The 144179-nt window shown below is 38.2% G+C and overlaps 4 protein-coding genes and 1 long non-coding RNA gene across 6 annotated transcripts; 4 read left to right on the plus strand and 1 right to left on the minus strand.

The window, feature by feature from the left end:
- The first annotated feature begins 4125 nt into the window (after positions 1 to 4125).
- LOC127435887 (BLOC-1-related complex subunit 5) lies at positions 4126 to 5946 on the plus strand. The gene is made up of 5 exons (XM_051689656.1): positions 4126 to 4498; positions 4629 to 4698; positions 4840 to 4983; positions 5082 to 5239; positions 5333 to 5946. The coding sequence occupies exons 2-5, from the start codon at positions 4641 to 4643 to the stop codon at positions 5558 to 5560; spliced, it is 588 nt and encodes a 195-aa protein (XP_051545616.1). The 5' UTR covers positions 4126 to 4498; positions 4629 to 4640; the 3' UTR covers positions 5561 to 5946.
- Positions 5947 to 8092: 2146 nt separating this feature from the next.
- Positions 8093 to 15230, plus strand: c46h12orf29 (chromosome 46 C12orf29 homolog). Of its 2 annotated transcripts, none has more exons than XM_051689960.1 (7): positions 8093 to 8353; positions 8697 to 8814; positions 9609 to 9704; positions 9875 to 9991; positions 10111 to 10308; positions 13691 to 13860; positions 13958 to 15230. In XM_051689960.1, exons 1-7 carry the CDS (start codon positions 8264 to 8266, stop codon positions 14144 to 14146), a joined length of 978 nt encoding a protein of 325 aa, XP_051545920.1. In that variant the 5' UTR covers positions 8093 to 8263; the 3' UTR covers positions 14147 to 15230. The 2 variants fall into 2 exon arrangements, with proteins under 2 accessions (XP_051545920.1, XP_051545921.1); XM_051689961.1 differs by having other exon boundaries at positions 8093 to 8317.
- A 1218-nt stretch (positions 15231 to 16448) lies between these two features.
- Positions 16449 to 55996, minus strand: LOC127435696 (centrosomal protein of 290 kDa-like). Its single transcript, XM_051689323.1, is given in 52 exon segments — positions 16449 to 16646; positions 16759 to 16820; positions 16822 to 16833; positions 22007 to 22148; positions 22265 to 22437; positions 22539 to 22661; positions 23018 to 23182; positions 23701 to 23787; positions 23872 to 24006; positions 24368 to 24706; positions 24708 to 25304; positions 25447 to 25570; positions 26161 to 26316; positions 26419 to 26564; positions 26781 to 26909; positions 29540 to 29761; positions 31878 to 32015; positions 32115 to 32328; positions 32521 to 32720; positions 33068 to 33175; positions 33607 to 33870; positions 34050 to 34184; positions 34402 to 34509; positions 34612 to 34776; positions 35606 to 36061; positions 36399 to 36510; positions 36584 to 36679; positions 36681 to 36718; positions 38011 to 38216; positions 39250 to 39361; positions 39460 to 39633; positions 39963 to 40193; positions 41179 to 41281; positions 41364 to 41479; positions 41580 to 41729; positions 41841 to 42005; positions 43154 to 43287; positions 43372 to 43456; positions 43544 to 43659; positions 43968 to 44034; positions 44162 to 44262; positions 44405 to 44567; positions 45204 to 45376; positions 48587 to 48710; positions 48862 to 48882; positions 49959 to 50081; positions 52125 to 52211; positions 53317 to 53499; positions 54298 to 54444; positions 55119 to 55139; positions 55388 to 55441; positions 55802 to 55996. Coding segments are annotated over 52 exon segments (7818 nt in total). The 3' UTR covers positions 16449 to 16525.
- Positions 55997 to 61773: 5777 nt separating this feature from the next.
- Positions 61774 to 109472, plus strand: LOC127436261 (protein O-mannosyl-transferase TMTC3-like). The gene is made up of 14 exons (XM_051690307.1): positions 61774 to 61903; positions 62910 to 63123; positions 63383 to 63601; positions 71200 to 71299; positions 74836 to 74951; positions 78128 to 78300; positions 83805 to 84057; positions 90962 to 91110; positions 91938 to 92058; positions 92296 to 92407; positions 100645 to 100748; positions 102027 to 102196; positions 102880 to 103106; positions 106794 to 109472. Exons 2-14 carry the CDS (start codon positions 62935 to 62937, stop codon positions 107654 to 107656), a joined length of 2796 nt encoding a protein of 931 aa, XP_051546267.1. The 5' UTR covers positions 61774 to 61903; positions 62910 to 62934; the 3' UTR covers positions 107657 to 109472.
- Positions 109473 to 124359: 14887 nt separating this feature from the next.
- LOC127436272 (uncharacterized) lies at positions 124360 to 132227 on the plus strand. The gene is made up of 3 exons (XR_007896358.1): positions 124360 to 124432; positions 131810 to 131911; positions 132032 to 132227. It is a non-coding gene; the product is annotated as an uncharacterized LOC127436272 (long non-coding RNA).
- Positions 132228 to 144179: the final 11952 nt, after the last annotated feature.

The following is a 144179-nucleotide window of genomic DNA, read 5'->3' on the forward strand; positions in this document are numbered from 1 at the left end:
ATGAAAGAGCATCCAGCTTAAGGTTCTTGGAGCCAGGACGATAAGAAAGGGCGTAATTGAAGCACCCAAAAAAAAGGCCCACCGGGCCTGCCTGGAGTTAAGTCTCTCGGCCTATCAAATATACTCCAAGTTCCTGTGATCGGTTCAGACCAAAAAAAAAGTAACAGCCACACCCTGCAACCAGTGACACCACTCCTTCAGTGCCATCATAACCACCAACAATTCCCTGTTCCCGATGTCATAGTTCCGCTCAGCTGGGGACAGATGGTGAGAGAAAAAAGCACAAGGATGCAATTTCTCATCTGTGGGGGACTGCTGGGAGTGTACCACTCTGACTCCAACATTGGATGCGTTCACCTCCACAACGAACTGTCTTTCAGGGTCCGGTCTCAACAAAATAGGGGCGGAAGTAAATAGTCTCTTGAAGTTATCAAAAGCGGACTGGGCCGCTGGTAACAACTGAATGCGCATTATTGTAGAGGTGAGCGCAGTCAATGGCACAGCTACCTGACTGTAATTATGGATCCATGCGGATCCCTCCACTGAGATGATGTACCCCAGGAACGGAACTGACTGGAGGTGGAAAGCACACTTCTTCACCTTGACAAACAGCTGATTCTCCAACAGCCGCTGCAGCACTTGTCGGACATGCTGGATATGTACCTGGAGTGAGGGAGAAAAATCTGAATATTGTCCAGGTACATGAAAACAAACTTACCCAGCATGTCTCTAAGCACGTCATTGACAAGTGCCTGGAAGAAGGAAGGGGCACTGGTCAAACCAAAGGGCATGATCTGATATTCAAAGTGCCCCATGGGAGTATTAAATGTTGTCTTCCACTCATTGCCCTCCCTAATCCAAACCAAATGATAGGCATTGCGGAGATCCAATTTCGTGAAGAACCGAGCCCCTTGCAAGACCTCGAAGGCTGAAGACATAAGAGGCAGGGGGTAGGACAAAGCGAGCATTGGCTCTTACTGGACAGTTCTTAGAAAAATTTCCCTTTCCCCCGCAGTACAGACATAATCCATTAATGATGCGGTGCTGTCTCTCCTCCGTGGTGAGGTGGGTTCTGCCCACCTGCATGGGCTGTGGATTGGGGGGTGGATTAGGAGATGGATGAGTTTCAGGGAGTGACGACATTCTCCACAAAGACTGAGTCGAATGCTGAAGACGATGGTCCACCTGGATGGCAAAGTCTACCAAATCATCGAAACGGGTAGGTAAGTCCAAAGCAAACATCTCATCCTTCACCTCCTCCGCAAGCCCATGCCAGAACACGTTAACCTGGGCTGCCAGTTGGTGGCTGCCATCAGAGTGCGAAACTCGATAGAAAACTCTGCCACAGACCGCTCCCCTTGACGTAAAGCCGCCAGTTGACGGGCAGCCTCCTTACCAAACACAGATCAATCAAAAATCTTGAGCGTCTCCTCTGAAAAGAGGAACAAAAGGGAGCCTTCGCCTCCCACACCGTGGTAGCCCACTGGCGAGCACGACCATCCAACAGAGTGATGACATAAGCAATTTTAACGTTTTCTGAGGCGAAGGTGACAGGTTGGAGAGAAAACACCACAGAACATTGGATCAGGAATGATCGACATGTTGTAGGCTCACCTGTGTAGCAGGGAGGAGGATTTACTCGTGGCTCTGGTATGAATGAGCTAGGAGTGGTTGTTTTGGTGGAGGTGGCGGCAGCTGCGACGGTGGACCTAACCGCATCTTGATCGACTCAGAGCCCATGGAGCTGACTGGTGATGTCAGAGATCTGGGCAGACAGTGCACAGTGAATATCTGATGCAAGTGTCACGGTCCTGTCACTCTGTGAATCTGGGTTTTTGTCTGACAGGACCGTGGCATTATCATCCCATGTCTGGAGGATGGTGTCTGGGTCCTGACTTCCTGTCTGGTGTGGTTTTGGTCTGTGTCGAGATCCGGACACTCATGCTCCATGTCTGTCTGCTATTGACATGGGTGCATCACGCTTATGTCATCTTGACAGCATGCACTCACGTCAATAGTTTATGTCTGTGTCTCACAAATATGGGTGCACCTTGTGTCGCGCTTGCATTGTGCGCACAGCCTGGGTCACGAGCTGTCTTCACGTTGTGCTGAGGTTCTTTGGTCTGAGATTCAGGTTTGTGTGTGGCCGAACTCTCGCACAGGTGTCCTGTCTTGTTTTTGTCGCCTGTTGTATGCATTGTGTGGCGTTTGCCTCGTGATGTACGCTCAGGTTTCGTTTAGCGTGAGAATGCGTGGCATCGCTTTGTTTGCCGTTGCTATGCATTTTCTCGTCTTGTTTGTCGGTTGGCATGGGCGTATATTGCCTTATTGTCTTGGCGATGTGCGCTCATGCCATTCGGGTGTTTTGTTTTGTTGTGAGAGCATGTGGCTTTTTTTTGTTTCTGTATCACCGTGTGTCTCTGTTATACTCCGCCTCTTGTTTGCCCATTATTAGTTTATTAGTCACACATGCCCTGTCTTGTTAACCTGTTGATTTCTCTCCCTATTTTAGTCTCCTTGTGTTTGCTGTCCAGTGCCAGTTCGTCTTGTTTCCAGACATGTTTTCCAGTTGGTCCTGTGTATTTGTTTGTTTATTCCAGTCAGTCTGTCGGTCAGTCTAGTTTCCTGTTCTGTTCATCCCTGCCCGTTCTGGTCGGTCCTGTTCCCTGCTGCCTTCTGCCCCAGCCCTGGATTACCTTTTCTCCTACGGGGTAGTTTATGTTTGTTTTTTTCCCCCTTGTGGAAGTTGGTTTGTTTTTGCCCTTTTTGTTTTAATAAGTCCTGAGCCTCATTCTCAATCCTTGACTGCAAAAGCTACAGGATTCACATTCTCAGTGGTGACCACCTGAAACTGCTGAATAGCAACAAAAGTGCATAAGCATCACATCACAACAAATCCAAGGCTGGACAAATCCAAGGCTGGAGATCAGACAGAAAACACAGGTATATCCTGGAGATAGAAGTCCTACGTGAGAAACAGCAAAAACTAAAAAAGATATGTATAACAAAGTTCAATGGAAAGGAGGAGGTGAGAACCAGTTTGACAATATAAATAATCTTTTAATAAAACAGAAAGACACAAAAATAAACACATGCAGGGCAACTGCCCATAACTCTCTCTCTCGAACTGCCGCCTCCGGTCGCCTTTATCCCTCTGGAGGGCTTGATTAGCCTGATTAGGGGCCAAGTGTGCAGCATCACGACCCGGCCCCGCCCTCCTCCCTGACATGAAACAAACAAAACAAAACCGACAGGAAATATAAGATTGATTGAACAGGTCAAACAGCAGGGGGCAATCTGGCACAAGTCAGCACACAAAGGGAGAATAAAAAGGGACTGCAATCAAGAGAAAATAGAAAGCAGGTGCAACAGATGATGAGCAGTAATCAGCATGGAGGGTGTGCTGCCAGGTGAACTGTCAAAACAAAACACACACAAGGAAGGGGGAAAACAAAGACAAGGAGAACAGCAGCAGATCACTCGACAACCCTGACAGGGGACGTATCCATAGCTTTTACAAAAATATATTTTACAAATAAATCCAATAATTTCAATGCTTTTTATTTTTTATTCGCCAGGCATGCGAAGTTGGATTTTTCCAGCTGCAAACTGCAAGCATGATGGGAAACGACTTGCTGGACGATACAGCTTAATGCGCATTGGCTTAAACAACCGTGAAAACAAAAAAGCACTGAAAACATGTAAAGTTTTAAAAGAACTAAAATGTATGTAAAATATTGTGTCTGGCAATGTAACTTATATTATTATAGTGACCTCTTGTTCGTGATGTGATGTTTCGTTCTCTTCTAAAATGTTTGATTTTTATCTCTAATATCATGTTTTATATGTATAAATTATATGTGAATATTCCCAACACTCTGAGAGGGCGATCTCTGTAAGGGATATGTGATTTTTATTATATTTCTGAAATATCTAAAATATTTTTATTCTTTATTAAACTAAACATGGATGGAAAGACCCGCATTATTGGCGAAATTAAATAACAGGTACATGTCTTTTTAATCATATTTATTTTAATTTTAAAGCAACTTATTTTAAATTATATCCACGTTATCAGCAACAGCGCATGAACGTGAATCCCGCGATATCTGCCTTTGATCTCGAAGGTGTCTGATCCAGTACAAGAAGTGAGAATTGTCCGACTTGACAACGCTTACTTCACTCCTCCCCAGAATGCAGCCGTGTACTCCTCTAGTTACAAGGAGAGGCGTTTGGCATCTCGAACGAGCCTTTTATGTTATGGTAACATGTAAACAAACCTATGACGTCATCATCGTGCGTGTCTTGTCATCAGACCGGACATTTAATCTTTACCTCCAGATATGCTAGTTTATCAGCACTCAAAATGATGATTTAACATCTCACTCTGCGTGTAAGTTACAATGTAAGACGTTAGCCAGCTTTCCATTCTACATTTCCCTTTAGAACCAACTTAACGATCAACAGAATAAACTCGCTACAGCAGTCAAGTGAGCATGTAAGTTAATCATACGTATTTGCATAGTTATGCATTACACGCATACATTCGTATAGATGATAATTATGTTTACGTTATATATCTGTGTGTTTATATTGCTCTTTGTCCTGCGCTTGTGTTGACTGCTTAGATTAAGTTTACCATGGGTGCTGAACAGAGTGGAGATGCTGAAAATAAGCATTCAGACTTCAGTGCTTCAGGTACTGAACATTATATCGGTAACACTTGAGTTTTACCGTAGGATATTATGTTTATTGTTGTGCAATATGTTATACATGGGAATGGTGATCATTATATTCTTTCATATTCTTTGTGTCCTCGTTATTGCCTTGTTGTTTCAGTTGTACCCTCTCCAGCCAAGCATAGAGCAAAAATGGATGACATAGTAGTCGTTGCCCAAGGAAATCCATCCTTACGGAACATCCATAATGATCCAGATGTCATAAAGCTACAAGAAATTCCCACCTTTCAACCTCTTCTTAAAGGTACAGAGCAGTCCACATGACAACTAATAGTAGTGGCTTCTCATAATTGATTTGATGCCATTCAGTATCAGACCTTGATTTTGCCATCATCCTCTCAGGTGTGCTCAGTGGTCAGACCTCCCCCAGCACTGTCTGCCTGGAGAGGTTAGATTCTGCACAGGTTCTGCAGCTGTGTGTCCGATACCAGGATCATCTGCACCAGTGTGCGGAGGCTGTAGCTTTTGACCAGAACGCTCTGGTTAAGAGGATAAAAGAGGTATTCGCCATTCTTTTCTACTAATCTTTTCTACTAAATGTTTCTCTATGCCAATTGTAAAATGTATTTTTTGGTCATTCATTCCATTGCTAGATGGATCTGTCAGTGGAGGCGTTATTCAGCATCATGCAGGAGAGGCAAAAACGTTATGCAAAGTATGCAGAGCAGATCCAAAAGGTCAATGAGATGTCCATGATTCTGAGACGCATCCAGATGGGCATTGACCAGACGATACCACTGATGGAGCGTCTCAATAACCTACTGCCTGAGAGTGAGCGCCTGGAACCCTTCAGCATGAAGCCTGATGGAGACATCAAATAGAGTTGTCACGCCACTACACAGTGGGTTCATATTGTAAGACTGGTGCTTTGTAGAGACCCACCTCAGGTCATCTCTTGTTGGAGCTTTCCACTCGGCACTCTGAAAGGCAATAAGCTTGCCTGGATCAGGTGTTATTTGGCCACAAAACAAGTTGCACTGTGCAAAATGGAAAAACTATAATACCGAAATGTTTGTGTATTTTTACCTAGGCCTAATTGAGTGCTTTTAAAGGGCATGATGAAATACAATATACTTCTGCCTCTGTAATGTAAATGTTATTTAATGAGAAATAATGTCATTAATGCATTTGATGCTCTTGCACTTAAGAGTCTATTCAAAGGTGGATGTCACTGAAGTCATTGGCATTAAATTGTTTAAAAACTTTATTTTCAAGAGAGATTTATTATTTACAAATTATTATACATATAATATAATTCAATCATATATTGTTTATGTTTAATAGAGAACAGGAAAAAAACTTCACAGCATGTTTCAGATATTGATATTTACATAAAATGTTAATAATTCAAGCCTTTTAGTGTTGTAGTATTATCACATTATAAATTTAACATTGGTCTCACTACAATTATTTAGAAATTCTCAGTGGCACTTTTTATTGTTTAATTTATTTCCTAATTTAAGACTGTTGGCAACATTATATAATAACATTCATTATTAATATTAATTATTAATACAGTATTAAAGGTGCACAGTAATTTTTTCCTTATTAAAAAAGTTTAACTCCTAAAGACATTACATTACTAGTAAAGAATGTACTAGTAAATCATGAGCAGTTTCCAGTCATATCAGTAACCTTATAAAAGCTGTTTTATTCTACAAGGAGAGGGTCCGCACATGGGGGCTGCCATGTTAGAATCACATGACCAGCCGAATACTACTCACTTAATCTCAGTAACCGTCCTATTATTTCACACTTTCACTCATTGATTAAAATAATCATGGCTGACTGTGAATACTACATTTCTGCAATGCATCTGAAACTGAAAACTATTAATTTTAAATGATGCTGCATCCAGGTGTCCAAGTCAAGATGACACAAAGACAAAAGTTACTGAGTGCACTTTTAATTATTAATAATATTAATAAATGTCATATTTAAACTGATCTGCAAAGTATTATATAATGTTTGTTAATGATTAATTAATTATTAATGAAAGTTATTAAGTGTTACCAGGTTGTTTAAATATGGTTAAAATAAGGTTAAAACATGGTATGGAATTTGAGGAATTTTAGTTTGCTTTATTTTACATTTAAAAATTGTGTTTGACTGATATTATGTTTTGAATTTTTTTTTTTTTTTTGTACCTATATTTATACTTTTCTGATTAATCCGTTATCACGTTCTTTTTATTTTTTTATTATAATTTTTTTTTAGATCGAATCTACAGACAATTTGCGCCATCTCGTGGGTATGTAAAGAATACATTCAAATTACATTTTTGTCTACTGAAATTTCTTGGAAATATATATATATATATATATATATATATATATATATATATATATATATATATATATATATATTTTTTTTTCTCAGTGTTTCGCCTGGGAATAAGGTTTATTTCACCACTGTCCATTCAGCAGGAAACAGTGGCGTTAACAGGTTATTTTAAAGGGATAGTTCACCCAAAAATGAAAATTCCCTCATCATTTACTCACCTTCATGCCATCCCAGAAGTGAATGACTTTCTTTTTTCTGCTGAACACAAACGAAGATTTTTAGAAGAATATTTCAGCTCTGTAGGTCCATACAATGCAAGTGAATGGTGGCCAGAATTTTGAAGTTTTAAAAAGCAAATAAAGGTAGCATAAAAGTAATCCATAAGATTCCAGTGGTTAAATCAATGACTTCAGAAGCAACATGATAGGTGTGGGTGAGAAACAGATCAATATTTAAGTCCTTTTTTACTATAAATTCTCCTCCCTGCCCAGTAGGTGGCGATATGCACAAAGAATGTGAAACGCCAAAAACAAACGAAGAAGAATGTGAACGTGAAGATTGATAGTAAAAAAGAACTTAAATATTGATCTGTTTCTCACCCACACCTATCATATTGCATCTGAAGTCACTGATTTAACCACTGGAGTCATTTGGATTACTTTTATGCTACCTTTATGTGCTTTTTAAAGCTTCAAAGTTCTGGCCACCATTCATTTGTATGGACCTACAGAGCTGAGATATTCTTCTAAAAATCTTTATATGTGTTCAGCAGAAGAAAGAAAGTCATACACATCTGGTATGGCATGAGGGTGAGTAAATGAGAGAATTTTCATTTTTGGGCGAATTATCCCTTTAATGTTAACAATGTTATTTTGGTCACCGTATGCAGTCAGAGTTTTTAAAAAAAATCTACTCTTGCAAAACCCCTGACATTATATTGACATATACTGTAACGTGTTTCCTTCGTTTTAATGCATTTATCATCATATACGTAATCACACGTCTGAAAACCCCCTATTTATAAAAAGAAACAGTTTACTCTCCGTGCCAGCGGGTGGAGATAAAGAGAACCTCAACGTAATCCACAACAGATTGAGAGGAAATCTGGTCAAAATAACTTGGGAGTATGTGAAACGCTAATGCGATTGTGTTAACTGAGACTGCCCCTCTATAACTCACTCCATATATATAATTTGTAAGTCAACACAAGACGTTAATTATCCTAATAAACAGTACTGATTATGCGTCGACTGTGCTCAGTGCAGCAGAAGATCCCATGCGCTTTCCTAACGGAGGTGAGAGACGAACCGTCCAGAAAACGCGAATGTCAGGTGCGTGAAAAAAAGCGGCATTTCATAACCGGAGCCTGTTGAACATAACTAATAGATTATGATTGCAAAAAACAACGAGGCACTGCATAACAGTTTAGCGCGTGTCCTCGGTCTTATTTGACAGCCCCATCATTTTTAATTCATATATATATATATATTTTAATAAGTGCATTGCAACGCTTGCTATCAGCAGCAAATATACCATGCATAAAGCATTATGCTCGGACGAAGTATGTCATGCATTTCTTATATAGTACATTAGATGCTAAATAGACCTATTTTTCCAGCACGTTTGCAGTCCCATTGGTCAGTTGTGATGCTTCGTACTTTTGTTGCTATTCAGCAATTTCAGGTGGTCGCCACTGAGAACGTGAACCCTGTAGCTCTTGCATCAGATATTCACAGTGCAGTTGCAACTGAAAAGATTGATGGAACATGCTGCTATGTCACAACATACAGAGGTATAAAATGCAAAGCTCACAATACTATCCTTAAAGGAACATTCTGGGTTCTATACAAGTTAAGCTCAATCGACAGCATTTGTGGCGTTATATTGATTACCACAAAAAGTCATTTTGTCTTGCCCCTCCTTTTCTTAAAAAAAAAAAAAAAAAAAAAAAAAGGGAAAATCGAGGTTCCAGTGAGGCACTTACAATGGAAGTCATTGGGACCAATCTATAAACGTTAACATACTCCCTGACGATGTAATGTCAACAAACGACTTTAAAAATGACGATTTAAAAAACTTTACAGCTCAAATAATACATGAGTTTTAATAGAATTAATGTAAATGCTTTTATAAAATTATAAGCTTCACATTTCTGCTTTTAAACCCTCCAAAAATTGGCCCCATTCACTTTCATTGTTGGTACCTCCCTGTAACTTCGATTTTTGCTTCCTTTTTTTATTTTTTTATTTATTTAATTTTTTTTAAAGAAAAGGAGGGACAAGTAAAAATGTATTTTTGTGTTAATATTATGCCACAAATGCTGTCATTTGAGTTAAACTTGTATTGAACCTGGAATATTCCTTTAACACACACAGTAAATAATTGCTTTGGGTTTGGGGCAGTAGACACATTGAATGCTCTGTGATTTGCAATGCTTGAATCATAATTGGTTATGTAATTGAATCTAGGAAATGTTTAATGATTCTTATGCTATGGTAATAACATAACACAAGATATAGTATGGTACATTAATAATGTTTAAACCAATGAATTTCACAGAAAGATGCTCTTTATTTTGCTTTAAAGGGGAACCATATCTCTGGGCCCGCTTGGATCGGAAACCCACCAAGCAGGCGGACAAGAGATTCAAAAAGTATCAGTATTCTCAGAAAACTTGTAAAGGTATTGTCTTCTAAAACTATGTGTTATCTTGCTTTGGACACATGATTTAACTTCCACTATTATTTGTCCTCAATTTTTTGCAGAGGATTCTTCAGTCAAAAAGATTGTCACATTAATAGTCAACTGAGAATTTGGGAACATCTGCCTTTGCTTTTCTCTGCTGAAAACAGGTTTTGTGTGGAATGTAGAGGAAGATTTCCGAGATGTGCCAGAGTCCTGGATCGCTGCTCACAGAGTCCAGCATGAGAACGGCCATCCAGTGCCTGACGAACACGGACACATCCCAGGTGGGTTTGTGTCTCAAGATCACACTTGCCTTTTTCCCTAATGTTTCTGTTGCAAGTTAAACTGCACTGAGGGAAAATATAGGATACTAATGGCAAAATTATATTCTTTTGGCATAAAGGGTGGGTTCCGGTTGACCATATCAACAAACAGTACTGCTGGCACGCCTCTGTGGTCAACTATGATGCTGGTGTTGCACTTGTCTTGAGGACGGACGAAAAAGATGAAGGATTGCTCAAAATTGTCAGCGTTCCACTAGCAGATCTCATGGAGCAAACCCTAGAACTTATCGGGACCAACGTTAATGGAAATCCATATGGCAAGTATTATATAACTATATAGATTAAACTAGATTGGTAAAGTTTGTCAAGACAAACTTTGATGATGGCTTGACAAAGCCTTGTCTTAAAGTTTAAACTATTTAACAAAAAATTGAAGTTTGATGGATATACAGACATTACAGTAAGATAAACAGAGAGCTAGATAGATAGTCAGACAGACTGTCACATAAATAGTCAGACTGACCATCAGATAGATAGAGAGAGAAACTTAAAGCAGATTAAAGACCTTTTGTGGGTTTGTTTACATTTACATTTTTGACAGTTGGAGATTGAATTAACAAGCATTCCGTTGACCCATTTGAATATTCTGTCAGTGTAAGTGTATGGGATTTTTCCGATATTTCATTGTCCGCTGTGCGAAAACGATAAGTCCAGTTAGTTTGAAAAGACATGGCACACTATTCCAGAACAGTCTGAAGGTCTGTACCAAATTTCGTGGATGTAGCTTAAAAGCTCTAGGAGGAGTTTGTATTAGAAATTTCAGTCTTGGTTTAGGGATTTGAAAAAACACAAAGTTTGTAGTAAAACACTATGCTGGCTTTGTCAAGCAAACATAATTACTGTTACGACACACAGCAAGCAACAGCGCTTCTGGGTCCTTCAGAGCAGTGACTTTTAAAGTTGGATATGAGCAGAGCTGCATTTTGAATAATTTTTTAAGCATTACATAATGTAACAGTTTTATAAAAGCAAATAAAAGCTGTTATAAAAGGATATCTATGGTTTATAGTGAAGAAATATATGTAGGTTCTTTCTGAACTATAGACAAAACCAGTTTTAACTTGTTTCAATCGGCCTGTATGATTGTTTAGGACGTTACAGGTTGAAATACTCTTAAAATAAAAAACTACCCTGAGACATGCAATATATTTCTTTATTTCTGCTTAAAATATTGGTCAGTAATATATACAATAAATAATAATATTTGACATTTAATATTCAAACTTTATAAAAGCCGATTTAGATTTAACAAGTTACTTAATGCATTTCAAATAAATGCAAAGGCATATTTTAGAAGTTTAAATTTTTTATTTGCATATTCATTAACAAACAGCCAGTACACGCTGCGGTGTTGGAAACGGGGTCCCGTTCGATCTTACATGGTGATCTTGTTCATATAAGTTGATCGTCAAATGATTTGGCCTCATTTCTGTCACTGTGGTTGTGCTTTGGAAATTAAAAACAGCTGTTTGCAATTATTGGAATTCCTGAGCATGAGGAGGGCAGAGATATGGTGAAATTCCTAGACGAGCTTTTCCCGAGTCTGCTCGACATAACAGGCCACAAGCTGGAAATCAAGTGAGCTCACAGATTTGCTGAGGGAGAAAGGCCCAGATCGATTCTGGCAAGATTTCTGAGATCATCCGATAAAGATATTGTGTTGCGACAGGCGAGGAGCAAAGGGAAGCTTTCTTGGAAGAACCATAATATTTTCTGGTTCCCGGACTTTGCGAGTTCGACAAGAGAGAAACGCGATCGGTTCAAGGAATGTAAGAAACTCTTACATCAGCGAAAGATCACTTTTGCTCTGATGTTTCTGGCCAAACTGAGAATAGAAACGAGGGATGGTCGCAAAGTATTTACATGTCCCAATCAGGCAATGTCTTTTATTGAATCAATGGGTGAGTAAACCATTGGGTGTTTCTCATGTGAGTGGGTCGACTCGCTGTACTTACTCTGGCTTTTGAGGACACTGGGCATCATTTTGGTTTCTTTATGCTTTTTGCGTTGGCTCCGCCGAGCGGCTGGAGTTTGTTTTGTGAATAACACTTTTCCTTAAAGAAACTTTTGCATTCAAGGTCCCGGACAGTTTGAGAGTGGACACTATGGATGACCGCAAAATATCTACATGCTCACACAAAGGATGCCTTTTATAAAGTTGACGGATTGTGTAAGTCATGGTATATACTTTTATGTGGCTTCCGAGTGAATTGACTCGACCATCCGGGGAACCGGGACGCCGGTTTTGTTTCTTTTTGTATTGGTTCCGCCTAGCGGCTGGAGCTTGTTCTATTGAATAACACTCCTTTGAACAGCTGTAGATTAATCTGTTCATTCTTCATGCTTATTCCTCCTGCTGGCTGGAGTTTTTGTTTTGAGTATTTTTACGGGACATTGGAATGATTACGTCATCCCCTGAACTCATAACAGCCGGCTCACTGAACATTCGTTTGTCTGTCAGAGGCATCTGAACGGTTTTATATCAGCTGGAATTTGTTTTGTGGAAGATCACACCTTTGAGACAGTTCTGTGAATGAATCTATACGTTCTTTTATGTTCATTCTTCCTATTGGCTGGGGTTTATTTTTCAAAGTATTTTCTGTTATGTAATTTTGCCTTACAAATTTGTGAGGCAAAATTGAGCAATCCGATGGCAAAGTTGTCGTGGGGGCTCATGGGCGTTCATGGACCTTTTGAGTTTAGTGGGATTGGCGCTTTCGTGCGCGGGATTAATGCTCACGTTTTTCTTTTTTCTGTTTGTTTTGTTCGGGGTGAAGTTCGGGGTTTGATTGTTTCACTATTGGGGAATGTGGTCTGTATAATTTTGTTTTTGATACACAATTTATTTTTTCTACTATATCAAAATGTCAAATGTTAATATGAGTGTACTGTCTCTCTCCACATGGAATGTGAATGGGTTGGGGCACCCCATAAAAAGAAGGAAGGTTATTACTTTTCTTAAACATAAGAAATATGATATAGTGTTTCTTTAAGAAACACATCTCTCCCTGCAGGAAGCTGAAAAATTTGGGAAGATATGGGGTGGACATGTTTTTTTTAGTGCTGGCTCAAGTAAGAGTAAGGGAGTCATTATATTGATTAATAAACATCTACAATTCAAATGTAAAAAAAACACACAAAAAAAACCAGCTGTTTGCGATTGGAGTTTGTTCGATTAAAAAAAATCTAATCTGCCAACAGCCACTGTGGTGCAATGGGGTCTTATTAGACCAGAGATGATCACAGTGACCATAATCTGTGAAAAATTATCACAGAGATTGTCATCGTCCTCTGCCTTGAAGCCCAAATCTCCAAAAATCTTTCGGAAATGGGGTGTCTCAACCCCACAAACAGCACTTTTTTGGGGGGCATTCTCAGCTCAATTTGAACAAGGCGAACCAGTGGAAGCAGTTCTTTTCTGGGGTGTCAAAAGAACCTGAAATGCCACCGCCTAGTGTTTCTTTGTAAACGGTAGTTTAATATTTTTCAAACAACACCACTTAAAAACCTTTGATTATAGATGAAGTATGAAGTGTCTAAACTAGAGCTTGGGTCTACATCTGTATTGTCTAGCAAGTAACTTACTGGAATGGAATTCTGTAGGTTTGTAAACTAAGTAACTGATGTGAAATTCTGTAGGTTTGGGAAGTAAGAAATATCCAGTCCATGTTCTGGTGCCTCACGGAATCCTACAGATCCAAAACCCGCCTCAACTGGAATACCATCAGCTGTATTCCTGGTTTCAGGAATGCAGCGAGGGGCGATTGGAAGGAATTGTTTGGCACTGTAATGATGGGACACTGGTGAAGGTAAATTTAAAAACTGTATGTAATTTGTTTTTTGTTTTTTTATTTCTTTTCATAACATATTTTTGACAGATTCAATCACTTAAATCTTTTTCTCCAGATACACCGCCATCACCTTGGTCTGAAGTGGCCTGTTGGTGACACCTTCCTGAACACCAGACCTGTGGTAGTCCATGTAGAAAAAACAGAGTCTGATCCTGAAGCATCAGAGAAGGACTTGTTCAATTCTTTCTCCCACATAAATGGACAACACTTCAGCTGCATACAGAACATCCAGTTTGAACACTGAATTCCTAGATGGAACTACCAGACATTCCTACTTTGTTTTCACCTTTGTTTTTGAACCAGCGTGAAGTTTGAGGGCTTTTGCCAACCCTTAATATTGCCAAGAATTTACAACTGCCTGTTGTGATTCCCCATTGATACACTGTCAATAAGCACTTGGTATGACAGTAGTGTGATGTATAGTAATGCTGTGGTTATATGCAAAAAAAGGATAGTTCACCCAAAAATGAAAATTCTATTATTTATTCGCCCTCATGTTGTTCCAATCTGTATGAATTTCTTTCAGACTTACTGTCACATAAGTCATGTTCTCACATACAGCCTTTTAGATGGTAGGTGTGAACAGCATATTTGGTACATTTACCAGTAAATGCAACCCAAAGGTTTTCCTGTAATTGACCCGGTTGCATCTGTGAACGGGGCTATAGATAGTCAGATTGAGAGAGAGAACAATTTAAAGCAGATTAAAGGCCTTTCGTGGGTTTGTTTACATTTCAATTTTTGACAGTTGGAGTTTGAATTAATGAGCATTCCGTTGGCCCATTTGTACATTCTGTCAGTGTAAGTCTCTGGGATTTTTCCTGATATTTGATAGTCCAATCAGTTAGAAACGACATGGGTGTTAGATATTTCGGTCTTGGTTTAGGATAAAAAAAAAACACAAAAAAAAAAAAAAAACTCAGTTAATAGAAAAAAAACACTGTTTTGGCATTGTCAAACCAACATAATTACTGTGACATTTATAAATTTAAATTTACTTCTGTGGAACATAAATGGAGATGTTAGGCATTATGTTAGTCTCAGTCACCATTCACTGTCATTGTATGGAAAAAGGATTGAATGACAGTGAGCAGTCACTGAGACTAACATACTGCCTAACATCTTTTGTGTTCCATGGAATAAAGTCATACAGGTTTGGAACAACATAAGAGGAAGTACATGATGATTATTTTTGTGTTTACCCCTTTAATACCTTGCACTTTTTCTTTCAAACAGTGTTGCTTTTTAATTTTTTGATTCCACTTTATATTAGTTGTCTTGACTTTAACTACTATGTGCTAACATTAAAATACATACAGTACAATGTATTTATTGTGTAACTACATATTGTTCTGCAAAATTCTCCAAAAATGAACATTTGCTGCTACAGAGGTTGAGGTACGGGTAGATTAAGGAGTAGGGTAAAGGATTAGGGCAGTGTTTCCCAACCCTGTTCCTGGAGGCACACCAACAGTACACATTTTGGATATCTCCCTGATCTGATGTGTCCATTTCAGGTCTTGAATCGAACTGATGTGTTGAATCAGGTGTGTTGGAGACATTGAAAACGTACTGTTGGTGTGCCTCCAGAAATGGGGTTGGGAAACACTGGTTTAGGGGTAGCGGTTAGGGTTTTGGATAAGGGTTGGGGTAGGGTAAGTTTTAGGTTTAGGGGTAAGGTTTACAGTGTGACTACACTACAGATGTAATTAAATGTAGGTACTTTAAATGCAAGTACAATGCAACAACACGTTTGTACATAAGTATATTGTATCAATTGCTTAATTACATAGTAGTTAAAGACACCAAATATAAAGTGGGTCCAATTTTATGGTCAGGAATGTTCCAAAATACAGTTCAACAATAGATAAATCAAATGGAAGAACCAAAAAGCCCAAAGTAAATAATTTAACAGTCCATAAAGTTAAAAGCAATGCTTTGCTTTTTGAAAATTATGTTTTATATAAAAAAAAGTTAATAAAGCAAACTTTGCAATTAATGTGAATAAATGTAAGGCCACAAAACACAAATATTTTAAGACCTACATTTATATGAAAATGTATAAATATATTGTACAAAAAATAAATATGCAACTACTTTGTGTAAAAAACACTAACTTAAAATATAAAGCAATGTAAGGACCCACATTGCCAATGTACATATTTGGTTCAAATGGAGCAGTTACAATAAAATTTACGACTGAGGTCTACTTGTACTTTTCTATAAATTAATTGTTAGCTGATAGATATATCTACTGGAATTTTAACCACCACTCCTAATCGATCTGACAGTTTCTTCAAATGTTCCTCAAGAGCAACATTTTTCTTCACCTCCCGATTGTAATTGAACTTCAGATCTTCGAGCTCCTCGAAAAATGTTGGGTCAAAATTTTCCAGTTCTTGGGTCAGCTTTCTCACTTCATCCTTCCAAAAAAAAAAAAAAAAAACGGCAGAACATTTTATAAGTTTTCTGAAAGAGATACCTGTAATTTCTTCTTTTCAGTATTTGCTGCCATAATTTGTTCCTGGAGCTCATTATATTTTAAGGAATAAAATAGTCCATAGAGATTACTGATTGTTACATGTATAATGTAATCTAAAAACCCTGTCCAGCACAATATGCATTATTCAGAAATATCTATGGTCTTACTTGGCCCTGCATTGCTGGTGCCAAACTGCTCATCATACCTTTGGATCTGGCGAAGAAGTTGAGCATTCTCCCTCTCAAGTTGTTTACTGGCCAATCTAAATGGGTCACAATTGGCGAAGAATGATATAGTTGTCTTACGTGAAAACATTTCCTATTTTAATAGGCTTTTAAGCCACCAATGTGGAAATTCCCACTTAAATATTTTACCTCACTGACTGATACTCTTTAACAAGACCTTCATCGGTTGTTGCTTCTATTGGGGTTTTTTTTTAGGAGTTCCACCTGGTAACACACGTTAGCTAATTAGATCTTTGGGGAAAAGCAAAGGTGCCCAATTATATTGTATTTCCATACTATCTTCACTGTACAGTAAACTGGAATTGTAACAGGTGATAGCGAGATAAACAGACCAAGAGCAGAGGAACAATTCAAAGGATTTATTCACAACATATAAACAGTCACTGAGCTGAAGAATGTCGAGCATCCTGGCATTGACTGCAGCAGCGGAAAGCGATCTCCGAGAAGCATGCACGGCATGGGGAAATCCGCGAAGAGTTTGTTCGTAGAATGAATGTGTGCGTTGTGAATGTCAGGAATAGATTTGTAGAATCCTCTGTTGAAGCTTAGTGAGGTGCAGAACAACGCCCAGCTGAGATGGGCAATCTTTACTCCCGACATTTGGGCAGAGATGAGGTATCCTCTGTGGAAGACCAGCTGACCTGCAGCAAAACTGGAAGGCAACCACACACCCGACACGCAGTAGATACATGAGACAGGACCAAGTAGGCAGAGAGAGTGAGATTAGTTACATCAAATCAAACAACAATCTAGCCAAATATTCAGTCAACACTGAATTATATTTAACATTAAATAAAACAATCCAGCAAAGGGCATGACACACGAGGGGATTAATGTAGGTGTAACGGGAGCCAGCTGATAGATAGCTGTGCAATGTGTATAAATCTCACTCTCCTGACCTCAAGAGATGCACTAGCGACTGACGCTAGAGGCTGTAGCCTTTAGCCTCCTTGTTAGCGCACCCACCTCCCATGCCGGAGACGCTGGTTCGAGTCCCGTATGGAGCGGGTAGAACAGGAGCGTCACATAGGCATAAACAAAAAAGGGGCATTGCTGCTCGCAGCTGAAAGTTGGCATGATCCAACATGAATTGGGGAACAGCCTCCGTGGCTATGAGCATAGGCAGTGGCCGGGGAAAGACCTCTGTGGTTGTGGGCACAGACATTGACAGGGGAATGACCTCCACAGTCGGAGGCACCGGCAGCAACAGGGAAACTAACCCTGTTGTCGTGAACACAGGCAGGGACGGGCAAACAACCTCCATGGCTGTGGGTACTGACAGGGACAGGTCAATAGCCTCCATCGCTGTGAGCACAGGCAGTGGCTGGGGAACGACCTCCGTGGTCGTGGGCAGGGGCAGGTCAAAAGCTTCTGTGGCTGTGGGCACAGGCAGGGAAGGGCAAACGACCTCTGTGGCCGTGGACACTGGCAGCAGCAGAGCAACGGCCTCCATGGATACTGGCAGCAGCAGGGGAAGGGCCCCAGTGACTGTGGGTGCTGGCAGCAGCAGGGGAACGGCCTCCGTGGCCGTGGGCACTGGCAGCGGCAGGGGAACGGCCTCAGTGACCATGGGTGCAGGCAACAGCAGGAGAACAGCCTTTGTGGCCGTGGGTGCTGGTAGCGTCAGGGGATCGGCCTCAGTGACTGTGGGCACTGGCAGCAAAATGGGAATGGCCTTCGTGGCCGTGGGCGCTGGCAGTGGCAGGGGAACAGCCTCCATGGCCATGGGTGCTGGCAGTGGCAGGGAAACTGCCTCCGTGGCCGTGGGCACTGGCAGGGGAACAGCCTCAGTGACAGTGGATGCTGTCAGCGGCAGGGTGTCATCAACAAATGTCTTCACACTGAAATTGTACCCGATTGCCTTAAACATGCTACGGTGTCCGTGGCCATGGGTGCTGGCAATGACAGGGAATGGCCTTCATGGCCGTGGGCACTGGCAGTGGCAGGGGAATTGCCTCAGTGACTGTGGATGCTGTCAGCGATTGAGGAGCGGGTGCCTGGCTCCTCCTCTGCCTCCTCCGGGCAGTGATAGGTTCATCAATCAATCAATCAATCAATCAATCAATCAATGTTTATTTATATAGCACATTATAAACAACCGAGGTTGACCAAAGTGCTGCACAATATATAAAAAGACAACAATCAAGACATGTAATAACAATAAACAGTAAACTTAAAGATAAAAAGAAAAAAGGTCAAGGAATGTTAAAAGCCAAGGAAAATAGATACGTTTTAACTTTAGTTTTAAAAGCCGAGATAGATGAGGCAGTTCTAATATGTGCTGGAAGACTGTTCCATAGCTTAGGTCCAACAACAGCAAAGGCACGATCACCACTATTCTTAAGTTTAGACCTGGGAACACGAAGCAATTCAGATTCACCAGATCTAAGAGATCTCAACGGAGTGTACGGGTGCAGCAAGTTGGATAAGTACTGTGGCGCCTGGTTATGGAGAGATTTAAATACAAACAATACAATTTTAAAATCAATTCTAAATTTAACAGGAAGCCAGTGCAATGAAATCAAGACCGGTGTGATGTGCTCAAATTTGCATTTCCCCTTAAGGAGCCTAGCCGCAGCGTTTTTGAACAAGCTGGAGGCGTGAAATAGATGAATGAGGGGCACCAATGTAAAGCGAGTTACAGTAATCCAGGCGAAAAGTAACAAAAGCATGGATCACCGTTTCAAACTTGCTTAATGACAAGAATGGCTTAACCTTAGTTAATAAACAAAGATGATAAGATGATTTTACCACAGTGCTTATCTGCTTATCGAATTTAAGGTTGCTGTCAAACAGAACACCTAAGTTCCTAGCGCACACGGTCCTATAAGGTGAGAGAGAGTCTAGGTCAAAATCACATACACTGTTGTTATTCGAGCCAAACAGGATGATTTCTGTTTTACTCTTGTTCAGCTTTAAAAAGTTATTCGTAAGCCATAATTTGAGCTCATCTAAACATTCTAATAGGGACTGTAAGGCATGTTTGTTGTCACGCTTTAAATGGAGATAAATTTGGATGTCGTCAGCATAGAGATGAAAGGACACCCCGTATTTGTTAAAAATGGAGCCCAGAGGAAGCATATATAGAGAAACAATACAGGGCCAAGAATTGAGCCCTGTGGAATGCCACAACTTAAATGAAAATCAGAGGATGAATGATGTCCAAGATGGACAGCAAACCTCCTATTCGTTAGGTATGAACGAAACCACTGCAACACTGTGCCTCGAAGGCCCACACATGACTCCATTCAAGATAGAAGAATATTGTGATCAACCAAATCAAAGGCAGAGCTAAGATCTAACAGGACCAGAGCCATAGATTTCCCAGAATCAGTGGTTAGTAAGATGTCATTCAAAACTCTTAAGAGAGCAGATTCGGTACTGTGACGAGCTTTAAAACCAGATTGGAATATTTCATGAATAAAGTTATCAGACAAAAAAGACTGTAGTTGAATTAATACCACTTTCTCTAAGATTTTTGAAACAAAAGGCAAGTTGGAAATAGGGCGAAAGTTGGTCAAGGAAGTTGGGTCCAGATTTGTTTGTTTAAGATAAGGTGACACCGTAGCATGTTTAAGGCAATCGGGTACAATTTCAGTGTGAAGACATTTGTTGATGACACACAAAAGTCCAAGGCCGACAACATCAATGATTTGTTTAAGGAAGTGTGGAGGAATAACATCCTGAGGGCACATAGTAGGCTTTAAATGTTCAACAATTTCATTAAGAGTATGCAGATTAATGGGCTCAAAAGCAGACCATGTAGTGGAGCATAGAGGGATATCAGACAAGGTGTACACAGAAGGAAACATCTGAGATCTTATACCAGTGATCTTATCATCAAAAAACCTTGCAAAGCCCTCACAAAGAGAGACAGACATCTCAGGGAAGAGATTTACAGTGGGGTTGAGAACAGAGTCTATGGTGTAGAAAAGAATTTTAGGTCTGTCACTATTTTTTGTGATTAGCTCTGAAAGATATTTGCACTTAGCAGCCTTAGCAGCCCTCTGAGTCTCTCAGGATTTAATATGAGACCTGTAATCTGTCCTTTTTCCACTTACACTGCATCATCACACTGCAGCAGGGCCAGATTGAACACTCGGCAGAGCTCCATGGTGAATGCTAAGAATGACGTGCAACAAGGACGTCCATTGTCCCACATGGCAGTTCCCCAATCAGCGGCCCTTCCGGTAAGGAGCAGGATGACATAAGCCACCTTTATTCTCTCTGACAGGAAAGCAGAGGGCTGTGATGTGAAGAACAAGGAACATTGTGAACGGAATGCACTACAGGATTCAGCCTCACCTGAATACGGGGCTGGAAGCGGATTACGGGTTTCTGAGCGTCAAGAAACATGGAGAACTGCCAGAGCCGGTGAAGATGCTTCCTGAAAGGGGCCAGCATCGGGAGGTAGGCGGAGCTGCTGCATGACAGAGGTGAGCACGGCGAGCTGCGAAGCCATCATTTCCAGAGCCCGGTTAGATGTGGACATTTGATCCTGCTGATGTCCCAGCAAAGCTTCCTGCTGAGAGAGGGTGGAGTGAAGAGTGGATTCAGTTCAAAGGATTTAGTCACTAAATATAAACAGTCACTGAGCTGAAGAATGTCGAGGATCCCGGCACCGGCTGTAGCAGCGGAAAGCGATCTCCGAGAAGCGTGCGTGCCATGGCCGCGCAAGGGGCAATCCGTGCAGAGTGTGTTCATATAATGAGTGTGTGCGTTGTGGAAGTCAGGAATAGATTTGTAGAATCCTCCGTTGAAGCTTAGTGAGGTGCAGAACAACGCCCAGCTGAGATGGGCAATCTTATTCCCGACCCGAGGGCAGAGATGAGGTATCCTCTGTGGAAGACCAGCTGATACGCAGCAAAACTGGAAGGCAACCACACACCCGACATGCGGGCAACCAACAGATACATGAGACAGGACCAACTAGGCAGAGAGAGTGAGGTTAGTTACTTCACATCAACCAACAATCTAGCCAGACATTGTCAACACTGAACTACATTTAACATTAAATCAAACAATCCAGCAAAGGACAAGACACACGAGGGTATTAATATAGGTATGAACAAACAAGGGGCAGGTGCAGCTGAAAGTTGGCATGGTCAGCGTTCCCATGGAAACTATCAGGGTTCCCATGGAAATGCTGATTCACATGAGGGCAAAAACGTCAACATGCTTGGAACAAAACAAACAGAACATGGAGCACGACCAAAATCGAACCAGACAGGAAGTAAGAATCCAGACCCCATACCCCAGACACAAAACACAAGACAGACAGGGAACAATGATGCCACGGTCCCATCAGACAGAAACCCAACCTGACAAGGTGCCAGGACCGTGACAGGAATAACGTTTAATGACTTCAGTGTCTTACTTGCTCCTTTAACCGGCTGATTGTATGTTGTGTAGCGTGCTGCTTCTCATTGGCATCTTTTAGTTGCTCTTTCAGCTGCAATATGCAGGATTTTTTCCTGGAGATTTCACTTTCAAGTACTTTCATCTTGTTTTCAAATAATCTATAGAGAAAAACAGAAAAATGAACTTACAATGATATTGCATGCATATGGTATCAGTACTGCAATGCTCTGAATGAGTGTGTCAAACCAAGGAAGTATTCAAATAAATGTACTACCTGGTCACAACAGAAGATTTCCAGGTCTTACTGTCCACCCCCTCTAAAGATGGCCCCTTAGACAGGGCTAATAAAAGCTTCTGGTTGGTCTCCTCAAGCTCCGCCCGGAGCTTTTCATTGGTTGCTTCAAGACTGGCTTTTGCGACCCTCAACTTTTCTGCAGCATCTGCTTTCTACAAGTTGGCAAAAATATCTTTAGACACTATCATAGTTGGACCACATTCATAAAGTTTTTGTGAGGTAATGAATTAAAGCGATTAAAACAAAGAAAAACCTTTTTAATATCTTTATGCAAGCATTCATTTTCCATTATGATTTTCTCAATGCCTTTAGTTTTTGACTTAAGTCTTGCGTTTAGCTGTTCCTCCCGTTTTCCTTTCATCTTTTCATATTCTGACTGTAACAAAAAAGAAAGAAGTTGCACATTACAGATTACAGTAGAACATAATTTATAGCCACAAAACCAGTGCCAGTAGAATTTCCATGACTTTCAAGTGACTTCATGTCACTATAGCACCATGCTAAGTAACAGTTCAAATTGAAACTTTTAGTTAGCTGAGATCTTCAACCACTAGGCTACATCAATCACGATTTTGTGTTTTTTCCCTCAAAACAACAGTTGCATCTTCTAGTTGGTCTTTCATTCTTCCAACCCCATGGAAAAGCTACATTCTCAGTCCATTGTGGTTTTACTTACAGAGACATTACATTCTTATACATATATCATCTTGTCAACACATTCTCAAAATGCACCTTAAGTGTCTCACGGTCCCGTTCCAACTTGGTAAGCTGCTCTTGAACGTTGCCCGCTGATGTCTTTTTCAAGCTCTCATTCTCCCTCTGAACCTTCTCCACTACATTCTTCATCAGACCGATTGTCCTCTCCAACTCAGGTATGGTTTTTCCACTACGCCCAGACTGCACAAGAGGAGCATAAGAGATAAATGATGGAGATGAGAAGCCAAGGTCTGTTTTTTTATTTCTTATTTTGGAATGCACAATTCCCACTACTTATTAGGTCCTTGTGGTGGCATGGTTACTCACCTCAATCTGGGTGGCGGAGGACAAGTCTCAGTTGCCTCCACTTCTGAGACAGTCAATCTGCACATCTTATCACGTGGCTCGCTGTGCATGATACCGCGGAGACTCAGCATGTGGAGGCTAATGCTACCCTCCACAATCCACGCACAACTTGCCACGCGCCTCATTGAGAGCAAGAACCGCTTAATCGTGACCACGAGGAGGTTACCCCATGTGAGTCTACCCTCCCTAGCAACCGGCCAATTTGGTTGCTTAGGAGACCTGGCTGGAGTCACTCAGCACACCCTGGAATCGAACTTGTGACTCCAGGGGTGGTAGTCAGCATCAATACTCGCTGAGCTACCCAGGCCCCCGCCAAGGTCTGTTTTTAAGTCTGTACAGATGTTGGTACTTACCCCTTGAACATGACTGAGCTTCTTCTCGACTTCAGCTTTCTCCTTCTTCAGAATACCACACATCTCTTTGAGATCAGACAACTGATCCTTCATATCAAGACGGCAAAATTAATTAGAATAGATTCTATATAGTAAATAATGCAAGCTTAATACTTTTGACTTTTACTGTACTTTTAGTCGAGGCAAGTCCTTGTTTGCTTGCTCTAGTTGAAAGCGAAGCTCCAGGTTCTCTGTGGACAACTTAAAGTTCTCTTTTTGGAGCTCATGTTCTCTTTGTGATGGAGTACCAGTACCTCTGCCAGATGTCTGCAAAAACAATGAAAAGATGCTGATGCCATTGACAACTAAACAATTCACCCATAAGCATTCTATCTCTCATTCCTTGATAAGCTTTTCCAGGACAGGGATGCTGATTTTTACATCTAAAAAAGGTGACTTTTTGAAATGAAGGGAGTTAATTCATTAGAAAACTTTAGTTGCTTCAAGGAAAAGGTGCGATATAATGATAAAGCTGCTATGGCACAAACACAGACACAACTCCAGGTCTGGAAAGTCACAAGCTAAAAGCCAACACAGCTATAGGGTGGGCAGCTGGAAGATTTGTGGAAGCATTTAGCTGGGAATTCCAATGAAGCACTGCGGCGAATACCTTGTGAGATTTTCGCACCTTCATTTTGATTCTCTCTGTCTGTTCTTTGTAACAATGGATGGTAGCTTCTGGTTCTAATGGTCTAAGAATGCTGTCAGTCACATCAAGCTCACTTTCAGCCAAATCTGTGTTCAGTTCCTTAGTAGGGGAACCTTCAAAGTTCTCACTTAATATAGCGCTCGGATCCATGTCTGGCTCTGTGATGAAGAACTCGGTTTTCTCCTCTGTCTTTGGTTCCTCAGACATCAGTTTTGCATTAGAGGTCTTCTCCCTGGTGAGAGCTTTATAATTTTCTTGGCACTTCTCAGATGCTGCAGCTGTTTTCAAATCCTGGTTTGACACCCTCAGGTTTGAAATTCTCTGCATGGTAGTCTTCAGATTCCATATGTTCTTGTTTCTTATCTCCCTCTTTATGGTCATCCTCCAAATACGCTTTTGGCGTCTCTGGCTCTGTATGACTGCCACCTTCCAGTTTATCATCTCTCAAAGCTTTGTCCATCATCTCCTGTCCATCAGTCTTGGGTTCTTCAAACAATTCGTCTTGTGCAATTTTATTGACAAGTTCAGCTACTGTATACTCTTGACCTGCTCGAGGTCCATCTGGTTTCTCTTTGTCAACAGAACAATCTTTATAGTTTTCTTCTTCTCGTTCATTTTTGTCGGTGTTTAACAGGTCTTCTGCCTCTAAATCTATGACATTCTTTCCTATAGTAACTGATTTGTCTTCATTTCCCTCAGCTCTGCTCTCTTCCACTGCACTCAGATCTATTGTTCTGAAGTAGGTTTGAGTTTCTTTGTCTGGCATTTCCCTTTCTGTTACAGTGTCTTTTGAATCATAGATTTTGTTACTTAAAATTGAAGACAGAGTTTGTTCGGCTTCACTGACATCGAAAGTCAAAGAACAAACAACTTTTGAGGACAAATCGAGCTGAGATGGTGATGCCGCATGTTTGTCCTTCATTATCAAAGGAGGAAAAGAGGTATGGAGAAAGAAACAGGGTTGAAAGGAAGTGTGAGAGTGAATTTAGTGAACAGACTTGGGAGAAATTTGTGAAAAAAGTTGGCATGAAGCTTGCAATTTAAGAAGTTGAACCTACAGATGGTCTGGATGGAGGCTCCTTGGACAGTTGGTTCTCCAAGAAGGGAAGTTTCTCCTCAAGATAATGATTCCGGATGGTGATGTCCTCCATTGCAGAATCTCGTGGTAAAGCCTGCTGCTGCCTAAACCACCAACCATACACATTAAAAGTGTACTTGAAGATTTGGCAATCAAAAAAACAGCTTTTCCACCATCGGGCCAAATGGTTCTTATTGCAAAACCGTGCCGGTCCATGCTGATTTGGGCCAGTTGTCATGGTTATGGTTTCTTTTTTCACTGTGGTGCTTGAATGTATGTAACAAATATGCCAGTTAGCGATGCCGTCAGAGGTAAACATTGAAGCCGCTGCGCTATGTTGGATGATCGCATATTCCAGTTTTACGGACTGCTTTTTGCCCTGGTTTTTACTCTGTTAAAGCACAGAAAAGACATGTCCCATGTCGCAAAAAGGAAACCAAAGAGAAAAAGGCTAGAGGTTTACCATAATTTTCTGAGGGGCTGTGCATGCCACAGTATACAAACACACAGAAAGGTAAAAGTTCTCTTTGTAATCGTGCTGTGTCGAAATGCTACTGGAACCGTTTGCCCAATGGTAGAAAAGTGGCTAAACAAACAAATTATGATGTAAACACGATTGACAGTGATGAACACAATGAAAGTTGATAGCTTTTCACGAGTTTCAGGAATAGAAACAAAAAAAAGTAAATCATACTTTATAATTTTGATTTGCTGCTCCAATTCAGCGTTTCTTGTTTTTAGTTCCTCGATTTCTCTGTCAGCCTCGAGGGTCCGTGCACCAACAACCTGGTCTGCTGTTACTCCTCTGGTCTTGAGTTTCTTCTGCAGACTCAGTTTCTCCTGCTCCAATCTTCATGAACATCAGAATCTTTTTTGTAATCCCATTATTCTACTAAATCTAAAAGTTTAATGTTCACATTTATCGAACAAATGTAAGTATCATGGCACAGACCTGCCGTAAAGTTCTTTGATGGAAGCTAATTGCTTGGACAGAGAATCCGTTTTCTTCTCCTCCTCCTTGAAAATGTTCCGCACCTTCTCCATCCTGGCTTGCCACTTTTTACCCTCCTCCCACCTCACGATTTCTTCTTTAGAAGACTGCAAATACAAAAACAGTTTATGAACGCACTGTATGACAATTCATCCCCGTCTCTGTTATTATGTCTCTAGTTCTAGGCAGATAAAACAGATATGATAAAATATTCTCTAAGTTTCATGATTCAGACTAATATAAAGAATTCTGTCTGACAGACATCTAGCTGTCTTAAACACAAAAACTTATAGATGACACTTATAGATAAGACTGTTGTTCACCTTGTCCTCCTTCAGCACAGTCCTCTTGTCTGTGGGCTCTGAGATGCTCTTCCTGTCCAGTACCTGCTCTAGCTTACGAATCTTCTTCTGGAGAGCTTCTACAGTGGGACCAACACTCTCGATCTGAGCCTACACATACACACCATATAGAGAAACACCTTTAATAAGTATAATTATAACAGGTATTGTTTTTATTGTTATGTATTAAGTGCTATTATCATGTCATAGCATTGCCTTAAAACTATACCTATATAATGTCTAGAATGTATAAAAATGTAAAACTACAGGTGCATCTCAATAAATTAGAATGGCGTGGAAAAGTTCATTTATTTCAGTAATTCAACTCAAATTGTGAAACTCCTGTATTAAATAAATTCAATGCACACAGACTGAAGTAGTTTAAGTCTTTGGTTCTTTTAATTGTGATGATTTTGGCAAACATTTAACAAAAACCCACCAATTCACTATCTCAAAAAATTTGAATACATCATAAGACCAATAAAAAAAACATTTTTAGTGAATTGCTGGCCTTCTGGAAAGTATGTTCATTTACTGTATATGTACTCAATACTTGGTAGGGGCTCCTTTTGCTTTAATTACTGCCTCAATTCGGCGTGGCATGGAGGTGATCAGTTTGTGGCACTGCTGAGGTGGTATGGAAGCCCAGGTTTCTTTGACAGTGGCCTTCAGCTCATCTGCATTTTTTGGTCTCTTGTTTCTCATTTTCCTCTTGACAATACCCCATAGATTCTCTATGGGGTTCAGGTCTGGTGAGTTTGTTGGCCAGTCAAGCACACCAACACCATGGTCATTTAACCAACTTTTGGTGCTTTTGGCAGTGTGGGCAGGTGCCAAATCCTGCTGGGAAATGAAATCAGCATCTTTCAGCAGAAGGAAGCATGAAGTGCTCCAAAATTTCTTGGTAAACGAGTGCAGTGACTTTGGTTTTCAAAAAACACAATGGACCAACACCAGCAGATGACATTGCACCCCAAATCATCACGGACTGTGGAAACTTAACACTGGACTTCAAGCAACTTGGGCTATGAGCTTCTCCACCCTTCCTCCAGACTCTAGGACCTTGGTTTCCAAATGAAATACAAAACTTGCTCTCATCTGAAAAGAGGACTTTGGACCACTGGGCAACAGTCCAGTTCTTCTTCTCCTTAGCCCAGGTAAGATGCCTCTGACATTGTCTGTGGTTCAGGAGTGGCTTAACAAGAGGAATACGACAACTGTAGCCAAATTCCTTGACACGTCTGTGTGTGGTGGCTCTTGATGCCTTGACCCCAGCCTCAGTCCATTTCTTGTGAAGTTCACCCAAATTCTTGAATCGATTTTGCTTGACAATCCTCATAAGGCTGCAGTTCTCTCGGTTGGTTGTGCATCTTTTTCTTCCACACTTTTTCCTTCCACTCAACTTTCTGTTAACATGCTTGGATACAGCACTCTGTGAACAGCCAGCTTCTTTGGCAATGAATGTTTGTGGCTTACCCTCCTTGTGAAGGGTGTCAATGATTGTCTTCTGGACAACTGTCAGATCAGCAATCTTCCCCATGATTGTGTAGCCTAGTGAACCAAACTGAGAGACCATTTTGAAGGCTCAGGAAACTTTGCAGGTGTTTTGAGTTGATTAGCTGATTGGCATGTCACCATATTCTAATTTTTTGAGATAGTGAATTGGTGGGTTTTTGTTAATTGTGAGCCAAAATCATCACAATTAAAAGAACCAAAGACTTAAACTACTTCAGTCTGTATGCATTGAATTTATTTAATACACGAGTTTCACAATCTGAGTTGAATTACTGAAATAAATGAACTTTTCCACGCCATTCTAATTTATTGAGATGCACCTGTATATAATGTCTCAACCCTTCCCTTTTAATGTCTTCCCTTTTATGGGAAAAGTCATGATGATACAAAATTTGGCAACACTTTTCAGTGTTCATATAATAGTGTAGTTACATCAGTATTTACAGTACTTTAAGTACAGTGCTCTGTAATTAAGTACTGAGTAATTCTAATGAATAATTTACTTTAAGTGTAATTATTTTGTGGATCTGCATGTAATGACACACTGTTTTTGCTATTGCTTTGGAAATGTAAAACTTCCATAAGAACATCGCTACTGTATGAACTGAGAGGACTATGATTATACAAACAAATGTTTATTTCCTCCCAAGAGCCACAAATCCTGATAAGAGCAAGGAGCTGCACAATGGTGTCTAGACGTATTCACTGCCATAAAAGAAGGGCTCTGTTCAACCAGACACTGTAAAGAAGCAATTATTGTCTGGAGAAAAGGCTACTGACTCACTGTCAAAGTTTTTTTTTTTTGAGCCACTTGTGGAGTTTTTCAAAAACGTATAAACACGGTGACCTTAAAGAGCCATTTCAGCCAAAAGATAAAAATTCTGTCATCATTTACTCACCCTCAAGTTGTTCCAAACCCATATGACTTTCTTTTTCCATGGAACACTTAAGTAGATGTTATGCAGAATATTAAGGACTGACAGCCTCAGTCATCCACTTTCACTGTATGCAAAAATAAATATGCTATGAAAGTGAATGGTGACTGAAGCTGTAATTCCCTAATATTCTGCATAACATCTACTTCTGTGTTCCATGGAAGAAGTCAGTAGTACAGGTTTGGAACACATGAGGGTGAGTAAATGATGACAGAATTTTAATTTATGGCACTGAACAGATAATAACCACACTTATAGATAAAAAAAAAACACACACATTAACGGTCTGACCTGTAGGCCACTGCTGAGCCTCTGAACCTTCTTCTTAAGCTCAGTTAGCTGGTCCTCCAGGGCCTCTTTTTCACTCTGCAGTTTGTTCTGAGACTTCTGGCTTCTTTGAAGGTTGTTGTTTAAACTCTCCAGTTCTTCTCTCAGGGAGTTTTCCCTGGCTTTTGCCACTCGCACACCCTCCTTAGCTCCCTGCAGCTCTTCACTGAGGTCCCTCACACATGCCTAAAAAGGAACACAGGGATATTATGTTTTTATAAACTAGGTTTGGTAGGTTAGGGTTGGGTTAGGATTTAGGGTCAGGATATACAGCGCCCTTCATAAGTATTTGGACTGTGGCCACCACAATGGATTTGAAATGAAGCAATCAATATGTGATTGAAGTACAGACAGCCAGTTTGAATTTGGAAGGTATTTACTTCAAATTGGGTAAACATTTTAGGAATTACAGCATGTTTTATACACAGACCTCCATTTTCAGAGGCTCAAAAGTAACTAGAAAAAATAACATATTCATAAATAAAGTGATCATTCTTAATACTTGGTATAAAATCCTTTGCAGTGAATGACTGTCTGTCTGGAACCCATTGACATCACAAAATTATGGGTTTCCTCCCTAGTGATGCTTTGTCAGACCTTTGATGCAGCTGTCTTAAAGGGATAGTTCACCAAAATTTTAAAATTCTCTCATCATTTACTCATCCTCATTCCATCCCAGACGTGTATGTATTTCTTCTGCAGAACACAAATGAAGATTTTTATAAGAATATCTCAGCTCTGTTGGTCCATACAATTCAAGTGAATGGTAACCAGACCGTTTAAGCTCCAAAAATCACATAAAGGCAGCATTAAAGTAATCCATACGACTCCAGTGGTTAAATCCATATATTCAGAAGTGATATGATAGGTGTGTGTGATAAAAAGATCAATATTTAAGTCAATTTTTAATTTACAGTAATAAAGGATTGAAATATTAATCTTTTTCTCACCCAAAGTGATTGCATTGCTTCAGAAGATCTATATTAAACCACTGTAATCATATGGACTACTTTTATGCTGCCTTTATGTGATTTTTGGAGCTCGAAAGGTCTAGTCACCATGCACTTGCATTGTATGGATGTACAGAGCTGAGATGTTCTTCTAAGAATCTTCAGAAGAAAATCAGCAGAAGAAAGTCATTCACATCTGGGATTGCATAAAAGTAAGTATATGATGAGAGAATTTTCATTTTTGGGTGAACTATCCCTTTAAGTTGATGCTTGTTTGTGTGTCTTTCTGCTTTCAGTTTTGTGAGTCTTCAGCAAGTGAAATGCATGTTTAATTGGGTTGAGGTCAGGTGACTGACTCAGCCACTGAAGAATATTCCACTTATTTGCATTGAAAAGCTCCTTGGTTGCTTTCAAAGTATGTTTTGGGTCACTGTTCATCAGTACTGTGAAATGCTCTCCTCTCAGTTTTGCAGCATTTTGCTGAATCTGAGCACACAGTATTGCCATAACACTTCAGCATTCATCCTGCTGCTTCTGTCAGCAGTCATATCATCAACAAACACTAGTGACCCAGTTACATTGGCAGCCATACATTCCCATGCCATAACACTGCCTCCACCATGTTTCACAGGTGATGTGGTATGCTTTGTTTTTTTTTTAATGAAATAACATGGTAGTAGCCCACACCTGGCCATAAAACAGCTTCTAAGTTGATTGTCCAATTACTTTTGAGCCTCTGAAAATGGGGGGACTATGTATAAAAAATGCTGTAATTCTTAAACCGTTCACCCAGTTTGGATGTATCCCTTCAAATTAAAGCTGACAGTCTGCACTTCAATCACATATTGATAGCTTCATTTCAAATTCATTGTGGTGACATACAGAGCCAACATTATGAAAAGTGTCTCACTGTCCAAATACTGTACTTATGGAGGGCACTAGTATGATTAGGGTAATACTTAAGGATTTTAGGGTTAAAAACATTTTTAGGGTTAAGGCATGAATTTAGAATAGGGGCAGTTCACACAGGACACATTCTTGCATACGTCTGCACTATTTTTTAATTGTCAGTCTATGTAAACACGTCTTAAACATGTCTCCTTTTTTTTTAGAATCTCGCGTATCCATAAGCCACTATGTGTCAAGTTACAAGAAGTTAGACGTTTACTCCTGTGTTCTATTCCATTCTTCAGCGATGTCTAACTGTTTTTGAAAGGAAGAATTAATCATGTGTGAATGGCCCCTTAGAATTTAGGGTTAGGTACAGGTTTAGGATTAAGGTAAGGATTTTTGGGGTTTAGGGTTATCTTTGTTCTCCATGAAAAAGTCATTACTGCTTTTAAATTGTTTACCCTTAGCTCTTTGGTCTGCTTGTCGACAATCTGCTGAACATTGAGGGCTTCTTCCTTCTGAGCAGCACTGGCAATAATCTGCTGTTCTGCTTGAGATGTCAATTCAGCTCGAATTTCCAAGAGAGCTTTACTGAGAGCCTGCAGACAAGGAATCAAACACTGATCTTATTCATGGTAACATGCAAACCATCCATAAAAAAAATCCAAAAGAATTCTAGATAATCCACTGTGTGGTACCTTTAGCTGTTTCTCTTTGAGGGCCAGCTGGGACTTCAGATGCTCCACAAGGTTCTTCATGGTGTTGGATGGTGACCTGACGTTTGCCTCTTTCTGGGCCTCCAGCTAAGTGCGGAGATAATGGAGTTCTTTATCCATCTGAGAGAGTTGAGCTCTCAGCTCTTCAGCCTCCTGGAACAGCCCTTTCATTTGGGCAGCATGTCTTTCCTCTAGTCTTAGAATTAAAAGATAATTTAAAGAAGATAAACAAATCAAAATCTTTCCACAGCCAGAAAGTTATAACAGAGTAGAAAGATAGTAGACTTCTAGTAGTCAAGAAAGGTTTAGTTTGGGTTAGGGTTAGGTTAGGGTTAGATTAGGGTTATGGTTTTCGATGTAAAACGTTTGATTGTATTATCTGACTTACCTGGCTGTTTCTGCAGAATGTTCCATTGCCTGTGCAGCTGTCTCCTGTCTTTGTTGGTCCAGCTTTGCAGTGACGACCTTCAGCTTGTGTGTCAGAGAGGAGAGGGAACTGTCTTGCTCAGCCACTGTCTGCTCCATTTCTGACAACCGCACCAGGTGCTTAGAGGCTGGCACAGTGATGGTGGGTTTTTTCATTAACTCCTAGTGAAGGATAACGGCAATGTAAGGTAACCACGATTTTGCAAAGCAGGACGTGCTCAAGGATCAACATCTTCTGTTGGCCCTATCAAACACACTTAGTCCAAACCTTATCCCTAACCTTAACAATAAATTACCACTGAAGTCAGTGGGAAATTATAGGTTTTATAAGACCATTGTTCAAGCCCTAAGTCAAGCCCTAATCTATTCCTAAACCTAACCCTGAAATCTGATTGGTGGATCCACGAACACTAATACATTTACGACGTGGCTTCCTGAGCACTGGGGACCAATTCAGACCTGCAACCTAGTATAGAGGTTTTATAAAGAACACTCTTTCTAAAGTGTACCAGAGCAGTCTGTTTGAAGCGGTCCATTGATGTGTCCATGTAGACGTCCAGTTTCTGATGCAAGGCCCTGACCTCCTCCTCATGTCTTTTGACAATCTCCTCCTGCTCCTGTTAGAGGAACAGAAAAATTAAAGGTGGAGTAAGCTATTCCTGAGAAAGACTGTTGATATTTGAACTCAACAGCCAAACAAACACACCCCTCCCTTCAGTAGTCCTTCAGAAGCTCCGCCCCTAAATTCATGCACATACAATAGTGTTGAGTGGATCAGTCTGATCCACTTTGCTTATTTTCCCATTTACAGAGCCAGGGCTGTGTACAAACACCATATTTTTTTTCAGCGCACACACAAAACGGACAGCTAGCAGACCGTGAAAAGATATTCGCGGAATTTGACAAAAAGTGTACTGGATTAAAATTATTTACTCCTCCTTTAAGAGCATAACATCAGCTCAAATATGGCTACATTGTGTTATTCAAATAAATTATGCCTCATATGGATAAGTAGTATTAAAAGATAACTGAAAAAGTCAGTAGGCACCTGTCGAGCCTTTGCTAACAGGTTCTGGTACTTTTTGAGAACCTCCTCTTTCTGATCCAGGCGGCCCTGCAGGTTGTTGATGGTCTGGTGGGCGACCTTCAGGGCGGGCTGGCTCTCCGAGTCCTCCTGTTTGCTCAGGTCAGCCAGGAGCTTCTCTTTTTCTGCAGCAGCTGGTAGGCGGAGCCTCAGTTCATTGATCACTTTGTCTCGGGATAAGATGTTTTGTTCTGCCATCCATAAAGCTGCCTCTTTTTCCTTCAGCTTCTGCTCAAACAACAATATTTAGTAATGCAAACTTTCCATTTATGAACAACCAAATACATTGTTTTGGTTCGTGCAGTTGTTTTATGATGTGTTGATGTGATGTGTTGGTAACACTTCAAATTCATCTTATCACTTATGTAAAATATCACATGGTCATCCTATGATGCGTGGAGAAGTACCTCTTCCAGAATTTTGCAGGTAGCTCTTGTTTCAAGGATGGTACGAACATGCTCTTTGATTTTTCTAAGAGCGAAGTCTAACTGGTGAGCCAAAGGCTGATTTGGATCTGGATGAGAGCCGGTGGCATCCTCAAACTAAATCCAAAAAAGGCACAAATTAAACAGGAGTTAAACTGCATTTTAGTTAACCATTTAAAAAAATACAGTAACAAACTCTAAGCAAGGAACAATTATTTGGGGGTGTGAAATTTAAAGTATGCTTGTGTAAGAATTATAATGATAAAAATAGCTTCCTGTATTTGATGTGCAAGTCAGAGTTGATGCAAATATTGATTTAATTGCCAGACGGCACCTTCTGAGCTGTGCTAAGGATTTCATTCTGCTGTTTCTCATGGGTATCGAGTTGCCGCTCCAATTCAACCTCCCTCTGATCCCATATCAGCTGCCGCTCCTCAAGAAGCTGACCCAAGAAAAACAAACGATTAGGTCTCACTGCAGAAATTATGCATGAATGTGCATTCTGTATAAGACTATGTAAAAATATCTATTTGATGCTTTTTACATTATTCTGCTGCACCAGCTTCTCTTCCAGGCCACTGATGGTACGTTCTTGTTCTGCCACAATGTTCTTTAGGTACTTGATCTCTTCTTTCTGGGCACCGAGCTGTCTGCATTGCTTCATTTCCACCAGACAAACCTCCTCCAGTTTCTTATGCCACACACTTACCTACATGGGTTGATATTAAACTTTGTCACTGAATAGAAAATACTGATTTCCTTCATACGAGTAATGTATGAAGTTCATTGAAAGGAATATTCTGGGTTCAATACAAGTTAAGCTCAATCAACAGCATTTGTGGCATAATGTTGATTACCCCAAAAAAAAAAAAAAAAAAATTCCGACTCATTCCTCCTTTTCTTAAAAATGCAAAAATGGAGGTTACAGTAAGGCACTTACAATGGAAGTGAATGGGGCCAAATTTTGGTGGGTTTAAAGGCAGAAATGTGAAGCTTATAATTTTATAAAAGCATTTACATTAATTATTCTGTTAAAGGTCAAGTATTATTTGAGCTGTAAACTTGTTTAAATCATTATTTTTATGGCCATTTTTTGAGTTTTTATGTTTATGGCATTATGTCGTCATGGCAACAAAGTTGTAAAAATGGCTATAACTTTGCAAGGAAAAAGTTAGTAAGCGATTTTATCCCACTAAAATCATGTTAACGTACATACTGTTTATGTCTTGTTGCTATACTTTTGAAACAGTGAGTATTTTAACATTTACAGATTGGCCCCATTCACTTCCATTTCCTATTTTTAAAGAAAAGGACAGATGACTTTTCAAGCTATAAATTTCACAAAATGAATTTTGATCATTCCAAGTCGCAGGAAAAATGGCTTAGAAAAGTGCAGTTTCTACTGAGAAAAGGTCTAGCACCAATGAACCTTAAGTGTCCAAAAGTGTCCAGATTACATTTTGGGGCCACTGCAAAGTTGTGAATTAATGTTAATAACGTCACACTCTTCGACTCATTACCATAATCAATCAACCTACTTTTTGAGCTCCTTTGGTGTCCTTAAGTGTTGCTATAAGCTCTTCCAACCCCTTCAGCTTGAGGTCCAGTTCTTGTGCATTCCCCTCTGCTCTCCTCCTTTCCTCCTCTGCCTTCTGTGCCTCCTCCCTTGCTTGTGCCCTGTCCTCTTGCAGGTGGAGCATTGTGCTGGAAAACTTCTCTTGTTGGGCCAGCGGCAGGGCTCCAGAGAACTGTCTGCGGAGGGCCTGGATGGTGTGGCGGAGATGTCTGGCTCGCTGGTGACCCTCCTGTCTTGCTTGCCACAGCGCATGTTGCTGGGCATCAAGCTGCTGTTCTGCCCGAAGCTTCTGTGCCACGAGTTTCTGCAGGCGCACGTTACCAGCCTCCAGTCGGCTGATGGCAGTGGTCTCGCTCAGCTGGAGGGCAATGATGTGCTGGTGGAGTTTGGCGATGAGGGCTTTCTCATCAGACTGAGCCTGGTAGGGGGATGTGCAATTAGGAACATGATGAAGAGGATACGCAAGTGAAATTTGCTCTATGAAGAGCGAAACAAACGAGATTTGAGAGCTACAGTGGAGGGAAAGTTTAGCAGCGAATAAGGCTATTACAGCGCAAGAATTATACAATATGGACTACTTTGATGGTACTTTTATGGTCCATTCTTGGAGCTTGATAGCCTCTGGTCACTGTCTACTTTCACTGTATGGAAAAGTACAGCATATATATTCATGAGTGGGAGTAAATGCCAGAATTGTATTTTTATGGTGAATTATTCCTTTAATCCTTTATTTCTGAAAAAGAATGAAATCATACCTGGTAGTCTAAGACCTGTCTCCTAAGGCTCTCTACCTCCTCCTCTCTCGATTGCTGTCTGGCCTCCAGAGCGGACACCTGCATTTTCGCCACATCAGATACCTCTTGCAATCTGCAGACATTTAGCATTTTTCATGTTACAGAACAGAATACACTGTAGAATACTTTACATGCATCACACTTACTTGGACACTGCGATCCGCAGTTCAGCCTCTGTTTTCTCCAGTTCAGTGATTCGCTTGCGATCTGCATCGCTGATGAGTTTACTGACGCTGTTAGCAACGCTCTGTCCGCTGAGCCTCCAGGTTTAACTTTGTGAGCTACACCCAGACACACATTTGAACTAAAGATTAGTTTATTAGGTTCAGCATATTGTGCTTTAACATAAAGATATAAATGATATAGTAGGGGTGGGTAAAAATGTAGATTTTCCGATGCATCGCAATCTTCATTTGAACAATCTCAATATCGATTCTAAAATCCCAAGATCAATCTTTTAATCTATGCGCAACCCTCCACTTTAACGAGAGGAAATCAATCGCATTTGCAACCAAGTTTCGCGCTATGTGACTAAAATGTATATATTTGTCAACTGGCTGGTAAATGTTTACATTTCACTCACCAGTAATTGTGTAGTATATTGGTGAAGTATTCAGCAGCGAGATCCTTTCACTGCATGTAAAGAGTAAAAGTTGTTTCGTGTAATGTGTGTGTGTCCAAAGACGAGATCCACGTGACCCATTTGTCACTGAATAAAGTCTCTTTTAATACAATTTGTGTTTACTACCTACAGTCAGTTGTTGATCAAAAACAACAAAAACAAATCATTTCATTCTAATCATGCATGGCAAAAATGAGATAAAGCCATTCGAGTCCTCTCTCGTTAACATGCGGTCATCTACAGACGCTCTTTAAAGAAATGCTGGTTTTGTTAAAGAGACAGTACCGGTTTTAGCATGTGTTCAACAAATCAGTGCAAATACTTGTAAATAGTATAAATTATGTAATTAAACACTAAACATGTAACAAAAATAATATATGAAATATAATACAGTATCTTATTTATTGATTGAATACATGGATTTGTTCATTTTTAAAAAGCCAAAATGTGACCAAAATAATCAAAAACTAATAAGACATAATTAATCAAATGTATTGTTTTTGTAATGTACCTAGTTAGAAGGTCACTGTATAATTAACAGCATCAGCTGGGAGAGAATTTATTTCATATGTAAGCAAAAGGGACATTATAACTGACATATACCCATATGAATCTATATTGAATCGAAATCAGAATCGACTCAAAAGCTTGTGAATCGGAATTGGATCTGAAAATCTGTATCAATACCCAGCCCTATCATAGAGACAGCATTTAGAGTTATTTATCCTTTATCATTTCCCACACACACATTTACCACATATAGAATATTTGTTTTTCACAGTTGTAAACTGGTAACAATATAAGAAGTTAGGTAAAAAAATGTTTCATAAATTAATGAATATTTTGTGCATTTAGTTTTGGGCTATATTTGACCCAAAGGATCATGGGGGGACATTTTTAAGTCTAATCTCTAAATTCTGAAGTGACAGCCCTGCTCTCCTTTAAACACACCTCAGCAAACTTGGTCTCCAGCTCAAAGTTGCGGTCTTCCACCTGTTTGAGGGAGTTCCTCAGGTGCTCATACATCTTCTCAGCATGCTCTGCTCTCTTTCGTTCATTCAGCTCCTTCATCTCCAGTGTGGTGATGCGTCTGGACACGGATATGATCTCACTGTTGGCCAGGGCTTTGGCTGCCTTGTTCATATTGTTCTCACCACCTGTGAGGACCACACGTTCACCGTCAATAAAAACTGATCAAAGCTCTTATTAATGAAAAGGCCATGGGCAACGGGTCTACCCAAGAACATTGCAGCAAAGTTGTGCACAACCCTAATTATGACCTCTGTCAATGTTTAGTTGTAGCTCTTAGGTTAGGAATTGGAGCTAGTAACCGAAAGTCCCCAGGTTGCTTAAAGGCGATTGTGCATAGGGAGGCCAACAGGGGGTGCTCACCCTGTGGTCTGTGTGGGTCCTAATGCCCCAGTATAGTGACGGAGCAACTATACTGTAAAAAAGCACCGTCTTTTGGATGAGACGTTAAACCGAGGTCCTGACTCTCTGTGGTCATTAAAAATCCCAGTGCACTTCTCGTAAAGAGTAGGGGTATAACCCCGGTGTCCTGGCCAATTTCCCCCCATTGGCCCTTATCTATCATGGCCTCCTAATAATCCCCATCCCTGAATTGGCTACATCATTCTACTCTCTCATCTCCATCAATAGCTGGTGTGTGGTGAGCGTACTGGCACACTACGGCTGCCGTCGCCTCATCCAGCTGGATGCTGCACACTGGTGGTGGTAGAGGAGATTCCCCCGTACTATGTACAGAGCTTTGAGTGCCTAGAAAAGCGCTATATAAATGTAAGAAATTATTATTATTACGTAAGTTTTGGATTAAAAACATGGATGGCTACTTGCAACTAAAATGACTACAAAAAAGTCATAATTAAGTACACAATCGCTTAAATTTTTTATAATTTCTTTGATTAATTAAAACAAAGCTATAATATTTTATCTGGAGACTTGAAATACAGAGCACAAGTCGTATGGACCACTTTAATTATACTTTTCTGGTGCTTCTGCATCCTTTTTGAAGCATGATAGCTATATTTCCCATTTATTGCAACTGCATGGAAAATGTAATCAAATTTCCTTCTTTTGTGATCTATGGAAGACAGCAAGTCATACGGGTTTGGAACTTTCATTTTTAGATGAACTGTCATTTTAATGTAAGAAATTAGCAGACAAGTTTACCAGTTGTACTGATGTTTTCCCAGGCCTGCTCTAAAGTGTGAAGCTTCTCCTTGGTGATCTCAAGCTCTTTATTGATGGAACTAATGCGCTCATGTAAAGATACGTTCTCTCTCTGAAATTAAAGGAGAGTATGGTAAAGAAAAAGAGAGAGAGAGAGAGAGAGAAAAAAATAGGCCTTGTGTTGCTTAATCAAACGTGCAGGAGATGAACCTCAAGGTGCTCCAGCGTGGTTGTTTTCTGAACAAGGTGATTGTCTTTCTGCAGGAGGTTTCTGTACTTGATAGTTAGTTCATTGTATTGTTTGTTGGCTCTCTCCAGCTCTGAGGCAGGAACACTATTCTCAAGAGATTTCTGCAGGGCTGCCATTTTGAAAGCTGCCATTTCCTGAGGGCAAAGCAAGTTTAAAGAAAGAAAGGGTCAAACATTTGAAATAATTTAATGCGTAACCTCAGCATAGTTGTAGCTCATAACCATTGTAAACTAAATTGAATTTAAAAAAATAAATAAATATATAAATATTTTTATTATTAGTATTGATTAGGCTTATGTGGGAAGCCAACAATATGAGATCTTATTTTTTGTAATTCAAAAAATAAATGCCACATTTCATTTGTTTATAAATTGCATAGTATCCAGATTATCATTCATAATCAATTAATACATATAGTTAAAGAACTAAGCTAATTTACGATTATGTACCAAGGCTTTTATACCTTGAATCTCTGCAGGTAGCCGATCCTTTCTGTGACTGCAACCTCCATTTGGTTAAAGTTGTTCTTCAGTTTGGCATTCTCCTTCCTCAAGTGCTGCTCAAGCTCCAGCAGAGTTGTATAACGTCTTGTCAGACACTTCTCGTTCACCCTGAAAACCATCATCTTTCGCACCATCTCAGACAGCTCCCTTCTGATCTCCACTGGGTCCTTTTCAAGAGCTTCTATCCAGTGCTGAGTATCAGCACATAATGAGAAGAGTAAGATATGTGAATGTGAATGAATTAGAATCTTCAACTCTAGATCTGACGGTTCTTTATATGACTGGTAGACATGCAAAAACCAAACTGTAGCTGACTACCTTTAAAAATGAAATTGGTGTATGACATGTAATGAGGTAGCAATGTAAAATATATCCATAATGTTAGTGATTTTTTTATTTTATTATAGGGATTGTTCTGATTGGAAGCCAACAATTGGAGGGCTTATTTTTTATTAAAACGGAATGTTCTGTTTCTACAATTTAGTAATTTAATAATTTATTCATTTATTATTATTAATATCATTCATGTTGTCCCAAACCCGAATGACTATCTTACTTTCATGTAGCACAAAAAGAGATGTTAGGCAGAAAGTTACCTCGGTCACAATTCAGTTTCATTGCAGCTTTTTTATTGCAAGTGAATGGTGACCAATGTTGGGTAAGTTACTCAAAATAAGTAATCCACTACAAATGAATAATTACTTCTCTAAAAATGAAATCAGATTACTTTACTGATTACTTCATCTAAAAAGTAATCACATTACTAATTGTTTTCATTTTAAAGTAACTTTCTAGATTACTTTTCAGAGAAACGTTTTCATTGCCGCACACACTTAAGCTGTCACAGAAACGCTAACAGATATATACATATTTTAAATGTATTATACATATTACTTTATCGCAAGTAATGTACTTAAAATGTTCGTTACACTACTTGTTTGACTAAAAAGGTAGCTATATTAGAGTAACTAATTACTTTGTAATCGGATACACCCAACACCTTATGGTGACTGAAGCTAACATTCTGTCAAACATTTGAAAAAAACATGAGGGTGAGTAAATGATGACAGAGTTTTCATGTTTGAACTATCCCTTTAAGTGTGAGCACTGTGTAATGGATATCTGCCAGAATTTCTATATGGTGCATCCATAAAATAAAGTACTCCAGAGACTTACAGTGTACTCCTTGATTTTAACTCTATCCACCTCCCTTTGTTCTTCCAGTTTAGATTTCAGTTCTGCAAAAGAGTCTTTCTCTTTCAGCCAAGACTCCCTCTCACTGAAGCAAACAAGGTGAAATAATATCATGTTTTATTAATGACTGAACATACTGTATATATATTTCTGTTGGTATGACATACCTTTGATACTCCTTGTACAGTAGCCCTTGTTGATGGCGGATCACTGCAAATTTCCATTTATACTCTTCCAAAGCCGAATCAAGCTGCTGGATGGAGTCTTCCCTGTTTTTATTCTCCTAAATGTCCATATTTGAAGTCTCAATATTACTTACTCTACAGAAAAACAGCTGGGTTTCCATAAAAAAAAAAAAAAACAGTAACTACACTGAAACACACCTGTAGAAGTTGAACCATATACTCATTAAGAGCACTGATGACCTCAGCACTAGTTGGTGTCATCTCTTCAGGTAAGGATAATGTCTTGTGAGGGATGGAACTACCAGCTGATTTGCTCATTGATTCAACCTCACTTTCCAAGCGAGCAATCTAGACAAAGATTAACGTAAACAAGACGGATCACTCTCTCCGAATGAACTACCAACAGTGATTCAATGGAAGCATGTAAATGCTTTTTGAGCTATTATTTTGGGTTATTACCTTCTCATTCGCTTTCATCAGCTGATTAAGACTGTTTGCAGCTTCTTCTCTAGAAGCCTTCATCTCCTGTCGTAACTCCTCGTTACGGCCGGTCAGCTGATCTGCCTGAGCTCTCAGGTGCAGGGTTGCATCAAACTTCCCCTCCGAGTACTTCATCTCCAAAGCCTTAAGAAAAATAGGATTATTACACAGAATATCCTCAAGTATGTTTTACTAATTAAGTTATATAAATTGTTCATCACAATTCAGTGCAGAAGTACTAATTGCTAGTCCCACACAAAATGTATGTCTGCAGCAGAACTGTGTATGATACGTTTTTAAAAGTGCAAAACTTTAGAATTGCATGTAGAATTGTTTAGAAGAATAGCATGTCACACTGTAGGACACACATTTTATGTCAACTACCCAATAACATTTTTTTTAAACAAATGTTTTAAAATAAAAGGTAAAATTTGACTGATTTTATAATGGTTTCAGCAATAAATAAGAGTGTATTACTCTCAGCTTTGTTTAAAGGGATAGTTCACCCAAAAATGAAAATTCTCATCATTTACTCACACTCATGCCATCCCAGATGAGTGACTTTATTTCTTCTGCAGAACACAAAATATTTTTAGAAGAATTTCTCAGCTCTGTTGGTCCATACAATGCAAGTAAATGGGTACCAAAACTTTGAAACTCCAAAAGCATATAAAGGCAGCATAAAAGTAATCCATAAGACTCCAGTGGTTAAATTACATTTCTTCAGAAGCGATATGATGAGTGTGGATGTGAAACAGATCAATATTTAAGTCCTTTTTAACTATAAATATCCACTTTCACTTTCACATTCTTCTTCTTTTGTTTTTGGGGATTCTCAGTCTTTTTGCATATCGCCACCTACTGGGCAGGTAGGAGAATTTATAATAAAAATTATTGATATTTCTCACCCACACCCATCATATCGCTTCTGAAGATATAGATTTAACCACTGGAGTCTTATGGATAAGTTTATTCTGCCTTTATGTGCTTTTTGGAGCTTTAAAATTTTGGTACCCATTCACCTGCATAGTAAGAACAGAGCTGAAATATTCTTCTAAAAATCTTATTTTGTGTTCAGCAGAAGAAAGTCATACACATCTGGGATGGAATGAGGGTGAGCAACTGATGAGATAATTTTCATTTTAACTGTCCCTTTAAACATTTTTAAATCATATTTAAATCACATATGAAGAATTCCACAGAAGTGCTCTGACTCAGTGTGGGCTCACTAATCAGTTGGTTAATAACTGATTCACAAGTGCAGCTCAAAAAAGAGCTCCAGGTGAACATACATTGATGAGTCTCTCCAGGCTTGGAACGCTGACCCCTGTTGGTGAGGGTGTTTTCTTCTGTGTGTCCTGAATGGCCTGCAGGATCTCCTTCATGCCCTGCTCCAGCTGTTTATTCTCATTCAACATTTCATTCACTGCGGGAGAGAAAGGAATATTCTAGCCATGGAATTTCACATGGAATTCTAAATGTTCAAAGGTCAGGTAGTGATGAGGCTCACATTTGGCTTTTATCTGTGCAGATTCTGTTCTCTTGAGCTCCAGTTCTTTGTCTTTGTTGTTCAGCTCTTTCTGTAGCTGCTCATTCTTAGAAACAAATAGGTCATTAGCTTAACTTTAATGATTATAATGTTCAAAAAGCTTTCAATGTTTTATTCTCTGATGTTGGCTTACTTTGAGTTTGACTTCCTCATCAGTAGATCCAGAGATGGGCCTCTCTCTTCTGTTAGATCTGCTAGGCCTTTCATCAGCATCATCACCAAGCAATGAACTACTGACTACTGAGATGCCTGAAATTAAGGAAATATGGTGTCAGTATTACAAATTATACAACAGATAGTTCTAGTCCTCTATTCTGATTGGACAAGTGGAGTGCTGATAATTTGCATAACAGCACTGGTGCACTTCACAGTTAGTATCACTCCGCTTTTGGAACTATTTTCACAGTGAAGCGATTATAGACAAAATACCTGGCATATCGTGTCTAAAATGCAAGTTACTTGATAATAAGTTCTTGTTTATAGACCTAAAATAAATATCACACAAGCTCATGTGATATTGCGAAAATGTATCACGAAATAAATCATCTTGGTCTCACTTTTATCCTTCACCAGGGCACGAATGCGTTGTTTCAGCTCAAGTCTTTCCTCCTCGAGGCGCTCGATCTATGGAGTTACACAAGTCCAGTAAAGTCCAGTTAAGGGTCAGAGAAATTTCAACATGGACAACCATCGAAAGTCAGACCATTATGGTCTCAAGACCATCAAGATCACCTGAATCTGTCTTCATTACCTCTTTCAGGAGAACCTGGTTCTCTGCTTTGTACTGTCTCTGTTTTAAAAACTTTGATCTCTGGAATTCAGTCAAATCCAGTTCTTCCTTTGGATTTAATCCTAGAGTGGGAAGATGATCCCAACGCAGATTATAACACATATTTATTTTAACAGTATGGAATGTGAAAACACTGTAATGCTTCTAGGTAAAGGTAAGATGAGAGGGAATTCCTACAGAGTAAAAAGAAAGATTGAAGTGTACCAAGTCGTTCTCTTAGATCTTCGTTCTCATTCAGTAGATTGTTGATTTTCAGCTCTAGCTGGTTTACCTCTTTGATCATGGTCTCTATCTCACGGTCTCTGACTCTGATCTGGTTTTTACATTCTTTGATCTCGGCAATAGCAGCTTCTAAGCCATCCGTCCCCTGAAATTTTACAATACAGTGGAGTATTTTACATTGCTAAATGAGGGGACTCGCTTCAGTTTAAGTATGTATAACATAATATTTTATTAGAGCAGACAGACTTGTTGAAACTCAATGAAGACTGAAAAATATACTGTATAATTGACCGTTGTCCCAGGCAACCTATATCCTACATGGCTGTTAGTTTCATGTTTCTCATATCACTCCACAGTCTCTTTCTTCTCACATAATAAACTAATTTTAATTCAAATCAATATTTCATGCCCATTTATTTCATAACTTTGTATGTAACAGTGTAATAAGTGGGATAATGTACATTCATTTTGAAATCATCTAAAAAAAAACTTTTAGGGTGATACAAGACCTGTTACAAGTCGGGGTTAATTTTATAATAATGTTCGGCTAGCTGTACATTGTCCCTTTATAATCAAAAGATCTTTTGAAGATGTTTTGTGACATCATCAATTTTGGGATGAGTCAACCTAACCTTCATCAAACTGTTTACATAGGCCACTATCAATATGAGACTGAGAGTAGATTGTAAACTATAACTAAAAGTAAACTGCACATCAACACTATTGGCTGTAGTAGTGAGTACTAATGTATACTGTATATCAGCATGCTTAATAAACTCACAGACTTATACAGATGGATATGGCTGAGTGTGTCATTAAGCTCTTTGTCTTTATCCCTGGCATCCATCTCAGCCAGTTGGGCGGCACGCTCAGCCTCTAGAGCTCTTCTTTCGGCTCCCTGGAGTTTAGCACTCAACTCTTCCAGTTTACGCTGCTGCAAGCTTGATGTGAGGCCTGCAAATAAACAATTACAAAAAGCAGATTAATGGTGCATTTATGTGTAAAGTTGAATGGAACCAGTAGTGTAGACAACAATTCTAGGGAGATTCATAACCATAATGGTATTCATTGTAGACAACATGCACTTACAATGGAAGTCTATGGGGAAAATGTACAAGAGGATTTAAAGGGAAAATTCACCCTAAAACGAAAATTCTCTCATCATTTACTCACCCTCATGCCATTCCAAATGTGTATGACTTTACTTCTACAGAACACAAATATTTTTAGAAGAATATCTCATCCAGACCTTTGAAGTTCCAGAAATCACATAATGGCAGCATCAATATTTAACTCCTTTTTGTTTTGTTTTTTTACTATAAATATCCACTTTCACTTTCACATTCTGACCCACACCTATCATGTTGCTTCTAAGACATAGATTCAAACACTGGAGTCTTATGGATCACTTTTATTCTGCCTTTATATGATTTTTAGAGCTTGAAAGGTCTGGTCACTATTCACTTGCATTGTTTACACCTACAGAGCTGAAATATTCTTCTAAAAATCTTTGTTTGTTTTCAGCAGAAGAAAGTCATATACATCTGGGATGGCATGAGGGTGAGTAAATGATGAGAGAATTTTCATTTTTGGGTGGACTTTCCCTTTAAAAGGTTGTTTTTATCTATTTTTTATTTGTTGTATTTTTGATGAAACACTTATTATTCAGAAATATATGTTTATTATTTGATCTGTAAAGTTGTCTAAATTGTCATTTTGAGACTACTTTTCTAGGTGAATGACTACATAATTTACATGATAATAATGACATTATGATGGATATAACTTTGGACAGATAAGGTTAGTAAGCGATTCTATCACACCAGTCTCATGCATGTGTAATATTTGCGAGTTATGGTTATAATTGTGAAACAGTGCGACATATTTCAAATGTTTATGCACAGTGCTGTACACTTGCCCCATAGACTTTTATATAAAGTGCATTACTATAAATATGATTTTTTGCTTGTTTTTACAAACACAGAGATGAGTCGAAATTATTTCAACTAATTATTGGTTAGGCCTTATACTCTAGATGTCAGGATCTCGACACTCCTGCTAAGCTTTCATTTGGTGTCGAGATACTGTCACCTGTTCAGTGCTTTAACCTTGTGTGTGTGTATTTCTTCCCATCTACTGGCACTTCTGATTATATCTATCGGATTCTTTTTGCCTGTTTTTGACTTAATATTTTTCTCCCTTGTTGGGCTTGTTTAGCTTTTGGCCAGTCTGTTCCTGTGCCAAACCCCCCCCCCCCCATGTTTTTGTTCTGTACTTTTACAAACCCAATAAATCTTACCATTACAAGACTGTCTGCATTTGAGTCCTGTTCCATAACCTGACAGTAGACTGCTTTCGATAACACTTCTGTAAGGCTGGCACCAGGATGTCTACACCCAAAAGGCTCTGAGCCAATGTCATAAAACTCACACAGAAGAGCATCTTTACCTGAGACAACACACCCTACTGATTAAGGACCATAAAACGCAAAACTCACTCACATCTGCCCCCTCTCTCATCTCAGGTCACTTTCGGGTCCTGAGTCCTAAGCTATGACTTATCCTGTTCTGTAATATAAAAGGTTTTCTGATCATACATGTTTGGTATCATTCAAGAGGTCCCAGTGCAACTGGTAAAACAGTCTCATTGCCTTTCAACAAAGTCAAATCACAAGTAAGATTTAAGAACTTAGTAAAATACTGCATTCTATCATTCTATCAGGGACATGCCCCTCCCAGATCTCTCACAGGGACCAGATGCTGTATGCAGATTAGGTGCATTCTTTGTAAACATCAAACGACCTACTCAATCACAAATTTCAAAGGTCTACCTTCAAACCCCTAAATTGTAAACCAAATCCTGAATAACATCAAACACACACATCTGAAATAACAATAGAATCGTTTGATATTTAAGGAGAGATGCCAATGGAATCAGGGAGTCTGTATTCAGATATCCCACATAATTGCTGTGTGTAGTTTTTCTCTACCAGGTATGCAATTCTTATTGATAAATGTTTAAATTTGACTTATTATTGTCCAATTGGAATTGATGAATGTATTATTTTACTTGGTAAATAAATTGTTACATTTGAGTTTATTCTAATTTACTCTGAAATTATTGTCTTTAGTAGATTACGTTAAGTCCATGTTTCCGCAAATCTACGACCAGGTTAGTAGCGGACTAAAGCTCAGTTCTGAGTGGAGCATGGGGCACACCAACTGAGACTTTAGAGTTCCGACTAACAAATTGGCATTAGTTCAAGTGTACTCAAAGTGTACAGGCTCGATATGGAATTTCCGTTTAGGACAACACGAAGTTGTCGAACAAGCCTAAATAGGGTGAAGTCTAAACCTCTGGTTATTGTAATATTTTCTAGCTAAGTGTACATAGGAAACTATGGCATGATTATATAAAGCTATTTTAACTTAGGTATTGTTGGTCTACCTTTGTAAATTTAGTGGTCATGACCTCTGGGTAGAAAGAATGTTACTCTAATTAAGTGTTTACTATCTAAGGAGACAAAATACTTTTAGATAAAAGGGCAAGCATGAGCAACCATCTAATTAGTATTTAGTCAATCACCATTTTAATGACCAATACTGGTGTATTTGTGACCGTGAGATCCACGTACATGGCCGGTGCGAGACTCTCTAAGCGACAGGAATCCGAATGAATGAGTACAATATAAAATAGAGTTAAATACGATGATCAAATGTTAAACCAAATTTAATAATAATAATTAAGATTGGAACATTAATATATCCTTGGAAACTTTTATAATTGGAGTCAGATAAAATAAACAGGGATCATAAAACGAATAATATAGTTATTTAATTGGAACTAAATAACTTAAACTTAATGCGCACGATAAGACAGAATGCACAGGAGACCTTCAGCCACGCCAGTGGATACCGTCCTTGGGCCATTGGGTGGCCAACCCCCCCCCCCACCACCCCTCAAACTTCAATTGTTTTTAACCAGGAATATTCCTTTAAATCCAAAGGATATTCCACAGATCATTTAACAATTGACCATTGGTGGTTAATCAATGTACCATACCATAAATTAGTAAATATGTCTCTCTGCAGTATTTCTAAAGGTAGCACCACCACTCTAAATTTATTAAGAGTGATACGCTGGCGTATACATATAGAAACAGACCTTTATCCTTCTTTAAAGGCTTTTTCAGCTCCTCGATGAGCATTGAGTTCCTTTCCATTTCTGTCGTGTACTGCTCGACTTGCACTGACAGCATCTTGATCTGGTTGTCCCTCTCTTGCACAGCCTTTTGAAGTCAAACACAAAGTCAGTGACTTCCTTAAAGCCCCGCTGGGACACAATGAGATGAACCAATGTGATGGAAGACTTGGCAAAGATGGATGAAAAGAGAAAAATGTAAAAACACAGACAGAGAAATGAGAAACAGAGATACTCACGCCACACAGTTCATAAATGACCTGACCCGGGAAAGACATAAATGAGAGAGCAAGAATGGAAAAGGAAACATTTGAAAGCCAATGAGATAGTTGAAAGGAAGCAGTAAAGCTTAAAAAGAAAACAACAAAAGAAACAGCACACAAATACACAAAAAAGACATGAAATACCTGTAGCAAAAACACACAGATTGACAATGCGTTGGCAATGGATCTGAGACGTACAGTATCTTAAGTCATGATTAATAGCAGGGCTCAACAATAAGTATGGCCTAATGACCCTGGGCCAGTGTGAGCTTCAGGCCAGGAACTGCCATTTGCATCAGTTCTGTGATGTCACTAAATCTTACATTTGTTGATCATATACATGTGTTTTTATGCCTTGCAAATGGAAACATTTGGTATTGGTAGTGTATTGGACATTATTTAAAAATGCCTAATATTTAAATAGTTAACTAGATGGCTAACATACTCTAGATGAGGCTTTGTTAAAATTGCAAGAATGATCTTCGATAGTCTTATAAATCGCAGTTACAATGGGTTGAACATAAACAAAACTCCATATGCCATTTTGTTCAAGCAAAAGTGTATTTATGAATTCATAGTTGCCTATGGAGTTTATAACTGTTTAATGTCCAGGCATTATTGCAAATTAAAAACCTATTTTTTAAAAGAAAACTTAATTTCATGAAAAATATAAATATATTTTTAGATATTATTTTAGCATTTTTTGAGGTGGGGCCATTATCAGAAGCTAACTTGCTAATTGTCTAAAGGATTGACATAATTTTCTGGAATTTTCCAAGCTGCTTAAAGGCACAGATAAATTAATATATGTAAACGTCTGACCCACTGGAATTATGATATAGTCAATTAAAAGTGAAACAATCGGTTTCTAAACAATTGTTGGAAAAATTACTCATGTCATGCTCAAAGTAGATGTCCTAAATGACTTGCCAAAATTATAGTTTGCTAATATTAAATCTGTGGAGTGGTTAATTTTTTTTTAAATGACTTCAACCTAAGCATATGTAAACTTCTGACTTCAACCGTAGTTCAGAAATGTCTCAGGATAGAGAGGTGTATAATATGTGACTGACCTGTTGCAGTGCGATGATGTTGCTTTTGTCCGAGTCCATCTGAATAGATCGGAGCTTCTCCCTGAGATCTCTGATCATCTGCTGATACTCTAAGATTTCCATATCTTTTACTGATAAAACACTCTGAAAGGCACAAACACACAGCAGTTAGAGCTAGTTGAACATCTTCAATAAACAACCAACAATGCCATTGAATTCAGAGAGCTCAGATCTATCATTTAACATCATCCACAAATGTGGCCTCTCAAGAACTGGGCCCAGTAGCAGCAATTTTTGCCGGAAGCCTGATAAACCAATCATCTTCCAGCACTATTGTACTGTTAAGTGATGGGACAGTTCTGTAGGTTGCTAGGGTGTGCGCTACACTCTGCAAGTTACACATTTGGCACCGATTTTTTATTTTTTTTTTTTTGCCACTTTTACTAAGACTACAGGCCATTTCAAATTAGGTGGAAATTTGAGCAACTCTGTTAGCTTTTCAACTTTTTGGGCCTTTTTCATCAGGTAGATGTATAGAGTCTATTCAAACAAAAGGCAGTCACAATAAACATGGTAACATTATTTTGTGTTAGGCATGATTTTAACTGATGGTTGTCTGAGTGTGTATTGTGTTGACTTGTTCAGAGTCTTAACAGTGTAATTATGTAAAATTTGATACTTGTTTGTGAATTTGATATTCCTTTAAAGCTGTAATGTTTATTGGATTTGTACACATGCAACAGAAATGCTGCAAATAGTGCTCACGCTATCATTAAGGTTGTGAACTTCATTTGTATCTGGTGCTTGATCTTGAAAACATATTCTTATGTAGCTTTCATTTTCTTTTTCCTGTGTTTCCTGTAAGACATTGGTTCTGTTTGTTTGCTTCAGGACCTAGATTTTACATTGGACAATTGACAACCCAGGTTATAAGATATTTTTCATGTTGAGAAGTAAACAAATGGTCAAACACTGAAATGTAATAAAATTACCATGAACTGCAAAGACTCAATAAAATGCTAAATTATTAACATTACATACACTGAATAGGAAAACTGACAATTTTTAACATGAATGAAAACAGTGGAGATGTGATTTACCAGCCTAATACATCGCACAAACATTGGGCTAAATATTAGTATAAGTATTGGATATACACTCCGCGAGCACTTTATTAGGAACACCTGCACACATACTTAATCATGCAATTATCTAATCAACCAATCATGTGGCAGCAGTGCAATGCATAAAATCAAGCAGATACAGGTCAAGAGCTTCAGTTAATGTTCACCTCAACCATCAGAAAGGGGAAAAATATGATCTCAGTGATTTTGACTGTTTGTGCCAAATGGGCTTGTTTGAGTATTTCTGTAACTGCTGATCTCCTGGGATTTTCACATCTCTAGAGTTTACTCAGAATGGTGCCGAAAACATTCAGTGAGCGGCAGTTCTGTGGACAGAAATGCCTTGTTGATGAGAGAGGTCAATGGAGAATGGCCAGACTGGTTCGAGCTGACAGAAAGGCTATGGTAACTCAGATAACCACTCTGTACAATTGTAGTGAGCAGAATAGCATCTCAGAATGCTATTCTAAGATGCGGGTTGGCGCTGTTTTGGCAGCACGAGGGGGACCTACACAATATTAGCCAGGTGGTTTTAATGTTATGGCTGATCGGTATATTATCCTAATAACCATGATTATATGGTTAGTTGCATCTTATTATTTGCATATACCATTGTTTTTTCACCTGCAATCCTGCAATTTGTTTTTTTTTTTTTTTTTTTTTTTTGCAATCTAAGCATTGATCACCACTGTTGTAAAAAACAGATATTAGATTTAATAAAGGTCAATGACATTATAGATGTGTGTTAGCAATGCTTAACAAATAGGCTATCTGTTCCCCACAGTTTGTAAGAGTAAAAAACAATGTCATTGCATACTCATTTTACAATATTATTGTTTGACCAAGGCTGGCACAAAAACAAAGCATTCTTTTCTTCAAAAGTGACTCCTTAAACACAGATAATTTCAGACTGATAAAACCACATACACTTAAATTGAGAAAACCAGCTACTCACCACAGTATTACTGAGAAATGAGGAACATTCACACCAAATGATCTAATTTGCATATAAGATGTTATTACTATTTGTCACAGTTGAGATGGTGGTTGGTGTGGGACTCACCTTCCACTCCTCCACTTTGGCATTAACAGCAGCCATAACAGGGTCATCTTCAGCTCGAGCCTGGATCTGTTCTGTCAACTCTCTGACCTTTAAAAAGATAATAGGCAAAAGCTTTCTTTAATGTCAAATCCTTTTTTGGATTTTTTTTTTTTTGAAGCAATTAAGAACAATTGTTTTTTTTATACGGTTGTCAGGTGTATTCTGTTGATTCATGTCTTTTATTTTGAAATTCTAGTTCCTGTTTCATGTCATGTGTTCCTGTTTCCCTAGTCATGTGATTTCTGTTTTCCCTCCATGTTCATGTGTCAGTTTTCATTGGTTTATTGTTTAATTATCTTGTTATCAGTTCTGTTTGTTCATTGGTTTATGTTCTCCCATGTCTTGTATTTAAGCCCTCATGTGTGCATTGTCTATTTGTCGAGTATTGAATGTGAATGTTGTCAAGTTATAGTCAAGTTCATGGTTTTGTTAGATCACTTTTGTAGTTAGGGTTACTGGTTATCACGTTTATAAATAAACTGTACTTGGGTTCTTCATCTTCACGTCTTCGTCATTGTCAGCAGTTCCAGCATACGTTACAACGGTATATATCATTGCTACATATAAATACATTTTTTACAAAAGAAAAACCTATTACATCTTTTTAAACTGCACTATTATGACTCAAAGACATTACTACATTACAACTTTTTCTGTTGAAGCATAATTTTCTGTAAAGCTGCTTTGAAATTATGTGTTGTGAAAAGTGCTATACAAATAAAAATGACGACTTTAGCGAATCAAAATGCATAGAAAAAATACACGTTTTTAGCTGGGACTAAAAAAAGCAGATATTACGAAGACTATGAGGTAGTGAGTTTCATAGCTTAGGAGCAACAACACAGAAAGACCTACCACCCAAGGAAGATAATTCATGTACACAGTTCAGTCACGCAAACTTCTCAGATTTATGCCAGACAGTTACCAATTTCAAAAACAAAGATGCACTGTATATTTTTGCAATTGGATATCCACTGTTTAGTCTCAGTCTCAGACCACAGACCAAACACAAAAAAATTTCACACATTAAAAGCCTAGTGTGACTGCCCCTTAAGTGGGCAGTTCTTGGCCAGAATAAGCTGCAAAGTGGACCAGACTTTGCCAGTAATCAACAGGCTGCCTGTGCAAGTGAGTTTCATTAACGATACAGCACCTGGATCTTGCCGTGGTCTCTCTCTTTTCTCAGCTGATCCATGATAGCATCTGTCTGCTGAACTGCAATCTTCATTTTGTTGTACTCATCTGTCATCTCTTCCATCTCTTTCACAGACTCCTCCAGATTCTTCTGCAGGTGCTCATTCTCACTCTTTAGGTTGGCAACCATATCCTCAGCATGCTGGGAATATGGACAATATGTTGACCAAAAAGATTATTTAAGAAAACAGGTGATCACAAGGGGACATATTATGGAAAACAAGATTTTCCTTCCTCTTTTGAAATAAGAGTTTAATGCACTATGTAGTCATACTCTAATGTTCAGTGGGTTCCCAGTGGAAAGGGATCCCAGTCCTTCAAGACAGTCTGTTGAATGACAGTGTGAACTACAGTAGAAGTTTTCAAATGCAAAGATGTTTGCCAATCATAACAGAGGTCATTTACATATAGAAATCTTAAAGGTACAAAATAATAATTACATGAAAACTGAAGACAAACTTTGATGTTGGCTTGACAAAGCCTTGTATGAACTCTGAAAGTCTGAAAAAAAAGTTTAAAAGCTTAGGGTTTTACAGTCGAGTACAGTCAAGGACAGGCGGACAGACAGATGGATGGATGGATGGACGGACAGATAGATAAGACAAAAAGAGTGACAGACAGACAGACAGATAGAGAGTGAGAAAGAAAGAGAGAATAGAAAGAAACAGAATAATAGGTAATTAATATAGAGTTAAAAAAGATAGAAAGAGAAAATTAAATGAGAGACAGATTGTCAGAGAAAGAAAGAAAAAGGCGAAAACAAAATTAAATGAGAGACAGAATGATAGATAGTCAGAGAAAGAGAGAGAATTATAAAAAGAAAGAAATGACCTTTCAAAACCAACCCAGTAACCTAATCCTTTGACCACATCTGAACATGTTTTAAATGTCAATGTCATGATGGCATTATATAGGAGGCTAAAGGTGATTATGGTGTTACCTGCAGATCCTCCAAGCACTGGTAGAGTTGTTGGTTGGCTCTGGTAAGTCTCCTCTGAATCTCATTGCTCTCCTCCTTGGTCTGAAAAAGATCTTTCTTATCCCATTCCTTTTTGTAAAACTCAACATCCTGTTGCAGCTGTTCATTCTGCAGTATAAAAAATTATATATTACTTTATCATGAAGCATCATTTACAGGTGAATGAGTGGATATTATGTCATATAAACATAAGGTGTCATGTTTCAACTTAATTATTGGTTCTGATTGGTTGACACATTCCAGGGGTGTTGATTATATTTCTATAATTGCACAGCTATGATGTAGTTCCAGGTTTGCTGACCGCATTACAGTTGCATATCATGTAGACACATTCTTTCTGAATTGTTAAAAAGCTTCAAATTAACAGAACGTCAAAGAGCCATCCATTATACCATGGGAAAAAAACCATTTAAAGACAAAGACACTTGTCAAGCAAATCAGATATACAACAAAAAAATTTTTTTTTTTTTTATTAGAATTTCAATAATTCAAAAGTTAATCTTTATTTATGCATTATATGTATTATTAATCCCCTTGGGATGCAACCTGGGATTAAGTGTCTTGATCAAGGGCATCATTGTGATAGTTAATGGATCAATAACCTTTCGTTTACCAGCCCAGGCTCTTCTCTCTCTAACATACACACAGTAGTGCCTACACAAAAACACACACAGTATGCTAGACCTACTGTAACTGTGATGGGTGGTGCAGTTCCATTTGATGTAAGCATGTTTCTAATAAATAGACTGGCTACTCTAATTCTGCCTAATATGGGGTCTTACCTCCTGCTTAAGCTGCTTTATCTTGAGGGGGCATTGATAAGAGCAAAGAGATTAGAGCAAAGAAAGAAAAAGATAAAGAGCATGTATGAAAGTAAAATGAATTGTCAGACAGGTGGCACAGTTAGACTGGTACCCAACCTAAATGCATAAGACCCAAGTCTTTAAATGATTTTTTAGATGTGCAGATAGAGAGACTGAGAAATGATAAAAGCAAAAGAAAGTAGGAAAGATGTACCGATTTGCAGGCCAACAAAGGGGGGTGGGCTTACCTCTCTTTTCAGTTTCCTGTTCTTCTCTTCAGCCTCTTCAGCACGGAGAGACAGCTGTGAAATGCAAAAAAATGCAATCAATGCATTAACTTGTTCTCAATCCTACACCTGCAGCTTGCATCTAGGTTATTATTTATTTTTTATGGGTTTTTAATGGACAGTAAGACAGGAAAATGCTGGGAAAATCGGATCTGGTCAGGATGGAGGTCGGACTCAAACCTGTGACCCCCTAAACACAACAGCTCTTGTACTGTATGTGTCACACACATGCACTACCCACTGTGCCACAGCTCCAACAGCATGTAACAATGTATTAATAAATAAATAGCACAATTAAAAAAATCGAATCCACTAAACAGCTTTTCCACTTTTGCATGTGGTATTTCAGCACAAAACCAGGAAATTCAGTCCTACCTCTTCGCTGGCTTTCCTCTCCTTTCCCATTTCCTTCTCCAGCTGGGTCACCTCTCTCTCCTTGTGCTCCAAGTGACTCTCCAGTTGGTGAATCTCATCCCGGAGGAAACGGGTGTCCCCCCCCCACCCATCACGCGCTGTGCCATCTGGACAGGAAGTGAGGCAAATCTGAATAAGCCTCAAACAAAGAGCCATGGTGCCAAAACTCTTCATCTATGCATGTGTGTTGCTGATGCAGTCAAGCTGTCCAGCTCAATGACATCTAATTTCTTTTTACAATTAGAGACTGTGAAATGTCTCACTGTGATGTTTACAATTGACATGGTAATAACTGACAGCACCACACAGGGAATTAGCCCAGTAATCTTCTTAACACTGTTCTTGCACACAGACTGCTCACAAACATCACATAAATACAAATCAAATGAGTGAACTGATCATTTATGTTTTAATTAACGTCTGATACAGTGTTACTGGTATTCTTTATAGTCACAATAATCATCATTCCATAACTCCAGCTCACTTTCCAGCTGCAGGAATTTGGCTTTCAATTCATTTTCTGCAATAAATCAATTCATCCCTGCATAAGTAAATAAAACCAAATAAATAAATTGCACTGCTATGTTAAAACAATACACAAAAAACATGTCTCGTGAGTAACTATTAAATCAATAACAGACTGTTTGTTTGAAACAGTTACAGTGCATGCAAGGCTCAACTACATTCAAACTTTGTAGATAAATTCAGTCTTAGATTTGCTTGAATATTCAATATAGTTTTGCAATCTCCTACTGGCTTACACTGAAAACATTTTCAGAATTCAAAATCTTAAAGGAATAGTTCACCCAAAAATAAAAATTCATAATTTAATCACCCTCATGCCATCCCAGTTGTGTATGACTTTCTTTCTTCTGAACACAAACGAAGATTTTTAGAAGAATATTGATATTAGATCCATACAATGCAAGTGAATGGGTACCAACATTTAGAATTTTCAAAAGGACATAAAGGCAGCATAAAAGTAATCCATAAGACTCTAGTAGTTTTATGTCCTTTTGAAAAGATTTGGAAAGATATCTTTCTTTAAATATCTCAGCACTGTAGGTCCATACAATGCAAGTGAATGGTGACCAAAACTTTGAAGCTCCAAGAAAACACATAAAGGTAGCATAAAATAACCCATATGACTCCAGTGGTTTAATTCATGTCTTCTTAAGCGATCTAATAAAAATTTGGGTGAGAACAGACCAAAATATAACTCATTTTTTACTGTGCATTTGCCATTGCAGTCTCTAGGCACGATCATGATTTCAAGCTTGATTACACTTCCTAGCGCTTGACCCATGCACAGAACGCTAGATAGCGCTAGGTAGTTTAATTGAGCTTAAAATCATGATAGCCAAGGATAATGCTGATGTCAAGGTTTATTGTGAAAAAGGAGTTATATTTTGGTTTCTGGTCTAAAAAGACATGGATTCATATGGATTACATTTATAATACCTTTATGTGCTTTTTGGAGCATCAAATTTTGGTCACCATTCACTTGCATTGAAAGGATCTACAGGGCTGAGATATTTTTCTAAAAATCTTTGTTTATGTTCAGCAGAAGAAAGTCATACACATCTGGGATGGCATGAAGGTGAATAAATGATGAGAGAATTTTCTTTTTGGGTGAACTATTCCTTTAAGTTGTTATTCACTGAAAATAATGCTGGACAGCCATGGTCACCATTCATTTTCATTGTATTGAAAAGAGTAGCGTTGATATTTTTTACCATAAATTTGACCAATCTTTGTTCCACGGAAGAAAAATTCATACAACATTGGGATGAAGTGAGAGTGAGTATAAAGTATGGTGAAATAATTTTCATTTCTGGGTGAACAATCCCTTTAAAAATGAAACACTTACCATTATATATTGTTTTATTGAGGAATTAATGTAAAAAATATGTTTCTTTTACCATTTGCTTTTATTCTGACGAGTAATGTGACCCGGAAGTAGCTTCTCAATTGTCTGATTAGCCTGATGGTAATAAGTGTTCTACAATGGAATGCAAGAAGTCTCACAGCAAATGGACAAGAATTTAAGAAATTTATAATGGAATTAAAACAAAAACCAAGTATAATATGTGTACAAGAAATGTGGCTCAAACCAAATCTGCAATTTAAAATATTTGGATATAATTCTGTCCAGAAGGATAGAATGGGAGCACAAGGTGGAGGGGTAGTGACATTTATTCAAGAGGGAATAGCATATAGAACGCTTACAGATGTCAAAGAAATAATATGTGTTGGTATAGAGGTATTCTACCAAGGGGGATCAATTGTGATTTTTAACTTTTACAATCCATGTGACAAAATTTCACAAGAGTTACTTGAAAAGGTTGGTGGAAATACAGGGAAAAGGAACTATGGTGTGGAGATTTCAATGCACATAATTGGCTATGGGGTAGTACAAAGATAGATTGTAATGGGGAAATAGTGGAGCAATTTATGGATGATAGATCACTGGCATGTTTAAATACAGGAGAAGGCACTAGATACAATATAACAGGGAATACTACATCAAGTATAGATCTAACAATGATTTCAAACGAGATGGCAGAGATGTGCGAATGGTATGTGATCAATGATACTACTATTGGGAGTGATCACTTTCCAATAATTTGCACAATAAGAGTTAACAGTTATAAAACAGATTATTATCTGCAAAGAAAATGGTTATATGAAAAAGCAGACTGGAAATCTTTTAAAAATTATTGTGAGAGAAATATAAATCTAGTAAATGATGAATCAGTAGAAACTTTTTGTGGATCTCTTTCTAATAAGATATTAGAAGCAGCAATATTATACATCCCTCAAAGGAAAGCAGGTCAGAAAATGAAGAATATACCATGGTGGACAGAAGAGTGTAATAGAGCAATTAAGAAAATAAACAATATATTCAAACAACTAAAGAAAAACATGAATATGACTAATGTTTTGAAATACAAGAGAGCTAGAGCAAATGCAAGAAGAATTATAAAGAATGCTAAAAAAGTAGGTTGGAGAAATTTCTGTTCAACAATAGGAACAGATACACCTATGAATAAAATTTGGAATATGATATTAAGTATGAGTGGAAAAGGTAAAAAGACATTTCAAATACCAGTTTTAGTAGAAAATGATGTAGTTGCAATATCAGATATAGAAAAAGCAAATTTATTAGGAAAATCATCAGAAAGATCTCATAATATAGAACTGGGAGGAAAATATGAACAAAGTAGAAGAACTATGTTAGAAAGAAATCAGGATATTATGAGGAAGTAAAATGAGAGTGACTGCTGTTTTGATATGGAATTCACAATTACAGAATTAAGAGTTTCATTGCAAAGCTGTGATAATACTGCACCCGGACAGGATAACTGAAGTTATATAATGTTCAAGCATTTATCAGATAAGACATTGAAATTTGATTAAGATCTGGAAAGAAGGAGTAATTCCAAAAACATGGAAACAGGCAGTAGTAATACCGACTGTAAAGCCAGGGAAAGTTCCAAATTTACCTGGAAGTTATCGCCCAATAGCGTTAACCTCAAACTTATGTAAATTAATGGAAAAAATTATAGTAAAACATTTGTCTTATGATCTAGAAAAGAAAGGGAAATATAGCAAATATCAGTGTGGGTTCAGGAGTGGAAGATCGACAATAGATGCTTTAGTAAAAATAAGTAATGATATAGAAAAACAATGAGTATGAAAGAAATCATGGCTGTGGTATATTTTGATATTGAAAAGGCATATGATACGGTATGGAGAGAAGGATTGCTAATAAAAGCTGATAGAATGGGAATAGCAGGTAGAATGTATAATTGGTTGTTACAATTTTTATTTGAAAGAACATTTGTAGTTAAGGTGGGTTCAAGCCAGTCATCTTTTTTTAATGCAGTAAATGGTATACCACAGGGAAGTGTAATCAGTCCTCTACTTTTTAATGTTATGATTAATGATATATTTGGAAACGTAGGCCCTGGTATAAGATGTGCATTATATGCAGATGATGGTGCCATATGGAAGAGGGGTCGAAACATCTCGCAGGTCATCTCTTGCATGCAGGCAGCCATTAAAAAGGTGGAACAGTGGACTATAGACTGGAGATTTAAAATGTCAACAAGTAAATCATGTTGTATATTATATACTCGCAAAAGAGAAATCCCAGAACATTATGAATTAATATTATATGATAAAGCTTTAGAACGAGTGAAATCATTTAAATATCTAGGTGTCTGGTTTGATAGCAGATATACATGGAATAAACATATATATGAAATTGATAATAAATGTAGAAAGTCCTTAAATGTGATGAGGGCAATAGCTGGCAAAGAGTGGGGAGCAGAAAGAATAGGATTGTTGATGATATATCAAGCTATGATTAGATCTGTGTTGGATTATGGCTGTATGATATATGGTGCCGCATCAATAACATTAGTAAAGCGACTGGATAAAATACAGTATAGAGCTCTTAGGATATGCGTAGGAGCAGTAAAATCAACACCAATTAATGCTCTACTGGTTGAGGCAAATGAAATGCCACTGAATTTGCACAGAGTAAAATTATTACTGATATACTGGAAATATATGAAGAGTTATGTTGGAAATCACATTGCTACTGAGGTATTAAATAACTGCTGGGAATATGTAAACAAAAAAGAAAGGGGATTTGGATGGAGCATAAGCCCCTTAACAGAAAAATATCAGATTGCAGAGACTGAGTGTAATATGTCACCTGTATGGGGAGAGGTACAGGCATGGACTTTTCCTGAGGTTGAAATTGATCTGGAGATGTTAAAAAAGATAAGGGATTGGGAGGAAATGGACATGATAACATCTAATATTAAAAAGCATGTTCAGGGAAAATTTTATGAAAGTCTACAAATATATACAGATGGATCAAAAGATCCAACCACAGGAATTACAGGAATAGGAATGTATATTCCAGTAGTAAGTGCAGAAATGTCAAAAAGATTAACAGCTAATTTATCTATATATTCTGTAATCATAATAGGTTTAACATGGGTAGAGGAAATAAGACCTGACAGAGTAGTTATATGTTCTGATTCAGCATCTGTATTAACATCATTAGCTACCCGAAGATCATCCAGAGAAGATTTGATAAATGAAATATTCATGCTCTTGTATCGTATTCAAAGGAAAGGAGGGTCAGTCGGATTCTGTTGGGTACCAGCACAAAAAGGGATTCATGGAAATGAAGCTGCTGATGAGTTAGCGAAGAAGGCTTTAAAAAGAAATGAAGAGGATATTAGAGTACCACTAGGTAAGGGGGAAATAAAATCTATTATTAAGAAAAATATTAAGAAAGAGTGGCAAGAAATATGGGATAAGGACAAGAAGGGAAGACATTTATATCAAATAAAATAAAAAACAGGTAGAAATGAATAAAAATGTATGTGGCAGAAACAAGAAGGAAGAGGTTGTAATAACTAGATTAAGGCTTGGTCATACAGGATTGAACCCTTCATTGGCTTTAATAGGAATCCAAGGAAATGATTTATGCGAATATTGTAGAGAAAAAGAAACTGTAGAGCATGTCATATTTGATTGTAGAAGGTATATACAGGAGAGAAGGGAATTAATACAATATTTAAACAATAATGGACATAAAGATAAGGAGTTGGAGTATCTATTAGGAATAGAGGTTAATAGAGATAGGTTAGGATACAGGGTTTTAATACAATACATGTACAGTACAGGTTTGAGTGATAGAATTTAAATATATCAAAGAACAGATTTGTGTTGTAATGTGTCAGTCTGGATCCAGAGGTTGGAGGAGCTGAGGTGAACTTGAGGTAAACGAGTTTTTTATTTTAATTTTTTATTTTAAGGGATTAAGAGAAAGGCATGGAACACGACGGATTAAACTGAACAGTAGGTGGCGGCATGTGCTCATGACACCAGTTAAATAAAAGAAGAAGAAGAAGAAGAAGAAGACGAAGACCCGGAAGTAGTGTTGTGGCGTTAATGTCGTTATAGATCGAATTTGCTTCTTCAGACAAAATAAACACACGTTCTCTTTTCATTTAGTTTTTCCCCAGATATGACAAGGTGAGTCTTCGATTCGATCATGTTATGTCGATCGTCAATAATAGGTCATGTCTGATTGTAAAAATCCGTGAAATGAGAGCATGCTAATGGAATAGCTTGAGATAGGCTTGGCTTTTTAACCCAGATTCTTTCCATCACTAGTACATTTATTTATTTGAAATGGATTTGTAACTGTTGTGCTTGCAATATTTGATTATCTCAATAAAAAAACAAAACAAATGTTAATTTATTTTTAAGATAGCAAAATGGGCTTGACTTCATTTTCACTGTTGTGCTCAGTCCACCAGGATTATTCGATTTATTCATTCGTTCATTTTAGAAGTCGGTTGCGATCTGTAAACCAAACTTGTAACATGGCTGGAAAAGAGGTTGTGGTTCCATGGGCTTATTTTTAAATTAATTAATTTATTGGTGCTACTGAATTAGACTCTCAATCTGAACAATTATTAAAAAAGTAATATTTCATTATTATTATTTAATCACAATTTATAACAATTATAAAATCACAAACCTCTTTATATTAGCTATACTTTTAACATCACTTGTTTCTGAGACAGTGAAGACAGATTTAACGGGTCACTACATTGTTTGCAGAGGCACTAACAACATGTTTGTCCCCAACATTTTAGATATCTTGCGGATTTTTGCCCAGTAACCTGGTTAATTTCTGACCCTGCATGGTAACCATAATTTTCACCAAAGTATCATAGCTACTGTAGTGATTGTTACTATAATAAAACTGTTGTGTAACTTAGTATTACCCACCACTGTCATCAAAAAAGAAACAAACAAAATTATTGTCAAAGCTTCTGACACCATTTGAAGGATAATGCCAATTTACTATGGCTTAACTCTGGTATTTTGGCAGAAATTGTGGTAACCATGGTAAGTAAGGCTTCAATTAGTCTATGGTGTTGTTAATTTTTAACTTTTTAGCTGTCAGTAACACCCTAACAGGATTTTCAGATGTTTCAGGGGGTTAATAAAGTCTGTTTTGTCTTTGCAGTGCTCAATGAGGTCTCACGTCAGCGATGGCTGTAGTGTCGTGGAAGGAGATCTGTCTTCTGAGTGGACTGGTGGTGGGATGCTACTGGAACAGCCTATTTTGTGGTTTTGTGTTCGATGATGTCTCTGCTATTTTGGACAACAAAGATCTTCGTCCCACCACACCTCTGAAGAATCTCTTTCTCAATGACTTCTGGGGTACACCTATGTCAGAGGTAATTTTTTCCCACTTATGTGAACACCTGAATTAAATGTATTGAAAAGAGATAGTGTAAAGGTTAAAGATAACTGAAAGATTGTTTTTTTGACTCCTACAAGGGTTGATCTATGAGCCCTAACCATTGTGCCTTTCAGCAAGACACTTAAACAGATACTGTAGTTCAATTAAAAAATGAAAATTCTGATTAGAGCTCAAAATGTACACATTTTTACTTTGAGTCATGTTAGATAAAAGCATCTGCTCTTGTTTTCCAGGAGAGGAGCCATAAGTCCTACAGGCCGCTCACTGTCCTTACCTTTCGTCTCAATTACCTGTTCAGTGAGCTGAGCTCCTCGTCCTATCACCTCCTCAATGTGCTTCTTCATGCTGTGGTGTGTGTCCTCTTCCTCCACTTCTGTCGTCTGCTCCTGGACCGAAGCACCAGCCTCATAGCAGCCCTGCTGTTTGCAGTTCATCCCATTCACACAGAGGCTGTAAGTACTGTTTGAAAAAATGTATCCCACTAAAATCATGTTAACATGCATATTGTTTATGTCTTGTGGCTATACTTTTGAAAAAATTTGAGGATTTTAATGTTTACAGATTGGCCCCATTCATTTCCATTGTAAATGACTCACTATAACACAGATTTGTGCTTTTTTTAAAGAAAAGGAGGGGCAAGTGAAAATGTATTTTTGTGGTAATCAATATTGTGCCACAAATGCTGTCGATTGAGATTAACTTGTGTTGGTGAATTTCAACATTGAAAAATGTTCAGCACTTTTAATGTACAGACTAAAAACTTTTTTAGATAATTTCAGTCTTAAGGGTAATATTTATTTTTGTTATTTTTTGTAAAGTTGTAAAGATAAAAGTTAGAAAAGTTCCTATTGACTTGCACTAAAAGAATGTTCAGAATTCGAAATGTTACAGACAGCGTTGATGTTATCACATATTGTATTTGCATAATGAATTGTTATTGGGCGTTTCTCACGAAAATAGCAAGACCTGTCCTGGTCCTATTTTACTCAAAAATCAAAATAAGAAATTATAGAAAATAAAGCCTGTTTTTATGGCCAGTTAAGATTTTGTACATTGTGACATTATTTTTATGACACTCACAGATATATTCTTATTACCACAACATAAAAAAAGATATATTATTTAAATTAAGTATTTATACATTATAGATGAACTCCCTTGGTACAACCTTTCATTTTTGCTTATTTTAATTTAGAAAATTGTAGTAGTATAACATCTTTTTACTGTAATACAGTAAAAAATTACTGTTATGTAATGATCATCATTTAAACACTGGGAATAGTAAAAATAAAAAAGTGTCTTGAGATGTCTTCACCGGTCTCTGTGACAGCTCTAGACTCTGTAAACAGCAAATAAAAATGTGTCCGCGGACCATGGTCTCTGACGATTTCGATCTTTCAGTCATTTTGCGTGTTCTCATAGTACTAGTACTGTATTGCAGCGAATTATTCCAAGTGTATCTGTCTGCGTCTTCCAAGACTACAAGGAACACCCACTTCACGACATGCCCACTACACGTAACGCCCCCCTTGGATCATCAAGCGATTCTATTGGCTACAAGTACTTTTAAAATCCAATGCAATCGCTGTGATTCATTTTCTCTTAACTCTTTAAATATAACAAAGAATAACGTTTAAATTATGTTACATACCATATTATTAATTGGAAGATATAAATGGTAAACTGAACTTGTAGTTTTGTGGAAGTGCTATTTACTCTATTTCTGAAGGTGTTTGTACAATTTCTGCTTGTTCAATAATAAAAAAGATGTAAATGGTAAGATACACATTTATCTGTTCTGTTTTCTCCAGTTAGCCTACAAGCTAATTGGTTAGCCTATTAGCTTAGCATAACGCTAGCGTCTCCTCTTCACTTTCATTTAATTTCTCCTCACTGTCGCCACCTAGTGATACGGCAGTACAATTGAATTCAAAAGAACTTTTAATTTGTGATATATTGAATGATTTTACAAGCTTTTCATTTTTTAAATCTTTGTGGTTATGGTTAGGTTTAGAGTCATTGATAGGTGAAGGTGTATGGTTGCTGCGGAACTCCAAATAAGCACAACAAACAATGTATGATTGTGGCCTCCAACTGTTCCAAGACTTCAGATTTCGCTAGTTATCTGGAAGGGGCGTAACTTGTAGTGGGCATGTCTTGTAGTAGTCTTGCAGGACGCAGACAGACCCATATCAATTATTGAGGCTTACTGCCATTTTTAAGCCAAGATGTCTGTTGATGGCGCTATTTTGCTGCTGTCGTGTCAAACAACTGTTTCTGCACGATGCCCGTCTCAGTGAAGCTCATCGGTTATATTTGGAGTGCAGGGTTTTGGAAAGAGGGGTCATGGCTAATTCAACGGCTCAGTCTCGTGGAAGTAGAATGACTGAAATCGCTTACAGCACCTTTAAGAGTCCTAAAAATAATGCCACGATGCAAAAAAATCTTAAATCTTTATTTTCTTTATGCAAAATATAATTTCATCTTTTTCAAATTTAGATTTGGGGATAAATATAACCAGGATATTTTCTTGACAGGTTTTGTGAGGATAATGATTTTACTTTTATATGTATTTGCACAAAATTGCATAATGATGTGGCATTTAATTCATACAAAACTTCATTCACACACATTTCTTTAGTTGCTAAGCAAGCCCTGGTATTTTCTTCAGGATATACAAATCATTAAAGAGCAACTATTATGGTTTTTCAAATATGACCTTTCATGTAGTGTGTTATATAGCTGTTTGTGAACATAAAAAAGTCTGCAAAGTTTCAAAAATCAAAGTGTACGACAAATGGAGTTATTGACTCCCAAAAGAAAGAAACGATTCTGAACACCTGAAACGTCGTTAGTAATTCCAGAGTTACTTCCTGTACTAACCAACGTAATTTGGTAACAAAAAACCTGCCGCTGGTCTTCATTGGCTGCTCTCGAACAGCTTTGACCCGCCCTCAAACACTACACTAAGCGGTAGACCAATCACAACAGACTTGGACATCTGACCAATCAGAGCAGAGCAGGCTCTCTGAAAGGAGGAGTTTAGAATGAATCCTTTAGAACGGATCATTGAACGAGTCGTTTTTGACTCTGGGGAAAAAAAAAAGGTAATGCTGCAATTTAAATTATGAGCAAATTAAAGTGTTTTTTGACCTTGAGTGCATGTAAATCTATTGTATGAGACCTTTAAAACAAAATTAGGCACGTTTAAAAACCATAATAGCTGCTCTTTAATAGTACAGTTTGGTGCATGCACGACTAGGGCCAGTGGAATAAGTTTCTTCAGCTTTCATGCAACATACTGGAGCAAACTGCCTTGGTGATCGCTTAAGGATTGTGCCTTGTGAAGTTAGAAGTTGCAACCTCTTGGTTACCAATCTCTAGGCTACACCACCCTCCTCTGTTTGCCTCATACAGGGCCGTGTTAAGCCTCCCCAGTGCCCTGGGCTAGCTCATGAATATTAATTAGGTCACATGATCTTCAGCTCTACACAGGTTAGTAGAGTCCTCGCCTCTACCATCCACCCCAATGGAGCAGCCGCTGCCATCCGCCGGGGGATGGAGGAGCCCGACTGCCTGAGAGCGGAGAAACAGCCACCGACTGCGAGGGGCACCTAACCGACCGGCTGGAGCGGTTAGGGCTGCTGCCTGTAACTCTCTCTCTGTCGCACTGCCGTCTCCGATCGCCTTTATCCCTCTCGGGCTTCATCAGTCTAATTAGGGGCCGGGTGTGTGGAATCATGACCCGGCCCCACCCTCCGCCCTGCCACAGACACTCATCACTATCATCAAACTTAAAGTGCCCTCTTCATGATCTTCTTGAAAGCAAGCCCTCAAATAAGTCTTTGAAACCCAAAAGGTGCAGGGGATCGTCGTGCTCTGTTTACATTGTCATGGTACAGTTCAGTCTGTTATAATTCACTGACGTCCTCAGCTGATTTTGATTAGGCTGATCTCCGAAAACAAACGCTCTCTGGTTTAAGGGTGAATTCAGTTCTAAGCGCTAAGAGTATGGAGCCAATTGAGACCGGTAATGCATAAAAATACATATCTTTATAATGTGAACCAACATCCTCATGTGATTTTATTTTTTATTTTTTTTCTATGTTAAAATAATGTCTCATCACAGAGATAATTATAGCCTTCAGTAAGCAAGCCATTTGTAGGTTGATTTCCTGCATAGAATGTAAACACTGGCTCTGTAGCACTTTCAAACTTTGTTCCCTTAGTTTGAGTGATGTCAACTTTTGACTCAACCTATTGCATGACTTTGGGGCGGGAGTACCTGTAATACACCGTTTATCTGTGAATTTACTTGTTTTTGCAAACAATAGCAGACTAAGTGTGGCAAGAGCGTTCAGGAAAACTGTTTAGAAATAATAATAATTTTTGTACAGAATTTGGTGGCACCGGAGGTGCCCTAGTGGCAGGGCCCTGGGATGCAGCCCATGTTGCCCATTGGGTTAACGCGGCCCTGGCCTCATATGCCTCTGTGCGAAATTGTTACTGTGTTGAAAGTCTTTCGGAAAAATTATATGCTCAGTTACTTCATTTGTGATTTACTCTTCTCCTTTTTTGCCTGAGGAAAACAGACACGCTGCATTGACATAATTGAAGTGTCTTTGCATTTGCCGCCTCATGGTGGTGGTAATAGACAGAGTTTGCTGTCCCAGTGTGCATTGCATGTAAACAGTAGAACATTACCATAGAAACTCTCATTGAAATTGAGCCTCTTCCATTGCAGTTAATATTTGTTTTATGTTCCTAATGTTGACCTTTACCCTCTAAGCAAGTGATCACTTGTATGAAGTTCACAAAGGGCTAAATACTTGGAGATGGTGAATAAACAAAGACTTTGGTTAACTTTTATGTTGCAGTACACTATCTGATTAAACAACAATTGGAGGAGTGGAGGAAGTTTATCAGTTAAGGATCAGGGCTGCTGGTGAAAAGGTTGGGTTTTCAGTTCCAGTGATCTTAAAGATCTGAAGGATTATTCAGATCTCATTTATGTTGTATAACCATTATGCCTTCTGGCACAGCCCTAAACTGTACCACAGAGACTGAGTTTCTCCAATTGATTTATAGTAAGTTGCTGTGCATAAAAATTGCTGCATCGTTGCAATGCAGCAACAGTGGTTACTGTACACCTGGTCTAATGCCATAACTAGTCTGTATTTCCATTGGTCTAAAAATCATTCTTCAACCAGGTAAAATAGTTGATTGCACTAACTATAGGCTGTTTGCGGTTGTCAAGCAGTGCAGCAACTTGACACATTATTATAGAATGTGTGGCCACAGGTGTGAGTTTATAGTCATTTTGCCATGGCTTTGAATGTGGTCAAACAGAATTCAGAGTGAACTATGTGTGGAGGTTATTACGATAAAATATTTGTTTTATAAGAGACGTCACAGACAATTTTACGGCAATTAATTTACGGCTCTCCCAGTTCATTTGGATGGTATTCACAAACCATGATTTACTGTTGTAATATGCTAGTTGACCGCTACGCTCTCTCTTGTGGTAAAGCCGTGGAGGTTGGTATCTCTGAATAAAAGAATCTGATGTCACGTTAAAAATGCTGAATTAAAAAAAAACGGCGTAGAACCATGAGTCAGGGGGATCTTTTCTGCTGTAACTGCAAAAAAAAAAAAAATTGTTCTTACTGAGTATTGTCTTATTTTATGGGAAAAATATATAAACAAACAAACAAACAAAAAATGTCTTGAAGCAGAATTGCATAAAATATTAAAGAGAGAGTTCACCCCAAAAAATGAAAATTCTCATCAATTACTCACCCTCATGTTATCCCAGATGTGTATGACTTTCTTTCTTCTGCTGAACACAAATTAAGATTTTTAGAAGAATATCTCAACTTTGTAGGTCCATGCAATGCAAATGAATGGTGGCCAGAACTTTGAAGGTCCAAAAAGCATATAAAGGCAGCATAAAAGTAATCCATATGACTCCAATGGTTTAATCCATTGCTTCAAAAGTGATATGATAGGTGTGGATGAGAAACAGATCAATATTTAAGTCCTTTTTTACTATTAATTATCCTCCCTGCCCAGTAGGTGGTGATATGCACAAAGAATGTGAATTGCCTAAAACAAGAGGAGGAGGATGTGGAAGTGAAAGTGAAATTGGAGATTTATAGTAAAAATGACTTAAATATTGATCTGTTTCCCATCCACACCTATCATATTGCTTTTGAAGCTATGCATTAAACCCCTGGAGTCATATGGATTAAATTTATGCTGCCTTTATATGCTTTTAGGACCTTCAAAGCCTGGTCACCATTCAGTTAAATTGTATGGACCTACAGAACTGAGATATTCTTCTGTCTCTTAAGTGTTGTGTTCAGAGAAATTGAACATAATTTGATGGGGTTTATGCATGAAACATGAAAAAAATTATTTGCCAATCGAGTAAGAAAAATAAATGTATTTTCCCTTTTAAGCATAAACGTTACTAAATGTTCATAGATTTCAGAGTTCATAGATTGAGTACAGAGTGGTTATTTGAGTTACCGTAGACTTTATCAGTTTGAACCAGTCTGGCCATTCTCTGTTGACCTCTCTCATCAACAAGGAGTTTCCGTCCACAGAACTGCCCCTCACTGGATATTTTTTTTTGTTTTTGGCACCATTCTGAGTAAACTAGAGACTCTTCTGCGTGAAAATCCCAGGAGTTCAGCAGTTACTGAAATACTCAAACCAGCCAGTCTGGCACCAACAATCATCCATGCAATTATCTAATCAGCTAATCGTTTGGCAGCAGTGCAGTGCATAAAATCATACAGATACAGGTCAGGAGCTTCAGTTAATATTCACAGTGATTCGGACTGTGGTATGATTGTTGGTGCCAGACAGGCTGGTTTGAGTATATCTGTAGCTGCTGATCTCCTGGGATTTTCATGCACAACAGTCTCTACAATTTACTCCGAATGGTGCCAAAAACAAAAAACATCCAGTGAGTGGCAGTTCTGTGGATGGAAATACCTTGTTGATGAGAGAGGTCAACAGAGAATGGCCAGACTGGTTTGATCTGACAAAGTCTACAGTAACTCAGATAACTGCTCTGTACAATTGTGGTGAAAAGAATAGCATCTCAGAATGCTATTCTGAGGTGCGGGTTGGTGCTGTTTTGGTGGCACAAGGGGGACCTACACAATATTAGCCAGGTGGTTTTAATGTTGTGGCTGATCGGTGTATATTAAGTGCTATATATACCCAGAAAGTTGTTCCTTGTGCTTAAATGGTGCTTGTTTAACAAAACCAGAGTAAATTATTTTTGCGGTTGTTGTTATAACATCATATATTCTATTCATGGGACAATGCCCACATCCCCTGATGAAGCATTCATTCTACTCACCTGCATACTTTACAAGTTTTACCAGCCGAGAAGTACATCCTTCATCAAAAGCAGTAAATACTCTGACAGTACACGATTTCGGATGCAGCTACTTTGTCATCAAAATTTATTTTTTTAGCATATGGCCATCCTCCTTTGAAGCTACTGTCCATGAGAACATTGCTATGCAACAAAAATGTGTGCTGTGCAGTAATATGGAGAACAAGTGTTTTGTCTCATAGCTTTTACTATATTTTGGATTATAGCATGGCTGGAATGCTACATCGACCAATCAGCACCCAGGACTGGAATGATCAATTTTAGAATTATAATTATTTAACATATAATTAATATACAATTATGTGCAATATTTTCAGCACAAGTTCTCACAGATGGCACAAGGGAAAAATAATTTCTGCTTCACAAATTATGATTGATTGCTGAAAACTGGTTTCTCTTGCACCTGTCATATGATTTTGTGTGACACTTCATGGCATAAACTTCCCCATTCAAACTGTGGCTGCAGCATAATCATATACACTGCTGTAGAAACATGCTTTAGACATCAATCAACATTGTCTGACATATTTACTTTACGACCACAAATTTGATCAAATGACATTCTGCAAGTGTTGAGAGATATGCACATCAGGGTGTTGAAAGGTTTAATCACACTATTTTGTTTTGCGCTTAAAGGTGACTGGTGTCGTCGGCAGGGCCGAGTTGCTATCTTCCATATTCCTGTTGGCTGCTTTCCTGGCGTACACCAAATCAAACGGCACATATCACTCCATTGGTAAGTGTTGCCATCACCACAATGTAATCCATGCATGCGTACACACACATGCACACCACAACAAGTTCAGTCCTAGGACATAACGCGCAAGCTGCAACTTGCCTCTCATTCGAAAGCGCACCACGATCCCCACCCAGAAGTCTTAAGTACACAGATCTACTTTCACAGATCTATCAAAGTGGTATGTGTTATTTCTGAGTTGACACACTCTCAACAACAATTATTGCATTGGAGCTGATGGCAAACTCCCATTGTAATTATTGCATTTCTTTTAACAGATGGTTAAGCCCCATTTTTGTTCTTGCCTTGTCCATGGCGTGATGACAAGCAATGTTTTTTTTTCTGTTTTCTTATTTTTATGTCTTTTCTTATTTCTTAAATAAACTGTCACCTTAATTTTAAGGTGTAAAATTTGGGTGCATGAAAGTTGATGGGTGAATAGTGCATGCAAATGTTGCGTTAAGTCCTTAGACAATGTTATTTGCATATTATGACCCGTATGGCTCATATCTCTGGTGGCGGGGTTTTGACTTTTGTGTTCAACATTCTTATTCTGGTATGCTCTTATGATTTGAATCTCACAAAGACTTGTGTGACAGTATTCCATGGTCATTCAATGAAGATGAAGCCAAGGGTCACCCATGGCACACCAGATCTAATAAAATGTTAAAGATGCATGAAGAAAAAACAAGTTTTACACTGATAGAAATGAACTAGAGAAGGAAAGATCATCAGGAAAACTTTAGGTTGCTTGAAAAAGCCTAGTCTGAAAGTTTATTGATAGAATGCTTAGCTAGGCATTGCTAACATGATTTATCATGTTGCTAGCGTGTTTTAAACTTAACTAGACATTGCTAGCATGTTTTAGCATGTTGTTAGCATGTTGAATTGCTAGGCTAGTCTTTTGCATTTGGTTGCTAGCCAGTTACCAGGGTGATACTAACAAGGCTCCTTGCTAGCCTGAGTCAAATGACCCAACCCGGAATTCTCTACGATATCTCTGCACCAGAACATGTTTTTGCTACTCTGTTGCTAGGGTAACCCCATCTGGTTACTAGGCAGTTACCAGGGTGATACTCAAAAGGCTCTTTGCTACCCTGAATCAAATGAATGAAACTGCAAGTCTCTATGATGTTCCGGTGCAGAGATATGTGATTTGTTACTTGGTTGCTAGGGTAACCCCATCTGGTTGCTAGGCAGTTACCAAGGTGATACTCAAAAGGCTCCTTGCTACCCTGAGTCAAATGATTGAAACCGGAAGTCTCTACGATGGTCTGGTGCAGAGATATTTGATTTACTTGGTTGCTAGGGTAACCATATCTGGTTGCAAGGCTGTTAACAAGGTGATTCTCAAAAATCTCCTTGCTACCCTAAGTCAAATGAATGAAACTGGAAGTCTCTGCGATGTTGTGGTGCAGAGATATGTGATTTGTTACTTGGTTTCTAGGGTAACCCATCTGGTTGCTAGGCAGTTACAAAGGTGATACTCAAAAGGCTCCTTACTACAATGAGTCACATGAAACCGGAAGTCTCAACGCAGTTCTGGTGCAGAGACATGTGTTTTGTTACTTGGTTGCTAGGTTAACCCCATGTGGTTACTAGGCAGTTACCAAAGTGATACTCAAAAGGCTCCTTGCTACCCTGAGTCAAGTGAACGAAACCGGAAGTCTCTGCGATGCTCTGGTGCAGAGACATGTGTTTTGTTACTTGGTTGCTAGGGTAACCCCATCTGGTTGCTAGGCAGTTACTAAGGTATATTCAAAAGGCTCCTTGCTACCCTGAGTCAAATGATTGAAACCGGAAGTCTCTATGATGTTCTGGTGCAGAGATACCGATCGTAGTGATTTTGAATGGAAGTCAATGTGTTTTGGTTGCTATGGTGCTCTAAATGGTTGCTAGGGCATAGCCAAGTAATTTCCATGATGATACTTGAAGACTGATTGCTCACCCAAGTGAAACAAGCCAACTCTCATGTCTCTAGGACATTTTGATCCGAAGATATCACTCTCAGCCATTTTGAATTGAAGTCTATGGGGATGGTTGCTAGGGTGCCGTAAATGGTTGCTATGGTGTGTTTATGCCATTTCGAAGATGATACTTGAAGACAAATTGGTAGCCAAAGTGAAATGAGCCCACCCTCATGTCTCTACGACATTCTGATTGGGAGATATGATCCCCCAAAATTCAGAGTCTTGGCATAGTAGGAAAAAAACATAATTGGCGAGACCCTTGCCATAGTATCCCTATGGGGCATTTTTGGGCAGGTTTTACCCCACAGTGGTTCATTTTACCCCCAATCTCGTGTAATGCTCCAAAACGGCTTGCTAGGCCATATGAAATGAGTCCACCCACATGTCTCTACGAAATTCTGATCCAGAGATTCGTCGCATTGCAAAGTCTATGGGATTTTTCAAGTTTTTTGCCCCCCAGGGGTGCACCGTACCCCACCATCCCTTAGACAGCACAGGTGTCATAAATAGGCCGGTGAATTTGACACCTCATTTGTGGGTCTATGACAAACAATGCGGGATAAGTTAGGTGCCGAAATAATAAGGGAAGAATAATAAGTATGTGAGATTATAATAGTGATGCTTTGCTTCGCAAGCACCACTAATTATGTTTTTAAAAGCCAACCTAATAATAATAATAAGCTTAAGTAGTAGATCAGTAAGTTGGCTATTTCAAGCCAACCTAATAATCATTTTAAAAAGTACAGTGAGGTTCATAGAGTTCACCTGTAAAAAAAAAAAAATGCTTATTTAGGAATTTTCTAATTTAATTTAATTGTTTTTACTTCAAATTATATTATACATTTTTTGATTTTTCAAAATTTCACAATCTTGAAAAATTTCTGTTTATTTCCAGGTTTAAATTAGATTGCATGCTATGTTAACCTTTAATCATTGTTGTGTTTGCATGTGTAATTGGTTCTTACATGCAGTTATTATGTTTTATTTGTTTCGAGAGGCTTTTGGAGATTTGGAGATGTTTTTGTACTCTAGGATAATTTATTTTTGTAATGTAATAAGTTTTGTTTGCTTTGCTGTATCAAAACAAAAATGTTCTCGGTTACAGGTGACATGATTGGGAACAAAACAAAAGCAGTTCTTCAGAGCCACCTTAACACCCAGAGATATATAATGTCAAATCAGAAAAATAAGGAAAAAAAGGCTCAAGCTTTTTTGAGATTTTTCAGCAGTTGCTTAGGCTTAGAGTCTCAGAATGTATCATCATTAAAATATTTGAAAAGATTTATTTTACAATGATACCAAACACTTGACCCTCCTCGATTTTTCTTTTCTTTTTTTTTTTCTTTTTTTTGTCGTCGAGTTATAAGCCTTTCATTTTGGGTATGCCACTGAAACAAGAAATCTTTAAAAATACCCTCAGAGCTTCAGGGTTAAATGTTTTATTTGACACAATAATGTACTTACTGTAAATTCTGATTGATGAGTATTTTTCAGCGCCATGGTACTTTTACAGATGTGTGTACTGGTTTACTGGATCATAAATTAACCCAGACATTTCACTTTCAGTGTGGACCCCCATTATTTTAACTGTGTTCCTGGTTGCCATTGCCACGCTATGCAAGGAGCAGGGGATCACTGTCATCGGGATATGCTGTATTTATGAGGTGTTTGTTGCCCAAGGGGTAAGAACCACATTTATTTATTACCTCATAAATAAAGGATCTGTGATTCACACTATGTAAGGATTTAATATGTCAATAGGGTCTGTTATTGGGTCTTGGATCAAAGGCTTATTTGCAAGAAACTACAAAAAAGACAACTATATTGCTTTTAGTGGAAGCCATAAAACATGGTTCTCTTTTTGATATTAGAAGCCCTATTTTCTTGGCAGAAAGATAGAGGGAGGAAGAAACTGTTTCCCAGATGGAAAGACTTAACACGTCTTTGCAGGGTACAGCCTCAAAAGACAGCTGTAGACATATTTGGACACTTTTGTCAGTTGGTGGCACTAGCCAGACAATTTGACATTCAATAAAAATTTGTCAAAACAAATCCAGAAAAGTATTTTAAAGAGAGTTTTATTAAAGAATAACCTTTACTAAAATATTCTGAAAGCATTGAGCAGATAACCAAGTTTGAGGTATCAGTGGGAACAAATTCCGGTGGTGTGTTGTACTATTGTGACGCACTTTCCACAAATGGGTTACAAAATTAGGCCTGAAATGTTTTTGAAAATTGGGATTTGTGCCTGTAATGTTTAAAAAAAAATAAAAAAATAAATGTATGTGACATTCATACAAGGTGCCAAAACATATTGGTTTTATAACAGTGTTCAACAATTGCATAACAAGTGCTTAATTGTTTTGTCTCACTGTGAAAGAATGAAACAGTTTTGAAAAACAACTTGCCCCTTATGTATCCTACCTAGTTTTCTGTTGATGTCTTGCAACTCTTGCCTGTCACAAGCTAATTTTCTGGTGTGAATATAAAATATTTTTGAAATCCAAAAGGGCATGTCTACTTTTGGTTTTTAGAGGCATTAACTGGGTGATAACCAATAGCTTATACAAGTTTCTTATCTGATATTGCATTCAATATCTTCTGCCTGAAAATAAAATAAAAAACAAGGGAAGAAGACATCATAACTATTTTGTAAGTGACAGTCGAGTTCATAACTTGAGGGAAACATCTCTCATTTCTTATAGCACTGAAACAAAACAGCATAGTCTCATAGTTTTCTTAACCACAAGTCTTACCAGATGTGAAATCACCCTATTTCATTTAAAATGTTCTGCAGAGTTTCAAAAAATCTAAATGTTTTGTACACTGACATTAGTTAGATGCTGTGCGCATTGCGTATCACAATCAATAAGCACACATTGCAGCCATGAAAGGGTCTTTTTTTTATGTTCTATATTGATTACCATGTTATTGTTCTCTGCTAGCAAAGATTAGCATCTAAATTTAAATATTAAAGGGATTGTTCACCCAAAAATACAAATTCTGTCATCATTTACTCCCCCCAAAAATGGTCATTTTAAACAAAATCACTTCACACTGCTCTTTTCAATACAATGAAAGTGAATGGTGACCAGGAGCTGTCAAGCTCCAAAAATGGCAAAAAGCACCATAAAAGTATCATAAAAGTAGTCCATGTTACTTGTGCACTAAATTCCAAATCTCCTAAAGCCATATGATAGCTTTTTGTGAGGAACAAACCAAAATTTAAGTAGCAATCATTTATGAGACACATGAGAACCAATGGCATCATTGATGTCAAACCTGGTGTGAAATGTTTCAATGCACCATATCTGATTATGCTTGAACATGACGGAGATTTGAACTGTGTAGACGATTATCCTTTTTTTTTTTTTTTTTTTTTGTCACGCAAAGATATTATCTGTGGCTTCAGAAGACTTTATATGTACTTTCATGGTGCTTTTTGTCATTTTCGGAGCTTGACAGCTCTTGGTCACCATTCATTTTTATTGTATGGAAAAGAGCAGTGTGAACATTCTGCTAAATTTCTACTTTCGTCTTCGGAAGAAAGAAAATCATTCAGGGATGGAACAACAAAAGGGTGAAAAATAAAGATGGAATTTTCATTTTTGGGTGAACTATTCCTTTAAGTAAAAGCCATTTCAAAGACCCAGTGTGTTTATTTGATCTTTATTTAATCTTGTCCATTAGTGGTTGGATGTACGGCGGTTCCTTTGCTCTTTTGAACGCCTACCATGCCCTTTGTATTATGCAATTAAATTTTACATAATGGACTCTGGCATAATCCTCTTATGTGTGCTCGCTCCTAAAAGGGAATGAATATAAGCAGCTGTTGTTTCTAAAAAGATCCCGAGGTCTGTGGCTCTTTGCCTTGGACGAATCGTTGCTCAGTTCACCCTGTACGCAACTTCAGCTATGCCTCTAATTCAACCCTTATGCATGAGCAGCTCATGAACTTTGATGTTCCACTGAAATACATGTAGCTTAAGTAATTACTGTAATCGGCCTAAGGTGTTACACGCACAACAATTAAACGATAATGTATTAAATGTAATGTTGATCTAATGTGTCCGGTGCAGAGCTAATGTGGCGTGTGAGTTTTGTTGCAGCATCATCTTATATAGCACTTACTCTAAGAAGTATCTTTCTTGGTCAGAGCTGCGACCTAGTGGTTAGCACAATGTCCTCCATTGAACCGTGGTGCTCATTTGGGAGATGTGGCTTTAGATCTGCCCTGTGCTCTGTCCCGATCTTCTCTCTTCTTTTATTATCAATAAAAAAAATTTTTTATTGGAGTAATAGGTTTTTGTGGTGTTTGATATAACTTTAAACTATAGAACTTGCAAAGTGATTGATTCATGTTCTATTTTTTGGTTAATAAATGGAGAACAAATAAAGGAATGATTAGGACAGATGAAACGTGTTGCCAATAATTTTTTTTTTAGTTTTGGTAATATATGGGTTGTTTATATTCTTCAAGCAGTTTTGGTAAATTTTGTTTTACTTGGAAGTGTTATATTGTCATAGAAAATGACAATATTCTGAATAAATATTAACTAGCTTGAATGACACAGTAAAAAAAAAAAAAAAAAAAAAATCTATCTATGCAACAGAGTGGAATACACATTGTGCACATCTTATAGTGTCATTTGGGGCTAAGCCCCCCCCAAGATGGAAATCCTAGAATTGTCCCTGTCCCTAAACCTAAGAATGAGCGATAGCGATAGTTAATAATTATGTGATTGAAAATGATTTATAAAATATGACTTGTATCATAACTGTATTATGTAATCATTTAATATATATATATTTTGGTTTCTCATTCTTGTCAATTGTTTTTCCTCTTTTTTTCATATAGTTCACTCTGCCCTTGCTGTTTGACACCTTAATTCAGGTGTTGAGAGGGAAAGACGGATTCCCTTATGCTGTTCTGCAGACCCTGCTGAAGCTCATTGTTCTGATCATCAGCACACTCCTGCTGGTCATCATCAGGGTGCAGGTCATTCAGTCCCAGCTGCCAGTGTTCACCAGGTGAAATCACAGCCAAACTGATTTTTCCCTTGGCTAAATATTACTCTTGTGTAGAATAAAATTTGTTTGCAAGCCATAGTGATGTCCGATGTGAGAGCGAATCATTCTTTTTAGCTGCTGCTTTTCAGTGAATCAGTAAAAAAAGAATCAAAAATCCATCTGAATTTGAGTAACTTTTTAAAAAGTCTTATCCAGTAATCACAAACAACTGGAAAGGTCACAGAACTTCATTGGTGAAAAGTGTGGGAACCTTGCGTTCGAAGCCATTGTGAAATAGCTGATAAACGCAGACCTGAGACCATACATTCTATATTGCAAAGAATTTTGCAAAGCGGTTTACATTTTTTTTTTTTTTTTTTTAAATAAGTAAATGTCCTGGAAAATAATAATTTGTCCTGGAAAATATTTTAGTATAATAAAACAGTTTGACTGTGTCGCTAATAAGGTTTTTGTTACATGTACAAAAACATGGTAACAATCGGGTGTCTGGATAGGTGTCAAATACACATTTGTATCATTTTGGCATCACTGCCGGCTGCACGTTTTGAAACAACGGATGACTGGCGTAAACAAAGCCCTGTCACGTACGTTTCCTGCTCATTTGTGGTCATTTCTGCTTTTCTCCAACAAAATAGTTTAAGTATTGATATAGTGCAAAATGGGATTTTCGTTCCAAAAATTGGTGTTGTGTAACTACGAATACATTTGAGTTGTAAACTTTAGACATTGAAGACACTGTCGGGCCACTGATGTTTTTGAAAATAAATTCACACCCTGAGGTGCTAGCGTGGTGATGCGGCCTTTAGACTTTGGGATGCAAATTAATTTTCAGTAGTTCAGTGATCAGAGTCCACTTGTACCATGGTTACCACATTTAGGGTGCTATGTTTTCTGCGATGTGGACGGAATCACTGAATCCAGTCATAAAAATTGAATCAGCTATAAAATGCGGAATGTTACGGAATTTGACATATTTGGTACAAAAATTAATGTTTGAATGTATAATTAATCAGATTAAAATTGTGATATGTCCTAGTGTGATTCTTAAACTGCTAAAGGCTGTGATTTAATTAAATGTATATATAATCTGCATGTGCTGCGTGCTTCAAAATGAATTTGGGAAGCTGGCCGCTTATTCACTGGCAGCACAGAGTCATGAGGATGGTGTGCTTTGTGTGTGTTGTAGATGATAGAGAGCAGAGCACTCTGAAGCATGCAGCACATACTGATTATTAATTTATTTAAATAAATCAAAGCTTTTTGGGGTTTAATAATCAAACTGGGCCACATAGCATACTGCTAATCTGGAGGTGAGAAACTACCGTCAAAATCACACAAATGGAAAAAATAAAAGCTTGATTTAAATGGATGCGTAAAACGAGGAAAAAAAGATAATATATTACTACTGTATAGTAATTTTGACAACATTGGTTGAATATAAAATTCAGAAAAAATAAGCATCCAGTAACCACAATATACATCATGACCTCTTGTGTGTTTTTGCTTTAATATGTTAGGCACAGAAAATGTCCTGGAAAATTGTGCTGTAACACTGTTCAATGGAAAGGAGGCGAGAAATATAAATAATATTTTAATGAGAAACTGAACCAAAAGACAAATACACACAGGTGTCAGGCAGCTGCCCGTAACTCTCCCTCGCACTGCCGTCTCCGGTCGCCTTTATCCCTCTCGGGCTTGATCAGCCTGATTAGGGGCTGGTTGTGCAGAATCACGACCCGGCCCCGCCCTCCGCCCTGCCACATTCCTCCCTCGTTCTCTCTCGGGCTCCCCGGCTTGACGTGCACCCCCCCCCCCCCCCCCATCTGCCGACAGGTCATCCCCGCCTTCCTGGATCTGGGAGGGAACAAGGGGAGGGAAACAAAAAACAAAATAAAAGCGGTACTTGCACGCCGTTACGGCGATGGTACTAAATTAAAACACTATTTAAAAAGAGAGGGAAAAGGCCAACGTGGAGTGGCAGTGGGAGAGAGAGAGAGAGAAAAATTTACTCACCGGTTCTCCAATATGGCATAGCCTGGTCCTCGGCCACTCATTCAACGTCTAGCAGACGACAGCTGCACAAACCTGGACGGATCGGAGGCAGTCCTCTGGCCCCTGGCGGATGGCCACGGCTGCTCTGTTAGGGTGGATGGTAGTGGTGAGGACTCTACTACGGCGCATCCCTCCTCTTTCCCGGGTTTCGGCACCAGTTTAACACAGTTCAATGGAAAGGAGGCGGCGAGAACCGGCTTGATGATATAAATAATATTTTAATGAGAAACTGAACCAAAAGACAAATACACACAGGTGTCAGGCAGCTGCCCTTAACTCACTCTCTCGCACTGCCGTCTCCGGATCACCTTTATCCCTCTCGGGCTTGATCAGCCTGATTAGGGGCCGGGTGTGCAGAGTCACGACCCGGCCCCGCCCTCTGCCCTGCCCTCCGCCCTGCCACATGTGCCTTGAAAAGAGTGGGAAAACTGATATTGCTGCAAGTTGCTACTTTTCTGGCAACCAGCCTAAACTTAAACAGTAGCTTATTACTTAAAGCATCATGTTGCATTTGCCATCAAAAAACACCCCTTACCCAGGGCTTACTCACTGTAACGCACAACCTCTCATGTCTTAGTGCTTTATGATAATACACTGATTTATTGCTGAAGATTTGGTTTTAAACGAAAATGGTTAGTTTCTTTGCTAGACCCGAAATAGTGTCAATCATCAATGGGACAATGTGACAAATGAATGTAAACATGTCAGTGGTGTCATATTATGGGAAAATCGTTTTCTATCCAGTTTGTTAACCATCTGAAATGTTGAGGACTGTCTCGTCTGTGCCAGACCCAGAAGCACTATTGAAGAGGTTCTCGCATTGTGATTGAATCCTCCCACACTTCTACAAAATATGCGTCTTCAAAAGTCCAAATGCTTTGTATAAAAGAGAAGTATGCCATATACATAGACGTACTCCTTTTCTCTGATCATCACCGGTGAAGCTGATTGGGATCAGTGCGAAAAATCCCTTTGGATTTGTCACGGAAGCAATCTCTAATCCCCCAGACATAATCCACCGACTGTCTCCGAACGTCTGTAGTAGCTTTATCGCACTGCTCTCTGGAGACATAATATGCTAGATTAACATACTTTCTAAGTATATTTTGTCCCTGAGTTGTATTTTGGTATAATGTGATAATGCTGGAATGTCCCAGCCAAAACAAAAACATTCTTCTTCCAAGCAATTGGATTTATGACCGAGTTGTGAAAATGGTTTTATTGGGTTTTTAATACTTGCAGTTGGCTCTCCCACCCTTCAAACCTCTCTCCCAAAGCACACCCCTCTGTGAAAGCCAAGTGATTAACTTGAGTTTGTGTCCATTTCAAACATCGAAAATATTTGTGCTTTGGAAATTATTAGTTATTAGTTAACATAGGAAGTGTTTATAGGGAAAAATGAAAGCCGATGTCAAGGTTATTTGCTTTTTTACCTTTTGAAGGTTTGTTTAGTTAATTTAAGGACTGAATTTTAGTGGGTGGAAAAACAAAAGTCTGTTTCTATACTGCTGTAGCTGAACTGGTAGAGTATTGTGTGAACAACAACAAAGTTATGGGTTCAATTAACCAGGAATTATGCTTACTTATCAAATGTCTTGAAAACACTTTGTCATTTTTGATGAAGGCCTCTGCCAAATGAATAACTGTATAATAAATGAAACCAAAGTACAGCTAATGTTTGCCCTTGGTTTTAATGAAATCAGAATGCTTTCTCATTTCCTGTTAAATAATGGGTTCCCATAATCATTATTGTCCAGGGAGTAATGTTATTTAATTCAGTAAATACCACCATTTGCATTAAATGCTTGTGATTCAAAGAAAATGAGTAAAATCAACACTATTCTGTTTCGAGAGTCATGAGTCACAGTTTGTGGCCTGTTGCCACAAATCAGTCTTGCCAACTTGGCACTGGTGTTGTTTTGGTGACATTAAAGGGATAGTTCACTCAAAAAAAAAAAAAAAAAATAATAATTTACCAACATTTATATTGTTCTAGGCTGTCAGTCCCTAACATTCTTCCTTGCATCTCCTTTTGTGTTCCAGAGAAAAAAAAAAAGTAATACGGGTTTGGAACATGACTAAGTGTTGACAGATTTATTTATTTGTATTTATTTTTTTGGGGGGTGAACTGTCCCTCTAAATTTGGCTACTGTTTAGTGTGGCTTAGACCCTATTTATTCTCTCTGTTTGTACATGCATGTGGGACACGATGTGTTGCAGAATAGTGGTCATGGGCTAAATTATATCAACATAAATATTGAAAGTGTATATGGAAACGAAAGAAAAAGTTCTTTCAAAAAAGTTAAATAGCTGGGAAACATGGAAATCTTGCAGTATGTCGTCAGCTCATATATATATATATATATATATATGACAGATTGCATGTTAAATTCTATGCAGCAGTTCAGATCACCTTGAATGAACCTTTTTTAATGCTGTAGCATTATAGTGCTGTCATGAAGCTTGTTTCAGACAGATTCTTATTTAACTTAAACCCTAGAAATTGTTGTTTGAAGTTACATTTTTTTTATAGTTTAATTAAATTTTATCAGTAAAAAAAAACCTATCTAATCAAATTAATTAATAGAATTTATTAAATGAAAACAGAGCAATTACTTTTCAACATACCATTGCATTATTCTTTTATTAAATGAAGAGCATCTACACTAATCCTTACAGCACAATCCAAAACCCAAAATTGGAGTTTTTTGTATTTTTATTTTTTATTTTTTATTTTTATTATTATTATTTATTATTTTAGTCAAATACAGTGCTGCACAGTAGAGCATCACAGTATTAATGAAAGTCTTGCTTGAGATATTGCTTAAATATAATGTAATTATTATTGATATATTATTATTATTATTATAATATTACTACTACAATAAATATAACATTTTACTATACATAAGTAATATATTTCTGTCACTTTTTTTCAATTTCACAGTCTAGTTTAACTGGCGCTTTTATTTTGGCCTTTTGATGCGATTACTGTATGAGCAGCTGCAACTTACTGTGGAAACACGCAGCTCATGTAGGCCATTTGTTTAATTATGTCTCATCCTTTTGTGGTTTAATCATCACATTAGAACATATCAAGATTTTAATTTGATTAATTGTGCATTTATACATTAATTTCATCCCAAAGGTGTCAAGTTCCATGACATTCTACGTTTTATAGTTAATTCCATTTTTACTGGATTCCGTCTGTGTTTTCCGCAACGCAGAAATCATAGGGCCCTCGCTGACACTTCAGGAATGAGTGGCCAATAAAAGCCAAAAAGGCAATAATTCCCCCCCCCCCCCAGCTAATTGATTAATTGATTTGGTGAAACCCTTTTTCTTATCTTTGTTTCTCTTATCAATTACCCTGTCCAAACTGTCTAGTGCTGCTTTTAACAGATGTCTCATATGGTGCAAGAACTCATTAATTCTTTCCTATCTCTCATTAGGTTTGATAATCCAGCTGCCGTGAGCTCCACCCCAACCAGACAGCTGACCTTCAACTACCTCCTGCCAGTAAACGCCTGGCTGCTGCTCAACCCCTCTGAGCTGTGCTGTGACTGGACTATGGGTACTATTCCCCTAGTGGAGTCATTGCTGGACCCGCGTAACCTGGCAACGCTGGTATTTTATGGTTTATTGTGCCTCCTGGCCCATCACAGCCTGTGGTACGCCCACAACTCTGCCAAGATTGTTATTATGGTAAGTTGGTGGGAGGAGCTTATTGGAAATTTGATTACATCTAAATCGATGTTTGAATGAAAAGAAATGGAGCTTAATGGGTTCCATCTGTTCCAAATTTTCCAAAGCCGCATTACTTTCTTTTATCCGTTGAACACAAAAAGAGATGTTAGGCAGTACGTTAGCCTCAGTCACCGTTTACTTTCATTGTCTGGAAAAATATGCAATGAAAGTGAATGGTTACTAAGGCTAACATACTTGCTTAACTTCTCCTTTTGTGTTACAAGTCAGCAGAATTTTCATTTTTGGAATAAATATCCCTTTACATTTTTCTTGTGGTTTTTCAGTTATTTGTATATACATATAAAATCAGCCTGTCTCATTATCTGTTCTTGGATATTCCTGAAAAAACACAATGGAGAGACATTCAGGAATATTTTCAAAAACTGTCTGAAATAATAAGATGCCTTGGGCCTAATTTGCAGTCTGTCAGATAGAATTTAGGCTGGTTTTCATTGATTCATCTCAGAAGTTATGGCACGAGGCATTTTCCCAGAAACGGAGTAAACCTAGTCCTAAATTAAGTATCCCTCCCTTATATCAGAGTGAGTAAGGACGATCATTATGAGACTAAAATATCAAAATACATTTGAAAGAAATCAAAGCTCTGGACATGTGAAACAGCCACAGGATGTGGCTCGCATATCTTCATCAATGACATGAGTCTAAAGACAGGATTAAAGCAAAACATCATGATGGCATCTCACAAATTACTTCAAACTCACTGGATGTACTTCCTTTAAGGCACGTCTGTACACTCCGCGACCATATTGGCAAACATCCTCCTATTTACTTGAATGGGAGAAGACAGGAATCTTGAAAAGTCTTTGTTTCAATAACATACAGTGGCCCCAAAATGTATAACTACTTAAAGGGATAGTTCACCCAAAAATGAAAATTATCTCATAATTTACTCACTCTCATGCCATCCCAGATGTGTATAACTTTCTTTCTACTGCAGGACACAAACAAAGATCTTTAGAAAAATATTTCAGCTCTGTATGTCCATACGATGCAAGTGAATGGTGATTAAAATTTTGAAACTCCAAAAAAGGAGAAACTCTGCATAAAAGTAATCCATACAACTCCAGTGGTTAATTAATGTCTTCTGAAGTGATTCAGTTGGTTTGGGTGAGAACAGACTAAAATATAACTCTGTATAAATATAACTTTCTCTGTAAATCTTGACAGCAGTCTCCTTGGCGATCATGATTTCAAGCTTGATAACACTTCCTCGGTGTTCCAGGAAAACTTGGAAAAAAATTGAATTTTGTAATGCAGTTTTCCAGTTATGGAAAACTCACAATTTACTAAATGTCCTGGAAAATAATTATTTGTCCTGGTAATTATTTTAGTATAAACAAAAAACTGTTTGACTGTGTCGCTAACAAGGTAACAAGGGACTTTATCTCCTTTTTGGAGCTTGAAAGGCCTGGTCATCATTCACTTGCATTGTATGGACCTATAGAGCTGAGATATTCTCCTAAAAATCTTTTTTGTTTTCAGCAGAAGAAAGTCATACACATCTGGGATGGCATGAGGGTGAGTAAGTGATGAGAGAATTAAAAGTTTTGGGTGAACTATCCTTTAAACCACAATGATGGTTACTTTCAAAACTACATTATTTAGGAAAAAGAGCAAACAATCACACATCATGGGGTTCAAAAAGCTGAGTCTGATTCAAAATGTAGATAAAACTTGGAAGTAGTTTCAGGATTTTGAAAGATTTATGACATAAAATGAAAAAATATATAAGATTCTGCACAATTTCTAGGTCAATTATCAAACTAACAAATGTGTGGCATTAACTCTACAAAAAATTCTGCGAAAGGTCAGGTTTTCTTGCTTACATTGAAGCACACAAGATACTCTTTGGAACATTCACAAATCATGTTGGATAACAATAATCAGGTTTGCACTAACTTTTCACTCAAAATTTTATGCTGATAATATAAGTTGTAATGAAAAATAAACTATTAAATTATAAAAATTGTTTTTGGGGTTGGTGTCAGTACAGCCATTAACAAAGAATATTTAAAATTGCACTCCATGTCAAAAAGTTTGCTGAGCCCTGTACTAGACTAATTAGAGTAACTTCATACAGTCCCTTAAAAATGATTTGGGGACCAGTTGGTTTGAAGTAAAAAGTTTAGCTAAATGAATTAGAAGAGTCTAGCATAATTTGTTTGCAAAATGCCACTTGGTTTGATATTTTGTTTGTAGTGTAATAACTTGAACAGTGTTAAATGTGGCTTAAGTTCACATTACTTGATGGGGCCACGCAAGTCAAATCAGTAATAAAAGCTTCTTTAGCTCAAATCATTCAAAAACAATTGTATATTTCAGTCTGGTTGATATAATGCGCATGTGCGTTCTAGAGTTAAAAAAAAAAAGTGACACCATATTAAGTGTTGTGATATTTACCATGTATTTATGTACAAGTGGGACGTTGTCTCCTTATCTGATACTAGTTATACTTCACTTCTTTATCATAGAAAAGCACAGCAACCCTTGCTAAAACATACCTGAAAACATACTTGATGCTTGGAAATGCATGTAAGAATTGAATCTTTCGTTATCACCTGTCATTGCTAGCGGATGTGGGACATTTGTTAGAATCATATTAAAAAGTGCAGTTATTTGTTACTTTTGGGTTCTAAAACACACTTACTGTTTTCATTTCAGATGTGAAAATTTGAAGTTTACAAGCTGAACTAAAAAATTTGTTTCACACGGTTTCATACCCAGAGTTCTGGAGTACAGTGCAATTGAACTTTAATAGCTTTTGGAAACTGTCTCAACTCACAATTAATGATTCATGTCTTCTGTATGAACATAGATTTCATTCTTGCTAAAATCGTGCAAGATTTAATTTTTCTTCTTCGTTAACAGCCAAAAGAGGCATACTTCTTGTCATAAAAGATCTTATCCAACAAAGCTTGCCGCTGAAGCTCTAATATCTATATATGTTTGACCACTGGCTGATTCCCTGCTTGCGAAAGTTCACAGTGTCAGTTTATATTCCCTCGTCTTGTGTTCACATCTCTGCTCGTTTGTTGTGTAACAACACAGTGAATTCTTCTTGTGTGTCTCCGCGCGCTGTCAACAGAGTTTGGTGAACTTCCTCGCTCTGTTGGCAGAGGCTGTTCTTCGAGACCGGGGGGCCACAAATCATTATTAGTGGACAATGCGAAATGACGAAGGAGGGAGGGGTTGAGTATCAACATTTTGCTACGATCTGCGTGGTTTGGAGGACAGAGAACAGGTTGCGTGAGGATATAAGTCTATATCTGTTTGATTTGGCCACACTTAGTTATTTTAATGATTCCCTGTGTGCCAACTCTCGACTCACATTCTGTGCAAACAGGAAAAACTTTTGTTGTGAAGGTTTGGCTAATTTGACTGAATGTTTTTTTTGTATGACGCATGTTCCAAAGCAACCAAACAGCACGCAGAGCCACAGCTTATAATAACCGTGGAAGAAGCTTTTATTTGAGGAGTAACATCTTTCATTCACTTTGATTTTGGCCTCTCAAACAACGAGCAAATTGGATAAATATGATGTCCTCTACACTGCTGTTTTCCAACTCCATTAAATCTGCTCCTGAGCAAGCAACACCTGACTGTTTCATTCTCGACACACTCTGAAGCCGTTGCCAAAACCAATACTGCAATTTCATTATTAAAACCACATAATGTGAGATGAATGCCCCTGTTTTTGGAATCGTGTGATTAAAAAGCCTCCTCTCTATAGCGCCCTGCAGTTTACTTCACGATAAACTCATAAATTTGGGGAAGCATTGAAAAGCGATTCTTCTGCTGATAAAAGGTGAGATTAGGCGTAGCTAGACAAAACAAAATAGTTATTCTTCAAAACAGGGTGTCCAAGGGCTGTGCCCTTAAAGGGGTTCAGCGTTTCAAAAAATCCTGATCCATCACCTTGTCATAAGCTGCTTTTCATGAATAAACCCCATAATCCCAATCTTACATCTTGTGGCCTGGCAAGCATTGTGCAAGGCAGGCATGTTTGCCTATGGTTGATGGGAAGGACCATGTTTGAGGAACGATGACATGTTCCCGTTTGCGTGAAATAAATCATGGTTGTACATTTTCACCATTTAAAGAAATTATCTCTGGCCATCAGGATTAAGAAGCTCAGTAGTTATGTTGCATGTCAAGCATGTATAATTGGGTTTAGTTTGAGATTAATCAAACTCATGGTTTTGGTTTTAGACAAAGCTTTATGAAACCAGCCAAATGTAAGAGTTATTAGTATTCAGACCTGCACAAGCTTGTCTGATCCCAACAATGAGAACATTTAAATCCAAGATTTTTTGTTCTGGAATTTCACTATTTTCTGGGCCGTTTTTGCGCCTCATTGGTCACTTAGACAAATCCCTGATTGGACATAAGAACGAGTGACATTTATACTTTCCCTCAAAGATGAAGAAAGTCCCATTTTCATAACATGTCATTTCAATGTTTAATATCCAGCACAGTTTCACTGTGTTGGTTCAAAAACTGCTCAAACTTCAGACATTGAATGAATGTCATTCTAGGCTCCAGTTGTACGCAGAATAATATTGTATACCTTTGCTGTGTACACAACCAGATTTTGACATCTTTATATGAAATGTAACTTCGAAGGGACTCCCTGGTCATAAGTTCAAACACGCAAAGAAGGAAGTTGTACCAGTAGGCCTGAAAAATGTCGCCATAAGATAACGTGCTGTAGTTAGTCTGTTTGTTCATGGTTGTGAAAAGATTTTGTTCCGGATGAAAAAGGCACAATATGATTTTCCTTTTTAGATATGTATACACTGATTAATGCACTTCCTTTTAAAGCAGTAAATGGTTTTATTAATGCACTTCCTTTTAAAGTAGTAAATGTTTTTATACAGATTTGGAAGAGATTACGGAATTGGATGAATAATGGGACTGTCTGTGAATACGGTACAAAATAGGGCCTGAAACGCTTAATATAATTTTCTCTTTTTCAACAAATGGTCTGTGAAAGGAGGTGGTTAACCTTCAGAAAATGTTGATTATCAAACTAAATGTTATATGAGCGGTTTTATTTTACATTTAATTTGTTAATACATAAAAAAAAAAAAAAAGCTTTTGGTCATTAAAATTAGTACATAATTAAAAATTGTTTTTTTGTACAGTCAATTAAATGCTAATTGAAAAGATTAATGTCAAAATTATGAAATTGTTGAGCTGGTACAGTCAAAAATCCTCCTTTTTGTAAGGGAGTGTATACAGATGCATATACACTACCGTTCAAAAGTTTGGGGTCACTTGCCTGAAATGTTTCTCATGATCTTGGGGTGTGTTCACACAAACGAACTCTGGTGCGATTGCTCTGTTAGTGCGGTTCATTTGAACAAGTGTGAACGTCGCCATCCGAACCATGGTGCGCACTAAACAAGCGGACCGAAACCCCCTGAATAGTGGGTCTCGGTCCACTTCCAAACAAACTCTGGTGCGGTTCGATTGATATATGAACGCAACATGGACCAAAGATGTCTAAACAGACCAAAAACAGAAGTAATTTGCCTAATACTGACCTCAAGCATAGCTGGTTCTTCTCATCATAGGAGCCATGTTGCCCATTACAGTTTGGTACAGGCGTTGGAACCGCCGTCAGCCGTCCTTGCAGCATATCTTCGTTTGTGTGTGCAACGGAGGAATTCCTGGCACTGTTTTGACTCCTTTACACATTTTATTAGCTCTTCGTTTGTTCTCAGCTAAAATATAATTGGGCCAACATTAATTTATTTAATTACAAAACTAAAATTTTATTTAAAAAAAAAGATTTTGAAATGGATGACTTGGACTGAATAATTAAGAAAAGCAGCCACTAAGTGCCAAGCATATAGATGGGAACTCCTTCAATACTGTTTAAAAAGCATCCCAGGGTGATACCTCAAGAAGTTGGTTGAGAAAATGGCAAGAGTACATTTCTGAAAAATCTAGGCAAAGTGTGGCCACTTTGAAGATACTAAAATAGAACATATTTTTGATTTATTTTTTTAGTCACAACATTAATTCCCATATTTCCATTTCTATTATTCCATAGTTGTGATGACTTTACTATTATTCTAAAATGTGAAAAAAATAAAAAATAAAGAATGAGTAAGTGACCCTAAACTTTGAATGGTAGTGTATACTCGCTAAACTATGCTACACCACACTCACACAAAGGAACGCTGTGGTCCTTTTAAAGTGGTCTCTTCTGTTGTAACCCTCAAGGTTCGATGTTTTGTGCATTCTGAGATGCTATTCTGCTCACTAAAATTGTACAGAGTGGTTACCTGAGTTACCATAGCCTTTCTGTCATCTTGAACCAGTTTGGCCATTCTACGTTGACCTCTCATCAACAAGGCGTTCCCATCCGCAGAACTGCCGCTCATTGGATGTTTGTGTTTCTGGCACCATTCTTAGTAAACTCTAGAGACTGTTGTACGTGAAAATCCCAGGAGATCAGTAGTTACAGAAATCATCAAACCAGCCCGTCTGGCACCAACAATCATGCCACAGTCCAAATCACAGAGATAATGTTTTTTTTCCCCATTCTGATGTTTGATGTGAACATAAACTGAAGCTCCTGACCCGTATCTGTGTGATTTTATGCATTGGACTGCTGCCACACGATTGGCTGATTAGATAATCACATAAGTAGATGTACAGGTGTTCCTAAAAGAGTGCTCAGTAAGTGTATTTTATGCATTTAAAATTAGCTACTTTTCATGCTAGGTTAATTTTAGTTTAGATAATAGTTTGTGTATTTGTACCATATTTGTGGGAAGTACAGTATATATTATTTGGTAATTATTTCTCTGGTCTTTTTTGTCTCTTTTAGGCACTGTCTCTTATCGTCCTCCCTTTCATACCTGCATCCAACCTGTTTTTCCCAGTGGGCTTTGTTGTGGCTGAAAGGGTCCTGTATGTGCCCAGTATGGGATTCTGTGTTTTGGTGGCCCATGGAATCAAAATGCTTTCCCAAAGAGGGTAAACTTCACCAGAACAAATCCCTATACCTTACACTCTTTGGTTTGTTCACACTGCACACAAATCCAATTTGGTTTTCAAATCCAATTTTTACGACTGCCTGTCTTTTGCAAATGATGAAATCTGATTAATTTGTTAAGACAGTGTAGTTAATATCAACTATATATGGGTTGCTATAGCGTCAGCACGATGCCTAGAGACCTCCTACCACAACTGAAAATAACTGTTAGTGTGGAAAGAGAGGTTGGAAAACTAGAATTTTTTTAAAACTATATCACCTACACTGTATCATGACATCTCCCCGCGGTGCTCAACTCGCTAGATGAAATGAGGGACAGAGGCATTGTACACATTCATGCATTATGCTGTGTCCAAAACTGCTGACTAATTTCCCCTTTCACTATTTACAACATAGTGAATGTCACATATTTCGCTATATGAGAAATTGGAGAGTGAAAATAGAACAATTTTATTCAGTCACAGCTCCAGACAATATTGCACAATATGTACACAATAGTTACATAGTTTACATCATATCCTGAGTGATGAAAAAAATTCAACTAACAGAGCACCAAATCCAGCAGAGACATATTCTAAACTTTATCACTCGAATTTTAAACCACACATTGATGTGGTTTGGATCGGGTTTGGATTTCATGTGTTTTTTTGTTGTTCAGAATTCAAAAAACGTATAAGATTTGAATCAGATACACCAAAAAATTTTGATCTGAACAAAGCCTTTTGAGTAACTCGTTTCTTTGCCTTAAAACATTTTACAGAACCTTACAATGAGTTTTTTAATAATTTTTTTTTTATACTTTCTGCAGATGCCTAAAGAAAATGTCTTGGTTGCTCATTGGCTTTCTTCTAACAACACTGGCTGTGAAGACGTTTAATAGAAACTGGGACTGGGAGTCTGAATACACACTTTTCACATCTGCACTGAAAGTACGAACACTTCCAAGCACACATTAGTCATTTATAAATACACATCTAGCCAAAGGCTCATACATACTATATTCTTGTATTTTGAGATCATTACCATGCATAAATCCAGCTAGCTGCCGTGTAGAAACGGAGGAGGCTTGACATTAACAAGAGTACAATGAGAACAATGTCTTGAAAATGTGATTTTGTATTGTCAGCCTGGTATGCTTGAAACATTTAAAAATTGTTCTCCTCCAGGTGAACAGGAACAATGCCAAGCTCTGGAATAATGTCGGACATGCTTTGGAGAATCAGAACAATTATGAGAGAGCTCTGAGATACTTCCTTCAGGCCACAAGAGTACAACCAGGTAACTGAAGTGATTTCACACTTTTTAAAGGTATTTAGGCATCTTTAAAGGAGATTACTTTCTCCTATCCTACCTTAATATGCGGTGACAACTATAAGTTAGCCGTCGTAGGTTGATATCTCTGAAAAGTGTAAACACTGGGGCTCTGTGGCACTATCAAAACATTACTGTCTAAGCATCCTGACAGCCCTACACTGCAACATTGACTCAACCAATGGTGTAAGTTTGGGACTGGACTAACTGTTTGTCAACCCAATGGAAGACCTTTTTAACCCTTTAAGCTCTGAGGGTGTTTTTAAAGATTTTAGTTTCAGTGGCATACCCTACATTAAAGGTTTATAACTTAAAAAAAAAAAAAGAGGGTCAAGTGTGTGGTATCATTTTAAAGAACTTTTAAAAACTTAAGGATTTAGATTGATTAATTCTGAGACTCTCAGACTAAGAAACTGCTGAAAAATCACAATAAAACGTGAGCCAAAAATTTACTATTTTTCTGATTTGACATCATGTATCTCAGGGTGTAAATAAGGTAGCTCTGAAAAACTGCTTTTGTTTTGTTATGAATCATGTCACCTGTAACTAAGTAAAGTTTTGTGTTGATACTACAGAGTAGAGCTGCAACTAATGATTATATTGATAATCGACTAATCTAACGATTATTAGAACGATTATTCGACTATTCGGGCGATTATTGCAACGATTAATAATTAGCTCTTAACTGACTATTCAGCTTGTGCCTCGACTTAAAAGGTTGTATTAAATGTGCTTACTAACAATTAGGGCTGTGTTGATACAATCAAATATCGATATATGATAATTTTTCTCACGATATTGTATCGATAATTAGATCCATGTTTCGATATTTTCAGTGTAGTCAGAGACACTTCTATGAGGCACGAAAGAGACAAACTGATCCAGCAGGATTCACGGTTTCTCTCACGGATATGCTGGACCTCTCTCACGTGTTCGAATCTAGGGCTGGGCAAAAATATTGATTTTCTACTTAATCTTCATTTGTACAAACCCAGTGTTGATTCTTAAAATGCCAAGATCGCTCTTTCTATCTGTCTGCAAACACCAACAATCAGATGTGCGTAAATCCTTCCCATTTGCTACACAAAAAATATCTGTGATTAAACACTGGCTAATTTTTTTTATTTCACTCACACGTGTTTGAATGGTGTTAGGGCATAGAAGTTCAGCACCAAGATCTTTTCACAGCATACTGAAAGTAAAGGTTTTGACTCTTTCTGTGTAAAGGAGTCCAAAGACTAGATTCAAGCAAACCATTTGTTGTTTAATAATGTCTCTTTTAATATCCTTTCTGTTCTCTACAGTCAGTTATTTATCAAAAACAGCAAAAGGAACATTTAATTCAAATCACACATAGCATGGATGCTGTAAAGAAGCCATTCGACCAAACAAACACTACTGTCAAAGTCCCTGCCACAGATCTAAAAGAGACAGTACCATTTTAGCACTTGTTCTACATACAGGGATGCAAACTACTCACCTTTCAGCTAGTCACCTTTTCTGAAGCTACTTTGCCTGAATTGTTTGGTAACATTTTCTAAATTTTCCTTATTAAAATGACTTGAAAGTGTTACTTTAAGCCTAAACACTTAAAAAAAACTTTAAATACATCAAACGAATCAACGGAAAATATACATTTGGAACATCTGCTGTGATTTTCACACCTTTTTTACCTCTCATGAGTTTGCATCCCTGTACATATCTAAGTAAATTGTTGTAAATAGTACAAATTAGGCATGTAAACAACAAGCATGTTACAATATATTGTATATATGCAATATAATATATGCAATTTCAATACACCATATTTATTGATGTAATACATGGACTACATTAAAATAAAAAAAGCTAAAATGTCACCAAAATGATGAAAAACTAATGATAAAATAGAATTTGGAAAATTGGTATGTCCGTAATTTAACATGTTATAAGGTCCCCTGTATAATGAATAACAGCATTAGCTGAAATAGTGCTGGGCGATTTTTCAGATTAATTCAAATTTGCATTTTGACACAATTTTTACGTTTTTTTTAAAATTGAGAAATCGAGATTTTGCAAACAATATTGCAAACGCTATAGTTAGATACGTTGTAAATGCACCAAAGGCTGAATAAGGAAGAGAAAAAGAATTTATAGCACTTGTCTTAATGCCGCTCCAGATCTGATCAGCTGCACGTGTGGTGGCGCGTTCCAAATGACCGTGACAGGTTAACAACATGGTGACTGATATTAAACACAGCGGTAATATTCCAAGTCTGATTGTACTCCGTGTGATTTATAGCTCAGCTTCGTCCATCATGCAGGTGTACACCGGCTTAAGACCATAACTGGCCTTGGCGTGCGCATGTTGATGAACAGTCTCCTTTTTTTTCTTTTTACCCATAAAAGTGTTAAGTTACGTGACAGTTATGGGCGCTTCATTTCAAATCTTGGAGAGGCTATATATGGGGGAATCAAACTTTGCTTTGTTCTGTGACGCGTTTCAAGTGTACTGCATCTATAGCCAACATTTGGCAAGCGATCATTTTGACAAACATTGTGAGTTGAATTGTAATGATAAATTATTTAATATTGCTGCACTGCTCAGCATGAACTGCTAGAGGGCGCGTCTCTATCTGCAGGGGTTTATGAATATACACACAGATTTTTGGTATACAGTGAGTACTTTCTAGATAAACTTGATAATTTATAGATATTGATTTCTAGATAACTTTTTAGATAGACTTGTTTACATAAAATGAATACCTACACTGGCTAAGAATTATTTTGCAGTTTTCTTATTCTATTATTTCTGAACATCTGGGTTTATTAGATTGTATTTTTTTTTACACACTGTTGACAACTTTCCCCTGTGGTGCATTTTTTATTTAATTTTTTTTGTGTGGATTTTTTCCCCTTTTTCCTCCCAATTTGGAAAGCCCAATTCCCAATGTGCTTCAAGTCCTCGTGATCGCCTCAATCCGTGCGGCGGAGGACGAATCTCAGCTGCCTCCACGTCTGAGACCGTCAACTCGTGCATCTTATCCTGTGGCTTGTTGAGCACGTTACCGCGGAGATATAGCGCGTGTGGAGGCTTCACGCCATCCACCGCGGCATCCATGCACAACTCACTACGCGCCCCACCGAGAGTGAACCACATTATAGTGATCATGAGGAGGTTACCCCGTGTGACTCTACCCTCCCTAGCAACCGGGCCAATTTGGTTGCTTGGTAGACCTGGCTGGAGTCACTCAGCACGCCCTGGGATTCGAACTAGTGAACTCCAGGGGTGGTAGACAGCAGCTTTACCACTGAGATACCCAGGCCCCCCCTGTGGTGCATTTGTAAATTTTTCTTGCACACCTTTGTTTCCTATAATGAAATGAACTTGGATTTCACTATCAAGGTTAATAAAGTTTCTAATAAAGAATATTTTACATTTTAAATTTGAAAAAATGTTGAATCATGAATCATCCATAAGTTTGATAAAAATCGAGATTAAATTTTTTTTTGCCATATCGCCCAGTCCCAAGCTGAAAGAGAATTTCTTTGATACTGTATGCAAGCAAAATGGACATTATAACTGAACTCCACAAATGAATTGAAATTAAAAGCAAAATCAAACCATGATATTGTGATGTATCACGATATGTCGAATCATTACGTGTATCGCAATACGTATCGTATCGTGAGGTGGCTGGCAATACCCAGCCCTACTAACAATACAGAGGACAAAATCATCTTTAAAAAATAAATCTAAATGACTCACTTAATTACAAGTAAAGAAAAAAAAAACTTGGATTTTTATTGTTTAATTCATTAAAAAATGCACAGCAAAAAAATCATATTGTTATCAAATGTTTTTGTCTTGTTTTCCGTTTTAATTTATCTACAAATCCTTAAAACAAGAAAATTTGCTTGAAGCAATATATAAGCTATATATAGACTTACTTTCAGAGAATTTATCTGGAATATAACTATATAAATATAAGTGTATTCTTTTCACTTGTTCATACTTCTGCCAGTGCAGTAAAGACAAAATATACTTACAGTATATTCAATATATATTCTTTGAAAGAAAATCTTTTATGTTGCTTCTCAGGTAAATGTATCTTGCTTTAAGGATTTTTAGATATTTTAAAATATAAAAGTATATTACATATTATATTCAACATTCTCAGATAACAATTTTTTTTCAGCAGTATAGCCCCTTAAGTAAATGTACATGAGGAATTTTAGATATTTACATACAGGATATTATGATCTACGTCACGAACCATCATGTTATAATCTAGTTGGAGCAAACGCGTGCGAGGGACGAGCATCTCCGCACGAGAGGGTTTATAAGCTGGGAGAAGTTTGAAACTCTCTCACGTGACTCATAAACTGGTCTGACTGCACATAGAAATGCCAGTTTCTGAGATTGTGCTCATGTACACAACCCACTTCCTTATTATTTGAACTTTAATAAAGGATGCATTAAAGATGTAATGCCGGGGTGTTTCATTTTTAGATTCTCTGACAGGCAACTTTTGCTCAAGCGGAATGCTAGGTATGGCTCCGTATTATTTCAAGATGACACTGCTTCAGTATTTAATTATTTTGTATTTTTGCATTATACTCATACTTTGCAATCTATATCACCTTAAGCTCTGCTTTTGCGCTTCATTAGCATTTCAAATGATCTCATGTTGCTTAAAATGAGATCAATCGACTATTCAACAACGGAAATTTTTGTCGACAATTTTTTTTTGTCGATGACGTTGACTAATCATTTCAGCCCTATTACAAAGCAATCAAAAGTTATATAATTACAAAAATTATTTATCCTAGTGTCCAAAAATGTCTCCAAGTGTCCAAAAGCCTCTCCAAACAAATAAAACTTAGTAACTGTACATGAGAACTAATCACAAATGCAAATACAACAATGACTGAAGGTATGCTTTCTCTCCAAAGCATGCACACATGAGTAACAAGATCTCATTCAGTTCCATTCTGTGTCATTTGAGCCATCATTGAGTCTGTGTCATGTACTTGGTGCCATCTCTTGGTGGCTATTGGAATTAGAGTGAATGATCCTCTCTGCCCATATTTGGTTGACTTCCATCTCTGGTTGCAGCGATCAGAATCCTAATGTGATTGGTTTAGCGTTCCATGGTGCTGGACAATGTACTACATAATTTCCGATGAAGTCATCTGATCCAAGAAAGCTAACATGTTTTTAGCCAGATTGCACATTATGTGCTGTGTGCACATTGTGCTTCGTGTGGATTATCTAATGATCTATGCATTAATTACGTTGTGTTTGGGCTCATTTTAAAGATAATCACCTCATGGTATGTGATATATTATGTCACGTTTATTTTTTGTTAAGTTATAAACGAAAATGTGGCATATAACCATCACCTGTTTATATGTAACATGTATGCCAAAAATATATACATAGCTATTTCTCTCTGTATTTGTGTCTGTGAGAAAAACAACTAGGCTTGTTATATTCTACTTTTTGAGAGCTTTCCAGTGACATATGACACATGGCTATTTGATCAGTTTGATATTTTTACTGATAGCAATAATATGTGCAGTGCCAAATTATTAAGAAATGATCAAAACAGAATATTTCTGATTTTTCTGCAAATTTCAAAGCACTTGCTCAATTTTGGTCATAATGCCTACATACACTATATTGCCAAAAGTATTCGCTCACCCATCCAAATAATTGAATTCAGGTGTTCCAATCACTTCCATGGCCACAGGTGTATAAAATGAAGCACCTAGGCATGCAGACTGCTTCTACAAACATTTGTGAAAGAATGGGCCGCTCTCAGGAGCTCAGTGAATTCCAGCGTGGTACTGTGATAGGATGCCACCTGTGCAACAAGTCCAGTCGTGAAATTTCCTCGCTACTAAATATTCCACAGTCAACTGTCAGTGGTATTATAACAAAGTGGAAGCGATTGGGAATGACAGCAACTCAGCCACGAAGTGTTAGGCCACGTAAAATGACAAAGCGGGGTCAGCGGATGCTGAGGCGCATAGTGCGCAGAGGTCGCCAACTTTCTGCAGAGTCAATCGCTACAGACCTCCAAAGTTCATGTGGCCTTCAGATTAGCTCAAGAACAGTGCGTAGAGAGCTTCATGGAATGGGTTTCCATGGCCGAGCAGCTGCATCCAAGCCATACATCACCAAGTGCAATGCAAAGCGTCGGATGCAGTGGTGTAAAGCACGCCACCACTGGACTCTAGAGCAGTGGAGACGCTTTCTCTGGAGTGACGAATCACACTTCTCCATCTGGCAATCTGATGGACGAGTCTGGGTTTGGTGGTTGCCAGGAGAATGGTACTTGTCTGACTGCATTGTGCCAACTGTGAAGTTTGGTGGAGGGGGGATTATGGTGTGGGGTTGATTTTCAGGAGCTGGGCTTGGCCCCTTAGTTCCAGTGAAAGGAACTCTGAATGCTTCAGCATACCAAGAGATTTTGGACAATTCCATGCTCCCAACTTTGTGGGAACAGTTTGGGGATGGCCCCTTCCTGTTCCAACATGACTGCGCACCAGTGCACAAAGCAAGGTCCATAAAGACATGGATGAGCGAGTTTGGTGTGGAAGAACTTGACTGGCCTGCACAGAGTCCTGACCTCAACCCGATAGAGCACCTTTGGGATGAATTAGAGCGAAGACTGCGAGCCAGGCCTTCTCGTCCAACATCAGTGTCTGACCTCACAAGTGCGCTTCTGGAAGAATGGTCAAAAATTCCCATAAACACACTCCTAAACCTTGTGGAAAGCCTTCCCAGAAGAGTTGAAGCTGTTATAGCTGCAAAGTGTGGGCCAACGTCATATTAAACCCTATGGATTAAGAATGGGATGTCACTTAAGTTCATATGCGTCTAAAGGCAGATGAGCGAATACTTTTGGCAATATAGTGTACATTTTAAAATAAAGCTTCTAAGCTTTAAAATGATACAGTATTTTGTTTTTCTCTGCTGACCCATCTGAGCTTTAAGAGTTAAAAACAGTCATTATTTTTGCAATTTAGTGATGCTAGTTTTTCAGAAATTAGGTGTTTTTGAGGACCTAATTTGTAAATTATGTGTCTTTTGGTATGTTTTTGCACCATATTGTTTCTACAGCACATAATACTAAAAAGGCTTATTTCTAATACATTTTCTTCTTTCTGAAATATTGGCAGTGGAAATTAATGTAGACAGCCTGAGCTCATTTTAAATAAAACTCTCCATCTGAGATGTTGTTTTTTGGGGTCAGATGCCCTAATATGTAAGTGCAAATGTGTTCTTTGATATGTTTTTGCTCCAATTCTTTTTACAGCAAAAAATACAAAAAGTTAAAAATATTGGAAGAGGAAATTAACACGGAGAGCTTGAGCTTATTTCAAACAAAACTCAACATCTGAGATGTTGTTTTAGGGAGGTGTGGGAAATTCTGCCTTTATTTTTGTAAGTTTGAAACGTGTTGGTAAGGACAATTTCAAATAATAGATAAGCTAACAAGTAGTAGTTTGTGTAGTATTTCATGGGACTGTATGAAAACATTGGCTTCGAAAACTATTTTCACACTTTCGTGTCTTGAGGATTTAAAGATTTGAAATGAGAAGATGAGGATTTAGGTTTTGTATTCGTTCTACTGTGCATCTGTTATTAGGCTACCTGTGAGGAAGACCATTGCGGCTGGCAGAGCTATCAGACTCTTGACATTAATTGTTTAAGTTATGTTGGTTCATTGAGCCAACTTGAATCGGAAGATTCACCACCCAAGATGTGTTTTTCCGAAATTAACTCTGTAAACACATTAATGGATAAGGAAATCCTGACCTGCATACCTTTGTGCCAGAGTGCTTTTAAAAACAAAAACGTAAGTGTGTTGGGGCTTTCTTAGAAAATGCTGGCAGCGTTATCAGTTTCACACATTCAAATCTGCTGATTACTGATTGTTAGCTCACTTCCATTTAAGATTATGTGGGATACGTGGTTGTAAAAGGTTGTAAGGGAATGCTTTCTCGGGAGGTGGTTTTCCGCTTGCTTCCCAGTCTTTTCTGTTGTCCCAGATGAGTTTTAAATTAGTAAGCTGTCTGTAACGGTTATTATTATTTTTTAAGTGCGCTGAAGCGATATGAATCAGAGTACACTATCTACTCTGTCTTTAAGATTCATCTATGGTATTTTCCTGATTTATGATGTGATACTTAATATTATCTTCTCTTCTAAGATGACATTGGAGCGCACATGAATGTTGGGAGGACCTACAAGAACCTAAATAGGTCCAAGGAGGCAGAGGACGCATATCTCATTGCAAAATCACTTATGCCACAGGTATGGAATGACCTCATCGAGAACAAACAGAGTGGGGTTGTGTTTACATGTAGACTACCATCAGACTTTTCCTAAATTTTCAAACTTCCTCAAGCTTCCTTAAGTAAATTAAACTATGCATCAGATTGCCATCATAATTGCATGTCAAATATCGAGCTAGATTTCATAAGCGCAATGCCCAACAAAAATTACGTTTGATTATTACTGATTCAGGCCAGTTGAGATGTTATCTGAAGTCTGGTGTTACGTAAGTAAACCTGTTACCTCCTCTCCTATTCATCTTATAAACATTTTTCTTCAGTCTCAGCCACTCACTGAGCCAAATGCAACATATATTTCAGTTGCATGGCAAAAGACAACAGCCTAACTTATCTCAAGATAAACTCTCAAATCTCTACCTAAATGTTGCAAAACTCAACCAGCCCTAAAAGAAAGTTATTGAGCTAGCTCTTTTAAGGGAAGTTGCTATGCTGTGTGATTGTGATGTTTTTCATTGTGTGTTTTGGCTGGGATGACAAATGGATTTCCCTGCCTTAAAGGGGTCATGTCATGAAAATTTACAATTCCTAGAATCTTTTGAAGTAAGAGTCTGATGTACTTTGAAAACTTAATGTAACCTTCAGAACTTAAAACTTGCTACCTGGTCCAAAAAACATTTGCATATATAAGTGTTTCCTCAGTCATGGGGAAACCTGGAATTATCAGGTTTTCCAGGCCTGAAAAAGTCATGAAAATCAAAACAATCTTAAAAGGTCATGGACATAGTGAATAAATATTTTTCTCTTCATGCTCGGCTCTAAAACATTTCATCAGCTAGAAATTGCTCTTTGTGAGTGAAATATAATGTATGTGTATAAATATGTCTATCTCAGTCTTATAATGTTTCTCTCTGGGGAAAAAAAAAATGATGACATGACCCTGTGTGTTCAGACTAAACCAAAACTCTGCACTGTTTCTAGTGAGGCATCTTTAAACCAATCTGATGCATTTCATATAATAAAATGACAAAAATATTTGGAACATCTTAATACATATTTAATGGATCAGAACGAATGGTTTATTGTCATGGCTGAAACCAAGCACGTCTTAGTCATGTTTAAAGTCTGTAGGCAGTGGCCTTTGAACTGCCCATGGGTCCACCTTTCATCTAGGAAACACATGGAAGGAACATATTGAATATATTATTGCAATACATGGTCAGAAATGCATGGAAATATAATGTGCTGACAGCCGTGGATAATGCATGCACTCACTGATCTCCCCAAAACACATTGGCAGATCATTCCAGGGAAGAAGTATGCTACGCGCGTAGCTCCCAACCATCTGAACGTCTACATTAACCTGGCTAATCTGATCCGGGCAAATGACTCCCGTCTAGAGGAGGCTGACCAACTCTACAGACAAGCCATCAGCATGAGACCTGACTTCAAGCAGGCCTACATCAGTCGGCAAGTCACTATAAAGTTTGTGCTGACAGTGTCAAGAATTCCTCTGTGTTTGTATACTTGTGTGCTTATTACAGGGCCAAATAAAACTGAAAGGGTAATCAGTTGTAGCACAGACAGTATTGAAAGTCATACATCACATAGACTCAAATGTTGCACTGAAAAAAATGTGTTTTTCCAGAACTACATCGACCATGGAGAATATTCAAGACAAATCAGCTTTCAATATAATTTTTTTTTTTTTTAAACTGCACCAAATATTCCTCAAATATAAACTGAAATCTGATGCCGCGCTTTCAGATACGCTATGAGTTTTAGGTTTTTGCTGTTTTTGATACATTTCGCATCAGGTGAAAATGTACTTTGTCTTCTCTCTTTGTGATTTCTCTCTACATGTCTCATCTTGTTAATGAAATGTTGATCAGATAAGCTATTGAAAGTAGATTTACTGGAATACCGTGGTTCTCGTGAATGTCAGGATTCTCTCTCTCAACTGCACTATGAAGAGAGAGCAAACTAAGGAGACCAAAAATATAAAATAAAAATTAAAAACCTTTATATTTCTCAAACTATTTGCTAAGAAAATATCACTTTTAAAGAAACCAATTTTTCTTGTTGTACATGTGTATTATATTTTCGAGCATTCCTGGTAAAGGTATTCAAAAAATGTTTCTCTCAAAACTCAGAGGGGAGCTTCTGTTGAAAATGAACAAGCCTAGTGAGGCAAAGGATGCCTACCTACGAGCTTTGGAGCTGGACCATACCAATGCAGACCTCTGGTACAATCTGGCTATAGTCAATATCGAGATGAAGGACCCATCGGAGGCTCTGAGAAACTTCAATCGGGCATTGGACCTGAATCCACGCCACAAACTGGCTCTCTTCAACTCGGCTCTTCTAATGCAAGAATCAGGTTTGTGGGAACTGATGATGATTTGATACTGTTTTAAACCAGTTTTAACACGTTAAAGGATTAGTTCACCCAAACATGAAAATGTACTCACCCTCATGTTCAAAACCCATATGGAACACAAAAGGGGATGTCAGGCAGAATCTTTACCTCAGTCACCATTCTCTTTAATTGTATAGAAAAAAGATGGAATGAACATGAATGGTGCCTACTTCCTTTATCCGTACAAAGTTCTAAAGTCTATTCAATGCTCATCTGGCACAATAACATAACATCTTTGAACCAGCTACATTTTAGATACATTTTTTAATTTGATTTATTTATCAGAATATCTTGTAATTATTAATTTACAGCCCTAGAACTAAATAATTAAATCATTTTACACAATAATACTGGTATTCTCCCTTATTCTTGATTTATCAAATCTCAGCTTCAAACACTTTGGCTAAAATACAACAGGGATAGTTCGGCCAAAAATTTTGTGGAACACAAAAGGAGATGTTAGCCTTAGTCACCATTCAGTTCATTGTATGAAAAAAAATCTCATCTCCTTTTGTGGAACAACTAGTGGGAGATTAAATAATAACAGAAATTTCATTTTTTTGGGTGAGCTATCCCTTTAAAGTGGTCAATGTACTCTAGGAAAGTCAATATTTGATTCATATGAGGCCAGGCACTTAGACGTCAGGGGCTTAGGCCAAGTTGTAAACCTATGGATTCTTTGCGTGCCACCTCAAGGTAATCCAGCAACCTCTCACCTAATTCAGCAATGTTCTCATGCCTGGGAATGTTAGCGTTTGATCCAACAGCAATAACTTTAAATTGAAGGTGACTTATTGACCCTAACTCTGAGTTTTGCACCATTTTTTACCTCTAGCTTTGAATAGCAAGAAAAGACGGATGGATTCGCGTAGTTCGAGCGAGGCTTTAGCTAAAGTCTGTTTGTCATTTGCCGGAGATTAACACGCCTACACTGCTGCTGCAATGTAAATAACACGAATACAACGGCTCTATTTGCACTTGGTTTTAGGACCGTTGTTCAGACTGTTTAATCATGTGACTGTGGAAGCATGCTGAGATCAATTCACAGGCCTGCTTGACACTGTTATTCTTTCATTTGGTTTTGTAGTTGTGCCCATCCATATTGATTTCCACATGAATGCAAGTTGGTGAGTGTAAATGTAACCTGCTTTCTGTGGTTTGCCCGCTTTTGGCCTACAATAGTTTTATCGAATGGTCTTCATGTGGTGATGGAAAGCTGACTGACACTCCCTACCCTCATTCTGACCTTATCATTGCAACATAGGATGGTGAACATCATAGATCTTGTTTGAAAGCCAAAAAACAGAGTCAAAATACACAGACAACAACGCAAGACATTCCTGCTTCATTTGGACAAGGCACAGTTTCAGTTTAACCACAAACATATAAAACCAGTTAATGCGGTTTAACAATCAAAACTTTCTCTGCCCTTGTTTAAGTTATTAATTATTCCATATTTGAGTTTAATTTAGCTTGGTTTCTTTGGCAAAATTGTCTCCTAGCCGTGGTCTGGCAAGGCACTGAATAGACTTTCCAGAGTTCCCATGGTCATAGAAAACCAGGAAATACACTATATTGCCAAAAGTATTCGCTCATCTGCCTTTAGACGCATATGAACTTAAGTGACATCCCATTCTTAATCCATAGGGTTTAATATGATGTCGGCCCACCCTTTGCAGCTATAACAGCTTCAACTCTTCTGGGAAGGCTTTCCACAAGGTTTAGGAGTGTGTTTATGGGAATTTTTGACCATTCTTCCAGAAGCGCATTTGTGAGGTCAGACACTGATGTTGGACGAGAAGGCCTGGCTCGCAGTCTTCGCTCTAATTCATCCCAAAGGTGCTCTATCGGGTTGAGGTCAGGACTCTGTGCAGGCCAGTCAAGTTCTTCCACACCAAACTCACTCATCCATGTCTTTATGGACCTTGCTTTGTGCACTGGTGTGCAGTCATGTTGGAACAGAAAGGGGCCATCCCCAAACTGTTCCCACAAAGTTGGGAGCATGGAATTGTCCAAAATCTCTTGGTATGCTGAAGCATTCAGAGTTCCTTTCACTGGAACTAAGGGGCCAAGCCCAGCTCCTGAAAAACAACCCCACACCATAATCCCCCTCCACCAAACTTCACAGTTGGCACAATGCAGTCAGACAAGTACCGTTCTCCTGGCAACCGCCAAACCCAGACTCGTCCATCAGATTGCCAGATGGAGAAGCGTGATTCGTCACTCCAGAGAACGCGTCTCCACTGCTCTAGAGTCCAGTGGCAGCGTGCTTTACACCACTGCATCCGACGCTTTGCATTGCACTTGGTGATGTATGGCTTGGATGCAGCTGCTCTGCCATGGAAACCCATTCCATGAAGCTCTCTACGCACTGTTCTTGAGCTAATCTGAAGGCCACATGAACTTTGGAGGCCTGTAGCGATTGACTCTGCAGAAAGTTGGCGACCTCTGCGCAGTATGCGCCTCAGCATCCGCTGACCCCGCTCTGTCATTTTACGTGGCCTACCACTTCGTGGCTGAGTTGCTGTCATTTCCAATCGCTTCCACTTTGTTATAATACCACTGACAGTTGACTGTGGAATATTTAGTAGTGAGGAAATTTCACGACTGGACTTGTTGCACAGGTGGCATCCTATCACAGTACCACGCTGGAATTCACTGAGCTCCTGAGAGCGACCCATTCTTTCACAAATGTTTGTAGAAGCAGTCTGCATGCCTAGGTGCTTCATTTTATACACCTGTGTCCATGGAAGTGATTGGAACACCTGAATTCAATTATTTGGATGGGTGAGCGAATACTTTTGGCAATATAGTGTATCAGGGAATTTAAAATTATAGTGAGTGTACAATTTTCTATTTGTGCTAAGTTCTAAAATAGTTTGTCATCTTGAAATATGCTCATTGTGAGAGCAATCTCTATGAAATATATTTTTTTTTTAAATCCATATCCAGTTAACATGAACATCTGGACAACGTCATGAAAATTCATTGTTCAAAAGGGAACCTTGACTTTCCTTCACTTTACAGTTTTCGCCCACTCTTTCACATCTTTAAAATAAAAGGCCAAAAATAAAAGGTCCTCTTTTAAAAATGTACACCAATAGAGCTGTTCAACCACGACGTGAATTTTTAGGCGTACCCTGAAATCAAAATTATGGCCATGGGTTCCCTTTGGATTTTCCTATGGGTTTTTATTATGGAGTTTTTCAACTTTAAGTAAAATAAGGTCTGTGATAAACATTACTTGATGATATGTGGATGTTTTGTTCTACAACATAAATTACACAATTTCATACCTCAAACGTGAATTTTGAAGCCGCAGTGTTTTGTTTTTTGTGAAAAAGTATGCTGTTCAGTATGGCTTCAAAACACATGTTTGCGGTATGACTGTGTGTAATTTATGTTGTAGAACAAAACATCCACCTGTCATCTAGTAATGTTTTCCACAGACCTTATTTTACTCATAAATTGAAAAAACCCATTATAAAAACCCAGACAAAAATCCAGAGGGAACCCATGGTGAATTCTCCCTCAGGTTTTTGGACTACAACCTGACAGTTCTATTATGTACATCATATTATTTTATATAAATGTAAATGTTTTCAGAAAATTCAATAAAATCTTTATTTTCCTCTTGTTCTTTAATAGGAGAAGCAAAATTTCGTCCGGAGGCCAACCGTCGCTTTCTTACCTACGTGAAAGAGGAGCCAAACGATGCTAATGGCTACTTCAACCTAGGAATGCTAGCAATGGATGCTAACGAGAACGAAGAGGCAGAGCGCTGGATGCGTGAGGCCATTCGACTGCAAGCCGGCTTCCGCAGTGCTTTGTTTAACCTGGCGCTGCTCTATTCCCAATCACAACGTGAACTGGACGCTCTCCCAGTGCTGGAAGAACTTTTACAGTACCACCCTGAGCATGTAAAAGGCCTGATCCTCAAAGGCGACATCCTTATGAACCACCGCAAGGATACACTTGGCGCTAAGGCCTGTTTCGAACATATTTTAAATATGGATCCCAGCAACGTACAAGCCAAGCACAACCTTTGTGTTGTGTACTTCGAAGAACGGGAACTGCAGCGTGCAGAGCATTGTCTAATGGAGACACTAGCCATGGCTCCGCATGAAGAGTTTATACGCCGCCACCTCGCCATTGTGCGCAACAAAATGGCCGCCATGAGCGCCGCAGGACAACCTATTACACCATCAGGGGGCAGTGTGGCAGATAGACCACAACAGCAACAACAACAGGACAAAAAAGAGGAGGATGAAGGGTGGGGGGTTGCCTCGGGAGCAGGGGAGGAGGCCAGGAAAGAGAAGAATTTGAGGAAATCCTCCCCCACAGAAATCACAAGCGCCCAGGGCCACGACCAGTCAAAGAATTTGGATATGAGCCAGCCTGACAAGCGGACTAAGAGCAAATCTACAAAAGAGATTAAAGATATAGAAAAGAAAAGAGAGGCCGCCTTGAAGAGACTGGAGGAGATTGAGCGCATATTAAGCAGTGATTAACCTTGTTTATCAACCACCACACTATTTTTATAGAACTATTTAAAGCACGAGAACGAGACTCTTTCCTTTTAAATTGAGCCCTAGTTTATGCATGTTTTTTCAGCGCTTTTGTTCAGTTATGTTTTTTGTTTGATTGTTTGAAGTTGTATTTTGTGGGGTATACCTCCTTTTATCTGTGGCTTTAATTATGTAAAGCTGCAGAGATGAAAAGAGAAACCAGGTGTGCGCTCACAAAATGCGAAAAAAGGCACAATATTAGGTACCATCTTTTAAACCCCTACTCCAAAAATTGTGGATGCACAATTGCATCTCATTTTAACCATATTGTTTATTTATGATTGTCTTTGTATTGAATCACTGGATTAGTTTTACTCACTTTTTTGCGTATTGATTGTTTCCACTGACAGTTATTAAATGAATATTACCCATAATCACAAAGTAAATGAATAGCATTATAAGCCAGCCCGTTTTAAACCAGGGTCTCTGGGTGGTCCGTCAGATGGCTGTTGGGTTTAAGCTCAGCATGGCCCTCCCACTCGACTAAATTTCCCTTTGCATGACATCATCAAGCTTCCTCGTATTCTCCGCTACTGTTTTTTTCCACATGATGTATTATCACTGTTGTTTTTTTTCCCATCTCGAGACAGAATGGTGTCAGTGTTTATTGTTTAATTATATAACTCTGACCTAATCTGAATAAGGGTCACCTCCTTCTCCAGCCTTTCTTGTCGATGCTTTTCAGTGTTATTTTTATGTTTTGTTATTTACTGCTTCATGCATTTTCTTCAGGCTACATCCAATGGCTTTCATACTGTTGGGGCTCTCTTCTGATTCGCTGATTTCACGGATTTGTCATGCAGAAGCAGACTTTGCCATTTGCTTTGGATTTGGATCCTGTTGCTGCCTTTCATGCTGGCTCTTGTTCTGTCCACACAGATCTGTACCACACAAAAATGTATTTTTATAAGCAAAGGATCGATTACCTAAAAATCAATATCTATCATCATTTACTCACCCATATGTCATTCAAACTTATTGTATTGTAATTATCATATTGGTTTCTTAAAAAAAAAAAAAAAAAAAAAATATTTTATGCAGTATGACAGCCTCAGTCACCATTCACTTTAATTCTATGGAAAAATATTTAATCAAAGTGAATGGTGACAGGCTAACATTCTGCCTAAAATCTCCTTTTGTGTTCTACAAAAGAAGGAAAGTCATATGGGTTTGGGTGAAGTAAATGATTACAGAATTTTCATTTTTATGTGAACTATCCCTTTAAGCGAAAAAAACAACACATTTAAAGGTAACATCACGTAGCTTGAAATTTTTGTGGGATATTTAAGATTTAATATCAAGTCTGAGATACTAAATCATGCTCTTTATCCACTGACATGTGTTACTTGAATATTTTAATACAGTGTGCTGCAGATGATCTGCAAATCTTTATGCTGTGATCGCAGTCTTGTTAGGTGTAATGATTCCTGTGAAGCTGAAATATCCATGAACTTTAGCTGGAATGTGTGAGGCTTAGTGGCAAGCCGTTGTTTTATTGTTGACTTTGAAGGCGGTCCCTGAAATATCTCCTCTGACTTCTCAGATAATCTTCACAGGAAAAAGGTATCTGAGAGTGAGCTAATCTGTCAAGACTAAGTCTGCAAAGCCTTTAGGAGTTATGCATTTCCATATATTCTACAACATTAACGTTATTAACACTAATGTGTATTCTTTGCTGTCTGTGTCTGGGGCACATATGAAAACTCGATAACACAATGTTGCGATTAAACACTAGTTAATAAAGTCACTTGAAGTAGCATTAACCTTTGCCTTTATTTTGTTAACGAGATAGTTAACTCAAAATATAAATGTTCTCAAATTATTTACTCACACTTTTGTTTCAACCCCATATAAATGACTTCACACAAAAGGTGAAATTTTAAAGTATATCCTGGCCTTTCTTTTCCATATAATGAAAGTGACTGAGGACTGGGGCTGTCGAGCTTCAAAATGAAAACAAAAAACACAATGAAGACTCGCTATATCCTCTGTAGGATAAAAACCCATGTGACTCGCTATATCCTCTGTAGCCATACTGAAGCGACTTCATGAGAGAAGTAACAATGTATGTTTTGTGAACGAATCACTCTTTTGAGTCATATCTTTCAATGAATCCATTGACCCAATTCACAAAACCAATCTGAATGATTTGTTCATGAATCAGCCTCATCAGGTTCTCGAGTTCAACTCAGACTAGATGATCCTGTATTTCATTTATCATGTACAAGGGCAAAAAAAAGTATGTGAACCCTTTGGAATTAGCTGGGTTTTGGCATTAATTGGTCATGAAATGTGATCTCATCTTCATCATAGTCACAAGTATAGACAAACACAATGTGTTTAAGCTAACAACACACAAACAATTATTATTTTTCATGTCTCTATTGAACACATCCCATTAAACATTCACAGTGCTGTGGAAAAAATAGGTGAACCCTTTAATTTAATAACTGGTTGATCCTCCTTTGGCAGCAATAACCTCAACCAAGTGTTTCCGGTAGCTGCGCATTAGACCTGCACAATGTTCAGAAAGAATTTTAGACCATTCTTCCTTACAGAACTGCTTCAGCTCAGCCATATTCTTAGGATGTCAATTGTGACCAAACCGCTCTCTTGAGGTCATTCCACAGCATCTCTATTGGGTTAAGGTCTGGGCTCTGACTGGGCCACTCCAAAAGTTGGATTTTCTTTTTTTGAAGCCATTCTGTAGTGGATTTACTTTTTTATGATTGTCCTGCTGCATCCCCCAACTTCTGAGCTTCAGATGGCACACAGCCACCTTGACATGATCCTGTAGAATATCTTGATAAACTTGGTAATTCATTTTCCCCACGATGATGGCAAGCTGTCCATTCCCCGGAGCAGCAAAGCTGCCCCAAATCATGATGCTCCCTCCACCATACTTCACCGTTAGGATGATGTTTTCATCTTGGTATGCTGTGCCATTTTTACGCCATACGTAGTGCTGTGTGTTCTTCCCAAACAATTCAACCTTAGTTTCATCAGTCCACAAAACATTTTCCCAGTAGCATTGTGGAGTGTCATGGTGGTCTTTGGCAAACTTCAGGTGCGCAGCAATGTTTTTTTGGAAAGCAGTGGCTTCATCCATGGTGTCCTACCATGGACACCAGTCCTGTTTAATGTTTTCCGTATAGTAGACTCATGAACAGAGATGTTAACCAGTTCCAGTGATTCCTTCTAGTCTTTAGCTTTCACTCTAGGTTTTTATTTTTTACCTTATTGAACATTTTGCAGTGTGCCCTTTGAGTCATCTTGGCTGGACGGCCACTTCTAGGGCGAGTAGCCACAGTACTAAATCATCTCCATTTATAAAGAATTTGTCTAACTGTGGACAGATGAATATATAAGATCTTTGAGATAACTTTGTAACCATTTTCAGCTTTATGCAAAGCAACAATTCTTGATCGTAGGTCTTCTGAGATCTTTTTTTAAATAGCAAACTTCAAATATTTAAACTTTTTATAAGGCAATAGCTCTAACCCACACCTCCAATCTCATTTCATTAGTGTTTGCCAACACCTGACTAATTAGCTTTTGCTGACATCTTTAGCCTAGGGGTTCGCATACTTTTTCCACAGCACTGTGAATGCTTAATGAGATGTGTTCAATAAAGACAAGAAATATTATAATTGTTTTCGTGTTGTTAGCTTAAACACATTGTTGTTTGTCTATACTTATGACTTTGAAATGGGATCACATTTTATGACCAATTAATGCAGAAAACCAGCTAATTCCAAAGGTTTCACATACTTTTTCTTGCCACTGTATTATCACCTAATTTTGAGAAGCCTTTTGAGATGTGTTTTCAATGAAATTTGAAACCTGAACTGCTGCAGTTTGCAGTCACCTGTATCTTCTTTCCTTTTTGCAACATCTGTGCATCTGCCTCTTTTCGTATATTTTATTGTTAGTTTGATAGTCTATGAAGACAGATTTACATGGTTGTATCTTATTTATAATAGAAATGTTTGGGATTGCAAGTAAAGAACATTAGTTTCCACTAAATCATCCAGCTCACTTTAGAACTCATTCAACTGCACATGATGTCATATTTCAAATTCCCCTCTCAGCTTGAGTCCTCGTGACGCTTCTCAAAAGAAATTTCAGCACATATGACCCTCCTCACTCTTGTTTACATTGCAGTTGCTTTGTTTTAACTCAAAAAAATTTTTTTTTGCCTCTTTAATTTACAGTATTTACCTTTATTTCTTGTCTGTCTTTTATTTTCTGTTTTTGTCTAATATCTTATGAGTGGTGGCGGGCCTATGATTTTCCAATAAATATGGATTACTACTGGAAAGTTTAGTAACTGCCACTTTTTTAGGCATTCTGGCATCTGTAAACAGCAGGGTTTAAACACACGAATAAGAGTTTTGATGTGTGCACGGAGACAAAATATTTTCGATCTGTAAGATGCATACTTCAAGGTTAGTCTTTCACATACCTTGGCCTCGTGTGCTACCCAAAGGCTGCATGTTATTTTCCTAATTGTCAAAGCCTCAGGTTTCAACTCAGCCGCTTGGTGTAGTGTGATATGTGCGCAATGAAGCACGCTGCAAAGAAATGGTACTTTGTTGCATTTGTTGAACAATTTGGCACGGTATTGATCTCGGTAATTAACAATCTTTGTGTTAATCCATTAACCCTGGCTGATGTTTTTTTGTGGAAATAGGTGTATTGTAAGAGTGGATAACTGGTATTTGTTGGGAAATGGTTAGATCTGTCGCAAACGTAATTATGTGCAATATACCAAGAGTAGCTACTAAACTACAGTTTGTGTAAGCTGTAGAGGTCCTGGTTCAAGAAACAAGATTGTTATCACATTGACATTTGAGCACACTAGATGTTTAATATGATTATGCTTTCAGTCCATGTGAGAGCACCATTTATATTATTGGATTAAAGCCTCAATGACTCTTTTGTAGTGGTAATGCTTGATTAAGTTTTAAATGGCAATGTCCGTGGTTTGTGAATTCATGAACCGGGTTAGGCCCTGTGAACAAGATTAGCCATTTGAGTTGACGTACAATGGAAGACTCAGACTGCATTGTCAATGAGATTGGCTTCATTTTAAAGAGAAAGCATACTTTATAATTAACGTGATTTCTTTTATCTCATTATTGCCTGCAGGTTGTAAGTTGACCTATTTTTTTTTGTTTGTTTCACTTTCTATCTTTAAGTAATTGATTCTTCGCTAAGCTCCAACCCCCTTGGCTACCTCTGCTTGCTCTGACAAGCTTTGCAGAACTTCCCATTGGAATGAATGGGAGAATGCTGTGAACGGCATGTTTTTTGTCAGGACATTCTCATAAATGGAATTGACAGTATACTTACATCGGCTGGAATGAAGAGATAAAGCATATTCATCTGATGTTTATTGTAAAATTAAATTACACAGTAATTTGATTGAAAACTGTGGAGACTGAATCAGAATTGAGGCAAACGACTATCACACACTTACAAAAATCTAGAGGTCTGGAGATTTTTGTCTCCTGAAATTCCTTGGAAAGGTATCTTTTCAGTGTTTCATCAGTGGAATGATACAAAAACACAAACAACTGCACAATGCTGATTGTGAGTCTATCCCTCACAAAAAGCCCTGTTGTCATTCCTATCAAAAAACAGATGGCACTGCTGTGAATAAGGGCTATTGGTGCAGTCAAATCCTCCTGGTAAGTTCATACTTATGAGGTGGGAAATCATAAATATGATGTGATGTGCATTCAAGTGATGTTATTCGGAAAGAAAAGACCTGTTTTGCAATTTTATATTTCTTACTCTTTCACTTACTAGCAAAGGCAGGACGTTTTTTAGCACCATACAACAAAATGAAGTGCAAAGCCACGCATTAGGTGTGTAATAAATGCTTTATCTGTTTTATCATTCTTGTGCGGCCACAAATAATGATGGGAAATGTAGTTTTGTCACCACATTAACCAGCTAAATGAGTCTTATTAAGTTTTATCGTTATTCGTCAGTAACAGTACAAAAAACGTATACAAACTTATCTGCATAGACAAAATCCTAAAAAAAACCTGAATTATTACCAATAACAATTTGCTTCCGCAATGATTCTTAATTGACGCCCCCAACTTGGAAAGTTGGGGCTCCCAAAAATCCTGAGTTTCCCACTCATATGCTGCCTTCAAGTGCACCTGGGAAGCTCTTACCTCCGAGTTGGGCTTTCGTTACAACGGCATGCCACGCATTCATGTGGGAACAAAATACTGAAGAAGCCAAACTTTATCAATTACAAAATGAACGACGGCAAAAGCAATTTATTCAGTTGTACCGGTGAATAAGCATTAGTGAATAAACCTGCACCACTTATAAACAACATATGTTTGTATCTAACATATGCATGGTCTCTAACATATTAATAATTAATTTGCTTAAACCGCGAAGGGTGAGTCATTAGTTGATCATCATATAAAACAACTTTATATTATTGAAATATATTACAGAAGTTGAAATAATTTTGCAAAATCATTACTTATAATCTTTCATATTGACACGCCCCTTCCAACTTCCTGACTCGGAAACTCGTGTATCATCTAGAATTCAGAATTTCCCACTCGTTAATACGACTTTGCTGTCATTCATGTGCTCAGAACTCGTAATTTCGATATTTCCGACTCCACTTGAAAGGCACAATAATACGACTTTGTGGTGGCGTTCATGTGCTATCAACTAAATACGATCATTCCGACATGAAATGAACGCACCATATAGCTGTGTCCTAAGTCCCTAATGGAACACTGCAATTTTATTTATTTTTTTTTAAGTTTTTTTTTTTTTTAAGTGACGTATGAAACACACACAATGTGTTGCCGGTAGCTTTAGCTCATTTAGCTTTAGCATGTTAGCCAAACTCAGTTCAGCAGTTGTATATTAAATAACATAAGCGTGAGTGATGGTAAAGCACATTCTCAAATTGTTCATATTTGTAAAGTACTGTCTTCACAGGAGTTTCGCTAGTTGCCACATTCACCATTAATTACAATGGTTTTGTCAGGCTAGTATTGCGGCTAGGGATCCCTACCCCTTCTGCTATATAGAACAAGCCACAACCGCTTAGTCTGTGAAGTGTCCAAAATGCCACAAACCGTTATTTCTGTTGAAGTAGTAAGTGATCAAGCTAATTTAAAGCGCCACAGAGACCGTGTTTACAGTTTTTGAGGAAATCAACCTACGAATGGCTTACTATAGGTTGTCTACATGTTAAGCTGAGATAGGAGAAAGTATTTTAACACATTGTGTAGTGTTCAGAGCCACTCATAGCATTATTAAGAAGAAATTAGGTTGTTTATTAGAACATTGGTCATTAGAACAACATACCCTGTCACAGGGCCAGAGTGTTTGAATTTTTTTATTTTTCTACTAAATTATATATCGGCCTGTGCACTTAAAACAATTGTTCCCCGGCCTAATTATGCTTGCTTTGAAATGTACCAGCAGCATGACTCGTTTAGGGCTGTCTAAGATGAACGTTATTGCCCTTGGCATGTACTGTGTTTTAAACATTTTCCATAAAGATAAAACAAATGCGTTAAAGCAGGGGCATTACCTCCTCATTAATTTTAGCTTCACTGCCCTGAGCTGCAAACTTCTGGCAAACATTTCAGTCAAATCACAAGCTTATTGGCATGTGAAAATAACAAGTGGGCAATTTGCGGCAAGTTAGACGTCTATTAGACATATTGCAGATGAGCAAACAACCTAAACAAATACGTCTTCCAGATGTAAACACACACATCAAATAGATGTGACATCTGGGTGATATGCGTATGCTATAAGGGCACTCGCACAGCTTACACTACAAAACGGCATTGAATGGTGCAGAAGTATGCGATTTGGGACACAACTTATTTTAATAGAGCCACAGAGACAGTGTTTACAGTTTTTGAGGAAATCTACTTACAAATGGCTTACCATAGTTGTCTCTGCATATTAAGCTGGGATAGAAGCATTTTAACATTGAAAAAGTTTCACACTTCAACTTTAAAGATGCAGTAGTTTTTTCCTCATATAAAAGGTTTTACTCCAACAGTAATGAATAGTCATTTTGAAACATGTATAAAATCATGACCACTCACATGAGGTGAAGAATCAGTCATATCAGTAACCTTATAAAAGCTGTTTTATTCTTCATGGAGAGGGTCCCCTCATGGGGGCCGCCATTTTAGGATCACATGACCAGCTAAATACTACTTGTTTAATCTCAGTAACTGTTCTGTTATTTGGCACTTTCAACTTCAAGCTGACAGACAAAAAAATAGATGTATCATGTCATTGTCAATACAAAACTAGTTGTCTTTTCAAAAGTAATCTTTCCCTGGAATGGAAAAAAGAAAGGCATTGTGTGAACATGGTTTGTCAACTTGTCAGCATGTGGTTTCCTTCTACCCCAAGGTGGTGTTCTTAAAGGTAGAAATGATCTTGAGACGGTGTATTTTGTGGGGCTTGTGACACCAGTCTGACTGCATAACTCGTTAAGTCACAACTTGCTTATGTACTACTGTTTATAATGTCTTTTTTGCAAACTTAGTCATCTTGTTTCTCACAAATGTCAGTTAGACAATGCGAGCAAGTGAATCAGAGGTACATTAGATGTTTCACACATGCATCAGACGTATGAGTCACTGCTTTTGCATTGGGGATAAATAAATATGGTTATGCCACGTAAAAATAGGAATTATGCTGTAAACCAGGGTTTATCAGGCCCCCCAGGTACATTGTGTAGTGTTTCGAGCAACTCGTAGCATTACTAAGAAGAAATTAGGTTGTTTAATAGAATGTGTCATTAGAGCAACATTAGAGTGTTTGAACTGATTTTTGTTATTTTGCTATACAATTATATATAATATTTTATATCAGCCTGTGCATTTGATCACAGGCCTAATTATGCTTCCTTTGAAATGTACCGGCAGTGTGACTTGTTTAGGGCTAAGGTGAAAGTTATTGCCCTTGGCATGTACTGTGTTTTAAACAACATTTTCAACAAAGGTGAAACAAATTCATTAAATCAGGGGCGGTACCATGATGCAATCTTTTATTTTTATTTTGTATTTTTTTTATCATTAGGGTAGGGTGGGCAACAGGTTGTTTCAGCATCGGACCGTGGGGTCCCCCTCAATCATTTCGGTGTCACTCCGGATGGGGGGGGGATGCATCAGAAGTGTCTGGGGACATTCACCCGGCCATTCATTAAATAGTTATCAGGAGTTTCCCATTTGTACGTTTTTAATGATAAAAAAAACAGGGCCAGACCTGTAAGGCATTATTTGTGCTATTTTTATTTGATTTACAGAAAGCTCTGCAGATTTCTTCTGAATTGGTTCGCCCATTTTGTATTAATTTTTTTTTATCCCTTGCTTGTTCGTTTTTTTTAATTTTGGCTAATTTGATTATGCATTATGCTAAAAATAAAATGATACTTCTCTAAGTTACGTTTTCTCATGTTTAATTTCATTCCTCAGAATTCTGCACATTTTCTCCAAAATCAGCGTAGATAATGTGGAAAATGTCTGCAGATTTTATCTGGATTTGGTCACTGGTAATTATGAAATATGGATGGAGGGGGGAAAAATTAAGGACAGTAGTGAAATTGTCAATTATTAAATTGTCCAAGCTGGCCTATCCTGGACTAAAAGCATACTATATTTTCTTATGTCAAAAAACAAAGCACCTCTAATGGCAGAAGCGATATTTCTATAATGCATAATCCTGTGGTTGATTATTTTCCTCAATCTCCTAAAAACATTTTTAGGAATGAATGTTTGCTTTGATTTTTTTCTTTTGTTTTAGTGGTTAAATATGCCTTTAAAATCAGAAGACACAAGATATTATCTAAAGCACCACCAATTGGACTTGCAGCAAAAATTACACTATGTAACACCATTTTTGTTCCTGGTAGTAAGTGTTATTTCCTAATTGCTTATGCCTCAAAAGTATAGAAAATGGCTATTATTCCACACAAAATTTGCTTTTGTGACCAGGATAGTGTTTAAATGTATCTGTTTCCAGTGAGAAAACGGGCGAATTTGGGTCTTTTCGTTCACGTAAAGTCAGAATAAAAACAACATATGAATCCAAATTAACATGTATTTATACTAAAGTAATACAAAAATGACTTCAAAATATTTAGAAGTGAGTCATTTTTCGAGATTTATGATTATACTGTAAATCACTGTCACGAATCAGCCACCAAATGTACTCATCATACTTCAAGGTGTCCAGCAAGGTCTTGATGCTGTTGTAATCCTCTTTGAGGTGCACTAAGTGAGCCAGGGGAAGAGACGGGTACTTGTTACCATTATGGAGCAGCATGGCTTTGAGGCTCCTGGATGAGCTGTCATTGAAGAGGCGCCACTCATTCTGGTTACAGGCGATTCTGATTACCTCGAACAGACTGGTCACATTGTGGCAGAAGCAGAGCCCATCTTGACATGTGAAGAAGCTGGAAAAAGGTTGGAGACGCTTCCTCTGATCTGTGACTTGCACACTTTCATCCAACAAGTTCCACTACTTGAGCCTAGACATCAAAAGCTCATCATTGGACTTGGTGAGACCAAGATCTCTAATTAAGTTGTTGAGGTCTTTTTGGTTGGGGTAGTATGGGTTTCTCTCCTCAGCTCCACCTCTGAAATTGTCATCTGGATCTACAACGTCTTCCTTGCTCTCTGACTTGCTGCTCTCTTCTAAAGACGGATGCTCTCTCTCCGGAGGAGTGGGTACGGGGAGCTCATGGCAGTGTGGCACTGGGGCGATGGATGAAGGAAGGTCTGGTTACGTGATAGCAGGTACATTCTTGCCAGTCCGACATTTGGAAGGGTCCACCATGCAGAAGTAGCAGTTGCTTGAGTGGTCAGTGGGTTCCCGCAAAATTCTTGGGATAGCTAATTTCATGGCTCTCTTTTCCCCTCTGTACCATCCAAAAAAATAAATTTTTCACCCATGACTAATGTGTAAGAGATTCTTGCAACATTTTTCATATGATATAAAATTAAAAACGTATATTATAACATAATATTCCGAGCAATAATTGTCCATCTTACCTTCCAGAGTGTTTTTGCAGTGCTCGCAGGTGAAATGAGGTGCCCAGTGTTTGTCTTGATCCCCGACAGGCCTGCTGAAATATGCCTTGTAGGCCTCACACATCTTAGCAGATGCTTCCACGGAGTACTTTTTCGCTCTTATCTTGACAAATTGACCGCAGACATAGCAAAATGCATCTGCCGGATGCTTGCAGCCTCTTGGTGGTGCTTAAGGCCCCTGTATTTATACTACTATTTATATTGCTGGAAAGTTCTAGAAAGTTCTAGAAGTTACTCCGTTTACTCAGCACTGAATCTATCTGGAATGTTCTGGAAAATAGGTACATTTCAAAATATCACTGTCCTGGTCACAAAAGCGAAGTTTGTGGGGAATAATAACAATTAGGAAATAACACTTACTACCCAAGAACCAAAAAAAACAACAACAAAAAACATTTGTTACACAGTGTTATTTGTGGGTGAGCAAAAAATCCTAACTTGGCATTTAGGTTTCTGTAAATTAATAGGTAGGGCAGTAACAATTATGTAATTTGGCCAATGATTAATTGTCAAACAAATAATTGCGATTATGACAATTAATTTCACTTACTGCCTCCTGGAGAAAACCGGTGGTACACCATGCTTGAATTGCTTATATGGAAGGAATTTTTCTTATTATGGACTTGATTAATTGCGTAATTTTTGTAACGCTTTATTTTTTATATAATTAATCGCACTGAATTAACGTATTAAATCAACAGCCCTAATTATATTATATTATATTATGTATGTAATAGTGAAATATATCTATCCTAAGTTATTCATTTTTATGTGTTACTTTAAGGCTTTCCGACAAACCCATATTTTAAGTCTCCAGTCATACCTTTGAGATTCATTTTTTTAATTCTATTTTCCCAGAGGTGACACAGGGCTCCTCTGTGTCGCTGCGTGTCATTAACACTGCATGTATGAACCCACAATGACAAATAACATTTGCCATTACACGATCGTTAAATGATAGTGAAATCGGTCCGGAGCTCTTTGCATTCACTAAAATCCTCACTTATATTTTCGTGGGAGTTTGGTGCGAACCTCCGCAGAACCTCCGTGCATCACAGTGCTTCAAGCCCGGATCTGAAGCGGTTAATCTTCACATGCTCATCAGGAGCTATACTCGGTGCAGTCCACAGAGTGGCTTCAGTGAGACGGTTGGAGACTGGAGTTCAGTTTAATGACACACTTTCATTCTCTTATTTGAACAGTAAAATGTGATTGGAATTTAAAGTGCACAATAATCGCGGTTTGATCAGATAACCGCGATCATACGTTTATTTAATACATGTGACTTGCCTTCTTTCGCAGAAAATATTTCAGTCTGTTGCTCACAAAGATATCATATGACTTTAGAAGACTTACAATATAGCACATGAGTCATATAGATCACTTTTATGATACTTTATGGTGCTTTTGCGAAGATTGAAAGCAATACCCCATTCATTGCAACTGCTTGGAAAAGAGTGACTAATGCATTCTTTAAAATGCCTTCTTTTGGTGTTCCACAGAAGAAAGTCAAATGGGCTTGGTATGAAAGTAGGGTGAGTATATGATGACAGAATTTTCATTTTTGAGTGAACTGGGTGAATATTTGCTGATTTTCTATGCATCTTGTCTTTACTTGTCACACAGCCTTTCCAGCATAGCACCAGAGGAACAGAGTAAATTAATGGCATACTTGGCAGCACATTTATTGCCTTGGACAAAAGTGCCGCCATTGTTTCCATCTTGAGGCGTGTTTTTAAAATTTGTCATTTTAATATATATAGGAATGATGTGAAAACATTTGTACTGCATTGCTCATGGTGGTGTGGGAACCTTCAGACCTGTTTTTAATTGTGCAATAAAGCTTATGTCATGTGGTTTTTATCTGGTGATATTCAAAATGTTTAGAAACAGAAAAACAAGTCACAAATGACATGAAATGGCTTCATCTTGAAGCCATTAACTTGTTCAGTTAGTGTCACAATTTCCTGCATTTGATCTGGGAACCACTATTTTAAGAAGCAACGGTTGCTGGTCCTATCATGTACTGTAAACTGTGATGCTTAAACTTTAGCCAGAACTTTTGTGGGAATTCCCAGGGTACATTCGTAGAGTCTTGGCTCATATCAGTCTCCTGCTGGGTTTGACTTCTCAGCTGTATAACAGCTGGACACGAGCAATCGGCAACAGGAAGTGGCATGCCGGCTACTGAAGCTAAGCCGCTTAAGTGCTCGTGTTGACCCTGGCCTCAGATGAAGTGTTTAAGCCTCGAGTGCCCATGTTCCTTCAGCTCCCATATATTTACGTAAGGAGTGGCGATTAATCATAGGTCAATACCTCTCCTTATTTTTTGCTCCCTCTATATCTTTTTCCACTTAAAGGGATAGTTCACCCAAACATGAATATTTATTTTTCATTTATTTTATTATTATTATTGCTGTCTCTCAAGCTCTATAAAGGACCATAAAGGAAGTCCATATGACTTGTGCGGTATATTCCAAGTCTTCTGAAGCGACACGATAGCTTTTTATGAGGAAATGACCAAAATTAGCTTAATTCAATGATAATCATCCCCTCTGCCAAAGCTTGCATCTAACCTGTCTTTGCGTCATGTTTAGATACTGCAAAGCCGTTTTGGAGTCATTGACGATGACACGGCATTTTTTTAATCATGACGCAAATGCGGGGTAGACGCAAGATTTGACGGAGAAGAAAATCATCATTGAAAATGTTTCAGATATTTAACGCTCAAACTATTGTGTGCTTTCAAAATACTTTGAATATAGTGCACAAGAGGTATAGACCTCTTTTGCAACATTTCTTTTTTTATTTGCTGTATAGTATGGAAAGAGCTACGTAAAGATTCTTGAAAAAAGTATATTTTTGTGTTACTCAGAAAATGATTAAATCAAATTGGTTTGGACCAATATAGTTTAAATAAATACCTGAAATGTTCATTTTTGAGTGAACTATTCTTTTAACTCCATGGATGTCAGATTTTATTTCTCCAATGTTTCCTGTGAAATCCTGCCTTGCGAGTATTATAAGATTGTTTAATCTTGAAAATATCAATCTGGATCATCTACCAAAAATAGACTAGACTGGCAAAATTAATGCAGCATGTTTGGAATACTTTGTCACATCTTTTTAGACTAACAGTGTGCACTCTGTGCTCTGTTTCACTATGTAAGCATCTCTTTTGTTTAAGCATTAATTCAAAATCCCATATGACCCTTAAATGATTTCACAGACCATCACTTGCTATATATGGCGCATTAACTATTTTTTAAATCCTGGAATGTCATAATTTTGTCAATGAATCTGAGATAAAAATCTGAGCAATAATATACAATAAGCAACTTAATGGAAAATTCTGGGTTAATTAAAAGTCAAGTATTTATCCTGAAAATAATTTCAACTCATCTCATTTTGTGTAAATGTATAATAGTTGTGTGCAGTAATGCCTTTGGAATGAAAGTCTGGGGGGCAAGTTATTCTGGAATGTTTAAAGCAGAAATGTGCTGCTCATATTTTGTTAAAATGCTTATGAACATTCTTCAGTACCATTTTTGTTGTTTAACAGGTGAAGTTGTCTAAATTGTGCTTTTAATGGTGGGAATACTCATTTTGGGCAACTGAACTTCTAGTAGTGTACTTTTGTTATGGTGTTTATTGACTTTACATGGTCATGACTGGAGTTGAAAGATTAGGTATAACTTTGCAGAGACTAGTAATTCTTTAAAACTGTTTCACATTAACACAAATATTTTGAACTCTTGTAGTTATATTTTGAAGTTTAACCTGGTGCTATGCTTTGCCCAATTGACTTCCACTGTAAATACATCGCTGTAAATGCAATTTTTGTTTGTTTTTACAAAACCAGGGTTGAAATTATGTTCTGTGGTAATTGACAGCATCCTACAGATGCCGTTGGTAGTTTTTAACTTGTATTTAATGCGGAATACTCCTTTAAAATGTGTGATAATAATCATTCTCTTGCTTGGGTTATTTTCTGCTGAATTGCTGTTGTTTTTTTGTTTTGTTTTTTATAAACTGTGCTGTCAATGGTGAGAGTTTGTTCTTTACTGTTCATTTCAGTTAAATATGCCCATATGCATGGAGCATGAAATAAAATTTTTAATTCTCTAATTACAATCACACTTAAACAAGAAGTGGCATTCCATAAGTGGATTTCTTTTAAATCCAATTAACATGTCTCTCAAAGGCAGAGCAAGTTCAGTAAAAGTTCTAATGTAATTGGTTATATTTTCCACTAAATATCTTGTCTCTGAGCCACATGTACACCCATATGGACATAAATGGCTGTGTCAAATCAAACATATTGGATAACACGTGGACAAAATGACCTCTCTCACGTTCATAGTGCAAAAGTGCAGTACTGTGTTATTTGCCCATAAGGACCTTATTTACCGAAGAATCTGGGAACATTTTTCACAAGGACCCACTGGGATGGGGAAAAAATGTCATGCAGGGTAAATGAGTTTGGGGTGCATTCTTCTGGATCAATTTCACAGCATTATCTTGTAGTTTCAGATGCCGTCACATAGTTTTGGCATACTTATGCCTTTTTATGGCTTGTTAGTTCTGCAAGCTCTTTGATGACAAATGAGCACCTTTTCTTAGTCTATTGTGGGCTAATAAGAAACATCAATGTGCAGTGCTCCATCATGCTGCACGTAATCTTGCGTACCCAGACACTGATTTAACAGCGAAAGGTCTGGCCCACATTTCAGCTTATTTTGGCCATGAACTGCCCACTTATACAGGAAGTTTAACAACATGTTCTGTAAAGCGACAAACCAAACTGAAAGTAAAGTCAGCCTATCGGATTAGAGCTTGCCAGATCTAGAAAGTGATTTCCAGACTGTGGACATGTTGTCTTAGGCTGATACTATGCTGGGAAAGATAGTGTGTCTTTAAAGACATCTTAATGAACACAGTGGCTTTTACCTTGATAAATTAATTATCTGTTTCACTGATGGATGGGAGAGAATGACAGTTTACTGTGTTGGTGTGAAGAAATGCAGCATATGTAACAGTTTTGTTGTCGTCCTCTAGTAATTCAGTCAGTTTGGGTTGTTTTAACTTTTATAATCACATTTAATTAAATTCAGGCTTATGTTTTAAAGTGTTTTGGTTCATTTAGCCGTAGCGTAACCACACAAGCAGTCACACATGAATCAGTTCCTGACATCTGTTTTGTCTATTTTTGTTTGTATGGCTAATAAAAAGTCTTAAGAGACAGCATGTGTTTCTGCTTTACAATATATTGTTAGTTTAAAGGTGTAAAATAACACACACTAAAGAACTTTCAAGCCATGATCATTCTTAAAGGTATAGTTCTCACAAAAACAAACATTTAGTTAATGTTGTTCCAAACCCATATGATGTTCTATCTTCTGTGGAATACAAAAATAAATGTTAGGTAGAATCTTAGTCTGAGTCACCAATCCATTTCACCATTCACTGAATGCCATATTGACATTTGTTGCTTCAGGAAAGAACGAAAAGCTCTGCTCTGGCTGACTGATATGTTGACTCATTTAAACAACTGTTTCTTTTTTTAGGGTACAGAGGAACCATAACAGGCTCCTGTTGCCAGGTAAATAGCAGCTATATTTCTTTGAAAACTGTACATTCCTGAAGGTAGTGGATTAAAAGACAGGGGCCTAACACAGGCAGTTTAACACAAGCTTGCTATCTCCAAAATAAGATGTTGTCAAAGGGGTCAGGGGTTAGGAGCCACTCGACAAACCGTCTCTGTTTGAAGACGTTAAGAAGGTCCTACAGACAGTTGGGTGATAGGAAATCAAAATGACCTGTTTCGCTCTCAGACTCTAAATAATCCTCAGCTACAGAAGTAGAAAAAAGTGAAGAGTGTGGACTGAGTTTTCTGGGAGGTAAGAAAAAACGAATACACGTAGTAATTTAAGTACTCCTTTATTTCTATGGCCAAAGACAATGGACTAATAAAATAAACTGCTAAAACAATGCCTATTCCTACGGTTTGTTGCTATGGTAGTATTTAGTTATTCAGCTACATAAGTTATTTAAGTTTAGTGTGCTGATATGTACTTTCATATAGTGAAAGTGTAAATTGACTGCCATACTTGCAATGTGGACTTTTAAACCACACTATACACTTTCATGGGAAATTGATTAATTTACATTTGAAACATGTATTATGAGTTGAACATACTCATTATTTTATTTATTTATTTATTTTCTCCCCAATTTGGAATGCCCAATGCACTCTTAAGTCCTCATGGTGGCAAAGTTATTTGCCTCAATCTGGGTTGTGGAGGACGAATCTCAGTTGCCTCCGTGTCTGAGACCGTCAATCCGCGCATCTTAACACGTGGCTTGTTGAGCGCATTACTGCAGAGATATAGTGCATGTGGAGGCTTCCATGCACAACTCACCACATGCCCCACCGAGAGCGAGAACCACATTATGGTGACCACGAGGAGGTTACCCCATGTGACTCTACCCTCCCTAGCAACCGGGCCAATTTGGTTGCTTAGGAGACCTGGCTGGAGTCACTCAGCACGCCCTGGATTTGAACTCATGACTCCAGGTGTGGTAGTCAACGTCTGTACTCACTGAGCTACCCAGGCCCCCATACTCATTATTTTTAAGTTATAACCATTCAGTTATATTGAGTAAAGTTAGGAAATCCCATCAGACCTCCTTATGTTCCTTCTACTTAATTTTGCCATGTCAGTTATCTCCATCCATAGTGCATTTTTCAACATGATACAGCTATGGCATAATTTTAGAGGGTAAACTTTCCAGTGTTGGGTAAGTTACTCAAAAGAGGTAATCCACTACAAATGAGTAATTACTTCTCTAAAAACTGTATACATATTACTTTACTGATTACTTCATGGGAAAAGTAATCACATTACTAATTACTTCATTGGAAAATTAATCACATTACTAATTACTTTTACTTTCTAAAACATTTTTCATAAAAACAAAAAACATTTTCCTTGCAATGGATTAAAAATAATGTCTATATTTATAAAGTTATAGACCTCACATTTCTCCCTTACAATGACCCAGCTGTAGCAGAAACACAAACAGACATACATATTAACATAATTCATGTTTTTAAATGTGGTCTACATGAATAATATTATTTTAGAAATATGTGAAAGCCTAGTAACTTACTACTTAAATAATAAATTCTTTGAAGGTCAGTAACTGTAAACTGATTGAAAAATGTAAAGTGCAATGCATTACAATACTTTTTGACTAAAATGTAATTAGATTCCAGTAATTAAGTACTTTGATCAGATTACACCCAACACTGTACCTTTCTCAAATTTTCCTCTTTCATACACAGGTAATTTGGTAACACTTTACAATACAGTGCATTAATATGCATTAATTCATGCTTAACTAATGCACAGATAATATTTAGTTAATGTATGACTCATGATTAACTAAGCCATTAATTAATGATTGCCACATCAGCAACTAATAAAGATTCTGTCTGATTAATATATTAAGTCATATATGAATTGCTATTAATTAAATGTGTCATTGTTGATTAATTCCCTAATAACTTATTATATGAACTAATAGTGTTAATTAATGTGTTAATTACCACAATGAGCCGAAGCAATGTATTTGAACTTCCACCCAATACGGGTGCACTAATATGCATTAATACATGCTTAATTACTGCATTATTACTGCAAATTAATATGTTAATTACAACAATTTCTTAATGAAGAGTTAATAGTCATGTGCCTCAACAAGTAGTCATAACATAATGATATCTTTGCAAGCCATTAGTTAATGATTCATTGATAAATCCAAAGTACTGCCTAAAAAGTCATGACTTGAGAAATAATTTATCATTAATGACCATCATTGGACTTTATAAAAGCTGTTTATTTAACATCGGTTTCCAAAAACATTGCCTCACCAAAGAAAAAAATAAACAGAGGGATGCAGAGCTATTGTAAAGTGTTACCGGTAATTCTATAGTCTTAGCTCATCTATATTGAACACATGCTCAATAATGCAAGTTGTTTTGTGGAAACCAAAGTTTACCTTAGAAGGAACATTCATCTCCATGTTTCAAATAAAACACAACAATTTAATACAAAACACCATGGGTAACACTAAACAGGACTGTAAACACAAAGTCCTGGTTACTTTCATAACCTCCGTTCCCTGATGGAGGGAATGAGACATTGTGACGATGTAGTGACACTGAGAAAAGGCCAATGGGAATTGACGAGTGGAATTTGCATGCCACTCCCCCGGACATACGGGTATAAAAGGAGCTGGCTTGCAACCACTCATTCAGGTTTTGTGCTGAGGAGCCGAGACAAGGTCCCGGCCATTTCAGTGTTGTGGCAGGAGGGACACAATGTCTCGTTCCCTCCATCAGGGAACAGAGGTTACGAAAGTAACCAGGACGTTCCCTATCTGTCACTCACTCGACGTTGTGTCGATGACAAAATGCCACAACTAGCTGAACTGTGTTACGTGAACTGGCGGTGCGAGACGGGAAGACCATTGTGTGCCTCGTAGCCAGTGCACCCAGCCGTCACGTAACCTCCCCCAATGCTCTTACGAGTGTCGTATGGTCCCCTGCACCTCGGGGACAAGTTGACTGCCCATAAAATGGGGACCAGCTGCCCCAGCCGTGGCCTCTTCTCTTTCTTCTCCCCAAAAGGAAAAATAGTTCAGCTGGGGCCATATAGCATCCGCATTGGGGGGTGTTACTCCCAAGGGGGAGACACCGCGGAGACCACACCCTGCCCGAGGGGGAGGAATTGTGTGGAAATATGTCACATGGTCTTACCGAGTCTTGTCTGCAGTGTCTCATGTGGAGAAGTCCCCGTGGTAGGCCCTACACGGGGGGGCCTCTGCCCAAGGAAGATGCGGGTTCACCAACGGGGGAACCGTCTCGTGGAAGATACATCACATGGGGTTACAAATGGGTAACCAGCGCATGTGAAGCACCTACCCTTGCACAGGGTCTGTTCAAGTAGGTTCACTGGGGGGAATGCATACTTGCATAGCCCCCGGGACCAGCTGTGTGCCAGCACGTCTGTGCCGAGGGGAGCCTTGGTCAGGGCGTACCAGAGCGGGCAGTGGGAGGATCCTGGGAAGCAAACAGGTCTACCTGCACTTGACTGAATCGACTCCAAATCAGCTGGACCACGTGGGGGTGGAGACTCCACTCTCCCCTGAGCATGACCTGCCAGGACAGCACATCCACCGGTTGAGGTCGCCCAGGATGTGAGTGGCTCGCAACGACTCGAGTCGCTGTTGACTCCAGAGGAGGAGACGGTGGGCGAGATGCGACGGGAGTGCAAGCCGCCTTGGCGGTTGATGTATGCTACCTTCGCTGTCCATCCGGTCCAACACGTGCTTGGACCGGATGGTCGAGCAACACTGCCAGCAACTCGAGGCAGTTGATGTGCCAACGCAGTCGCAGCCCCGTCCAGGAGCCGGCAGCTGCATGCCCGTTGCATACGGTGCTCCAGCCTGACTTGGAGGCATCTGTCGTGATGACGACTCTCCTGGAGACCTGCTCTAGGGAAACCCCTGCCCATAGAAATGCCAGGTCTGTCCAAGGGCTGAACAAACGGTGACAGATCGGTGTGATTCCAGCACGATGTGCCCCATGGCGCCATGCCCATCTCGGGACTCGAGTCTGAAGCCAGTGCTGAAGCTGCCCCAGGAGCCTCTGAAATTGCTTAAGTGGGACCGCTGTCCTCCACCTGAACGATTTCAGGCAGTTCAGCACCGACTGCACGAGGGAGGTCCATCATCGAGACTGAGTCTAACTCCAACCCGAGAAAAGAGATGCTCTGAACCGGGGAGAGTTTGCTCTTTTCCCAGTTGACCAAAAGCCCAAGCCGGCTGAGGTGCCTACGCACCAGGTCCCTGTGCGCAAATAACAAATCCCGAGAGTGAGCTAGCATTAGCCAGTCGTCAAGATAGTTGAGGATGTGGATGCCCACTTCCCTTAGCAGGGCAAGGGCTGGATCTGTGACTTTCATGAAGATGCAAGGCAACAGGGACAGACCGAAGGGGAGGACCTTGTACTGGTAAGCCCTGCCCTCGAAAGCAAACCGCAGGAAGGACCTGTGTCGAGGTAAAACCGAGACATGGAAGTACACGTCATTCAGGTCTACTGCCGCGAACCAATCTTGATGCCGAACGCTTGCTAAAATAAGTTTCTGCGTCAGAATCTTGAACGGGAGTCTGTGCAAGGCCCGGTTCAGTACTCGCAGGTCCAAGATTGGCCGCAACTCACCGCCTTTCTTCGGTACAATGAAGTAGGGGCTGTAGAACCCCTTCTTCATCTCGGCTGGAGGGACAGGCTCTATCTCATCCTTCCACAGAAGGGTCGTGATCTCCGTACGCAGGGCAGCGGCGTTCTTGCCCTTCACCGAGGTGAAGCGGATGCCGTTGAACCTGGGCGGACGCCTGGCAAACTGAATCGTATAGCTGAGTCGGACGGTCCGGGTCAGCCGCCGCGACGAGTTGGAGAGCGCAAGCCATGCCTCCAAACTCCGGGCAAGGGGGACCAAGGGGACAATCATGTCGGACGTACCAGTGGGTGGGGCCACGCGGCGGGGCGAAGCCTGAGGCGCCACGTTGAGGGGGCTCGAGCCCCGAACCTGTGGCCGTGCTGAGTCTGGGGACATCAAAGCACTTACTTGGCTCCGGATACCCACCATAGGACCAGTCAAGGAGGGGGGAGGAGGGAAGTCATCCCCGTAGTCCAACAAAACCGCCCTGGTGTGGGTGTGTTTGCACTGGGTGTGTGACCCAGGAAATGAGGAAACCATTCTTTTGTTCTTCTGGGCATGCGGCGAAATCAACAGAAAAGGAAACAAAAGATTCTCCTCCCGGCGCTCCACCTGGGGATGGAGTGGTCTGTTCACCAGAGTGGAGAACGGAGGAGGAGGAGCTGAGAGACTGGGTCTGGGCAGCGAGAGATGCCCGCCACGTCCTCGTAAGCTCCTCATGCACCTCCGCAAAGAAAGGGACCGGGACAGAGCGGGACAGGCCCAGGAACCAATCGTCAAGCTGCGAGGGTTCAGGGGGGAGTGGAGGGTTCCACTCCAGCCTGACGCTCGCAGCCGCCAGGGCAAGCATGGCCGCCAGCTCCGTGTCGGCCTGCGACTGGGCGACTACACCCGAAGGTTGGAGTCCAGCCGAGTCCTCAGCGTCAGACTGGACGAGCCCACTCTTCGATGCTGCGATCAACAACTCATCCTCTTTACGAGCCCCGAATGAGACTGCAAACTCACCCTGAGACAAGCCGGCGGTGTCATCCCAGAACTCGACCGGGGCGAACGAGCGGCTCCCACTGGGGTCCCCAAATGGCCCCCAGTTCTAACCGACGCAGCCTCATACCCGTAGGTAGAAGGACCGAGGTGGGGAGCCACTGGGGTGGCTTTCCCTCTGACGAAAGAAAGCCACGACCGCAACGCTGCCATGGTCATGTTCTCACAGTGAGGACATGACCCGTCCATGAACGCTGTCTCTGCGTAGGCAGCACCCAAACACGTAAGGCAGCGATCGTGGCCGTCAGAAGCGGAGAGGTAACGACCGCAACCAGGAAAAATACACAAATGGAAAGACATCTTTAAAAAGACGCTCCCCGTGAGTGCCACTCTTTTGGAGGAAAATATACTCTTTTAGTCTGCTGAAGCGCCCAGGGGCGTTCTCTGCTCTCTAATGGTGCAGAGGGTAGAAGCCGCTGTAATGCACCGTAATCCAGCAGTTTGTAGAGGTGAATGGATTGGCGGAGGAATTCAGCTCAGTGAAACACAACCGCTTGGCTCCGAAGAGAAAATCTGAATGAGTGGTTGCAAGCCAGCTCCTTTTATACCCGTATGTCCGGGGGAGTGGCATGCAAATTCCACTCGCCAATTCCCATTGGCCTTTTCTCAAAGATCGGAGGTGTTTGGGGCTCCAAAGAGTGACCCAATGTCGAATGAGTGACAGATAGGTAACTACAACTCACAACACAACTTAATTTCCAACGACAGCTATTTATGCTCCAAATAACCCGCCATACCTTACACAGGCCTACCTACTTAAATATTCAGGTGTATGAGCCAAGCTGAGCTCAGCTGAAACAACTCAACTTTTTCTGACTTTAAATAGTTGATATAAATTCAGTAAAAACTAGTGCTGTCAGTCGATTACAATTTTTAATTTCAATTAATCGCATAATTTTACGTAGTTATTTGCAGATTTTGAAAGTGCTGTAATTTGACTCTAAATAAACAGTACTTCTTTTCCTGCCCTTGCACAGTATAAAGAGAGAAATGCACTAAAATAGCTCCAATTCAAGTAACATTGAACGTTTCCCAAAGTCTAAGTGGGAGTTTGACTAATTGAAAGAACTAGTCCCCACATAGATTGCACATTAATTGCAATGGGTATTAAATCTCTTAAACTCTCATCCTCCACAATATTAATCAGCTGGCAGACTGTGGCTATCTGCATTGTTACAGCAATCGTGAAGCTGTGTCCATGATTCACGTCAGGACGTCAGTGCCAGTGTCAAGTGCCATTTTGAACACCACATGAAAAGCACTTGAAGACAAAAACATCTCATTCTGCGTTTTGGTGATAGTGAAGCTTTGACCTGCTTCTGTGGTAATTAAAATGTGCCTTACGTAGGCTGAAAAATACTTTGTCACAGACACATCGCAAAGATTCTGCCCTTCCAACCAGTGTTTATGCTGGTTTATGCTTTATTAAAGTTAAATGCATTAATCGCGATTAAGAAAAAATTATGCAGTAAACTTTTTAAATTAATTGCATGCATTAATGCTTTAATTTTGACAGCTCTAATAAAAACATACAGAATACATTTTAAAACATATTATTATTAAGTAAAATGAAAAACATAATATGTATTAAAAGAGCATTAACAATTAACAAAAACAAAAAGAGACAAATGTTATTATTTTATTTTTTTCAGTGTACTGTATGTTGGACAGCACTGATTCATCAAAACATTCTGGCCCACTGTTTTGAACATCGCTAAGGACACATACAGTAATATCCTGAGGCCATCTCTTGGGTAAGCAAATGATATTTACAGCTGTTGTTCAAAAATTTTATTAGGACTTTATTAAGGGTCTGTAAAAAGGAAATGTTGTTCACCATACACCCCCATATTAACATGTTTTTTGCTGAACAGCAAGGGTGGCGCATCTACAGTATGACCTTTTCTTCTCCGGCAGCTTTGGAAGTTGTCCCTAAAATCACCGAGCACGTACAGAATTCAGTCCCCCCACAGGTTACAAACCAACATCAAATTTGCCTGGATGGCATCTCCTGAACCTTGCTGTACTCCATATTAAAAGCCCTTCCGCTTGGTGGCTGGACACAAATAAATAAATTGGTTTTCCACAAATGATTTGCACTTGATATCAGCTTCATGTGATTTAATTCCACAGACGGGCAGGCACCGAAAAGTCTAGAGAGAAGGCATTTATGACAGTTCCCTCCTTGACATTTAAATTTACTTAACTATTGTCTGGCAGACAAGAGAGGTTTTGACAATGCAGTCTTGTTATTTACTCAGTGATACTCCTAGTGTGCGGATGGTATATATGTCACGCTAATGACGGTTAAAACAATCAAATCATTTTAAATGTGTTCTTTGAAGATCAGTGTTCATCGGTGAGGACCTTGCAAAAAAAAAAAAAAAAAAATAATAATAATAATATATATATATATATAGAGAGAGAGAGAGAGAGAGAGAGAGAGAGAGAGAGAGAGAGTGAGAGAGAACCTGAAATAGCTTAGCTTTTTGATGTCATTGAGAAATTCCCTGAGGACAGTTTTCTTGCTCAGAAGTTGCTCTGTTATTGCTCTTAATGGATTTCACAGTTTTGTTTAAGTATCAGCTTTGTTAAAGATGTTTCTTCTAAAATGCCAGAATACAAAAACAACAACAACAAAAAAAAAACAGTAGAAACAAATGAGACTATTGTTGACATACAATAACACTAGTATAGAGCTATTTATTTAATGCAGATAGTATAGCTCAGATAATTGATTTTGGATTCTTTTGATGTGTTCATATTGAAATCTCAAACTTTGATTATAGGAGTTTTAATGTGACTTTGTCACATTTAATATTATGTTTTAGCTTGTATGTTTTTGGCCTTTTAGATAACAAAACTTCAGAGGCGCATTATTAAATTTTTGAACACAGTTGTTTGCTTATTGAAGTGACCACTTACAGTGTGACGAAGATCCCTTGGCCAAATTTGTCAAAAAAGTGAGTTCAATGTCCTTGTGTTTTTGTTTTTGTTTACTCCATTGTTCTGCATTACAAGCACAAATTCTACATCAAGTCTAACTAGGGATTAACTCAAGGGTTTTCCACTGCCCTTGCTAGTATGTGGGTAAACATTGCTTAATATCAAACAGTAGATACATCTGTTGTGTGGATGCATGTAGAGTTCAACTCACTTAAAACCCTGGAGGGTGACTGGCCTGAGGCTTCAGCTCCCACATATTGTGTTACAGCTCAGGCAGCTCTGTTTCAAAAGTTCTAACACTGAAAACAAAGTACATTTTCTGTCAGATCTGATCATTATCTCAGATATCAAAAAGACTGAGCATGATGGACTATAAAAGGTGTTACAGGCTTCAGCGCAAGTCAGACACAAACTCTTTGAAGAATCTTCACGTAATATTAACAGAGCATCAGCCATACAGTGCGGCTGGAGAGAAATTCCAACATCATGATTAAATTTGTGACAAAAGATAATTATAACGGTCAAATTGTGCGGTTATTGATGAAGTGCTGCAGGGAATTCCATTTCAGAGATATCCTTAACCCCAATAACAGGAATATATATATAGTTTAATGCTTTATCATTTCAAAGAAGCAGTAGTCCAATACTTTTAAAGATTTACAGTATAATGCTTCAACACACTATTAAAACTGTTATGAAACTTATGATTTAATGTTTAATATTTCTTCCTTTATCCTCTGCCTAGTGTGGGAGATATTTAGCTATTTTAAATTGTATTGTGTGTAGAGCTAAGACATATGCCGTCATATTTTAAAACGGTGCCCATGACAAATTATCAGTAAGTGTTACCTGTAGTCACTCTATTTCTATAATCGGTGTAAACGTTACAGTTTGTGCATTTCAAATTGTGTTTGTAACTATGGTTGGGTGCTAAATGTAATGTTTCAGTAAAAGATAAGCTCAATCGGCAGCATTTGTAGCATAAAGTTGATTACCACAGAAAATCATTTCGGCTCACCACTTGATTATAAAAAAAAAAAAAGAAGCTAACATGGCAGTTACAGTGAGGCACTTACAATAGAAGTGAATGGAGCCAGTCCATAAACATTAAAATACACACTGTTTCAAAAGTCCAGCCATAAGGTGTAAACATACATGTTAACATGATTTTAGTGTGATTAAATTGATTACTGGGAATACAGGGTTTACCGGCATTACATCATCATGACAACTGTCACAGTCTGTCTCCCTCACGTTCTTAAAGGTCTCTTATTTTGAAGTTTTCCTCTGGACTACATCTCCCATGTGTCACTGCCCTCATCACTTCCATCTGTTCTTCATCATCTGCACCTGTATTCCATTCCCTCATTTAGCTCCTTGTGTTTAAATACCCTCTAGTTTTGTTCATTCATTTGTCAGTCCTTGAAGTGTTATGTTGTTAGTTTGTGATGTATAGTATTATAGTTGGTTCCACTCCAGTGTTTGTTCCACTCCAGCAATTAGTATTGTTGAGCTTAATTGTTTGTTTCCACTCCAGCAATTAGTTATTAAAGGATTTAAAGTATTTTCTCCTGCGTCTCCTCTCTTCCTCTTGCACTCCAAGAACCCAATGTTACAACAACAAAGTTGTAATATTGAATAACTGTACACAGGTAAGGTTAGTAAGCCATTTTATTACACTAAAATCATGTTAACATGTACAATGTTTACGTTTTGTGGCTATACTTTTGAAACTATTTATATTTTAATGTTTATAGACTTGCCCCATTAACTTGCATTAAGTGCCTTGCTGTAAACCAATATTTTTTTTTTTTTTTTTTTTTGTAATTAATGCTGTCATTTGAATTTAACTTGTATTAAACCTAGAACATTCCTTAAGTTGATTAGTATGCTTATTGACATCTAATATTCTTTTTTTTTTTTTTTTTTTTTTTTTTTTTACAGCAACTGAGTTTTGGATAATAGCAAAGTGTCAGCTGTGTCATTATTTGCCACACGTCATGATAACCTTCCTTTTTGGAAAAATAAATCAAATATTAGCCTACATTTAAACATGACTTTGCGCCCATTTTGTAATGATCGACTTATGACTGAGATTATATCCTTTATAGCTAATGGAAAATGCAGCTTTTCCCCTTAGCTCTCTTAACTATCAAACATTTAACACTGCAAAAACTTAACACATGTGGTAACAAACTTATTTATGTCATACATATTTATGACTGAATCAACCTGAGTATATTGGGTTACACCAATAAAAGAAGCCTAATTTTTAAAGGTCAGATCAGGTAGAAATGCCATTAAAGGAATATTCCAGATTAAAAATATGTTGGCTCACTTCGCTAGTGACTCGCTTTCACGCTTCTAAAGGACCCAAAAAATTGTCATAAAAGCAGTCCGTTCAACTCAGCCATCTTATTCCAAGTCTTCTTGAAGGCATATGATCACTTTGTATAATGAACAGACCACAATTTAAGTCAACATTCACTTTCAAATCATTGATGAAATCCATAAACAACACAAGATACACAATACTACTTAACTAGCCTACTTCCTAAATGCTCTATCATCATGAACAGTCTTGAAATTTTGAATGAATCTGCCAGATACTGGAAGTGCTCATGTTGAGGATACTTTAATTTTGTGCCTGCTGACCTTTTGTCTGCCACTGGCAATTTGTTTTAACTGTGAGCCAGACATAAAGTACATGGGAGAATATAGAAATAGATTGGATATGCAGATATGACACCTCACTCTACTCGCATGCAATTGCATGTTAGGGTGTAGTTGAAAGAAAAGATTAAAAGCCCACTAAATGCCAATCAAGTGTGAAGTACATTGTTACTGTTTTCATTGCCAATAAATAATATGGCTTCACTCAAACAGGTGTAACCGCCTGAGAAAGGTTTTGTTGGCATGTCTTTCCTCAAGTGCTGTAGATTTGCTCAGAGCTGTTTTTCCTCTTTTAACATGAAAGATTGGGCATGGGATAGGTTCAGTAAGCATCTGTTATTAAAGCTAATTCAAAATGATGTTGCTCTGGTGTTATGTACAGTATCACAGATTTACACTCTGGCACAAATTTGCACTGGTATTAAGGACACACATTGCCAAATCCCCACCCCGAAACAATTTAGCTGAGACTTAAGCACAAGTGAATGGCTTTGTTGTGTTTTTAGGAAGCAATCTGCAGTGGTGGTCTTTTAAAGGGAAAGATACCTCATTCATCAAATATGTGATTTCAGTGGAACTTTTCATTAAGACCTTCATCTTTGCACATTTATGAAGCTCTTTAATGGCTGGGCCATAAAATTTTGGATAGTGTATCAGATGTTTGTTATAAAATAATTACGGTTACATTTTACAACATTCGTTAACAGTAGTTCATGCATTATGTATCATGAACTAAACATTTTTTTACAGCATTTATTCATCTTTATTAATTTTAGTTAATAAAAATACAATTGTTTATTGTTACTTAATGTTAGTTAATAGTGCATAACTAATGTTAACCTATACAACTTTTGATTTTTAAAATGTATTACTATGTTAAAATTAACATTAACTAAGATTAATAAATGCTTAAGTATTGTTCGTTGTTAGTTCATGTTAACTAATGTTGTTAACTAATATTTACAAATGTAAATTTACTGTAAAGTATTACCGCATTTATTAATCTTAATGTTAATTTCAATATATAGTAATACATTTTTAAAATCAAAAGTTGTATAGGTTAACATTAGTTAATGCACTATGAACTAACATGAACTAACAATGAACAATTGTATTTTTATTAACTAACATTAACAAAGAATATTAACTGCTGTAAAAAATGTATTGTTCATTGTTAGTTCATGATACCTAATGCATTAACTAATGTTAACAAATGGAACCTTATTGTAAAGTGTTACCATAATTACAATGCTGGACGAAAAACTATGCGAATGGAATTTGCATGAAATGTGTGGTTTTAACGTGTCTCTCAGTTCTCGCACCTCTCAGTAACCTGACATTGTTGCTTGGAATTTAGATATACTTTTACACATAGTCCCAGATTTCAGGAAGTACACCCAGATCCAAAACGCTGATAAAACGGGCCTTATTCTGAAAACACATATTGTGTTGTTCAGTCAGACTGGCTACTGACTACTGTTGTATTGACTACAGTAGAGATGAAATTTCACAAATGAGATCGCTTTAATATCTCAGTTGTTTCAGTGATGAGATATTGACTTGTCACACTTTTTTTGCATATGATTCTATCTTTAATTCCACCAAGGAATTTTGGGATATCCGAATCTGCTGATACTTGAATATAACATAACTGAGGTCTGCATTAGACTCCTGAGGTATGAAAAAGCAAAATCTCTTAGCAATGATTTTTCCCCCCCTCTAGGTATACCTACTCAATTAAGATGAGGTTGATTAAGGAAATTTCTGTTGAGACCAAGACATTACAGTCTCTTTGTATTTGCATGGTGAAAACAGTGATGCTTTTTTTTTTACATTACTCAAACTCAGTTACTTCCTCATGTAAGATAAATTATCCACTTTTAAGGCTAGTTATTTCTCATTTGGAAATTCTAGCAATGGTTCTGTGTTGGAGCCATGTTCATTAGCTTCTCTTTACTTAATTAAACAGAGAACCTCTAGTCCCATGATTAATTTATAATTTTCTTGATGTGTTGCTTTGACTATGCGGGTGCATACAGTTGCACAAATATTTTGGCTGCCACCCAAGAGGTAATGATGGCATAGTTTTGGTGAGCTTTTAATATCTTTTCCTAATAAACTGCCAAAGAGGAATGCCCTTGCCTGAAGTAACCTCCGTGAATTATTAATACCAAGGATTCTAATGTTAACCAAATACATTAAAATGTATGTACGAGCAGTTAATATGTATGTATAAATAATAGCCATTGATCATTGTCAGTGTAAAACATTAAATGAAGGATTATGAGGAAATAAATTTAGAAGGCTGCACATATAATATTAACCTCCGAACAGAACACAGGATATTTGTTATCACTCATTATTTGAGATTAATGTAAATTTTACTCTTAAAGGAGGAAAAAACAGAGAAATTATGGAAATTCAATGAAAGTCATATTTAAGGGTCAGATCAAATAGAAAAAGCTACTAAAAGTGAAAAAGGAAAATTCTACTGTCATTTACTCACAATGTTGTCATTCCAAACCCATATGACTTTCATTCATCGAACAAGAATATTATGGAGATGTTTTGCACAATGTTTTGAAAGTGAATGGTGACTGAGGCTAACATTCTACCTAACATCTCCTTTTGTGTTCCTTTTGTGTTCCACGGAAAAAATAATCATAATAACTTTAATTTTATAGTACCTTTTAGCAATTTAGCTCAAAGTGCTAAACACAAAATCAAAACTCGCAATAAAACACAAAGTAAAAATTCACAAAGTTGTAAAAGCAAGTCTATCCAAATGAGTTTTTAAACTAGACTTAAAAACAGACACAGATTTAGCAGATCTAATATCCCAGGGCAGACTGTTGCATAATCGTGTGGCCTTCACTACAAACGCTCTATCACCTTTAATTTTGTATCTGGATTTTGGAACAGCCAACAGTTCACGACAAGAAGATCTAAGAGGTCTAACTGTTTTCGTAAGTTCTTAAAAGTACTGCTAAATAATCTGGTGTCTTAATGCCTTATATGTAACTAGTAAAATCTTAAAATCAACCCTAAAATAAATTGGTAAACCAATGCAAAGAGTAATATGAAATGGAGTAATATGATTAAAAGACCTCTGTTTTATCAGTATTTAACTGCAGAATATAACATGCCATCCAATCTGTTATACAAGCTTTAAAATAAAGAAAACTTAAATTAATCAGATCATTGGGATTCAATAACAAATACAACTGAAAGTGATTTGCAAAGCAATGTAAATTTATGTTGTATTTTCAAATCACAGAACCAAGAGTTAACATATATTTTGAGAAAACAAAATTGGCCCTAACAGGGATCCTTACGGAACACCACAATTTATTTTTGAAGAGGAGGACATCTCATCTCCAACAGACTACAAATTTTTTATTTGAAAAATAACAAACCAATCTAAAGCCACCCCAGATATTCCCACCCATCTCTTCAATGTATAAATTAAAACCGAATGATCAACAGTATCAAACGTTGCAGTTATATCAAGCAACACTAAAATGGAGCACTGTCCAGCATCCTCCGCCAGCAATAAGTAATTTGTCACCCTAAGAAGGGCAGTTTATGTACTGTGGTTTTCTCTAAAACCTGACTGAAATTTCTAAAAAATATTGTTATCCTTCAACCTTAAGAAAGAAAGTCATTTGGAACAACATGATGGTGAGTAAATTGTAAAAGGGGGGCCATATTGGTCCGATGTCGGATTCCAATAAAATGGCTGAAGGTTTTTGCATTGTTCTGTCTTTTCTGAGCACTGAAGCAAAAACACTTATTAATTTGCACTTAATTGCTCTAATTCCAGATTAAATAAAAGTTAGATTTAAGCTCTAATTGATTTCTGATCATTCTTTTAATTTAATCTTTTTAAGTTATTGATTACTCTGAATCGTCCTAACATTCCTTATCCTTTCATTCGGGTCCCGATTGTCACTCAGAGTCATATGCCTGCCAGTTAATTACATAGATCTCATGGACACAAAATCACCAGTTCTGTTCATAGTCAGCGGTTGTGGGGTTTACTAATATCATATGGTTTGGCCGCCTACTGCTTGCTCATAACCAGATGATAGTTTTATTTAGTCACGTTTCATACAACTTGACGGTGATAAGCAGTGACTGGTAGTCTTATGTGGTTTTCTCCTATTCATAAGCTACAGTAATAGTCATTATCCTGGACATAAGTTTGCGGTAACAAAAGGCGTCCCTCGAATCTACTGGTGATAAATTATTTCTGAGGAATACAGAATAATTCAAAAAGTAACAATTTATTTGCCAGGTAGGATTTAAAATGTTAGTTACAAAATCAATCAAAGCCAATTTCACACATGATCAGAAATAAACAAACATTAGACAAGTCAAAGAAACATACCTGGCAATAGAAAATGACATGCAGCGATAAGCGTGGGATATCTGACTACAGACTCCCTGAGTTCCTTGCCAACCTTCCTTGAATATCCAGACAGAAAACATTGTGTACCAAATGAGATGTTGTCTGAAGTCGAAAGTTCTTTGTTATTCCATGAATTGGTGCATGTTGGGCTATCAGACATCTTGCATCGACCTTACAAAATGATGCCATTTTTACATTTGAGTGAACTTTTCTTTCAAGGATACTTGCATTTGTCATAATCAGAAAATCAGTCCATATTCAAAATATCATGGCAGATCTGCTATGAATTTGGAACATATTGTTCAGATAAAATATTGCATTCATTGTATATCACATTACATCTTATTTGCATAAAATAGATGCCTTTCATGTCATTTTACTCAAATCTCTGTGGAAATATGCCTTTGTACCAAGAATGTGTTTTAGACAGGTAGCCAAACCCTTACAATGTTATCAAGTTACTCTTTTGAAATTATTCAATGGTACACTGTCAAAAGAATCAGCATTTCAATCAGCGACAAACAATACGAACACCCAACAGTACTCATTGATACAAGGAAACACCTCAGCATTTACACACCCTTTTGCCTCATGGGACTCTATAATCCTTGATGTTAGAAAATTAATGTTTACATTTAAACTGCTACCTAAAATTGCTCTTCAGACACTGAATGAACTAAAGAAATTAATTTGACATTTTCACCTAAGAAATAATGTTTTTCTAAACTCATTTCATTTTCTAAAAGAGGGAGACTTTTTATGTGACATATTAACAATAAGTTAATTTAACTATTGTGGGACAAGCAATATAAAACAGATCACTGACTCCTCTTTAAGGCAGTTTTAACCTCCAGAACACCCCTCCAAATGCTCTGGTATGTCTATTCTGAAAGCTTTTCTGGATGATATGCTACAGTGTTAAATGTGGTAACCTGCAATTGTTAATATAAGGGTCTGTTTCTAATTCATCTAATCCTTAAAAATGACTTATTGGTGTAACTTAATGGAGTCAGGTTTATTCAGTAATATTAATAATATTTTTGACTTGAATAAAACTGGTTAATTTAGATGTTGCCACATGAAGCACATTTTTAGGTTACCTGACACAGCTTTCTTTACAGTGTATGATGGCAATCACAATCACATAAAATAAACCTCTTTTCAATTGTACAAATTGAAAAATATTGTGGCTAGGCCAAAACTTTTTATGCCTTATGATTTGACATAACTTGCATTGATCTGCAGCGAGCAATAGATCTTTTAAAATGAGTCATATTTTTTACATTGCAGCTTGGCATTTACTGTATCTATTCTATAATAATCAATTAATAATCAAGATCATTATATTGAATTTTGTTTTTGTGGAACAAACAATATAAACCAGATGCCTAGTTTGTTTATCTTATTATTTAAATCGTATTTCTATAACCACATATAAATAGGAAGAACCAGTAGCCAATTATAAGTATTTCTATGTTGTAGAAGGACAAACAACTACTTATCAAACACTTAAAGCTTGCTAAGTCCTTTCACAACAGGTTCTTCTTCAAAGCTTCCATGTGATAAATGAGTCTTCATGACCTTTCCCAAAATCATTGACCCCTTCCAAGTACAGCACTCTATGTGCTTTAGTTTTGCTTGCTCTTCTCTTTAGGAAGCTTTTCAGGGCCACCATGATAATACGCCAATCATGACCACATAAAAATAATAAAAAGGGCTTTTCAATTGTATTTCAAAATAGCTATGACAAAACTTCAAAAAGTATTGACTTGAATTGAACTGTCTTAATTCCCATTCACTTTTGAAATAATGGTAGTGTGGCTAATGATAACATTTATAATAATCATGATAATTTTATTGAATTATGCTGTTGTGATAAAAGCAATATAAAAGAAATGTCCAATTTGTTTTGGTCCTTACTACTACAACCACATGTAAGTTGGAAGTTCCAATAGCCTCTGTTATAGATTAACAAAATGTCGTAGAACAACATTTCGAAAGCTCATTCAAACACTTAGCAATCACTAAGTGCCTTTACAAAAGGTTCTTTTTAAAAGCTTCTGTGTGATAAATGAGTCTTATTGACCTGTCCCAAAATCATTGACTCCTCTTCAAGGCAGTTTCAGCATCCAAGTTTGCTCTAGTTTCACTTTTCAAGAAACTTTTCACGTCTTTTCAAATGTATCAATCGGCAAATCAACATCATTTCCAGTGAGCAATGGATTTTTGTTTGGAATTACTCATAATTACTGGCAGTGTAGCATTTATCTCTATTCGACCATAGCCATATCAACAAATCTTGTTTTACTCATCCCAGCTGAAACGATGAGTCCTCCATTTTAATCTGAATGTCCTTGAACTAGTGTAAACCTTTCCACTCTTTATGCAATCCTTTTCAGCCACGACACAGCCCCTTTTTGGGGACCCTGTGAGAAACGCGGTGGCGTTCGAATGGCGGGCGTGTCTCCCTGCGCCCAGTGAGGTGACGCTTCTCAACGGGGGACCCTGAGGAGAACCCGAGCCTCTCTGACTCATTAGACCTCTCTTCTTCTGTCACGCCTACGCAGCAGTGTCATCTCTCTTTCCGTTCGCTCTCTGCTTTAGAACAGGATGACTAGTCCTGAGACAACCCCCCCCCCCCACTTTCCATTTCTCCGTGACTTGCTGAGGGGCCATGGAGTTCTACATAACACCGCTTCTGTCCATAGACACGGCTATTGGGAGGCGGTTGAGAAGGCCTTTCACAGGAGTATTACAGAACAGCGTCGGGCCCTGATAAGCCTCTGGTTACGGCCCCAAGGGAGCGGACTCGTCCGTCTCCGCTCCCCACCTGGGGTGAGCGCTTTCTCTTGCAGCTGCAAAAAAGGGCTTTGTAAAAGGGCAAAAAGCGCGCAACAGAAGGCAACACAACTCTATTGGTAGAAGCTTTTAGTAACCTAAAACCACATGACCTGTGACTAAGGTCCTGTACCGATTCCCACCGCTGAGAAAAAAACGCACACAATTTAAATTCATAAAGACCTTTGTCACACATTCAAAAGTGAAGGATAATGCCCTTTTTTGTTAATGCACGTACTGTCACAGGAGAGGCTGGCATTCAGAGGACAGGCTTTTAGTGTCATCTGCCTGGGCTCTCAACCAGCCTACCAACCCACACAAACAGCACTTGACTTGCACTAATACTGGTGAGAGACGTATCAAGAGAGACAGAGGGGCGTAGAGTAGGGCAGCCGTAGACTGTTGTGTGTAATGCTTTCCATTTTTATCTTTATTATGCATTCTGAAATCCGGGTTCAAGCTTCAAGAGACAGCAGAGTTTACTGTAGTGCAACTGAAACATAGTTCCTGTGAGCCTGCATATCTGCGCAGCGGGAGAGCTGCCCACACATGGAAAAGAGAAACGAGTGTGTAAATACATCCTTTACTTGTGCAAATAAACAACATCAAAAGAGCCATTTTGTAGTTATTACTTGTTAAACCCTTAGCTAGTGAAAAAAATGACATTATATGACAACACTTGCCTCATATAACGGTCTAAGCTTAGCTGTTTCTGTCTTATGCTTGTGAATCCAGGGCTATAAACTTCTAGAGTGAGCCTACGCAACAACTACTCTTAAGCTTACAATGGCATTTTATCCTGCAAAGGTATTTAAAACCACACAGGTATTTGCACACAGCAGGTTTATATTATGTGTGATACAGATAAATACGTTTGACTCTAGGGTTTAGAGAATGTAACCACAGCAAGCGAAAGAGATGATGGATAACAGCTTTACTGCCTCATCAATCTTGTTAGCTCAAAGCTCGGCCTGACGTTTACGATGGCTCCCTTATGATAATGATCACAAATTATCCACTGCTAATATTCCTCTCTGCTGTGGCTCTCAAATATCATTTACACTGGCATACGTTGTACCACATTTCAAGACAATGACATCAAACGCCATTGGTTTTCCCATTTCTTGTGTTAATCGCAACGTGGCATGTTTGAC

The sequence above is a fragment of the Myxocyprinus asiaticus genome, chromosome 46, assembly GCF_019703515.2.
Source record: "Myxocyprinus asiaticus isolate MX2 ecotype Aquarium Trade chromosome 46, UBuf_Myxa_2, whole genome shotgun sequence".
NCBI classification, from domain to species: Eukaryota; Metazoa; Chordata; class Actinopteri; order Cypriniformes; family Catostomidae; genus Myxocyprinus; species Myxocyprinus asiaticus.

Coding starts and splice junctions, on each gene's coding strand:
- LOC127435887 (XM_051689656.1), top strand. CDS start 4,641: ATGGGTGCTGAACAGAGTGGAGATGCTGAAAATAAGCATTCAGACTTC. Junction 4,984..5,081: donor CTTTCAACCTCTTCTTAAAG/GTACAGAGCAGT, acceptor TCATCCTCTCAG/GTGTGCTCAGTGGTCAGACC. Junction 5,240..5,332: donor TGGTTAAGAGGATAAAAGAG/GTATTCGCCATT, acceptor TTCCATTGCTAG/ATGGATCTGTCAGTGGAGGC.
- c46h12orf29 (XM_051689960.1), top strand. CDS start 8,264: ATGCGTCGACTGTGCTCAGTGCAGCAGAAGATCCCATGCGCTTTCCTA. Junction 8,354..8,696: donor CCAGAAAACGCGAATGTCAG/GTGCGTGAAAAA, acceptor GTTGCTATTCAG/CAATTTCAGGTGGTCGCCAC. Junction 9,705..9,874: donor TTCTCAGAAAACTTGTAAAG/GTATTGTCTTCT, acceptor TGCTGAAAACAG/GTTTTGTGTGGAATGTAGAG.
- LOC127436261 (XM_051690307.1), top strand. CDS start 62,935: ATGGCTGTAGTGTCGTGGAAGGAGATCTGTCTTCTGAGTGGACTGGTG. Junction 92,059..92,295: donor TTTTCACATCTGCACTGAAA/GTACGAACACTT, acceptor GTTCTCCTCCAG/GTGAACAGGAACAATGCCAA. Junction 92,408..100,644: donor GGCCACAAGAGTACAACCAG/GTAACTGAAGTG, acceptor TTCTCTTCTAAG/ATGACATTGGAGCGCACATG.